General features: G+C 39.3%; 4 protein-coding genes and 1 pseudogene across 7 annotated transcripts; 2 read left to right on the top strand and 3 right to left on the bottom strand.

Annotated features, from left to right (window-relative positions):
• Positions 1-63,640: 63,640 nt before the first annotated feature.
• On the bottom strand, positions 63,641-64,464 carry LOC306651221 (large ribosomal subunit protein uL30-like). The gene has a single exon (XM_079123686.1). The coding sequence runs from the start codon at positions 64,444-64,446 to the stop codon at positions 63,700-63,702; it is 747 nt and encodes a 248-aa protein (XP_078979812.1). The 5' UTR covers positions 64,447-64,464; the 3' UTR covers positions 63,641-63,699.
• A 7,836-nt stretch (positions 64,465-72,300) lies between these two features.
• Positions 72,301-72,822, bottom strand: LOC306651202 (large ribosomal subunit protein uL11-like; annotated as a pseudogene). The gene has a single exon. The product of its transcript is annotated as a large ribosomal subunit protein uL11-like (transcript).
• A 2,749-nt stretch (positions 72,823-75,571) lies between these two features.
• Positions 75,572-77,544, top strand: LOC306651031 (leucine-rich repeat-containing protein 40-like; the record flags this gene model as incomplete). Its single annotated transcript, XM_079123579.1, is given in 2 exon segments — positions 75,572-75,602; positions 75,605-77,544. Coding segments are annotated over 2 exon segments (1,785 nt in total). The 3' UTR covers positions 77,359-77,544.
• A 9,696-nt stretch (positions 77,545-87,240) lies between these two features.
• Positions 87,241-122,411, bottom strand: ITIH6 (inter-alpha-trypsin inhibitor heavy chain family member 6). Its single transcript, XM_079124223.1, has 13 exons — positions 122,286-122,411; positions 121,052-121,206; positions 115,881-115,991; positions 114,809-115,056; positions 112,549-112,718; positions 107,915-108,031; positions 95,620-95,791; positions 92,891-94,921; positions 91,044-91,136; positions 90,250-90,285; positions 89,900-90,013; positions 88,601-88,978; positions 87,241-87,686 (listed from the first exon to the last, which is right to left on the bottom strand). Exons 1-13 carry the CDS (start codon positions 122,385-122,387, stop codon positions 87,475-87,477), a joined length of 3,939 nt encoding a protein of 1,312 aa, XP_078980349.1. The 5' UTR covers positions 122,388-122,411; the 3' UTR covers positions 87,241-87,474.
• Positions 122,412-131,386: 8,975 nt separating this feature from the next.
• On the top strand, positions 131,387-139,703 carry MAGED2 (MAGE family member D2). 3 transcript variants are annotated; one of them, XM_079124184.1, is made up of 13 exons: positions 131,387-131,519; positions 133,016-133,089; positions 133,429-133,920; positions 134,533-134,841; positions 134,962-135,025; positions 135,252-135,331; positions 135,816-135,910; positions 136,720-136,799; positions 136,893-136,935; positions 137,251-137,313; positions 138,450-138,564; positions 138,954-139,390; positions 139,569-139,703. In XM_079124184.1, exons 2-12 carry the CDS (start codon positions 133,045-133,047, stop codon positions 139,380-139,382), a joined length of 1,815 nt encoding a protein of 604 aa, XP_078980310.1. In that variant the 5' UTR covers positions 131,387-131,519; positions 133,016-133,044; the 3' UTR covers positions 139,383-139,390; positions 139,569-139,703. The 3 variants fall into 3 exon arrangements, with proteins under 3 accessions (XP_078980310.1, XP_078980309.1, XP_078980311.1); XM_079124183.1 differs by lacking the exon at positions 131,387-131,519 and adding an exon at positions 132,026-132,149; XM_079124185.1 differs by lacking the exon at positions 131,387-131,519 and adding an exon at positions 132,813-132,837.
• Positions 139,704-144,179: the final 4,476 nt, after the last annotated feature.

Below are 144,179 nucleotides of genomic sequence, written 5' to 3'. Positions count from 1 at the left end.
GTTGAGGACATTTGCATTTACTCCTAGTTTGCAGAGAGTTTTTTTTTTTTTTTTAATAAATGGATGTTTTAATTTTTTCAAATCCTTTCTTAAAGCCAGTTAATAAAATGTTATGATTTTACTTAGATTATTAACATAATGCATTGCATTGATTAATTTCTGCATGTTAATCCAACTTTGCATTCCTAGGATAATCCCTACTAAGTTGGGGGATATTACCATATTTCTATATTACTGGACTTGATTGGCTAGTTGGGAAGTGTTACCCTCTCTTCTATTTCCTGGAAGAAATCAGGAAGAATTGGATGTTTTCTTCTTTAAATGTTTGGTAGACTTAGTGAAACCTCTTGGGCCTGGAGATGTTGTTCTTCAGAAGTTACAAAACTATTCAGGTTATCTATGTCAACTTTGTGTATTTGAGAAATTGGTCCATTTCATCAAATTTGTTAAATTTATGTGCAAAAAGTTATTTGAAATATTTCTTAATCATCCTTATAATGTCTTTAGGCCCTATAGTGATGTGCCCTCTTTCATGCATGATTTTGATAATTTGGACTTTCCTTTTTTCAATGGTCAGCTTTTTCAAATTTGTTAGATTTGTAAATATTATTTATCTTTTCAGAGAACCAGTGTTTGCTTCCATTGATTTTCTGCATCATTTTGTGCTTTTACATTTTATTTAGTATTGTTCTTAACTCTATTACTTTCTTTAGCTTGATTTGTATTTATTTTGCTCCTCTTCTTTTTCTAGTTTCTTGAGGGGCAAGCTTAGATTATTGATTTGAAAACATTCTTCTTTTATTTTTACAAAAATTTTTAATTTTTACAGACTGTATTTTGATTCATTGTACACAAATGGGGTACAACTTTTCGTTTCTATGATTGTACACAAAGTAGATTAACACCATTCATGTAATCATACTTATACATAGGGTAATACTGTCTGTCTCATTCTACTATCCTTCCTTCCCCACTCCTCCCACCCCATTTTCCTCTACACCATCCAAAGTTCCATCATTCTTCTCCCCTCATTATGTATTGTCATCCACTTATCAGAGAAAACATTTGGCCTTTGATTTCTTGGGCTTGGACTATTTCACTTAGCATGATATTCTCCAGCTTCATCCATTTACCAGCAAATGCCATGATTTTATTCTTCTTTATGGCTGAGTAATATTTCATTGTGTATATATATCACAGTTTGTTTGTCCATTCATCTATTGAAGGGCATCTTGGTTGCTGAGGAGTGGGATAGCTGGGTCAAATGGTGGGTCCATTCCAAGTTTTCTGAGGAATGTCCTTACTGCTTTCCAGAGTGGCTGCACCAATTTGCAACTCCACCAGCAATGTGTGAGTGTGCCTCTTTCCTCACATCCACACCAGCACTTATTGTTGCTTGTGTTCTTGATAATAGCCATTCTAATTGGAGTTAGATGAAATATTAAGGTGGTTTTAATTTGCATTTCTCTAGTTACTAGGGATGATGAGCACTTTTTCATTTATTTGTTGATCACCTATATATCTTCGTCGGTGAAGTGTGTGCCCAGTTTCTTAGCCCATTTATTGATTGGGTTCTTTGTATTTTGGGTGTAAAGTTTTTTAAGTTCTTAATAAACTTTGGAGATGAGTGCTCTGTCCGAAGTGTGTGTGGAAAAGATTTTCTACCACTCTGTAGGCTCTCTTTTCACATTGTTTATTGTTTCCTGTTCTGAGAAAAAGCTTAGTTTGAATCTATCCCATTAATTGATTCTTGCTTTTATTTCTTGTGCTATGGGGCACTTGTTAAGGAAGTCTGGTCCTAAGCCAACGTGATGGAGATTTGGGCCTACTTTTTCTTCTATTTGGTGAAGGGTCTCAGGTCTGATTCCTAGATCCTTGATTCATTTTGAGTTGAGGTTTGTACAGGGTGAGAGATAGGGGTTTAATTTCATTTTATTGCATATGGATTTCCAGTTTTTCCAGCACCATTTGTTGAAGAGGTTATCTTTTCTCCATTGTAAGTTTTTGGCACCTTTGTCTAGTGTGAGATAACTGTATTTATGTGGGTTTGTCTCTGTGTCCTCTATTCTTCTACCTGTCTATTTTGGTGCCAGTACCATGCTGTTTTTGTTAAACTCTATAGTAGAGTTTAAGGTCTGGTATTGTGATACCTCCTGCCTCACTCTTCCTACCCAGGATTGCTTTGACTATTCTGGGTCTTTTGTTCTTCCAAGTGAATGTCATAATTGCCTTTTCTGTTTCTATGAGAAAAGTCATAGGGATTTTAATTGTAATTGTAATTGCATTGAATCTGTATAGCACTTTTGGTAGTATGGCCATTTTGATAATATTAATTTTGCCTATCCAAGAGCATGGGAGATCTTTCCATCTTTTTAAGGTCTTCTTCAATTTCTTTCTTTAATGTTTTATAGTTTTTATTGTAGAGATCTTTCACCTCTTTGGTGAGATTGATTCCCAAGTATTTTTTTTTTTGAGGCTATTGCAAATGGAGTTGTTTTCCTCATTTCCCTTTCAGATGTTTCATTGCTTATGTATAAAAATGCTTTAGATTTATGTGTGTTGATTTTATAACCTTATATTTTGCTGAATTCATTTATGAGGTCTAGAAGTTTTCTGATGGAGATTTTTGAACCCTCTAAATAGAGAATCATATCGTCAGCAAATAGTGACAGCTCGAGTTCCTCTTTTTCTATTTGTATCCCTTTAATTTCTTTGGTCTAATTGCTCTGGCAAGTATTTCAAGAAATATGTTGAATAGAAGTGGTGAAAGAGGGCATCCTGTCTTGTTCCAGTTTTTAAAGGGAATGCTTTCCGTTTTTCTCCACTAAGAATGATGTTGGCCATGGGCTTAGCATAGATAGCCTTTACAATGTTGAGGTATGTTCCTACTATCCCTATTTTTCTAGTGTTTTGAGCATGAAGGGGTGTTGTATATTGTCAAATACTTTCTCTGCATCAATTGAAATTATCATATGATTCTTAACCTTAAGTCTATTGATGTGATGAATTACATTTATTGATTTCCAGATATTGAACCAACCTTGGATCACTGGGATGAACCCCACTTGTTTGTGGTGCACTATCTTCTTAATATGTTTTTGTATGTGATTTGCCAGAATTTTGTTAAGGAGTTTTGTGTCTACATTTATCAGAGATATTGGTCTGAAATTTTCTTTCCTTGATGTGCCTTTGTCTGGTTTTGGTATCAAAGTGATACTAGCTTCAGAGAATGAGTTTGGTAGGGTTCCCTCCTTTTCTATTTCCTGGAATACTTTGAGAAGTATTGGAATGAGTTCTTCTTTGAAGGTCTTGTAGAAATTGGCTGAGAATCCGTCTCATCCTGGGTTTTTCTTGGTTGGTAGGCTTTTGATGGCTTCTTCTATTTCATTGCTTGAAATTGATCTATATATATTGTGTATGTCTTCCTGGTTCAGTTTGGGAGGTTCATGTGTCTCTAGAAATTTGTTGATGTCTTCGATATTTTCTATTTTGTTGGAGTATAGATTTTCAAAGTGGCTTCTCATGTTATGTATTTCAATGGTGTCTGTTGTAATATTTCCTTTTTCATCCCAAATTTTAGTAATTTGAGTTTCTCTCTCCTCTTTGTAAGTGTGCCTAAGGGCTTATCAATTTTGTTTATTTTTTCAAAGAATCAACTTTTTATTTTGTCAATTTTTTAATTTTTCTTTTGTTTCATTTTCATTGATTTCATCTTCGATTTTAATTATTTTCTGTCTTCTACTATTTTGGTGTTCAGTTCTTCTTTTTCTAGGGCTTTTTTTTTATTGTAAACAAATGGGATACATGTTGTTTCTCTGTTTGTACATGGCGTAAAGGCATACCATTTGTGTAATCATAAATTTACATAGAGTAATGTTGTTTGATTCATTCTGTTATTTTTTCCCTTCCCCCCACCCCTCCCACCCCTCTTTACCCTCTATACAGTAGTTCCTTCCTCCGTACTTGTCCCCCTCCCTAACCCTAACTCTAACCCTAACACTAACCCTTCCCTCCCCCCCATTATGTGTCATCCTCCACTTATTAGTGATATCATTCGTCCTTTGGCTTTTTGAGATTGGCTTATCTCACTTAGCATGATATTCTCCAACTTTGAGATGTAATGTTAGGTCATTTATTTGTTGATTTTTTCTTCTTTTATTGAATGAACTCCATGCAATGAACTTTCCTCTTAGTATTGCTTTCATAGTGTCCCAGAGATTTTGATATGTTGTATTGTCATTCTCATTTACCTTTAAGAATTTTTTAGAGGGAATGTTTTTAGTTTTTCTCCATTTAGAATGAGGTCGGCCATGGGCTTAGCATGGATAGCCTTTACAATTTTGAAGTATGTTCCTACTATCCCTATTTTTTCTAGTGTTTTGAGAATAAAGGGGTGTTGTATTTTATCAAATGCTTTCTCTGCATCTGTTGAAATAATCATATTCATTGATGTGATGAATTACATTTATTGAGTTCTGGATGTTGAATAATAGGTGTTGGCGTGGATGTGGGGAAAAAGGCACACCTGTACATTGGTGGTGGAGTTGCATATTGGTGTAGCCACTGTGGAAAGTGGTATGGAGATCCTAAGAAAACTCGGAATGGACTCACCATTTGACCCAGTTATCCCACTCCTTGGCCTATACCCAAAGGACTTAAAATCAGCATACTACAGTGACACAGCCACATCAATGGCTATAGCAGCTCAATTCACAATAACTAGATTGTGGAACCAAACTAGATGCCCTTCAGTAGATGAATGAATAATGAAACTGTGGTATATATTCACAATGGAATATTATTTAGTCATAAAGAAGAATAAAGTTATGGCATTTGCAGGTAAATGGATAGAATTGGAGTATATCATGCTAAGTAAAATAAACCAATCCCAAAACACAATAGGTCAAATATTCTCTCTGATAAGTGGATGGTGATACAAAATGGAGTTGAAGAAGAATGGAGGAACTTTGGATTATGTAGAGGGTAATGAGAGGGGGAGGGGGCAGGGGAAGGAAAGATGTGGAATGAGACAGACATCATTACGTTATGTACAGGTATGATTACACAAATGGTGTGACTCTACATTGTGTACAACCATAGAAATGAAAAGTTGTGCCCCATTTGTGTATAATGAATCAAGATACCATCAGTAAAAATTTAAAAAATGAGTATTTAACAAATCCCATCAGTATGTACAACTATAATCCACCAATAAAAATGTGGGGAAAAAAGAAATCCAACTTAACAAATTTTTTCTTTTATGTATAATACTTTTGATATCATATTTACAAACACTTTGCATAATCGAAGGGCATGAATGATTTTTTTCCCCTATTTTGTCTTGCAAAAAGCTTATAGGGTCTGGAACTCAGTTTAGAGTAGATATTTATTTTATCATATCATTCCCTGTTTCTCACCCTAAATCTCCACCATTCTTCCCCTGATTTCCTAATATGTGCAAAGCCTTGCTTTCAATCCCCATGAACGTGAAAATATTTTTTTTATAGTTTAGCCTCTTATAATTAGGTCTATGATCCATTTTGAATTACTTTTTGAGGTTATTTTTGCATGTGATTATTTAATCATCCCTGCTTATTGAGAAGACCATTCCTCCTTCCCCTACTGAATTGTCTTCGACATTTTTGTCTAAAAGCAAGTTAACATTAATCTAAAGGTTTATTTTTGGACTCTCAGTTCTTTTCTGTATGTCTGTATGTCTATCCTTATTTCAGCATTATGCTTGCTTTCTCCTTTGCCTCCTCCTCCTTCTTCTTGTGGGCATTATTGGCTTTTCCCACCAAATTTTTATTAGTGCATATTTATTATACAGAATGAGTCACTTTATTTTGTCCTATTTATGTGTGCATATATTTATTTTATCATATCACTTCCCGTTACCCACTCTTATTCTCCCCACCTCTTTCCCTGATTTCCTTCCTCTTAACTAATAGTCTTTTTTCTATATTCATGTTATAGTTCCCTCTAGATTCCACATATGAGAAAAAACATGTGATACTTGTCTTTCTAGTCTGGCTTATTTGGCATAATATGATCATCTCCAATTTCATCCATTTTTCTGCATATGACAGAAAATGCATTCTTCATTATGGCTGAATAATACTCCACTGTGTACATATGCCATATTTTCCTTATCCTTTCATTAGTTGACAGGCCCCCAGGCTGATTTCATAACTTGACTGTTGAGTACTACACTCTTTTTTGCGTACTACACTTTGTAATTTTTATTGTATTTTGAAATTGAGAATTATAAATCCATTAACTTTATTTTTCTTATTCAACATATTTTTGTGTATTCCAAGTTATCTGATTTTCTTTACAAATTTTAGGATTAGTTCATTAATTTCTGTAAAATGCCTTCTGAAATTTTGTTAAGGATTGTATGAAGTCTATAAATCAGTTTTTGGTGAATTTTCAACATAATGGTACTGATTCTTCCAATCATGAACATGGAATTTATCTCTCATTTATTTAGATTTTATTTCACTTTTCTTTCCAATGTCTTGTTATGTTCAATGTACAAATCTTGCACTTCATTTGTTGAATACATTGCCACATAATTGAACTTTATGATACTATTGTGAATTATGTTGTTTTCTTAATTTCCTTTTCCAATTGTTCATTGCTAATGTTATGGATATACAGTTGTTTTTTTAACATGTTAACCTTGTATCTTGGAACTTATTGAACTCATTTATTAGAAAATAATATTTTTCTGTGTAGCTTGTTTGGAATTTTCAAAATAAGGATCATGTTGCCCTGGAATAAAGGTGGCTTTTCATCTTCCTTTCTAATTTGGATGTTTTGCATTTATTTTCTCTGCACAATTTCGTTGGCCAAAACTATTAAATTACAGTGGTAAGATTAAATACTCCTGCTTGTTTCCAATTGGAGGGGACCTTCATTTCATTTAAAATCTTAATATAAAGTGTGATGTTATCCACAGATTTTTCACATATGTTATTTACCAGGTTGAGGCAGATTTCTTCTATTTTTAGTTGAAAATTTTTTATTAAGAATGGGGGTTGGATTTTTCAAATGTCCTTTTTAATATCCCTTAAGGTAATTTAAAAGTTTTTATTAAAATAGTCTTTTGAGTTACAGTTGCTATATAATAAACTGCACATCTTTTATACACACAATTTGATGAGTTCAACATGTGTATAATCTATGATTCCATCACCACGATTAAGGTAATAAACATATTCAGTAGCTCCAAAAATTTCCTGTGTCCCTTTGTGACTTTTTCACCCTTGAGATAAAAATCTGGAACATGAGATCTACCCTATTAACAAAGTTTTAAGTGCACAAGACAATATCATTAATTATACATACTACGTTATAGTATGTATAATACTAAGTATGTAGTATGTAGAACTTTTTCATCTTTCATAACTGAATCTTTATACCCATTGAGCAACAACTCTCCTTTTCCTCTCCTCAGTTCCTGTAAACCAACACTCTATTCTCTACTTCTATGAGTTTGACTATTATAGATACATTGTGTAAGGTGAATAGTGCCAATATTTGTCCTGCGACTGTTTTATTTCCCTTATAAGGCCTTCCAGATACATACATGTTGTTGCAAATGTTAAGATTTCCTTCCTTTTTAAAGGTTCATTAATATTCTATTGTATGTACCTGTCATGCTTTAGAAGTCTATTTTTTTGTCAGTAGGTACTTGGGTTCTTCCCATATCTTGCCTATTGTGGATAATGCTGGGAATGCAGATGAAAAATATCATGCAGTTGTTGAGGCTCTGTCATTTTTTTTCACTTTTTATTTTTTAATATTCAGATTGGATAATGATTTCCTGGTTTCCAAGTTATGACAACTGACAGTTGCTCTTGAGTCTGTCGAGTGATTTAAATTTTTATTTTACTTTTAATGCTAGAATTTCCATTTCATTAAGAAAATAATTTATTGCCAGTCATGGTGGTGTACACCTGTAATCCCTGCAGCTTGGGAAGCTGAGACAGGAGGATCACAAGTTCAAAGCCAGACTCAGCAACTTAGTGAGACCCTTTCTTAGTAAGTACACATCAATTTCATTTGGGAAAAGGAAAAATATGAACATTTCAGGGTAATCTTAGTAAAGTAATATGTGGTATTGAAAAAGATTTTCATTATCTCTTTTTGACAATGATAAATATTCTATAAATTTTTTTCATACATGTATAGATGATAATAATGTCTCATTTTACTGTCCTTCCCATCCCCACTCCCTCACCCCTCCACTCACTCCCCTCTGTACAATACAAAGTTCCTTCATTCTTCCATACACACTCCCCACTATGGACCAGCATCTGCTTATCAGAGAAAACATTCAGCCTTTGATTTTGGGGGATTGGCTTATTTCACTTAGCATGATATTCTCCAGTTCCATCCATTTGCCTAGAAATGCCATAATTTCATTCTTCTTTAAGACAGAATAATATTCCATTGTGTATATGTACCATATTTTCTTCATCCGTTCATCTGTTGAAGGGCACCTAGGTTGGTTCCATTGTTTTACAATCATGCATTGAGCTGCTATGAACATTGATGTGGCTGTATCTCTGTAGTATGCTGATTTTAAGTCCTTTGGGTATAAACCCAGGAGTGGGATAGCTGGGGCAAATGGTGGTTGCATTTCAAGTTTTCCTAGGAATCTCCATATGACTTCCCAGAGTAGTTGCACAATCTGTGGTCCCACCAACAATCTTTCAGTGCACCTTGTTCCCCCACATCCTTGCTGACACTTATTGTTGCTTGTATTCTTGATAATTGCCATTTGGACTAGAGTGAGATAAAATCTTAGAGTAGTTTTGATTTGCATTTCTCTAATTGCGAGGGATGATGAACACTTTTCATTTGTTTGTTGATTGATTGTATTTCTTCTTCTGTGAAGTGTCTCTTCAGTTCCTTATTTCATTTATTGATTGGGTTATTTGTTTTTTTGGTATTAATTTTTTTCAGTTCTTTTTTTATTGTAAACAAATGGGATACATGTTGTTTCTCTGTTTGTACATGGAGTCAAGGCATACCATTTCTGTAATCATAAATTTACATAGGGTAATGTTGTTTGATTCATTCTGTTATTTTTCCCTTCCCCCCACCCCTCCCACCCCTCTTTTCCCTCTATACAGTCCTTCCTTCCTCCATTCTTGCCACCCTCTCTAACCCTCACCCTAAACCTAACCCTAACCCTAACACTAACCCCTCCCACCCCCCATTATGTGTCATCATCCACTTATCAGCGAGATCATTCGTCCTTTGGTTTTTTGAGATTGGCTTATCTCACTTAGCATGATATTCTTCAATTTCATCCATTTGCCTGCAAATGCCATAATTTTATCATTCTTTATGGTGGAAAAATATTCAATTGTATATATATGCCACAGTTTCTTTATCCATTCATCAATTGAAGGACATCTAGGTTGGTTCCACAATCTGGCTATGGTGAATTGAGCAGCTATGAACATTGATGTGGCTGTATCTCTGTAGTATGCTAATTTTAAGTCCTTTGGGTATAGGCCAAGGAATTGGATAGCTGGGTCAAATGGTGGTTCCATTCCAAGCTGTCTGAGGAATCTCCACGCTGCTTTCCAGAGTGGTTGCACTAATTTGCAGTCCCACCAGCAATGTATGAGTGTACCTTTTTCCCCACATCCTCTCCAACAACTATTGTTGCTTGTATTCTTGATAATCGCCATTCTAATTGGGGTGAGATGGAATCTTAGGGTAGTTTTGATTTGCAGTTCTCTTATTACTAGAGATGTTGAACATTTTTTCATATATCTGTTGATTGCTTGTACATCTTCTTCTGTGAAGTGTCTGTTCATTTCCTTAGCCCATTTGTTGATTGGGTTATTTGTATTCTTGGTGTAGAGTTTTTTGAGTTCTTTATATATCCTGGATATTAGTGCTCTATCTGAGGATCACGTGGTAAAGATTTTCTCCCATTCTGTAGGCTGTCTTCATGTTATTGTTTCCTTTGCTGAGAAGAATCTTTTTAGTTTGAATTGATCCCATTTATTGATTGTTAATTTTACTTCTTGTGCATTAAGAGTCTTGTTAAGGAAGTCAGGTCCTAAGCTGACATGATGAAGATTTAGGCCTAATTTTTCTTCTATTAGGTATGGGGTCTCTGTTCTAGTGCTTAAGTATTTGATTCACTTGCACTTGATTTTTGTGCAGGGAGAGATATAGAGGTTTAATTACATTTTGTTACATATGGATTTCCAGTTTTCCCAGCACTGATTGTTGAATAGGCTATCTTTTCTCAAATGTATATTTTTGGCACATTTATCTAGTATGAGATAATCATATTTATTTGGGTTTGTCTCTGTGTCTTCCATTTTGTACTGTTGGTCTACATGTCTATTTTGGTGCCAATTCCATGCCATTTTTTGTTACTATAGTTCTGTAGTATAGTTTTAAGTTCTGGTATTGTAATGCCTCCTGATTCACTCTAATTGCTAAGGATTGCCTTGGCTATTCTGGGTCTCTTATTTTTCCAATGAATTTCATGATTGATTTTTTATTTCTATGAAGAATGTCATTGGGATCTTAATAGGAATTTCATTGAATCTGTATAACACTTTTGGTAGTATGGCTATTTTGGCAATATTAATTCTGCCTATTCAAGAATGTGGGAGATTTTTCCATCTTCTAAGGTCTTCAATTTCTTTCTTTAGTATTCTGTAATTTTCATTGTAGAGGTCTTTCACCACTTTTTTTAGATTGATTCCCAAGTATTTTATTTTTGTTGAGGCTATTGTGAATGGGACAGTTTTCCTAATTTCTCTTGCAGTGGATTCATCAGTTATGTATAGAAATGCATTTGATTTATGAGTATTCATTTTATGTCCTGCTACTTTGCTGAATCCATTTATTAGTTCTGGAATTTTCTTTTTTCTTTTCTTTTCTTTTTTTTTTTTGGTACTGGGGATCGAACCCAGGGCCTTGACTCTGCCGACTGAGCTATCTCCCCAGCCCTTAGTTCTGGAATTTTCTTGTGGAATTTTTTGGATCTTCTAAGTATAGAATCATGTTGTCAGCAAATAGTGATAGTTTGAGTTCTTCTTTTCCTATTCATATCCCTTTAATTTCTTTCATCTGCCTGATTGTTCTGGCTAGAGTTTAAAGGATGATGTTGAATAGAAGTGCTAAAAGAGGGCATCCCTGTCTTGTTCCAGTTTTTAGAGGGAATTCTTTCAATTTTTCTTCATTTAGAATGATGTTAGCCATAGGCTTATCATAGAGAGCTTTTCCAATGTTGAGGTATGTTCCTACTATCCCTAGTTTGTCTAGTGTTTTGAACATGAAGGGGTGCTGTATTTTGTCAAATGCTTTCTCTGTGTTTATTAAGATAATTGTATAAGGCTTGTCTTTAAGTCTATTAATGTGATATATTACCTTTATTGATTTCCATACATTGAACCAACCTTGCATTCCAGAGATGAACCCCACTTGATCATAGTGCACTACCTTTTAAATATGTTTTTGTATGTTATTTGCCAGAATTTTATTGAGAATGTTTGCATCTATGTTCATGAAAGATATTTGTCAGAGGTTTTCTTTCCTTGATGTGTCTTTGTCTGGTTTTGGTATAAGGGTAACACTAGCCTCATAGAATGAGTTTGGAAGGGTTACCTTCTTTTCTATTTCATGGAATAATTTGAGGGGTATTGGTTTTAATTCTATTTTTTAAATTTATCTTTATTGTAAACAAATGGGATACATGTTGTTTCTGTTTGTACATGGAGTAACAGCATACCATTTGTGTAATCATACATTTACATAGGGTAATAGTTTTTGACTCATTCTGTTGTTTTTTTCCCTTCCCCCCATCCCTACCACCCCTCTTTTCCCTCTATACAGTCCCTCCTTCCTCCATTCTTGCCCCCTCCCACCCCCATTATGTGTCATCATCCACTTATCAGTGAGATCATTTTCCCTTTTGATTTTTGAAATTGGCTTATCTCACTTAGCATGATATTCTCCAATTTCATCCATTTGCCTGCAAATGCCATAATTTTATTATTCTTTATAGCTGAGTAATATTCCATAGTGTGTGTGTGTGTGCATATATATATATATATATATATATTTCACAGTTTCTTTATCCATTCATCAATGGTAGGACATCTAGGTTAGTTCCACAGTCTGGCTATTGTGAATTGAGCAGCTATGAACATTGATGTGGCTGTATCTCTGTAGTATGCTGATTTTAAGTCCTTTGGGTATAGGCCAAGGAGTGGGATAGCTGGGTCAAATGGTGGGTCCATTCCAAGTTTTCTAAGGAATCTCCACACTGCTTTCCAGAGTGGCTGCACTAATTTGCAACCCCACCAGCAATGTATGAGTGTACCTTTTCCCCCACATCCTCTCCAACACCTATTGTTGCTTGTATTCTTGATAATCACCATTCTAATTGGGGTGAGATGAAATCTTAGGGTGGTTTTGATTTCCATTTCTCTTATTACTAGAGATGGTGAACACTTTTTCATATGCTTGTTGACTGCTTGTAGATCTTCTTCTGTGAAGTGTCTGTTCATTTCCTTAGCCCATTTGTTGATTGGATTATTTGTATTCTTCGTATAGAGTTTTTTTGAGTTCTTTATATATTCTGGAAATATTAGTGCTGTATCTGAAGTATGAGTGGCAAAGTATGAGCCACTCTGTAGGCTCTCTCTTCGCATTGCTGGTAGTTTCCTTTGCTGAGAGAAAGCTATTTAGTTTGAATCTATCCCAGTTATTGATTCTTGCTTTTATTTCTGGTGCTATGGGAGTCCTGTTAAGGATGTCTGATCCTAAGCCGACAAGTTGAAGAGTTGGACCTACTTTTTCTTCTCTAAGATGTAGGGTCTCTGGTCTGATTTCAAGGTCCTTGATCCATTGTGAGTTGATTTTTGTGCAGGGTGAGAGATATGGGTTTAGTTTCATTCTGTTGCATATGGATTTGCAGTTTTCCCAGCACCATTTGTTGAAGAGGCTATCTTTTCTCCATTGCATATTTTTGGCACCTTTGTCTAGTATGAGAAAATTGTATTTATTTGGGTTTGTGTCCGTGTCTATTTGGTACCATTGATCTACCTGTCTATTTTGGTGCCAATACCATGCTGTTTTTGTTACTATTGCTTTGTAGTATAGTTGAAATTCTGGTATTGCGATACCCCCTGTTTCATTCTTCCTGCTAAGGATTGTTTTAGCTATTCTGGGTTTCTTATTCTTTCAGATGAATTTCATGATTGCTTGCTCTATTTCTGTAAGGTGCGTCATTGGGATTTTAATTGGAATTTCATTGAATCTGTATTGCACTTTTGGTAGTATGGCCATTTTGACAATATTAGTTCTGCCTATCCAAGAACATGGGTGATCTTTCCATCTTCTAAGGTCTTTCTCAATTTCTTTCTTCAGTGTTTTGTAGTTTTCATTGTAGAGATCTTTTACCTCTTTGGTTAGATTGATTCCCAAGTATTTTTTTTTTTGAGGCTATTGCAAATGGAGTTGTTTCCTCATTTCCCTTTCAGCTATTTTCGTTGCTTGTGTATAAAAATGCTGTAGATTTATGCGTGTTGATTTTATAGCCTGCTATTTTGCTGAATTCATTGATGAGGTCTAGAAGTTTTCTGGAGGAGGTTTTTGGATCCTCTAAATATACAATCATGTCATCAGCAAATAATGACAGCTTAAGTTCCTCTTTTCCTATTTGTATCCCTTTAATTTCTTTGGTCTTCCTAATAGCTCTGGCTAGAGTTTTTAAGACAATGTTGAATAGAAGTGGTGAAAGAGGACATCCCTGTCTTGTTCCCATTTTTAAAGGGAATGATTTCAGTTTTTCTCCATTAAGAATGATGTTGGGGGCTGGGGAGATAGCTCAGCTGGTAGCGTGCTTGCCTTACAAGCACAAAGCCCTGAGTTCGATCCCCAGTACTGCAAAAAAAAAAAAAAAAAAAAAAAAAAAAAAAAAAAGAAAAAAGAATGATGTTGGCCAGGGGCTTAGCATAAATAGCCTTTACAATGTTCAGGTTTGTTCCTACTATCCCTATTTTTTCTAGTGTTTTGAGCATGAAGGGGTGTTGTATTTTGTCAAATGCTTTTTCCGTGTCAATTGAAATAACCATATGATTCTTATAGTTAAGTCTATTGACATGATGGATTATGTTTATTGATTTACGGATGTTAGACCATCCTTGCATTCCAGGGATGAACCCCACTTGATCGTGGTGCACAATTTTCTTAATATGTTTTTGGATATGGTTTGCCAATATTTTGTTAAGGATCTTTGCGTCTATATTCATCAAGGATATTGCTCTAAAATTTTCTTTCCTTCATGTGACTTTGCCTGGTTTGTGTATGAGGGTGATATTAGCTTCATAGAATGAGTTTGGTAGGGCACCCTCCTTTTCTATTTCCTGGAATACTTTGAGAAGTATTGGAATGAGTTCTTCTTTGAAGGTCTTGTAGAACTCGGCTGAGAATCTGTCTGGTCCTGGGCTTTTCTTGGATAGTAGTTTTTTAGTGGCTTCTTCTATTTCTTTGCTTGAAATTCATCTGTTTAAATTGTGTATGTCCTCCTGGTTCAGTTTGGGAGGAGCATATGTTTCTAGAAATTTGTCAATGTCTTCAGTAGTTTCTATTTTGTTGGAATACAGATTTTCAAATAGCTTCTCTTTATGTTCTGTATCTCAGTGGTGTCTGTTGTGATATTTTCTTTTTCATCACGAATTTTAGTAATTTGAGTTTTCTCTCTCCTTCTTTTTGTTTGCGTGGCTAAGGGTTTGTCTATTTTGTTTACTTTCTCAAAGAACCACTTTTTGTTTTGTCAATTTTTTGAATTGTTTCTTTTGTTTCAGATTCATTGATTTCAGTTCTGATTTTAATTATTTCCTGTCTTCTGCTGTTTTTGGTGCTGTTTGTTCTTCTTTTTCTAGGGCTTTGAGATGTAATGTTAGATCATTTATTTGTTGACTTTTTATTCTTTTAACATATGAGCTCAAGTGCTAAGACTTTCCTCTTAGCACTGCCTTCATAGAGTTCCAGAGATTTTGGTGTGTTGTATCTGTGTTCTCATTTATCTCTAAGCATTTTTAAATATTTCCTCCTTTATTTCTTCTTTTATCCATTCATCATTCAATACCATGCTATTTAGTTTCCAGGTGTTGGAGTAGCTTCTATTTTTTATTTTATCATTGATTTCTAGATTCATTCCATTATGATCTTATAGAATGCAGAGTAGTATTTCTATTTTTTGTATTTTCTGAGAGTTGCTTTGTGGCATAACATGGTCTGTATTAGAGAAGGATCCATGTGCTGCTAAGAAGAAAGTGTATTTGCTCGATGATGGATGACATACTTTATATATGTCCATTAAATCTAAATCATTGATTGTATTACTTAATATATAAATTTCATTGTTTAGTTTTTGTTTTGAAGATCTATCCAGTGGTGAGAGAGGTGTGTTAAAGTCACCAGTATTATTGTGTTGTGGTGTACATGATTCTTGAAATGAAGAAGGATTTGTTTGACGTACATAGATGCTTGATTGTTTGCAGCATGTATATTTATGATTGTTATGTCTTGTTGATTTATGATTCCCTTAAACAGTATGAAATGTCCTTCTTTATCCCTTCCAACTAACTTTGGCTTGAAGTCCACTTTGTCTGATATGAAGATGGAAACTCCTGTTTGTTCATGCAGTTCATGTGAGTGATATATTTTTTCTCAGCCTTTCACCTTAGTCTGTGGATGTCTTTTCCTAGGAGCTAAGTCTCTTGAAGACATCATATTTTGGGTCTTTTTTCTTAAATCCTATCTGCCAGTCCATGTCTTTTGATTGATGAGTTTAGGTCATTAACATTCAGGGTTATGGTTGAGATATGATTTGCATTCCTGGTCATTTTTGTTTATTTTTTGGTTTTTAACTTGACTTAGTTTCTCTTTTGATTGACCTTTCCTAGTGTAGTTCCTCCCTTTGCTGGTTTTCACTTTTTTTTTTCGTTTCCTCCTCATGGGATATTTTGCTGAAAATGTTCTGTAGTGCAAACTTTCTAGTTGTGAATTCTTTTAACTTTTGTTTATCATGGAAGGTTTTTTTTCCTCTTCAAATCTGAAGCTTAATTTTGATAGATATAAAATTCTTGATAAGCATCCATTTTTATTCAGAGCTTGATATATGTTATTCCAGGACTTCCTGGCATTGAGGATCTGGGTTGAGAAGTCACTGAGATCTGAATGGTTTTTGTCCATATATGTAAATTGATTTTTTTTTCTGCCTTTAAAGTTCTATCTTTATTCTGTATGTTAGTCATTCTCTTTATAATGTGCCTTGGTGTGGGCCTACTGTAATTTTGTACATTTGATGTCCTGTAAGCCTCTTATAGTTGATTTTTCCATTTCATTCTTTAGATTTGGGAAGTTTTTTTTGATATTATGTTGTTGAAAAGATCGTACATTCCTTTGGGTTGTTTCTCCATGCCATTGTCTGTTCAGATAAATCTTAAATTTGGTCTTTTCATGTTATCCCATATTTCTTTGACGTTCTGTTCATGGTTTCTTATCATCTTCTCTGTGTGAAATACTTTATTTTCAAGAATATATATTTTGTCTTCATTGTCGGAGGTTCTGTCTTCCAAGTGGTCTAGTCTGTTGGTGATACTTTCCATTAAATTTTTAATTTGGTTTATTGTTTTCTTCATTTTGAGGATTTCTGCTTGATTCCTTTTTATAATCGCTGCATCTTTATTGAAGTGTTCTTTCACTTCCTGTCGTTTCTCTCCAATACTATCCTTTATTTGGAAGATCGATCTAACTGTGTATTTTCTAAACTTCTCTGACATTTCTTCTACTGTGTTGTCTATGGATTCTATTGTTGGAACATCTTGGTTTGTTTGAGGCACTTTGTTCTCTTCTTTTTTATGTTATTTGTGTATCTTCTCATCTAGCAGTATGGAGCTGAGGACAGATTCTTCCCTGTAGTCTTACTCTGTCCCTGAAGGCTTCCAGTACCTCACCTTTGATGGGGAGACCAAAATTAACAGCACCCAAAGCAAGTGGTACACCTCCTTAAACCAAATGGCTCCAATTAAGGCATTTACACTTTTGTCACAATTGACAGACATTCAGTATTCAATTATTATCTATAATATAAACAGTAAGTTTGCTAAAAGGGTTTAGTGTTTCAAATGATGGACAATTAGGGAACAGAAGTAGTGTGAGATGTGATGTTTATGAGGGGAGAAGATAGAGCTAAAATTTATAGTAGGAGAAAGGGAGGAATTAATAGAGGTTGCTATTATTATGGGAGAAGTGAGAAAGAGAATTCAGGGATGTAGGGGAGAGAAAAAAATATGTACAGGTTTTTTGAAAAAGTAAAATTATAAGAATACACAACTAAACTCTCATATACTATTAAGATATACCATTCCTCAATAAATTGATGGATGAAAAATATTTGGATTCAAAGATGGTAAAGGTGTGAGACAGAGGGCCAAAAAAATGGAAGAAGGTCTCAATAGAAAATTGAATGATTGCTTCCATTGGCTTTCAAAAATTTTCTCAGCTTCCCTTCTCCACCGATAGGTGGGGTTGTCTGAAGTTTGGTGTTAGCTCCAGTTCAGTCCAGCCAGACTGGTTGTGTGGGTGAGCCAATTTCAAGATGCTCTCTCACTCTCTTACAGTCTTCTCACCCATTGTAGCTGGCCCCTTCCGTCCCTGTACACTTCAGGACTCACTGAGCTGGAGAGAGCCCAGTGTTCTCCAGTTTCTTCAACCCGTGCTCCCCCCAGGGAATTGCCCCGAGTCCCTGGCTTTCCACAGGCTTACCAGACCCACACTGGTCCACACAAACCCAGCTGAAATCTGATGGACCTGGGCTTCAGCTTCCCCAGACCTCGTCTTGCTGTAGTCCCAAGATCTCAATGCCCTTTCAACTTGCAGAGAAACCACCAGGGATACACTCACACAAATGGGCGACCCTTCAAAGAGGCAGCCAAATGACAACCACTATGTCATGGAGCAGGAAGACCTCAGATGCATCCAGACCTGCAGGGTACCCCCAATATATCTCTAGGCCCTGACCTGTGGCCCCAGACTGAGGTGGCCATGCTCCAAGATGGCAGTGGTGGTGGTAGTAAATCTGCAGACCCTGGCCTGTGTCCCAAGATGGCAGACACCACATGTAACTACATCTGTGGGTACTGTGACAATGGACTTCCAGGCAACAGCAGGCGGCAGGTAATCCACTGGTGGTTTGTGGGTGGTCTGCAGGCTAACAGCAGACTATTAGCGGGTGGATGTTGAGCAGTGGGTGATGGGTAGGTGAAAGGTGGTTGATGGGCAGGCAAGAGGCAGGCAAACAGGCAAATGCTCTATTTTGATTTTGACTACACTGCTTTGTATAATTTTTGTTACTGATTGCTGAATGGATTATAACACACTTGCTTCACTTACACCTGGTCCCCTATGGGTCCATTGGTTTTTTTTCTTTATGTTATCATTGTATTTGCTACATATTTTATACATTTTTATATACAAACATATACTCATATTTTATCTTCATATGTCAAGAACTTCATCAGACAATGTTATGGATTTTACCTTCAACTACCAAACATATTTCAAAGAACTCAAGAGGAAAAAAATAATTTATTATACCTACCCAGAAATTAACATTGCTCTTTCCATTTTTCTTTTCCAAATTTTCTTTTGCTGTAATTTCCCCTCTTTCTGAAGAAACTTTAGCAATTTTTCAGAGTGGGTATATTGCGTATGGATTGCTAGTTTTCTTTTATTGAAAATGATCTTATTTAATCTTCATTTCTGATGCATGTTTTCACTGGATATAGAATTCTGGATTGAGTTACTTTTCTTTAAGCATTTAAAAATATTGTGCCACTTCTTTTTGACTTCCATGGTTTCTCTTGAGAAAAACCTAGTCCTTTAAATCACTTTTCCCCTATAGCTGATATGTTGCTTTTTTTCTGCCTGAGTTCAAGATTTTTCTTTTGCTATTAGTTTTCAGCAGTTTGTAATATATCCTTGATTTGATTCCTTTGCTTTATAATGTTTGAGGTTTGTTTAAATCTGTAGGTTTATCTATCATCAAACTTTGGAAGTACTGAAATCCAATGTTTCTTCACATATTTTTATAATTACACTTCATCCTCTCCTTATGGTACTCCATGGGAACTCCAGTAACATGAATGTTAGATTTAAAAATTATCCCACATGTCTCTGAGACTCTGTTCTTTCTTTTGCCCAACCAAATTTTCTCTCTGTTGTTCAGATTTGTTAATTTCTGTTGTTTTGTCTTCACTTTCAATGATTCTTTCTCTTAATTCTTCTTTTGAGCCCATCTCTGAGGTTTTTATTTTGGTTATTGTATTTGTTCATTCTAAAATTGTCATTTGGTTCTTACTATCATATATATTTGATGAGACTTTTTAATCTTATCATTTGTTGTAAATTTAAAGAATATTTGAAAGTACAAAATGTTTTACCCCTGAAACATTTCCAATTAAGTTGTCAATATGATACTCCAGTATTTTTATTTTTTTACAGTATGATTTAATTTACACTATAAAATTTCTGTTGATAGAAGCCAGAATAGCAATTGTCTGGGTTGGGGATGTAACTTAGTCATAGAGTGATTGCCTAGCATGTAACACTTATCTTTTGGGAACAATGAAGGATAATTTTGGGATGCTGCTCACATTCTATATATTTTTTATTTGTTTTCATTTTTACGTGGGCAAATAAAAATAATATATATTTATAGTGTACATTATGATGTTTTGAAATACATATACACAATGAAATGGCTAGAATTGATTAGCATATGCATTACCTGACATTTATTTGTGGTGAGAACTTTAACTTCTCTTAGCAATTTTTATAAGATATATTGTTTTTAACTATAGACACCTTATATAATGAATCTATTGTAATATTCCAACTAACTAAAAATTTTTATCCTTTGACATTTCTCAAATTCCACCTGAATGCTTAAGTATATATTCTTTACAAGGTAGAATATTTTCCCAAATAACCCAAACACAACTATTGAAATAAAAAAATTAACATTAATGTATTATTACTATTTAATCCTCAGTCAGTGATTAATTTTCACATACTCTCTCAATAGCATCCCTTATAGTAAGAGGATACAGTTAAAATCATGTATTACATGTTTAGTTATCATTTCTCCCTAGTGTTCTTCACTTGGGAATTGTTCCTTTGAATTTCTTTGACTTTTATAACCTTGACAATTTTGAATATACAGGATAATTATTTTGCGAAGTACTCTTTGAGTTTCTCTTTTGTTTCCTCTTCATTAGGGTCACAGTATACATCCTTGGCAGAATATCACTGGAATGCTATTTTTTGTTATAGCGTTGTATCATGTGGTGCACAATTTCGATTTTTTCCTATTACTGATGACTTTCACTGGGATCACTTGTCAAAGATGGTATTTGCAAGGCTTTTCTACTATAAAGTTTGTAATTAATAGATATTTTGTTTTGGGATACTTTAAAACAATGCTGTTATCCCAATCATCAAATTTTTTCTATTTATTTATATGGATTTAATGGTTTACTATTTTCAATATGCTACAGTCTATTTTTATCACTGGGTATTTTGATGCTCAAATTATCCCAGACTAATCAGAGTCCCTGAAAGTTGGATCCTGTGTTATATTAACACGTTCACATCATTCTTCATGTCCTTCCTGGAACCTGTATTTTTTCAAGTGGAAAATGGTATATGGAAATTCTAGCACTAGATATGTAACGGGTGAACTCACTGCTATTGGGGTGCCATTGTTTCAAACTCTATCAGTGGGCAGAGAAAGGAAAGATATGTGAATGTGCATGCATAACACATTTACACCTATATTATCTTCTCTCTTTGTGTCTTTTTCTCTACTGATTACACTAATAACTCCAATACTCCTCTTCCTTTATCTTCTTTTTCTCTACACAGTGACCTTTCTTTTTTTATTTGTCTATTATAATTATACTTAATAGTAGGAATCATCATGCTATATTTGGACTGTACATAACATAATTTGGTCAATCTAATTTCCCCATGGTCCCCCTTTTACTCCCCTCCCATCTCCTCCTGATTCACTTGCTGTACTCTGCTAATCCCCATTCTATTTTTATTATTATTTTAATTAGTATAATATAATGATATACAAAACTATATTCATTGTGCTATATTTGTACATGGACATAAAATAAATTTTTTGGTGGTACTGGCAATCGAACCCAGGGCCTTATGCTTGTAAGACAAGCACTCTACAAACTAAGCTATCTCCCCAGTACCATAAAATAATGTTGTAGGTTTCATTCCCCAGTATTTCCCCATGCCCTCTTCTCCTCCCTTCATATTGATCCCCTTCCTCTACTCTGTTGGTCTCCCTTCTATTTTGCGAGATCCCTTTTCTTTCTTTTTTTCTCTCTCTCTCTAGCTCCCAGATATGAAAGATAACATTCAATCCTTGACTTTCTGAGTCTGGCTTATTTCACTCAGCATGATGTTCTCCATTTCCATTATTTCATTCTTCTTTATGGCTGAGTAAAACTCCTTTGTGTATGTTTACCACATTTTCTTTGTCCCTTCATCTATTGACAGAAACCTAGGCTGCTTTCATAACTTGGCTATTGAGAATTGTGCTGCTATGAACATGGGTGTGCTTGTATCACTGTAGAATGCTGAATTTAGTTTTTTTTGATAAATACCAAAGAGTGGAATAACTGCGTCATAAGGTGCTTCCATTCCTAGTCTTTTGAGGAATATTCAGGGGAAATGGCACAATCACCTACATTCTAAACCAACATTCTATTCCAGGCCTTGTCTATAATTTCCTCCCTTGGTTATGAGAAATTTGGGTCTAATTTTCAAAACTATGCTCTTTTATTGAAGTGTAATTGACATATAAGGAACTGTACATTTTTAGAGTGTGCAATTTGCTAAGTTTCAGCACTTGTATACAATCATAGAAATCATCACCAAAATCAAGATAATGAAAATACCCATCACTTCCAAAAATATTCTTGTATCTTTTTGTTATTCCTCCTGCCCACCCCCATCGAATAACACTGATGTGCTTATTGTCACTATAAGTTTAGTTTTAATGCTTCTCAAAGAACCATCATTTCGTTTCATTGATTTTCTCTGCTTTTCTTTAATCTATTTCATTGAATTCTGCTTTATCTTCATTATTTCTTTTATGCTGTTCACTCTGGATTTAAAGTTCTCTTCTCTAAATTCTTAAGATACAAAGTGAACCTACTGATTTACTACTATTTTACTAACTAGTGTTTAGTACTGTAACTTAAGTGTTGCTTCAAGTGTTGCCCACATATTTTCATTCAGTTCAAAATATTTTCTAACTTTTCTATGGTATGTGGGCTACTTTTAAGTGTGCTATTTGTTTCAAAACATGTGAGGGAGTTTCCAGCAACTTTTCTGTTATTGATTTCAAATTAAATTCCATTTTGGTCAGAGGACATACTTTGCATGTCTTAAATCCTTTTGAATTTCTTGACAACTGTTTTTTTTGTACAAACTAGAACAAGACTTATCTTGATAAGTGTTGTGCGTGAGCTTTTGAAGAATATGCATTCTTTTGTCATTGGGTAAAGAGTTCCATAAGTATAAATAAAGTCAAGTTGGTCAATAGTACAGTTCAATTCTATTATATCCTTGTTCATTAGCTGTTTAGTTATCAATTATTGTGAGTAATTGAAAGTTTGATTATAACTGGTATTGTATTTTTCTTTGTAGTTCTCAGTTTTTGCTTCATATGTTTTAAGCTCTGTTATTAGGTGCATGAGCATTTGGGATTGTTATGCTCTCTTGATTAACTGATTCCTTTATTGTTTGGAAACAACCTTTAAAAAAAACCCTGGTTATATTCCTTTCTTTTAAACCTACTTTTTATTTTATTAATATAGCCATTCCAGTTTTCTTTTGACTGATATTAGCATATTCTTTTATATCCTTTTACTTGTTAACCTATTTGTCATATTTATTTTTGCTTTTGCTATTATTATTATTTGCAGTGCTGGGGATTGAAGTCAGGGCCTCATACATGGGAGGCAAGCAATCTATCACTGAGATATATTCCCAGACTCAAAGATTTTGTGGTGCCAGGTATTGAACCAAGGGTTTCACATATGTAGTGGTATAACATGGAACACATCTTCAGCCAGGTTTATATTTAAAGTGATTTTCCAGTAGGCAGTAATAGTTGGGTCTTGCTTTTTGTCCATTTTGATAATTTCTGCCTGATTGTACTGGAAATATTTACTCCATTTCTACTTAATAGGTTTAGTCTCTCATATTGCTATTTACTTCCATTTGGTCTGCTCTGTTGGTTTATCCTTTTCTCCTTTGTTTCCTCCCTCCTTTAGGATTAATGGAGTATTTTATGATTTCATTCATATAATTCAATGATTTATTGTCTATCTCTCTGTTTTTGTTATTTTAGTTGTTTCTTAAGGGGTTATAGTGTAAATCTTCGAATTATCACTCTTCTTCAAAGTGTACTGTAACACTTTAAATATAGTTGTAGAAACCTTATAATAGAATACTACCATTTCTATCATCCCAGCCTTTTTTTCTATTGTTGTCATGCATTTTATCTTATACATACTTATTCATTCGATAACCACTTCTGGTGCATACATTCTTTGGTGTCAATACAGATTCCCATGGAGAATCATGAAGATTGTCCATTAATATTTCCTATAGACCAGGTATGCTACTGTTAAATCTTTCAATTTTATATTTCTGAAAATGCATTTTAGGTGCAGTGGTGCACCCCTGTAATCCCAGGGACTCGGGAGGTTGAGGTAGGAGAATCGAAGGTTCAAGGCCAGCCTCAGCAACTTGGAGAGACCCTGTCTCAAAATAAAAAAAATAAACAGGGATTGGATGTGACTCAGTGGTTAAGTGCCCCTGGGTTCAATTCCTGGTACCAAGTTTGAAAAAAAGAAAATGTCTTTATTTTGCCACCTTTTTGTTGCTTTGTCCTTTTTCTCATTCTCATTGTTTCCTTTGTTTTTCTTCAACTATTCTTACCATAGACCTAGACATTTATTTAAACTGTGTGGGGAGAATTTACATGGGTTCTGGTAAATGATTCAAGTATCACACAATAAGGCAGTGATGACATTCACATTTGTGTTATCTTTTTCCTTTTTTGTACAAGGGATTGAACCCAGAGGCACATAACCACAGAGTCACATTCCCAGACCTTTTACAAATTTTTAATTTTGAGACAGGGTCTCATTAAGTTACCTAGGGTCTGGTTAAGTCGCTGAGGCTGGTTTTAAACTTGTGATCCTTGCCTCAGCATACTGAGCTGCTGGGATTACAGGTTTATGATTTCTTATGTGGTGTGTTTAGGCAAATCAAAACAGTTACTGCAGATTGGTGTGCAGCTATTTAGAAAGTTTTTCTCCCCTCTTTAACATTTTTATCAGGATGGAAAATCAAGAACATTTTATTTTCACATAGCAAGGAAAACAAAATCTCTTCACTTTCTTTTCGGGGTTGATGGCAAGGGTCTTGGTTTGTCAGGTCTGGAAGGATTCTCAGCATCTTGATAATCCATAGAACATTGCACTGGTCTATGACATTATACTAAATGAGACTGTTGCACAGAAAGAAAAAAACCTGTTATATATGGCTAAGAAAAAGAAACATGTATGACAATCAGTGGGATGTAACATATAAAAAAATCATGAACTGTCCATATTGGTGAAACCTTCAGAGGTTTAATGGTCTAGATTGAGTTGAGTTATTGTCTCAAAAGTGAGAGACTGTTCTTGTGCCTTGAACCACTCAACTACATAAAAGATGTGTAATCTCTTTAGATTTTGGAGTTGAGTTACACTGTGTTTGAGTAAATTATACTCTCATATTTGCTGTGTTTCCCATAGGACTGCCAGTTTTGAGTTAAGCCTAGGAGAAAAGAAATCTCTGTTGTAGATCCAGGTTATTTGAGCAAACTGTCTTGCCTTATAAGCCTTATGACCCTTATAAGCCTTAATTCAATTTCAGGTGAAATTGTATTAGAAATATTTGGTAGTTAGATATGTAGTATGGTGTTGCTGAAAAATACCACAGTAAAATTTTAGGCATACATGTTTTTTCAGTAAAGCATAACTTCTGTTTACTAACTTCCATTTGAATTGTAGATTCTCTTTTGCTATTTGGTCTTGATAGAACATGGGCTAGCAAGTGACTCTGTGCCCCCAAATGTTTATCAACTGTTGCAGTCTGTTCCACTGAGTCAGGATATTGGATTTGTGCTGTACTATAACTTTTTAAATGGAATATTAAGTACAAGAGCATACTAAAACGGGACCAGAAGACACAAGCAAGTATATGAGCAACTGGATCACTCTAATGGCACTAACTCCTGTTTCAACAACTTCTCTTAACTCACCTTGTGACTTTGTGGGGAGTTCACTAAGATAATTAACAGAGGAAGAAACAGAACACTCTTGGTTTATAGAAGAGTCTGCAAGTGTAATGGCATCAGCTGGGAGTTGATGGCTAGCTACTGCATTGCAGCCCCATTTGGGGGTGGTCCTGAAAGGCCATAATGAAATGAAATCTTCCCAGTGGACAGAGTTCTGGGAGGTACATTTAGTTGTTCACTTTGTTAGAAAGGAGAAATATACTAATTTAAATTTTATATTGCATTATGTCCAATGGCTGAATGAATTGACTGATAATCTGGGCCTAGAAAAAAAATGATAGGAACATTGATGACAAAGAAGTCTGAAGGTGAGGTGTTTGTATGAAATTCTAGGAATGAACACAGAATAGAGGGATATAAATGCTCACCATGGGGTAGGACATTAAAAGTAGAAAATTAATGAGATCTGAGTATTTATACTTTTGGCTTTTTGTTCTGAGCCATGTGCTTTGCATTACAATGTTCCTATTATTAAGCTCAAAATTCCTGTTACATGGCTTTTCTGCAAGGTTTGTACTCCTTTATACCCTTTTCCAGCTTGTGTATTATTTAATGTCCCCATACTCTCACAAACCCCAGCATCCTTTGTCATATACTCTTGGTTTCTATTAACCTTGTCCATGCTTTATAAAGAGTTCAAGACCCACAGATTATTTAGAATTGCATGGCTTACTTTCTAAGTGTTTGGAGATTTTCCTATTAATTATTTCCAATTTGATTCCATTGTGGTCAGAAACACTTTCTGTATAATTTCAATTCTTTTATATTTGTTGAGATTTGTTTCATTAACCAGGATATTCTCTGTGGGGGCTTGAAAAGAATGTGCAGTCTGCTGTTGTTGAGTAGAGTGCTCTATGAATTATGATCAGATTCTGTTGTTTGGGATGTTTTTCAATTATTGTATATAATAGATATTTTTGTCTAGTTGTCCTATCTGTTGTTGAACAAGGCATATTGAAATCATCAACTAATTATAAATTGTCTATTTCTCCTTTCAATTATATCAGTTTTTCTTCTATATATTTTTCAGTCTGTTGTTTGGTGCGTACACATTTAGGATTGCTGTCTCATTTTGGTGCATTGATCATTATGTAATATCTCTGTACTTGTAATTTTGATATTTGCTCTGAGCTCTATTTCATCTAATATTATATTTTTCTAGAGAAACAAAACTGATAGGATGTTTACATATAAGGAAAGAGATTTCAACAATTGGTTGACATAATTATGATGGAGACTGGAAAGTCCAAATATTAGAGTTTAAGTCTGGCCTCTCCATTCAGTCTCTCTTCTACCAGATATTGAACCCAGGGGTGCTTGACCACTGGGTCACATGTCCAGCCCTTTATATTTTGAAACAGGGTCTCACTGAGTTGCTTGAGGTCTTGCTAAGTTGCTGAGGCTGGCTTTGAACTTGTGATCCTCCTGCCTCAGACTCTCAAGCTGCTGGGATACATGTCCGACCACCTACTTTTCCTTTCCTTTCTCCTTCTTTTTGTGGTGCTGTAGATAGAACCCAGGGCCTTACATATGCTAGGCAAGTGCTCCATCACTGAACTACACCCCCCCGCCACTTAGCCTTCTTTGACATCACCCTGTTGGAGAAGAGTTGGGGTCCCTCTTATGCCTGGCAACGGTAGAAATCTAGGCTCTTCATTCAGTCTTTGCTGGCAGGGGTGGGGTTGCAATTTTTCCTCTAGTGATTTACAAGAATAGAACTGCATTTATATAAACATTTTCTGTCTTGTTAGGCTGCCTTTCCTGGTCGTTTTGCTAGAGAGAACAGGCTTTCTTGGTGTTTCTGGGTTAGTTTCTTCCCAGTATCCAGTCTGGGATATAGGAGGCAAGAAGAAAATTCAGAATTTGTTATGGTGTTGCTCCTTAGGTCTCAGGTGCCTTCTTCTCATCTTTCAGAATCTTCTTATATTGGGTTATATATAAAGTCTAAGGTTTTTAGTTGTACTTAGCAAAAGGAATAGGGGAAAGTACATCTATTCCATCTTCCTATGACTTTATTTATGAAAGATTTTTGGTCAGGAAATTTATTATAGATTGGCATTTTTTTCCTTTTAGTAACAAAGGTGTTGCTCTACTGTCTTCTCTCTTACATTGTTTCTAAAGAGAAATATAATACCATCCTTATTTTGTTCCTTAGTGTTTATCATGTATTTATTGTGCTTTTTACTTGGGATATTTTAAAGAATTTTTCCCCTACTGCTGATTTTAAGCAATTAGATTATATTCTACCTTGAGTAATTTTGCACACATTTCATTTGCTTGGAGGTTTGGGGACTTGAATATTTGAGTTTATAGTTTTCATCAAATTTTGAAGTTTGGGCCCATATGTTTTCAAAAATAATTTCTGTTCTGCCCTTTCCTCTCTTTTAGGGACCTCATTTACCTATATATTAGGCTTCTTGAATTTACCTCACAGTTATTCATTGTTTGTGTTTTTTCCTCTCTCTATAGCCCATTTCAGATAATTTCTATTGTGAAACCTTCACATTCAATGACCTTTTTTTCTGTATCATTTAGTTTGTCATTAATTCCATTCAGTGTGTTTTTTCATTTTTGACATATTTTTCATCTCCAGATGTTTAATTTGGATCTTTTAAAAGCGTCTTCAACATCTATCTGTACTATGTCCTTTAACATAGGTAATTCAGCTGTTTCAATGTTGTTTTCTCTTAATTCCAACATCTGTAAGTTCTGGGTTGGTTTTAACTGATTTTCTTCTCACTATGATTTGTGTTTTCTTGACTTCTTTCATTCCTAATAACCGTTTACCATATGCTAGACATTGTGAATTCTAACTCATAGCATACTTAATAATTTTGTATTTCTAACAAAGGTCTTCTTGAAATCTTTTTAGGGTGTTAAATTATTTATAAAGTGTTTGATTCTTTCAAATTTTGTTTTTATGACATTTTTAGGCAGTTCCAGAACAGTGTTCAGTATAAGGCTAATTTTCACACAAGACTAAGGCAAGTATAAAAAGAACAAATGAAATAAAAATCAATAGACAAGCATAAGGAAGTCTAGTAGAATAGATGAAGTAGAATAGGGTGGTGGGGGAAGTATGGAAGGGAAAAAGGAGAGGGAAACGGGGGAATCATGAACTGAAATTGAATTCTATGCATGTATGAGTTTGTCAGGATGAACCCACTATTCTGGTTAACTATAAAGCTAATATATATAATTATAACAAAACTATACAACTCTATAACTGTAACTGAGTATGATATTCAAATGTGGTGGGGGTAAGGAATAACCCAGTACAGAAAGTCAAAGTCATTCACCTTGGAGTAGGGAGAGACCTTGGGTGTAGGAATACAAACATGGTAGAAAGTGCATTGATATACATCATGTACAACCAGAGAAATGCAAAGTTGTACTCCATTTGTGTACAATGAATCAAAATGCATTCTGCTGTCATATATAACTAAATAGAACAAACAATAAAAAATCATACCCCCCCACACAAAAAATATCAAGGCAAGACTTTATTGGGGGCCAAGAATCTTTGGAGTATTTTATTAAATACTCCTTGGATTTTGGGTTTTTATACAGTTGAACTGGTGGGAACAGGCACTATTTTAGCCCAGAATATATGGAAACCATTTTTCTAATCCTAATCCTTTCAGTTGATTCTTCCCCTGACCTTGAGTAGTTTCACTAGATGCATATGCTGATGAATACTTTGTTGAGTACTCAAGAGGGACCCTCTGTAAAGCACTGGGTTCTCTCAAGATAGTAATGTGCGGCAGTCATAGAGTTCACCATGTTTTTTTTTATTTCCTCAAGGATCTCTGCTACCATCCCCTTCCCTACATAGATGTCTTTGTTTAGTTCAGACATTGAAACCTTATGGTGATTTCCCTTGTATGGGAATGTCTTCTCTACTCATTTCAAGTCCTGACTTCCCACATTGTGCCACTGCTTTCTAATGATATCTTCTTCACCTTGCTTAGGTCTGATTTCTCCTTGCATATAGTGTCTACCTGTTTGGGCTCTAACATTTTTTGCCAAGCTTACCCTCCTCCCTGGTTGGACACTTCCAGAGCCCCCTTAGGTTTTGATAATCCATACCACCAGGCCTCTCAATATGTATGACATCCTCACTTTTCCCATGTTCTAACATTTTGTGCCTGGCTGTCACTTTGTATCAATGTACTTTCTACCATGTTTGCATTCCAACACTCCAAGGTGAATGACTTTGACTCTCTGTGTTGGGTTATTCCTTATCCTCACTCCATTTTGGATGCCATACTCACTCTCTTTAATTTGTGATGCCTCATGTCTAGGTATGCGTACACTGCTCACCTCACTTAAGCTTCGAATTCCCACTCCGGGTCACCCCTTGCATGAATGCCCTTCTCCATTTTCCACACTGCATGTTGAGACTGTTTCTTATGTGAATGTTCTTCTCAGTATGCTTGCTCTGAGGATCCACATGTATATATATTTTCTTCATCTTGTTCAGTCTCCAACACCCCACACCAGACTACCTTATGAAGAAGATGTTCTTTCCTTACTTAGGATCTTTTGTCCAATATTATACATCCCTTCTGTGTGAAAGATTTTCTCAGCTTGCTACTCTGCTTGGTGTGTGATGCCTTACACCAGGCTGTCCTTCTCAATTGTGTGAATACTCTTTTCATGCCATATAGGATTTTATAGCCTGTTCTCACCTACCATATCTTCTCCCATGCACACCCTAATTCTGACTCCTTCCCTGCCTACCCTACCTTCACCCCAGTAGGTTTACAGTTGAATTTTAGTGGAATATAAATAGGAAGGGGAAAGGAAAGGAGAAGAAGTTTGGTGGTATCTTTACTGGGAGTTTAACAGGCCACTCTTGGGCAATCCTATTGAATGAAAATTGAACAAGTAACTAGTATCTTTAAGAAATCTCCACACACCCCTGTGACTCTAAAAGATTTCTTTCTATACAGTGATGGCAAACAGAGAATAGGATTAAGAGAAAATTGGGCTCTCTACATTTTTTATTATTTTTTAAATTTATCTTTTAATTTATTATATCTTTTAATTTTTTACAGACTGCATTTTGATTCATTGTACACAAATGGGGTACATCATTTCGTTTGTGTACATGGTCGTACACAATGGTTCCCTACATTTTATTTTATTTTTATTTTTTTAAATTTATTTTTATTGTAAACAAATGGGATACATGTTGCTTCTCTGTACATGAAGTAGAGGCATACCATTTGTGTAATCATACATTTACATAGGGTAATAGTGTTTGATTCATTCTGTTATTTTTTTCTTCCCCCAACCCCTCCCACCCCTCTTTTCCCTCTATACAGTCCCTCCTTCCTCCATTCTTGCCTCCTCCCCCCCATTATGTGTCATCATCCGCTTATCAGCGAGATCATTCTTCTATATTACTCCCTACATTTTTTTTGTGGTGCTGGGAATAGAACCCAAGGCCTTGTGCTTATGAGGCAGGCACTCCAGCCCACTCCCTACATTTTAACTGATGATACCAACAGAGAAATTTAGGGAAGACCAGAATAATTTTCTCCTTAGGTTTTTCTTTAGAAATATTTTTCCTAGAAGTTCTCCATTTTTTTCTTATTGGATAGAATTTACCAATTCAAAATAAATTTTTTCCAGAATGAGGAAGTCTACATAAATGGCTTAGGTTAATTATTGTCCAACCCTGAGGTCTGGGGATAGTGGTTTAAAGTAAAAACTATAAATACCTGAAAAAGTTGGTTTCTATTGGCAAAGTGTTAGTGGGGAGTAGATGCTGGGAGAACAACCAACATATTTGTTCACATACTCCTACCATACTAAAGGCCTTCATTTTCTGAGTTATGGCACCAGAGACATTAGGGATAATGACATATATGCATAAGAAATGAACTTTTTATGCTGTTCAAGATGATGCCAGTGAGATTGACAAGCCCAATGGGCGAGATGCTCTTGAGACATAATACATTCCCTTCCATCCACCACTGAAACCTTTCCCTATTTGATCTCATATTTCTCTATATAAAATCCTCCCAAACTCCATTGTAGCTGTTATGGTTGTCAGAATACTAGAATTGAATTGAGTAGTCCCCTCTTATTCATGGGGGATACACTCTAAGAAACCAATTGTTGCCTGAAACCATGAATGGTACCAAATTCTATATATACTATGTTTTTTTCCTATGCATACATAAACAAATTTAAAATAAGCACTTTCCATAAACTGTGGCTATGACTTGAAGACTGAAATGTGACAGCAAAACTAGCAAGAATTCTTTTTCCGTCTTCAAAACTTCAGATGGATTTATTCTTGCCAAAAATCTGAGCAACCTCAGTATATAATTTTTTCTTATTAAGTTGAAAGCTTTTATCTTTTCACTTAAAGGGAGCAGTTTATAGCTTCTCTTGGATATCTGAATTGACAGCACCACTACTCTTGCAATTTGGGGCCATTAATAAGAAAAATGAGGGGTTACCTGAATACAAAAGTGACAGTCAATCTGAAAACTGAGGTGGTTACTAAGTGACTAATGGACAGGTAGTGTACATACCATGGGTATACTGGAAAAAAAAGAATGAGTCACATCCCAGGAGGGATGAAGTGAGATGACATGGGATTTCATGATACTACTTGGAATAGCATGCAATTTAAAACTTTTGAATTGCTCATTTCTGGAATTTTCCATTTAATATATTCAGACCATTGTTGGTTGACTCCAGTTAACTTAATTCATGGAAAGTGAAACTCTGTGTAAAGGGGACCTACTGTAGTCTCAATTTCTTTTGTTTTTGTTACTAGAAATTGAACCCAGTAGTGTTTAACCACTGAATCACATCTTCAGCCTTTTAAAAATTTTTATTTTGAGACAGAGTCTTACTAGGTTGTGTAGAGTCTTGCTAAGTTGTTGAGGCTGACCTTGAACTTGAGATCCTCTTACTTCACCCTCCAAGTCACTGAGATTATAGGCATGTGCCATTGTGCCCTGTTTGTAGTCTCATTTTAATAGATTATTTTTAGAGCAGCTACATGTTCATAGCAAAATTGAGTGGGAGGTATAGAGATTCCTCATATACCTACTGCTCCCATATATGCACTGCCTTCTGCACTATCAAAATTCCTTACCAGAATGGCAATTTGTTGCAATCAGTGATCATATGTTTACACATCATCACCCAGAGTTCATAGTTTATATTTCAGTTCACTCTTGGTGTTGTATGTTCTGTTGGTCTTTGCCCACTATTAGGATATTGTGATAAGTAGTTTGACTTAAAAGTCATATGTTCAACTATTATCCCTCTCGCCCCCAAATTCTGGCAGTCACTCATGTTTTTTACCATCTCCATAGTTTTACCTTTTCCAGAATGTCATAAATTTGAAATCATATAGTATGAAGCATTTTCAAATTGACTTTTTTTCCCCACTCAGTAATGTGCATTTACATTTTCTTTGTGTCTTTCATGGTTTGAAAGCTCAATTCTTTTAGTGATGAATAATATCAATTTTAATATTTAATATCACATTTAATCCATTAGCTTATTGAGAGGCATCTTGATTGCTCTCAAGTTTTGGTGGTTATGCATAAGGTTGCTTTAAATGTTTGTGCATAAGTTTTTCCATGGACGTAAGTTTTCAACTCATTTGGGTATGTACCAAAAAGTGCAGTTGCTGAATCATATGGTAAAAATACGCATACTTTCAGAAGAAACTGCCAAACTGTTCTGCAATATGACTGTATTATTTTACATTCCTACCATCAGTGACTTAAGTGTCCTTGTTACTACACATCCTTGCCAGAATGTGGTGATTGTTTCATGTTTTGAATTTTGGATGTTCTAATAGGTGTGTAGTCATATCTCATTGCAGTTTAAATTTGTAATTCCCTAATGACATATGATGTTGAGCATCTTTCTTAAAATATATTTTTTAGTTGTCAATGGACCTTTATTTTACCTATTTATTTATTTAATTATTTATATGTGGTGCTGAGGATCAATCCCAGTGCCTCATGCGTGCTAGACAAATGTCCTACCACTGAGCTATAACCCCAGCTCTCTTTTGTGTTTTTTAAGGTTTTTTTTTTAGTTGTAGATGTACATAATACCTACCTACCTTCCTTCCTTATTTTCTTTATTTTTTTCTTTTCTTTCTTTTTATGTAGTGCTGATGATCAAACCCATTGCCTCACACATGCTAGGCAAATGCTCTACCCCTGAGCTACAACCACAGCCCCTATCTTTTGTGTTTTTGAAAAATGTTTTCTTCCAGTTTGTGACTTGACTTTTCATTCTCTTGATAGCATCTTGCATAGACCAGAGGTTCTAATCTCAATGAGGTTCCAACGATCAGTTATTTATTTAGTGTATCAAGTCTTTAGTGTTGTAGGTAAGTTACCCAAGATCACCTATATTTTCTCTTGTGTTGTCTTCTAGGAATTTTATACTTTTGCATTTGACTTAGTTTGATTTTTTTTGTGAAGAGTGTAAGGTTTGAGTCTAGATATTTGTTTGCATAAGAATGTTCAGTTGATTCATCACCATTTGTTGAAAAGACAGTGCCTCAAAGACTTTGCTAAATTGTCAAAGGCAAGTTGATAATATGTTGGTTTGTTTCTGGGCTCTCTATTTTCCTCCACTGATATATTTATATATTTATTCATCATTAACACATTATCTTGATTACTGGAGCTTTATAGTAATTCTTAAAACCTGGTATTATTAAGTGTTCTGACTTTGTTCTCCTTCCATGTTGGGTTCACTATTCTGGGTCTTTTTCTCTCCATATAAGATTTGGAATTAGTTGTCAATGTCCATAAAATAACATGGTGATATTTTGATTAGAACTACTTTGAGTCTATAGATATAGTTGGGAAGAAATGACATCTTCATAATACTAAGTCTTCCTAAACATATCATGGAATATACATCTATTATTCTAGTTCTTTGATTTGTTTCATCAGAATTTTGCTGTTTTCCTAATATAGATCTTATATATAATGTAGTAATTGTATACATATTACATATGTATTATATATTATGTACATATATTTAAAGTTCTTTTGGCACATGCCTGTAATCCCAACAACTAATAGGTGTGTTGTCATATCACAACAACTTGGGAGGCTAAAGTAGGAGGACTGCAGTTTTGAGGTCAGCAACTGCATGGAATCCTCAGCTACTTTGTGAGACACTGACTTAAAATAAAAAATAAAATGGGCTGGGGATAAATTCAGGGGTAAAGCACCCCTGAATTCAATCCCCAGTAAACAAACAAAAAGAAAAGAAAAAGAAAAAAATGATGTTCAGTATACAGTTTTTGGTAGGTGTTTGTAGATGTTATTTACCACATTAAGGAAATTTACCTTTATTTTTTTAATTCTTAAAATATTGTTTATTCATTTTTTGAATTCTACTTATTTTGGATTAAATTCTTAATTTACATTCATTTTTTTTTATCAGAAATAGGAGTATGATTTCTTAAATGCTTCTCTGCATCTATAGGTACCATCATGTAATTTTCTTTTCATAACCTTTTGGAGTAATTGGTTACATTAGTTTATTTTCAAATGTTGAACCAGCCATGCACACCAGGGATAAATCCCACTTGGTTCCAGTGTATAATTATTTTTATAGATTGTTGGATTCAGTTCAATAATATTTTATTAACGATTTTATATTCATGTTCATTAGAGATATTGGTCTGTTGTTTTCTTGTAATGAATGTCTTTGGTTATTATGATAATGGTAGTCTCACAGAACAAGTTAGGATGTATTCCCTCTGGATCTATTTTCTGGGAAGATTTGAAAGAATTGCCATACCCTCTTCCTTAAGTGTTCATTAGGATTCACCAGTGAACACTTCTGACCCTGGTACTTTCTGTTTCGGAAGGTTATTGCTTTTTGATTCAATTTCTTTAAATAGATATTCAATTTGTCTATTTCTTCTTGTGTGTTTTGGCATATTGTGTCTTTTAAGAAATAAATTGGTACATTTCATCTGGGTTATCAGGTTTTTTGATTTTTGCTATTGAGTTGTTTGAGTGCCTTATGTGTTTTAGATATTAATCCCTTATAAACAGCTCTATACCCATAAATGTGATAACCTAGAGTGGGAAGAAGGAGGAACAGGAATAAGGGAAAGACAGTGAATCTAACCAAAGTTTCCTATGTATATGAGTATACCACAGTGAATTTCACCTTTATGTATATGCATAATGCATTAATTTAAAAGAACTATAAATAAATAGATGAATGATCAGTAAAGAAAAGAAAAAGGAACAGGGAGAAGGAGGAGGAAAGGGTAAGTATGGGGGACTGAATTGGAACAAATTATATTCCATGCTTGTATAATTATGTCAAAATTAATGCCAATATTATGTATATAAAGAACCAGATAAAAAAGAATACTACCCACAAAAAAGAAAATATGGTATATATACAGAATGAAATACTGTTCAGTCACGAAAAGGTTGGAATCTTGTCATTTGTGACAACATAAATGAGCCTGGAGAACATTATGTTAAATGAACTAAACCAAAGACAAATGGAAAGATAAATAAGGCATGATCTCACTCATATGTGGAATTTTAAAACGTTAATCTTATAGAAGTTGAAAATAAAATAGTGGTTACCAGAGGCTTGGAGGGAAGGGGGAATACTGAGAGATAGGTCAATGGGCATAGTGCTACAATTAGATATGGGGAATAAGTTATGGTGTTGTAGTCCACAGTAGGGTGATTACATTTAACAATAATATTCCGTGTATTTCAAGTTAGCTAGAAGATTTTGAATGTTCTCACCACAAAGAAATGATAAATGTTTAAGGTGATGGATATATGACCTATCCTAATTTGATTATTACACAATGTATACATGTATTTAAATATCACATTTTATGTCATAAATATTTATAATTATTAATTATCAATTGTGAGTAAAATAGACTTTTAAAAATGAATTTCTTCTTACGGCATTTGCAGTTAAATGGATGGAACTAGAGAATATCATGCTAAGTGAAATGAGCCCCAAACCAAACCAAAGACCAAATGTTTTCTCTGATATGTGGATGCTAATTCACAATAAGGGGTGGGGATAGAGGTAATTTGGACTAGACAGAGGGGAGTAAAGGGAGGGGAGGAGGTATGGGGGTAAGAATGATAGTAGAGTGGATCAGATATTATTACCCTATGTGCATATATGATTACATGACCTATGTAACTCTACTTCATGTACAATCAGACAAATGAGAAGTTGTACTTCATTTATGTATGTGTCAAAATGCATTTTACTGTCATATATAACTAATTAGAACAAATTAAAAAATATATAAAAATGGGTTTCTTATACAATATATACTTGAATCTTGTTTTCTGATCTACTTTGACAACCTCTCTCTTGTTGTGCTTAGAATATTGACATTTGCGGTGATTATTGATAAAGCTGGTGAGGATGTAGGAGAAAGAAACACATATACACTATTGATGGGAATGTAAATCGGTACAGTCACTATGGAAATCAGTATGGAGGTTTTCCACAAAACTAAAAATAGAACTACCATGTGATTCAACTATACCACTCCTTGGTATATGCCTGAAGGAATTAGTTAGCATACTGTATAGATAACTGCATACCCATGTTTACTGTTGCACTTTTCACAATACCAAGAGCCAAGTTATCAAATCAGCCTAGGTGCCCGCCCCTCAGTGGATAAATGGACAAAGAAAATCTCTCTCTCTCTCTTTCTCTCTCACATACACACACACACATGCACACAGACATGAGCATTATTGTACCATAAAGAATGAAATCTAACTGGAGATCATCATGTTAAGAGGAATAAGCCAGACTCATAAGGACAAATATTGCATGTTTTCTCTCATATGTGTAATCTAGGAAGAAAAGATGACATGAAAGTAGAAGAGAGACTATTAGCAAAGAGGAAGGGGATCAGAGGGGGAGATGGGTAAAGGAAGACAGTGGGGTTGGATAGAATCGATGTATGTTCTATGCATGTACAATATGCCACAATAAAACTCATTATTCTGTATAATTAATATGTACTAATGAAAGGGTGATTATTGATACAGTTGGAAAATATTTACCACATTTGTTCCTGTTGTCTAGTCACTGTGCTTGTTCTTTGTTTCTACTTTTATCTTGCACAGCTTTCTGCCTTTTGTACTAATTGAGCAATTTATGATCTAATTTTTTAACTTTTCTTAGCATATCGATAATACTATTTTAAAAAACTTTTTTGGCGATTGTCCTATATTTAGCAATATGCATTTACAATTTACAATAATTTTAAATAATATCATACTACTTCTCAGATAGAGCAAATGCCTTATAATTAAAAAACCCTAACGCCTCCCTCCCATTACTTATATCATTGTCATTAATTTCACTTATGTGTGAGCATGTACACACACACACACACACACACACACACACACACACACACATATATATATATATAAATATATACTATCAAATCCATTATTAATATTGTAATTTTGAAGAATTTGTTATATGTTAGATTGATAAAGAATAAGAAATGTTTTACTTTACCTTCACTTATTCCTTCTCCAATACACGTCATTTCTATATGTAGATCTGTGTTTCTGATATATGTATCATTTCCTCCTCTCTGAAGAGCTTCTTTTAATATTTCTTACAAGGTATATCTATTGGCAGCAAATTCCTTAATGTATTTTTGCCTGAGTAAACCTTGAAGAGGTTTTAAACAGGGTATAGAATTCTCAGTTGGTGGGTGTTTATTTTTCTTTCAGAACTTTAAGTATTTCACTCCATTATGTTCTTGTTTGCATGGTTTCTGAGAAATTGGATGTGAGGAAAACAGAGAGATATTTTCCTCTCTGACCGCTTTCAAGATTTTTTTAATACAACATATCGTTCAATCTGATCCAGTTTGACAATTGCTGTCTTTTTGAGTGTTTGGCAGTTCAAATATTGTGTAGGAAAGTGAAAGTTTTAAAAATTCTGCTTGGTATCCTCTGAACTTCCCAGATCTGTGGTTTGTATCTAAGGTCATTGCTTTAGATTTCTTGTGTACCTTTCTCTCTTCTTTTGGTGTTCTCATTTTTATGTAGATTGCAATTTTTGTAGTTGTCTCACTTGTATATTCTGTTATGCTGCTGCTTTCTTCTTGTTCTCTCTTCCTATTGATACATCCTCATGCTCAGAATTTCTTTCCTCAGTGATGTCCAGTCCCCAGTCTGTGTGTGTGTGTGTGTGTGTGTGTGTGTGTGTGTGTGTCTAAGATTATTTATAAGGAATTGGCTCATATGATTATAGAGTCTGGAAACTCCCAATTTTGACAGAGTGAGTCTGCAAACTGAAATCCCAGAAGAATTTATTATTTATTTTCATTCTGAGTCTGAAGGCCTGAGAATTAAGAGAACAGATTATGTAGTTTTAGTCTGAAGGCTGGCAGCCTTGAGAGCCTGGAAGGACCCATTCTTCAGTTTGAATACAAAGGTAGAAAAACATCTGAATTCCTTATTCAAAGGCTGTTAGGCAAGAAGAATTCTCAGGGGGAGGGTCAACATTTTACTTTTATTCAGGCCATTCAGTTGATTGGGTGATAGAGACCCACTTTAGAAAAGGCAACCTTATTTCCTCAGTCTATTGATTTAAATGTTACTCTCATCCAAAAATACCCTTAGAACAATATCTGACCAAATTCCTGGGCATCATTTGGCCTGGTAAAGTTGATATTTAAAATTAACCATCACACGAGGACTTTTCCCAAAGGGGGCATATAAAGTTAAATATGAGAAATTCCATTTCATGGTGTTTTGTTTATTTACAATAGCAGATAAATGGACAATATGAATATATATATATCTCAATTTTCTATATTAAGTATGCACACAATTTCAGTCATTGGTTAGAGTTTTGTAATTTTCCTCATGTTATATTTGTTTTCATTATAATAAAAAGGCATTTGGTATTGAATAATTTATGTATATTTTATGTCTTTTAAAAAATCTTAAAAAAATAACCATCATAGCATATTAATTATAGACTTTTAAATTCCCAGTCTAATTCCAACATCCTTGCCATATTTGAGTCTGGTTTTTATATTTACTCTGCTTCTTTATACTGTGCTTTTTTTGTCCTTTAGTATGTCTTGTAAAATTTTCTTCATAGTCAGACATCATGAACTGGGTAAAAGAAATTGCTGTAAATAGGCCTTAGTAATGTGGTGGGAGGGTATGGATGAGAGAAAAGTATTGCATAGTCCTATGATTAGATCTCACTCTTTTAGTGAGCCTGCCTCTGAACTGAGCAGTTCACAAGTACTTCTTAGTTTTTTTTTTTTTCTTCCTCTAGGTTGGACAGAATGTCTAGAATGGGCTGGGATTGGATATTTCCATCCCCTACATTGGAGGTTACAGGGACTGGAGTAGGACATTTTCCCTCCCTTTTATCAGGGCCCTCCATGGTTAGATTCTGATAACTTGCCAATTGTTTAGGCTCTGAGGGAATAGTTTCTCTTGAGAGAAAGCCTTATTAAGAATAACAGAATGGCCGGATGTGGTGGCACATGCCTGTAATACCAGTTACTCAGGAGGCTGAGACCAGAGGATTGCAAGTTCAAAGGCAGTCTGAGTAATTTAGTGAGACCCTGTCTCAAAAAAATGGCTGGGGATGTAGCACAGTTGTAGAGAACCCCTGGGTTCAATCCCCAGTACCACAAACAAAACAAAACAAACAAAAAAGAACTGCTATGGTATATTTCAAAATGATTCCTTCTACTACCCCACTCCAGCTTGCTAGAAGCACAAGGGAATTTTTCTCTGATATTCACCATGAGAACTTGATTGAAATTTGTAGGTAAAACTCACTAAAGTGTGGGGCCCCTCCCCAAGACTTGACCCCCTGGGGTTTTTATCTCTCAGATTGTTACTCCACTCTAGGCCTCCTGCAAAAGGTCAATTAAAATTCTAATTTTTTCCCCCACTGTACTGATTGCCATGAAGAAATCTGCTCATGAATTTCTGTTTTGGTAAGTGATGATTCTTTGTCTTGGCTTGTCTGTGCCTCCAATTTTGGGGGCAGCAGTTTGCTCTCTAATCTGACTTCTCTGATGGACCTATGAAGAGTTGTTGATTTTTCATTTTGTTCAGTTGTTTACTTGTTTTGAAGATGGAGTGATAACTTCCAGGCTCCTTACATGCTGAACTATCTCTTATTTATTTTTAATATTCTTGCATCAATCTTGCTCTGAGACACGTTTTTCTTGACCAAATCATATTCATTTATCCCCCAATCCAATATAATCTACTTCTGTAAGTGATATATAATGCACAAAATATCCTCGAAAGGCTTGGCCACATAGAATCTCTTACAAATACTTGTCCCACATACATCTCTGAGTCTAGTGATTTCTCCCTAGCCTAATATATTCCATCTTGAGCAATGCTACTCATGAAATCTGTTACCAAACTTATGTAAATGACTTGATTTTTCTCTATATCAGTGCTTGAATGAGGACTCTGTGTGCCCTTCAGACATTCATACCTCTGTGACCCACAAAAGTATGTTCAAACTTTACCACTACAGTGGGTAATCAGTTTGAATTGATATCTAGAAGAATATCGGGACAGAGTTATAAGGAGTTTCCTGTAAGTGGGAAATTGGGTTTCTTTGTGATTTATCTTAAAAATTCATTTTTGTTTTACATTGTTTTCCATAATATATGTTTTATTATCACTTAAAATAATATTTCTAATGCCTCTCAGAGTCCTTTGACCTGTCCTGATCAAGTGTACCATTAAGGAACAAATATTTTATATCGGGTAATATGTAACCATGACTGCACTTGACAAAGACTCAAAATAGCAACTTAAGACAGATAAGCTTTTTTGTCATGTGCAAAATCTAAGCTGATGTGTTAGGATGACTCTGTGAAGTCTGTTTGGAACCCAGGTTTCTTCTGTCTTGTTATTCTATAATCCCTAGGTGATTGTCTATATCCATGTGGTTCAGAAGATTGGGGATCAATGCTGAGTCTATTGCAGTGATCCTCATGATAGTATCTTGAAATAGTAAAGGTGAAAATGGAGAAGCATAAATAACTCCAAGAGATGTTTATCAGTAAAGTAGGCATAAGGATGATTGGTTATGGGGGATGGTGAGGTGAAAGATGAAAAGTTATCAAGGATGTGTTTTGCTAGGCAAGGGTAGATGGTAATGATTGCCATAAAGGTTGGGAAATCTGGAAAAGGAACAGAATTGAGGAAAAGTGTTGTGAATTACATTTTGAATGCTGAGATAACAGTAGGCAGTCATTAAGAACATGGATTCTGAAATCCAATTAACTGGAGTTGAGTTGTGGTTCCAAAAATTAACTGGTGTTATTCAGCTTTCTACCACTATAATAAGTACCTGAGATAATTACCTTATATAGAGAAAAGGTTTATAAAGAGAAAAGGCTCATGGTTTAAGAGGTTCTAGTCCATAATTAGGTGGACAAATTGCTTTCAAGCTTCTAATGGGGTTGCCAGATGACAATGGCAAGGAGCCTGTGGTGGAGCAAAACTGCTTAACTCATAGCCAGGAAGAAAAAGCGAATGAAGAAGAGGACAAGGTCACTCAATCTCCTTTGAGATATGTCCACATTGACCTAAAGATCTCCCACTATGCCCTATTTCTTAAAGGTTTCACCTCCCTCCCAGCATTGGGGATTAATCTTTGAACTTTTGGATGACATTTAAGACCTAAACTACATAATCTGGAATTGAGTTGTTAAACTCTCCCTGTGCCTCAGTTTCCTTATTTGTAAAATGTAGGTAATAATACTACACCATGTGATTGCTCTGAGGATTGAGTCACTTAGTACATGTAGTATTTGAATAGCACCAGGGTCAGTGTAAGTTTTCAATAATTGGTAGTTGTGGTATCAAATCTGAAATATTTTTGAAACATTGGTGTTGTTATCAAGTACACAGTTGGGCATATGAAGTTTGAAGTTGATAGGGGCCACCAGGGATACAGACATCATTTATAAATGTGCAGAAAAGAGTTAACAAATCAGGTCTGACTGCTATACTTTGAAAGCCTCATTGCAAGGCTGGTCTTTAGCTGGCATTTGTGAACGTGGATTTCAGAATGGTTTTCAGCCACTCTTATCAGTTCCCACTCTTATCAGTCTGAGAACTGATAAGAGTGACTCACTTTGCTTAAACTGTTTGTATAAACAATGTGGTTTATGCTGAATACTTGTTTTCCTTCTGGGAGTCTGGAATTTGGGTACATACTAGACAGAGGGTGTCTCCATGAGCAGTCTTCAATAAAAACCTGAATGCTAAGTCTCTAAAAAGCTGTCCTGGTAGTTAAGAATTCATATGTATTTTCATATTTTGCTGCTGGAGGAATGAAGCATATCCTATGACTTCACTGGTAAAGGAATCTTGAAAGTTTGTGCTTGATTTCTTCCAAATTTTATTCCACATACCTTTCCCCTTTTATGATTTTGTTTGTATCCTTTCTCTGTAACATATGCCAATTCATGTGCTTCCTCTTAGTGAGTTAATGAATTTAGATATGGTTTTAGCTACCTTCAACAGAGTGACACACATAGAAATAGGTGATGGTTGAAGCCAACAACAGGAATGAAATTCCCAAAAGTGAGGCTGAAAGGGTGACTAGCAAAGAGCCTTGAGGAGCCACATTTAGTTGCCAAGATGAGGAAGATGATTGATCTCATGAAGATAAGAAGGAACAGGCAGCAGGGTCAGAGAAATAGCTGAAGATTTTTGTGTCTCAGATACCAAAGGAAGAGGAGATTGTCAATAGTATCAAGTAATACTAAAGAATTTTTTTGTGTGGAATTTTTTTAGTTCTTTATATTCTGGACATTAATTCTGTGTTGGAAGAAATACTGGCAAAGATATTCTTACATTCTGTAGGATCTCTCTTCATGCTGTAAATTGTTTCCTTTTCTGTTCGAGCTTTTTAATTTGATATTATCCCATCTATTGATTCTTGGTATTATTTCCTGAGTCATTGAGGAAGCTGATGTCTGTACCTATTTGTCGGAGTATTTTCTTTATGTCTTTTTCTAGTATTTGTAAAGTTCCTGGTCTTCTTCCTAAGTCTTTAGTCCATTTTGAGTTGACTTTTGTGCAAGGTGAGAGATAAGGATCTAGTTTCAATCTTCTACATATAGATATCCAGTTTTCCCAGTATCATTTATTGAAGAGGCTGCCTATTCTTCAACATATGTTTTCGTGTCCTTGTCAATAATCAGATGACTACAGCTGTGTGGGTTTGTCTCTGTGTCTTCTATTCTGTTGCGTTGGTCTACATATCTATTTTTATGCCAGTACCATGCTGGTTTTGATACTATGGCTTTGTAATATAATTCGAAATAGGATATTTTCATGCCTCTAGCTTTGTTCTTTTGTTCAGGATTGTTTTGTCTATTCTGAGTCTTTTGGGCAAATGAATTAAAGAGACACCATCAAAAGAAGAAATACAAGTTGCCAACAAATATATGAAAAACTCTTAGACATCTTTATCCATCAGAGAAATGCAAATGAAAACATTCTGAGATTTCATCTCACTACAGTCAGAATGGCAATTAACAAAATACAAATAACAATAAATGCTGGCAAGGATGTAGGAGAAAAGGAACTGTTATACACTGTCTTTGGGAATATGCATTATTACAGCCACTATGGAAATCAGTATGGAGGTTCCATGAAAAACTAAGAATGAAACTACTTTATGACACAGTTATACCACTTCTCAATATTTATCCAAAAGAAGTGAAGTGCTTTCGATATACACCCATGTTTATAGCAGCACAATTCACAATGGGCAAAATTATGGAACCAGTCATCAACAGATGAATAGATAAAGAAAGTATGATATACAACACACACACACACCCCACAGTGAGTACTCTCCATCCTTAAATAAGAATGAAAGTATGTAATATGCAGGAAAATGGATGGAACCGGAGAGCATCATGTTAAGAGAAATAAGCCAGGCTCAGAAAGACAACTGTTATTTGTTTTCTATTACATGTGGCAACTAAAGAGAAGAAAGAAGGAAAAGAATCTTATGGAAGACCATGAAGGTAGAGGAAGGGGATTGGGGGAGGGAGGAGGGGATATAAATGGGAAGTACTGGGGCATGAAACTGGTCAAATTGTTGTTATGTGCATATATGTATAGGCCATAATGAAACTCATTATTCTGCATAATTAATATGCACCAATAGATTTTTTTAAAAAACAAAGTAAAGGAAAGTAAAGGATCAAATAAGACAAGAACTTAGAAGTATTTGTTGGGTTCAACAACATGGAAGGAATTAGTGCCCTTATCAAGGCCTGTTTTGGTCAAGTGATGGATGCAGGTCAGTTTGGATTGGGTGGCAGGTTAATGAGTGGGAAAGGGATGTTATTATTTTGGTGCCTTTAAGTTGGCTTTTGGACTCAGAAAAGCTTATGCAGATTACTTCTTTAAAATTATATTTTAATTATTAAGATTTCAAATTCCCAAACCCAGTTCTCCCTTAAGCTTTTAAATTTGGCCTATGAATCTTATTAAACTATGTATAAATTTAGCAAATGTTAGTAACTAATTTTATGGAATCTTTGATTAATATTTGGTCTCATTAAAAACTAATTAATCTCCTTAGCTCCATTTTACAAATGAGGAAACTAAGAGTAAGAAATATTAGATTACCTGCTCAAGGTCACAAGACCCTAGTTATGTCTGACTCTTTAGCTTCACTCTTCATTAAACCACATTCTCTCATAATAATGTTGTGTATTTTATGTTACAGGTTCCACCATCTTTTCTCATGGATCCACTTGCTTCTGTATTCTTAAAATCTGTGAAATATTATACAAACTTTGATTAGGAGACAACTTACAGGAAAAGATTACTAGAGGTCTCTTGGTATTTCTTCCTCACAGGGTAATACTGGAGGTGGAACTCCACCCAGCTGAGAGGTACATGCTTAGAGGCAAGCCTTTCATTTCTGCTTTCTTAGGAAATAGCAGTTTCTGGGGAGCTGATGTCTCTTAGGAATAGATCCTACTTAAAGTTCAGAGAGAATAGGGTCAGCCCCAGTTTAACAAAAATTCATGCAGTGAAAAGATCCCATCTTCCCTGATGCTGTCACTTTCCAGTATGCCTGTCCTTATAGTTTCATACATTATTGGAAAACAAAGCCCAGTTTTTTTTTTTACTTTAATGCAGATCCTCCGAGATCTGACCCAGAGTTCTGACCCAGCACTTCACAGGAAAATGCCTGTCTTGTCAACTTGTGAACCATGTTGAGAATGGGTGGTTGTGTTAACAGGACTGATGACTATATCTAAGTAGCTTTAAAACAAGAAAAGTGTTGCTGCTATGAGTGGGAAAGGACTGGTTTTGGAGTCAGACAAACCTAAATGTGTGGTTCAAGCTCCACAACTTACTAGATGAGTTACCAAATCACCATCAGCTGTGTCCACATCTGTACAAGTTACCTACCTCTCTTGCTTGTCTTTTTTGAGTGACATATATAAAAATGCCAACATTAATTAGAGATTCAATCAGGTTATGTTTTGAAATTGTCCATGTGACTTTCTCTCAATACTATAAGTTGCATTAGGGCAGGGTTCCTTTCTGTATTATCCATGTTCCCCAGACATTCTGAACATGAGCCAGAGCTTAATACATGTCAGTGAATTCTTGTGAAGCAAAGCTGAACTAGGTTTGACCCTTAATTTGAAAAATGAGAGGGTTCAGTGTGATGATATTTTGGAATTCTGATATCCCATATTTCTATGGAAACTGCTCATATGTCTATGTTGATATCAACTTCCTTTACATAGAAAGTCAAATTTGCTACATTGTAAACAATGCTATGATGTTTTTGTGTGTCCTTGAGCTGCCTGTAACTAGAATATGGTCAAAATGGTTTTTCACTCTCCACCAGGTTGAATGACAAAAACAGAATTGTTTCCTACATAATACATTTGGTACTGTAGTAATATGGGATTATCTATAACAAATTGCACTAGTAAAGGCAATGCTAAATATATAACCATCTCTCTAGACTAGAAGAACCCCATCACTGAAGCTGCAAGTCCTACTATATTACTGCTTATATGTAGGGAAAGATGCTTCTCTGAAAATGGTAGGTTCCAGGTTGCCTTCTCACAAGTTCTTCTTAGCACAGGGATCTTCTCTAGCTCCAGAACCATGTATCCAGCTGCCTGTTACACATCTCTGCTTGAATGTCCTACAGACATCTTTAATTTGATAGGAGAAAAACAGCTCGTCTTCATTTGAACTCTGCTTCTCTTTGACTCTGTTCCTTATGTACCCTGTTGCCCTGTTGTGCACAGAGCAAATGTTCTTCTCAGCCCTCCACAAACTAGTGTCTTTTCCTCAGTCCTCCCCACACAAGAGTTTTCTCATCACTTCATTTAACCTTTTCTACACACCTCTGCTCCAACCTGAGTGTTTGTTTCTTTTCAATTTAAGCAGGTTCCTCGCTGCCTTAAAATTGAGACTACTTACATTAGTACAATAGCCCTGTTGGGATCCTAATTCACTTTCATATTTCCAAGGTGGACATATAAAGGAATTTCTAACAGTTACATTTATAACAAGGCTTTTCAACTGTGTGTGTGTCCTAGAGTTTCATTACTAGATTGGGACACACTGTCTTTGTGAATGGGATTGCCAGATTTAGCAAATGAAAACACAGGATAATCAGTTAAAGTTGACTTCTAATTGCCTATGCATATCTATATTCAGATAAAAGCAAATGTTACTTATACTAAAATTATTTGTTGTTTATCTGAAGTAAACTGTAAATATGTAAATTGCATACTTTTAAATTATTTTCCTGTGATAATTTGGTTTTCATTAACAGATTTTTGATTTTGAAGAATTTCCTTATAATACAGTCTGTTCCATTTACATTGTAAAATAACTCCTACACTGACCACATCTGATTTATTTAGTTTTTACTTTTTCCATTGAACATTCTTTAGTGAGAAAACATGCTAAATATTAGCATTAGAAGTTATACTGAACATGTACTGGCATAAAGTTAACAAGTTGGAGACTTATTTTTCACCAAAATAGACAGGCAGACCTCTCTGCCTGTACAGGATAGAAGACACAGAGACAAACCCACAAAAATAGTTATGTCATACTAGACAAAGGAGTCAAAAACATACAAAGGAGAAAAGATAGCCTGTTCAACAAATGGTGCTGGGAAAACTGGAAATCCATATGCAGCAGAATGAAACTAAACCCCTATCTCTCACCCTGCACAAAACTCAACTCAAAATGGATCAAGGACCTTGGAATCAGACCAAAGACCCTGCACCAAATAGAAGACAAAGTAGGCCCAAACATTCATCATGTTGGCTTAGAATCAGACTTCCTTAACAAGACTCTCAAAGCACAAGAAATAAAAGCAAAAATCAATAAATGGGATGGATTCAAACTAAAAAGCTTTTTCTCAGCAAAGGATGCAATCAATAATGTGAAAAGAGAGTGGGAGAAAATCTTTTCCATACGCACTTCAGATAGAGCACTAATCTCCAAAATTTATAAAGAACTTACAAAACTTTATACCAAAAATACAAAGAACTGAATCAATAAATGGTCAAGGAACTGGACAGACACTTTACAGAAGAAGATAATCAGGTGATTAATAAATATATCAAATTTGATTTTTTTGAAGCACATAATATTGTCTTTCACTTCTTTTTCCATTCTTCAGGATTACACTGCATTTCTTAATTAACAATCTTTTAAAAATGTTGTCCATTGACAACTCAGCATTATCATTTATTTTTATTCCCTTCCTCATAGACATGAATGGTGATTCCACTTGTTCCTATGCTTCAAGAATATTAAGTATCAATCATGTAAAAGTATCACACACTTCAAGAAGAGGAATTCATCTCAAAAGATAGTCATGGTAAAGCCTGGCACAGTGACACTGTCTGTAATCCCAGTGACTCAGGAGACTGAGGCAGCGGGATCACAAGTTTGAGACTAGCCTCAACAATTTAGTGAGACCCTGTCTCAAAATTAAAAAGAAAAAAAAAAAGCATTGGGGATGTAGTTCAGTGGTTAAGTACCCTGAGTTCAATCCCCAGTACCCCCCAAAAAAGATAGTCATGTCAAATGCCAAAATAATTATCCACTCCAAACCACAATTTCTTTTCTTGTTTATAAGTAGCATTGTTTCTTTTAAGAATAGCTTTGAAAAAAAAAGAAAAAGAAAAATAAATAAATAAATAAATTTAAAAAAAAAGAATAGCTTTGAGAACACTTTTACATTGATGGTGGTACTACAGACTAGTACCACCTCTCTGAAAAGCAGTTTGGAGATTCCTCAATAAATTAGGGATGACACTACCATATGACTCAGCTATCCCACTCCTCGGTATTTTCACAAAAGATCTAACATTGGCATACTACATTGACACAACCACATCAATGTTCATAGCAGCACAATTCACGATAGCTAAATTATGGAATCAACTTAGATGCCCGTCAACAGATAAATGGATTAAGAAATTGTGATACACACACACACACACAGACACACACACACACACATACAATGGAGTTCTACTCAGCCATAAAGAAAAATGAAATTATGATATTTGCTAGTAAATGGATGAAAATGGAGAATATCATGCCAAGTGAAATTAGACAAACTTAGAAACTTGAGGGTTGAGTGTTTTCCCTCATATGGGGAAGCTAGAATAAAATAAAACAAAGGAATAGGGAAGGATAAGAGTACATAAAGAACCAATCAAACGCAAATTAATAGATGAGCAAAAGGAAGTCTAGTAGAGTACAGGAAGGAGAAGTGTGGGGGGGGGGACAGAAGGGGAAAGGAGGTGGGAAAAGGGGCAATTATGAACTGAAATTGATTTCCATACATGTCTGAGTTTGTCGGAATGAACCAAACTACTATCTACAACCATAATAATCTAAAAAAAGGATAGCCTTGAACTTAAATGAATTAATTTTTCATTACTTTTCTTTAATTCAATCAGGTCCCTTTAGGCAATGAGTTACTCCAATGACGCGCTCTGCTCTTCTTCCAATTTGTAGTATTATTGACAAGAACATGAAATAAGTGGACTTTACTCAATGGATTATTAAAATAGTCAACAAAAATTTGGGTACCTCATCTTTAGAATTAAAATATTATTAAGTGTTTCGAATAGACTGAGGATTTTCTCAACTGCATGTATTAAAAAGAACCAACAGATTTTTGAATGCATGAGAATTGAATAATACCAGATGCCAACAAAAATTTTAAACTCCTTTAATTGCTTAATTTGAATACTGTAAATGCCAAAGTAAGAGAACAATTGCATGACAAGTACTTCAATGTTAACAGAAATAACATCAGATGCTATTTGAGTGTCATTATGCAGAATATGGGCAAAGTATCTTCCCTAGAATCATGCTTTGCTCCAAATTTTAATAAATATTGCCTGCACCTTTATGCAAATACCCACCAAAGTTTGTATTTGGATTATTTGTTCTAAAAGTAGTACACTTTTTCTTATTAGCTCCTAACTGAATAAGATTCTCTGCAAAATTTTCTCTTGTTTCTGAAGTTTGATGTGGAAGAGATTTTACTAACAATGCTTTATCCCAAGGAAAATATTGCACAAGCAAAGGAAAAGTTTTTGTCTGCATTGTGAGTAGGTGCTTCAGTGGCTCTGCTGTAAAAAGATGAGTCACTTAGATATTTGACATCCTATGTAATATTAAATGGAGCAATTATATTTTAGATTATTGAAATAGATTTCCTCTTGGCACTTGAAAATCTGCTTTCAATTTTGGAATTTGAAAATGCTTCTGGTAACAGTATGTTCATATTGTCATTTGAGATGCAAGGCTGATGATAAACAGAGTGGAATACCATTACAACTTCTGCTGTGATTATCTTCTTCACTTGAATTTCTCTTAATCAAATATTAGGTATTAAGTATCAAATATTAGGTATAATTTTATTTGATTCTGATTGAGAAAATCTTATCTCTAACACTTACCACATGCTGGTTTGTATCTGATTTTCTATCATTTTTGATATTAAATGAACATCTGATTATTGCAGCAAGATTTTCAAATGAGGAAAACCTTATTTGAAAAATGTCTCCTATTCAGAAATTTTTATCATGAAATTTACACTTGTTTTGGTATTTTGAGATTAAAATATATTCAAATAAAAAGATAATAGTGACCACAACAAGGATTGAAAAGTATATCTGTCACTCAAATCCCAATTCTTTTAAAATTTTTAAAATTTGTTCTTTTTAGTTATACATGATAGTGGAATGTATTTTGACATATCTATGTACATGGAGTATAACTTTCCATTTTTGTGGTTGTACATAATGTAGAATTACACTGGTTGTATATTCATATAAGAACACAGTCATATCTGATTCATTCTACTATCTTTCTTATTTCCATTTCCCCTCCCTTCCCTTCATGCCTTTTGTCTAATCCAGTGAAATTCTGTTCTGCCCCCTGCCTGCTTATTGTGAGTTAGCATATGTATATGAAAAAGGACATTTGGACTTTGGTTTTTTGGAATTGGTTTATTTCACTTAGCATGATAGTCTCCAGTGCCACTCATTTACTGACAAATGCCATAATTTAATTTTCTTCATGCTGAGTAATATTCCATTGTGTATATGTATCATATATATGTATCTTTATCCATTCATCTGTTGAAGGGTACCTAGGTTGTTTCCATAGCTTAGCTATTGTGAATTGTGCTGCTATAAATTTTGATGTGGCTCATCACTGTTGTATTCTGATTTTAAGTCCTTTGGGTATATACTGAGGAGTGAGATAACTGGGTCAAATGGTGGTTACATTCCAAGTTTTCTGAGAAATCTCCATACTGCTTTCCAGAGTGGTTGCACCAATGTGCAGTCCCACCAGCAATGTATGAGTGTACCTTTTCCCCCAAATACACACCAACATTAATTGTTATTGTATTCTTCATAATTGCCACTCTGACTGGAGTGAAATGAAATCTCAGTGAGGTTATTTTTTCATTTTTTCATTTATTCAAATTAGTTATACATAACATTAGAATGCATTTTGGCACATTGTACACAAATGGAGCATAACTTCTCATTCCTCTAACTGTACATGATACTGAATCACACCGGTAGTGTAATCATACATGTATATAGGATAATAATGTCTGTCTCATTCTACCATCCTATCCATCCCCACCGCCCCACTCCTCCCCTCACTCCACTCTGCACAATTCAAACTTCCTTCATTCTTCCCCACTCCACCCCCCCACTATAGCGCAGCATCTGCTTATCAGAGAAAATATTCTTTCTTTGGTTTTTGGGGATTGGCTTATTTCACTTAGCATGATATTCTCTAGTTCCATCCATTTACCTGCAAATGCCATAATTTCATTCTTTTTTAAGGTTAATATTCCATTGTGTATATATACCACAATTTCTTTATCCATTCATCTGTTGAAGGGCATCTAGGTTGGTTCCATAGTTTAGTTATTATGAATTGAGCTGCTATAAACATCAATGTGGCTACATCATTGTAGTATGCTGATTTAAAGTCTTTTGGATATAAACTGAAGAGTGGGATAGCTGGGTCAAATGGTAGTTCCATTCCAAGTTTTCTGAGGAATCTCCATACTACTTTCCAGAGTGACTCTACCAATTTGCAGTCCCACCAGCAATGTATGAGTGGACCTTTTCTTCCACATCCTCACCAACACTCATTATTGCTTGTATTATTGATAATTGCCATTCTGACTGGAGTGAGATGAAATATCGGTGTAGTTTTGATTTGTATTTCTTTAACTGCTAGTGATGTTGAATATTTTTTCATATATTTTTGGATCATATGTATTTCTTCTTCTGTGAAATGCCTTTCAGTTCCTTTGCCCATTTATTGATTGGGCTATTTCCTTTTTTGGTGTTGAGTATTTTTGAGTTCTTTATATGTCGTAGAGATTAGTGCTCTATCTGAGTTGCTGATGGCAAAGATTTCTCTCCCATTCTGTAGGCTCTCTCTTCAAGTTCTTGATTGTGTCCTTTGCTGTGAAGAAGATTTTTAGTTTAATACCATTGCATTTATTGATTCTTGATCAAATCCCAACTCTTAACTGTGAAGAGAAGTTGAGCTGTTGAAAGGGCTGTGAACTTGTAAAATGATAATAAATTGAATTTGTTATCTGATGTAAACAAGATGAACTTGGCTGTTTGCCTGCCTTATACTTGTAAGCCATGGTCTTCTAGAACAAAGCCAGAAATATGGGGAAGTTTTGGGAAGGCTGGTATTCAGGGATTGGTGGATGCCGAGCAGCAGAAGTGATGAGGGACTGACAGACTTTTATCATGTTATAGTGCTTGGCGGACTAAGGCTGGTGTCTTGGAGGAAGTGCTTACTGATTGGCTATCAACTGGGAGAGTAGGCTGTCACTGATTTGGCTGACTTTTGGGGACATTATCACTGATTGACTGAAGTTTCAAGACTAGATTTTTCTGATGGATTTTGAGAAACTTTGGGCTGTTGATTTGCTAGCTTTCAGAAGAATAGTAACTGGAGTGAGATTATGGCTGTTCGTCATTTCTCTGTGTCTTATCTTTGTTTCTGTCTCTGCCTCTGTCTCTCTCTCCCTCTCTCTTTCTAGATGGATCTGAAGTGATCACTAATAGTGTTCACAGATTGAAACTTTGGCTAAAGAGCGGTATTTTGCTTTCTTGAATGTGAAAAATGAGTACTTATTATTACTCATCCTTTTGGTCTTCCTTCAACTAAATCTGCTGAGAGAACATAAGGGATTGTCTGGACAGTTTGTGGATTGTCTTTATTTGGGGACGTAGGATTTTTTTTCATAGTGCAAAAGTAGTTTACTCTTTAAGCAATTTAAGAGCCAAGCACTGTGGCTGAAAAGTAGTTCCTACTGCTGAGTTTTTGTAATTTATTTTTAAAAAGCTGAATATGACAGATTAGTAGGTTCTTGTGGTCAATACAGGATGCAGAACAAAACCATTAAATGCAGGACATGTATTTAATGATCTGTATCTGCAGCCCTGACAAGTTCTCCATTATTCAGGAGGTCACAGCTAGGCCTTGTCTCCAGCCAGGTCATCTGTCCCATGTCCCTCAGACTTACAGTTTCCAGAGGAATTTCCTGTTCATTTCCTGGAACCCACCCCAGGGCCTCTTTTCTACCAAGACATCACGTAGACAGTAAGACCTCTCTCTGAGGGTGTTGAACAGTTAGGACTATGGGGATACAGGTGCTTAAGGGGTTGTTGAAGGGGAGTATGCTAGCAAGGAGCCTAAGTAAAAGCTATCAGAGAAGGAGGAGAAAGGCTGGAGCAAGTGGTGTTCTGGTAACCAGAAGAATACAGAGTTTATTTTTTGTTTTAACATGAAACTTTTATGTATTCTGTATTGGTATATTATAATTATATATAATAGTGGGATTCATTATTACATATCTATATACATGCACAATTTCATTCCCCAGTACCTTCCCTTCCCCCCTCCTACTGGTTCCCTTTCTTCTACTCTACTGGTATCCCTTCTATTTTCATGAGACCTCCCCTTCCTTCTACCCTTTTCCTCTCTAGCTTCCACATATGAGAGAAAACATGCAACAATTAACTTTATGAGTCTGACTTGTTTTGCTTAACATACTACTCTCAAGTTTCATCCATTTTCTTGCAATGACATAATCTTGTTCTTTGTGGCTGAATAAAATGTCATTGTGAAAGGGTAGATCAGCAGAGGAAAGGGAATATGGGGTGGGGAGTGGGGAAGGAGAAGGGAAGTGATGGGAAATGATATTGGTCAAATTATATTATTATACTGTGTGCATGTATGGATATGTAACAACAAACCCCATCATTATGTATAACTGTAATGGGAGGAAAAGAAAAAAGATAGGAGGAGAGGGTCACTCAAAAGAATTACTGGATATGAGTGCAAGAATCTCTTAACTATGTGTCCTGAAGTAGAATGAGCAGAGGGATCACAGTTAGTCTCTTGCAGTGAAGTGAGGGTTGAAGGGAAGATGAAATGAGGCCAAACCCCAGGTTGTTCATTCTTTTTGTGAGAAGCTTGGCTATGCATAGTCCAGGAGGAGATATTTTCCTTTTGAAGACAGTGTGGACTTGTGCAAATTTGGAACCCATAGTGAAGGAGCCAGGAAAGCAGATCCAGAGTTCCAGAAAGACACAGAGAGAAATGGAAAGAGCAGCAGAGATGTAGAGTGATATGAGGATTTAGAGAGACAGAGAATAATGATACAGAGACTATGGACATAATAGAGAAAATAAAGAAGCAGATAGTGAAGGAAAATGATAGAGAAATAAAGGAAAATATGAAGGAAGTCCTACTATTATATTTGAATGTGTCCCCCAAATTCCATTTGTTAGAAATCTAATCTCTGAAATAGTATGTTAATGGTATGTGAAAGGTGGGACTCCTAAGAGATGATTGGGTCATGAGGGCTCTGCCAGAATGTCATGGATTAGTGGGTTAATGGATATATTAATTCATTTTCTTTTGCCACAAAATACCTGAAGCTGGATCATTAATAAAAAAACAGAGGTTTATTTAGTTTACCTTTTTGAAGTTTGAGAGTCCACGATTGGGCAGCCCCATCCAATTTGATCTCTGGTGAGGGCCTCATGGTTGGGAACATATGCAAGAAGTTGAGATTACATGGCGAGATAGGAAGCCAGAGATGGGGTTGGGGCAATCTTGCTCTTTTTTTTTTTTTTTTTTGCGGTACTGGGGATCAAACCCAGGGCCTTGTGCACGCAAGGCAAGCACTCTACCAACTGAGCTATCTCCCCAGCCCCTTGCTCTGTTTTAACAGTTCTCTTGCAAGAACTGATCAGGGAAGATCAGTTAAGAACTACCCTTAATCCCTTCTAAGGGCAATGTCCTCATTGACCTAGTTACTTCCCATTAGGCCACACATCTTAAAGGTCCCACCACCTTTTAAATTATTAAGGGGACCACATTAAGCCACACTAGGACCAAGCTTTTAACTCATGAACCCTTGGGGGAATAAAACATATCCAAACTATATCAATAGGTTATTGAGGGAGTGACATTGTTGTAAAAGCAAGCTCTCTCTGGTTAGTTTGTTCTGTCTTGCTATGTGATGCCTGGTACCACATTGGGGCTATATAGAGAGACCCCAATCAGCAAGAAAGCTCTTAACCAGTTGCTGCCTTTAACAATATTGGGCTTCCCAGCCTCAAGAACTATAAGAAATAAATTTATTTTCTTTATATATTGCCCAGTCTATGGCATTCAGTTATAGAACCAGAAAATAGATTAAGATAGACCCACCCGTCTGCATTGTTTGGCTGCTCCAGGGCAGGAGGTAGGGGACACTTAGTGGAGGGGAAGAGAGTATCAAAAGAGTCTTCGGAGATATGCCCTGGGGACTACGCTGGGTGTTGGATAGAGGGGGAGTTATAACATTCACACACACACACACACACACACACACACACACACACACACACACACATTTTTCATCTTCTCATTACCCTTCTAACTATGAATTCTATACTCCCATTTCTTATTTTTTCAACTAGGTAATGTACGTTGTGATCTTTACCATTCTGTCTTCTTCTGCTTTATTCTGTCTTCCAATTTCTTCAGTTAAAATTCTAATTCATTTGTTTGTTCCATCACCTGGAATCATTATCTCAATTCTGTCTATATAAAATGAAGATATTAGTTGCTTTCTTTGACTTCTCACCTCGTGACAGACATTTTTTGCTGTTACATTTTCAATGTTTATACATTTCCTATTCTGTTCTGTAAACATAACTAAGTCTACCAGGCTTTGTATATAGGTTGATTTTAAAACTGAAAACCAGTACACATCATTTACATTATTGTGACAGAGTGAATAAACAAAGACTAAGAACATTCACAGGATGTCTGGCAGCTTATAGGATGCCTTCGTTGATATGAGAGAAAGATGACATGTTCAGGCAGATGAATAATAAAAAGGACTCCTTTCTTGTATTGCAGCCTTGTATGGTTGGGACTTGATGAGTGGAGCATGGTCTGGACTTTAACCCCTGCTTGCACTTTTGACTCTGCAACTTTGTGCTTATGGCACATGTTTCACAACTCTGTGTGGTCTCCCTGAACACTTCCCTCTCAGGTCAGCTGGGCCTCAGACATTGATTACCTATGAACTATGCTATCTGTCATCAATCCAGAATGATTTACACCAACCAGGTCTGGAGTTTGAGATCAAGTATCTCAAGGCCAACAGTTTGAATAGGAGTAATACCTGGAATTGACAAGATTAGAGAACAAAAGTGAAGTGAAGCCCAATACTCAGCTTTGGTGTCCTACAATCTGGTAATTTCTAGATTAATCTGGTGAAAAAATAAAAATATTGTTTCACCTGTATTGGACAGGCAGCCCTGATTTTAAGGCCTTTAAAATAGTGTAAAAATAGTAACATGCCATTGTGGTATTGTGAAGTTTAAATGAAATGTGTTATACAAAGCACTATTGACTGGCAATGAGTGCTTATATACATCGAGCAAATTAATTTAGGGGGAGTTGGACAATTAGAGAGGTTTAGTGGAAGAGGAAAGTACAGAGGACAGGGCCACTGGTATGATGCTGGGAACCCAAAAAATGTTTAGTAACTCCTTGCTGAGTCTGGTTGACTAGGATAAGAGCTTGACAGGCAATGTGGAATGGCCCTAAAAACTCTGACACCCAAATCAGGGAATTTGATCATTGACTGGGATGTTTTGGGCAAACCACTCTTCTCTCTTTTGGAGTCTCAGGTTCTTCATCTGCCACCAGCCATCAATCCTCTCAGTCATAAATAACTTCCTGGGCAATGGCATAAAGAAAACATGTGAGAGAACACTTTGGAAAACTAATGCGTTTTCTGTAAGTGTAATGCTGATCTTCCGGGAGTTACACTAAATCCATTAGGTATATAACCTTCAATTTGGCACATGGTTACTCTTGGTGGAACACAAAGACCTTACAAGGGGTTCATGGAATGATTATTTTATTCTCAACTTCAGTGTTTACTCATTGCTAAAACTGTTCTCCTTCATCACCTTGTGTTTCATAATCCTCTTCCTCTTTATAAAATAAAGGCAAACCTCTAATCCAAAAATCTTACCCTAGTGCACTATCCCTGGAGTGTCAAAAACCTCTAGGCATCCAACAAAGGGGAAATTCCAAATACTAGATTTGGTGTTAAGAAAATGAGTGGTTGTATTGCTAGGAAATAATCCTTTGTGAACCAGATGGCTTCCAAGTCTTTGCTTTCGACAAAAAAGGAAAAGAAAAACCTAATGGAGTTGGTGGCTGGTAAATCATTATGAACAATTTTGATGACGGATCATTATGTGATTTTTAGCATGCAATTCATAAGAAGTTCAAAGAACTGAGTGACATTGTTATAATGAAATGTTTCCCATTCTCATCTACTTATTTTTTCTTAGTTCTTAAATCTATATAAACAAACAACAGAAAGAACAGTGTTGTTAAACGCTATTTCATTGTAGCAGAAAATTATATTGCTCCATGGAGACATGAATTGGTTTTTCTAAAGTTTATCTCATTAAGGGATACATTTCCAATGAAATTTTACTTTTTATTTCAAATTTGTAATTTATGTTGTTTTAACCAATTGCGTATAACAATTATCATGATAATCACTCAGTTCTGAAGACAATTTTATTATTTAGATCATTACAATTCCAGGAGATAAAAAAATGTTTAATTTCCATTTGTATACATGTTTTCATTGCTGGGAAGTATGATAGTGTGATCACGAAGTATTATCGAATGTAAAAGAAAATTCTGTTAAGATAAAATTCTGTGGGAAAAGTTTAATGTAAGTCAAATTCAAGAAGAAGGGCTATAAAATGTCAGATGGTCACCTAACTGTAGTATTTAGATTCCATTGGATAGATTTAAAAGAATGATGTGACAGTTGTATTGAAATGTTTATGGTGAAATTAAGGTGACATCCTTGGAACTAATTAAACATTGTGGAAAACTTCAGATGTCAGCTTAAAAATATATAATGTGGTACATGTTTTTCAAAATCCTTCTAGGGGATATGTAAACAAAGAGTTAGAAGGGCATCATGATTGCCTGAGGCCCATGGATCTTTTGAAAGTCAGAGGCAAGACCACATTAAAATCTCTGCAGAGAATTCTGAGCCTTCTTACTTTAAAAGAAAACCCACTCCACAACTTTTCAAACAAATAAAAATGTTTCCATGTCTCACATTAAATATAAGCTGTACAACATTTTGAAAATGTGGTTGTAACTTGGATTTTTGAAAATTTTGAAAGTACCTCATTCAGTATACAAGTGGCTGAGATTTCCCAGCAATATGAAATGATGTTGACTTGGGAACTCTGATGATGATGTGAAAAAAATCTAATATATAAATGGTTTTTACATGTAATAAACACTTGAAACTTTACAGATTTTAAATTAAACAATTAATAAAATTGACCTAATATTATATTTTAAGGACATTTGATTTCATATTTACTACTTCATACTTTGCACATTTCTTTTTCCTATCTTACAATCTTATTTCCAGTACTCAAACATTTTCATGGTCTTTAAAAAGCTTGGCAGCCCTGGACATGATGATTGTCATGCCCGACAGTCAGTTGGTGGAAAGCAAGTCCAACCAACTTAGGCAATTGCAGTTCCAAACACAGTGCCTGGCAGGGATGAGTGATATAGGTTTGTTGAATCAAAGAATAAGAATATCTGATTAACTGAACAGACATTTCCCAAAACAATAAAACTAATTGCCAACAAATACATAAAAAATACTGAACATCTTCAATAACAAGGGAAATGCAAATAAAAACTACACTTAAGCAGGGTGGTGGTGTATGCCTGTAATTACAGTAACTTGGGAGTGGAAGGCAGTAGGATTGCAGGTTTAAGGCCAGCCTCAGCAACTTAGCAAGACCCTAAGCAACTTAGACCCTGTCTCAAAATAAAAAATGAAAAGGGCTGGTGATATGGCTCAGGGTTAAGGAACTTTTGCTTCAATCCCCAGTACCAACTCATCGACCAACCAACCAACAAAAACTACACTTAGATTTCATTTCAGTCCAGTTACAATTGCAGCCATCAGGAATACAAATAATAATACTGGAAAGGATATGGGTGAAAGGAACACTTTTATACTGTTAGAGGAATTTTAATATGGAAATCAGTATTGATGTTCCTCAAAAGACTAGGAATGGAACCACCACATGACCCAGCTATACCACTCCTTGTTTTCTATCCAAAATAACTAAAATCAGTATACCATAATGATAATGCATACCAATGTTTGTAGCAGCACAATTCACAGTGGCCAAGTTATGGAGCCACTCTAGGTATTTATCAATGGATGAATAAAGAAAATATTCCATACGGAATAGGTATACACAATAGGGTTTTATTCAGACATAAAGAAAAATGAATCTGTTATTTGAGGGAAAATGGATAGAACTTGAGAGCATTATGTTAAATGCAATAACCTAAGCTCAGAAAATTAAGGGTCATATTTTTTCTCTCATACATGGAAACTAAAAGATAAAAAGAAAGAAAAGGTGGAGGAAAATCTCTTGAAAATAGAAGGGGACTGGGGGAGTGAGGAGGGAAGGAAGGGATTGGGGAATGAAATTAAACAAATGATATTGTTATGTTGCATGTATGTACAAATATGTAACAATGAATTCTACTACTCTGTATAATTATAATGCACCAACAAAAAAGAATGAGAGCCGGGTGTGGTGGCACACGCCTGAAATCCCAGTGGTTCAGGAGGCTGAGACAGGAGGATCACGAGTTCAAAGCCAGCAGCAGCAGCAGCAGCAAGGCACTAAGCAACTCACAGAGACCCTATCTCTAAATAAAAAATACAAAATAGTGCTGGGGATGTTGTTCAGTGGTTGAGTGCCCCTGAGTTCAATCCTCAGTACCAAGAAAAAAAGAATAGGAATAAAGAATGACAGTCATTGCAGGGAGAGGGCTTAATTTGGAGTTTGTTTCTCTGAAGTTAGCAGTTGTTAAATTGTTGATTTTATAAGTTCTACTTGAATTTACTTTCTTGCATTTGATTGATGTGATCATAATCTTAAAAAATCAGATGGTACATCAAACTAATTAAAAATGATATAATATAGTATTCTGTTATTCCTCAGGTTTAATTGGGTTCAACTTTATTCCCTGGGAACTTGCAATGAAGTACTCTTGCTATACAAATATTACTTTCTCTGCTAGCAACTGTCTGTGGGATAGTATGTGAAGAGGTCTGAATGTGTGATACATGGGAATAATTTGCTTAATTGGAAAGGAGTTTGAATGTGTTATTAATCTTTGTGATTAACAGAAAGAGTCCTGTTGTATTGAGAGACATATTACTGGTAAACAATATTAAGTTCTCTAGGGTAGATTTAATTTCTTAAGCTCGCCTATTTGGCTCTTTTCTCTGATTTTCTGTGGAAACTGGACACATTCAACATTCTCAAAATTATACCCAAACTTTCTGAGTTATGGAGAGAGCAGTTGAGACAAAGGTGGAGAACAACCAGAAAGAATCCAGTCCCTGTAGTAGAATTGAAATGCTCGATCCAGCAGTCCTAGAAGGTTCTCTCTTGGCTATCTCTATTCAGAGTAGTTTTATTCAAAAGGAGTTTCTGTACCGGACTTATCATTCGACCTGGGTAGGGAAGAGGGAATAAGATATGGAAGTCAACGTCACAAATGTGGAGCATCACAGATATATAACCACAAATTCAAGATGAAGAGTCAGTTCTAAAACAGTCAAAGATCCAGATAATGAAAGCTCTCTAGAGGTAGTATTGTTCAAACTTGTTCTTGATAATATATTCTCTGCTCTGCCAAGAATACGACTAAGTTCTGATAGTCTCTCCCAAAAGTATAGGTCTTACAAGGTAACCCAATGTATGTTGATGTGTTGTTTGAGTTGTGTGAAAAATGATACTGAAGGCTACTCTAAAAATGTACACATCTGTGTTCTCAAATTAGTGGAGTGTAGTTTTATAAGCCATTGGGTCAAAACCTAAACCTATCAAATGAAAACAAAGACACGGGGTAAAAATTTTACTTTTTCTACTATTCTCAATGTACAAGACCCCAATAAGTTGATTAAAATAAATTCAGGGAGCCATGAAAATGTAGATGCATTGACTCAAAGACATATTAACTATAAGTATTTGATGCTAGAAAATTTGGAGAAGGTGGCATAATACTTAATAGAATCATCAGAAACAAACAGTAATACTTTTTAAGTTTTTTTACTACTCCACTGAATGTATAGATCATATTTTATTTATTTTTGTTCTGGTTTATTTAGGTTATTTTCAACTTTCCCCCACCAACTAATGCTGCAGTGAGAATTCCTTTACCTTTCTTGTTGTATATACAAGCAAGAATTTCTCTCAGAAATGTACCTGAGTGAAATTGCAGGAAGGAATACTTTGATGAGTGATATCAGAATGTTTCACTAATTTATTTAAAAACCATTTATTGAGCACTTGATAAGCTCTTGGAATATGATGGCTAATGGCTAATGAGATTCAGTCCTGATGCCAGTGCTTTTCATTATATATATATATAACCTAGGATTCCTGTTAAAATGCAGATTTTAACAGAGGAATTTTGTGTGGGATCTGAGATTCTGCATTTCTTACAAGCTCCCATGTAATGCCAGTGCTGTTGGTCCAGGGACCACACTTTGAATAGCAAGGGATTTGAGAATGCCTGGATAGCTGTTATGATATGTGATGAAGTACAGGTAGCATCTGCATTGGCACTATCTGAGGATTGTGGGGCAGTTAAGTGTACATTTGTGACATCTAGGTGATCATAGATGACGGTTAAAGAAGAGAAGACATTTGAATAAACATGACTAAATTTGAATGAATGCATGTGACATCTGAATAAGAAAAATGTAAGGATGTGGGAGTGGAGATACCTGAAAGAGTGTGCATAACCTCTGAAGTCCAAGTGAGTGTATGACACTTGAGTAACTGTAGATCCTGTGAATAAGTGTAAGTATTTTATTGGAGTTAATAACACTTTAATTGGCCCAGTGCATTATGTATAATTTATATTGTCTCCTTTCAATAAAGTGGAATAATTTTCCAATTTTTATCATGCAGAACTACCATCTCCAACTTCCTCTCCTCTTTACTTGGCCTTACATATATCCACCTATTTCTTCAGAATCCATTTGGTTCCATTTCTTGGGTGGGGATGTTGAAAATATTCAGTTATCTTTAGGTGTCCCTTCCATTTTAATGCCAGGGAAAGTATGCTCCAAATATATCAGTCATCCACTCCTGAGCTGCCCCTCGTTAGCCTCAGTGCCAGAATCATGCATCATAAGAGGTTTTCTGAGTATCCAGCAGTCATACAGTTGCATTTTCCTCTCTCAGCCCAGGCTCTTCTCCAGGTGGATGAGCAGCACCAGAAGTTAAGGGAGTAGCAGATGATTTTATTTCACTTAGCATGATGTTCTCTATTTCCACCCATTTACCAGCAAATAACATAATTTCATTCCTTATAGCTGAAGAAAACTCCACTGTGTGTGTATTATATCATATTTTCTTTATGTGTTCATCTGTTGACTGATACCTAGGCTGATTTCATAACTTGGTTTTTGTAAATTGCACTGCTAGAAACGTTGGTATGCATTATCACTATAAGATGCTGATTTTAGTTTTTTTGAATAAATACCAAAGAGTGGGATAGCTGAGTCATATGGTGGTTCCATTACTGGTATTTTGAGGAGCCTCCATACTGCTTTCCAAAGTGGTTGCACTAATTAATAGTCCCACCAGCAATGTTTAAGTGTACCTTTTCCCTCACATCCTCATCAGCAATTACTGTTATTTGTGTTCTTGATGATTGCTATTCTCACTGGAGTGAGATGAAATGTCAGTGACTTTTGATTTGCATTTCCTTGATTTTTAAGGATGTTGAACATTTTTTCATATATTTTTTGGCCATTTGTTTCTTTTTTTTTTTTCTTTTCTTTTTTACATTGAGAGCAGGTACTGTTTTATTAACTGACCAGATTACAAAAATATGATGGTAGACACCTTAGTTCATTCTTCTAATAAGTCTGTTGATCTGGTCTTCCCTGTTGCCAGCATCTCCACCTTCTACAAAATGGGTGGTCTTTTTCTTCACTCCACCTCTTGGAGAAGATAATTTGAAGGGCCACAGGAAGTTATTTGCTTCTTTGAAGCATTTTCCAACAGTGTAGGTCTCATGAATCAGATCCTTCATGCAGATGATGCCATATTTACCAAGAAATTGTGCAATCAAAGCGTTATCCGTCAGGGCAATTCGTATCTTATTGATTTTGCCATAGCCAAGCTTGTAGATTAGTTCATTCATTGACTTCAGGTTTGGGTACCCCCATGCAATATATGGTTCCACAATCCTCAACATGTTAATTGAAGCCTCATTGAGCTTAACAAGAGTGCCATTGAAGATCTGGCGAAGGCGAAGAAGTTGTAACACCTTATGAACCTTTGGGTTCACACCATTGATACCCCTGATCCTGATGACAAATGCCAGTTTGGGTTCTGCAGGTACATAGAAGTTGCCAGCTTTTCTTGCCATCCTAGCCATTTGAATTTCCGTTCTGTACATCTGCCTATATTCCTTGTGGTAATGCTTGGCTTTTTCATAGATAAGCTTCCTCCTTGCCTTTCGAAGCATCTTTTGGGCAAACTTCTTCCTCAGGTGCTTTACCTTCAGCTCTGCATAATTCCTTCGCTGTTTCTCAAGCGTTTCTGGCACAGCAGGAACCTTCTTTTTCTTCTCTTTGGCAACTTCCATGGTTCCAGCCAGAAAAAGAGGAAGTTTCCATTTGTTTCTTTGTTTGAGAAATGTCTTTTAAATAATTTGCCTATTTATTGACTGGGTTATTTGTTATTTTGGTATTAAGTTTTTCGAGTTCTTTATATATTCTGGACATTAATTTCCTGTCAAGCAGTAGCTGGCAAAGATATTCTCCAGTTCTGTAGTCTCTCTTTTCATGCTCCTTATTGTTTCTTTTGCTGTGCAGAAGCCTTTGATTTTATGGCATCCCATTTTTCTCTCATGTGTGGAAGCCAGAAAGAAAAAAAAAAAAGGAATAAAAAGGGGATCTCTTAAAAATAGCAGGGGAGATACAGACAACATACACAAGAAGATAACCATCTGTAAGCCAAGGAAACAGGCCTCTGCAGAAACCAAATTGGCCGATTTCTGGATCTTGAACTATGAGAAAATCAATTTCTGTTGTTTAAGCAACCCAAAAAAAAAAAAAAAATAGCAGGGAGACCAATAAGGTACGGAAGGGGATTAAGAGGAATGGAGGAGGAGAGGGCATGGAGAAGTACTGGGGAATAAAATCTATCAAATTATGCTATGTCCTTGTATGAACACACCACAATGAATCCTGCTTATATACATAATTATAATTCACTAATTAAAATAATAATAACAATAATCAAAGTGAGCTCAGTAGAGTAGACAAGTGTATTGGAGAGGGAGGAGGGCAGAGGAAGGAAAAGTACAGGGGATGAGATTTATTAAATTATGTAATGTGCATATATGAATAAAGCACAATGACTCCCACTATTATGTATAATTATAATGCACCAATTATAATAATAATGATGAATACTGCATTCAAATAAAAGGTATCAGATGGTGTAGGAAGATGAGTCCAGGGCCCCAGGTAGTTTATTGTCCACTGGAAGTAACTACTTAAAACCTGGGCCATCTTCTGTAGGTTAACAGATTCCATTAAGACCAAGAGTAGAGCTTCCAATTTTTGGTAGGCAAACAGAAGGAAAATATTATTGCTAACATCATTAGTCCAGCATCTCAGGACTGGAAAAGACCTTGGGATTTATCTGAAAGCAACTCTAACTCTCAAGGAATAATCCATGCTCTGGACAACTCCATGAATATAAAACTCATTTTAGAAGCAAACTATGATTCTGCTTTCTGTCAACTTGAGATAGATTAAAACTAATTTGAGTGGATTGACAAGAAGTTCCTCATTTCCCCTAACCAAAAGAAAAGCCTCTCTTACTGTCCTTTTTGCCCAGTGCCTGAAATATCACCATTGGTGAAAATAATTCCTCTGGGATAAGCATGGCTAGGAGACTAAATTGCCAGGGAGTTAACTTCACTAAGACTTGTCAGCTTCCTTGTTAATGAATTTCCCAAATGATTGATTTACAGGGGAAGAGGATGGGAGGGTAGGAGGCATGTATTCAACTGAAAGTTGGTAGGTTTTCTGTCCATGGGATCTCTGCTCCAGCACCCATCATTCCAGGTGCTAGAGGCCAGGGTTGACATGAAATAGGTTTCCAGATCCACTAGTACAGATTGCTTTCTGAGAGTTCCCTCCTATGGATCTCCTTGTTGATCTGTCCGCTTTGAGCCTTAGCCTCCTCTTTGAGCCTTAGCCTCCTCTTTTCTGTCATCCACAATATCACCTGATTCCCTGGAAAACCTTATTCTGCTGTCATAAACTGATCTGGTTTAGAAACATTCAGTGGTGATGGAGTAAGATCCACACCTCAGCCTGGCATTCATGCAGGGGCATAGTAAAGGGAGAATATAGGTCCATGAACACAAGTTTATGAAAGTGCCATGAAGATGTGAGGTAAGCATGTATTGTGACATTTAGATTTGTTGAATATTGAATGTATGCTGTACATTTATTCAGTTATTTTTTTCTTAAGTACTGGCATATAACCTCCATTTATTATTATTTAAAGTATTATTATTATTGTTATTAACACAGGTTGTGCACATCAATGGGATTCACTGACATTATTCCATACATGATCATGTCCACCCACCCTTCTTCTACCATTGACCCTGCTCTCCTTCCCCCAAGCACACTTCCTAGCTGTTAGAACTTCCTCTTAATTTCTATCTGTCCCTCTCCTTCCTATCCTTCCTCATCTCTAGTAACCACTATTCTATTCCATACTTCCTCAAGGTTGACTTCCTGGTTTCCATAAATGAGTTAGAACACATGGTGTTTGTCTTTCTGTGTCTGGCTTGTTTCATTCAACATAATAATCTTCAGTTCTGTTTATGTTGCTAAAAGCGACAGGATTTAAATCTTTTTTTTTATAGCTGAGTAGTATTCTATTGTGTAAATATATCACAATTTCTTTATCTGTTCATACACTGAAGGGTTTGATTCCATATCTTGGTTGTTGTGAATAGTTCTGTAATAAACATAGTTCACGTATTTTTTGGCATAAAGATTTCATCTCCTTTGAGTGTATATACCCAGTGAGGAAATTTATTCAGTTCTGAGCTATTCTAGCACCTATGTAAGGAGAGAGAGCACAGACACATTACATTGAGCTCAGGCACCATTTGTCCTCCTCAGTCTTTCCACTCCCTCTTTCCAGTCTCCTTCAAGCTGGGCTGTGTGTAGGTGGAGTACTATGACGGAAAAGACACTTTCTCATCCTGCTGCAGTGGAAGAAGGAAAGTGCGTCAGGTGGGGTGTGGCTGCTTCTTATCAGGACCACTTTTCTCTCAGAAAATTACAGGGTTCCCTTCCTTACCTCTTTCTGTTCTTAGGTCGATTAAATCCCTTAGTTTGCCCAGAACTGAAGTGTTTCCCAGGGCATGGGGTTTTCAGTGCTAAACCCAGGACAATTCCAGGAAAACCAGATGGTTGATCACTCTAGTTGCCCAATTGTCTACTTCTCAGTAAAACCTTCCCTGACAAAGGAAGATAATCATACACCCTTCCTCAGAGTTTCTGCTTTATTTTTCCGTTTCAGGTATTTGTTTATTTTCAGGCACCCCCCCCAATGCAAAATAAGCTCCCTGGAGGTGAATTCTTTTTTCTGTCTTGTCACTGCTGTATACCTAACACATAGTACAATGTCTGACACATAATAAGCAATCAATACTCATTGGTGCATAATATTCATCTGGTTCACTTCTAGAAAGTTTGAGATATTTTTGTTTTTTAAAAAAGGCACTGAACTCTACCAGGCATGGTGGCACACACTTGTAATCCTGGCAGCTTGGGAAGCTGAGGCAGGAGGATCCAAGTTTAAAGCCAGCCACAGCAACTTAGCGAGGTCTTCAGAAACTTAGCAAGACCCCGACTCAAAACAAAAAATGAAAAATTGCTGGGGATGTGGCTCAGTGGGGGTTCAATCCCCAGTACCAAAAAAAAAAAAAAAAAAAAAAAAAAAAAAACCCAAACTCCAAGACCAGGAGCTTATTACCTGTCACAGCCATTGGTGTCACTCTGCCAGGTATCCTATTAACAGTCTTTGACCTGTCATTTAATTTTATCTGTTTAGATTCCATTCTGTCATTTTGAGCTGTTTATTATTAAATCTTTTGTAGTAATCTTTTCCTCTAAATTCCATTGCCCTACATTAGGCCTTATCACCTTTAGAGCACTGACTCTTACAACAAATCAAACTTGTCATGCTCAATTTGTTTCCAGCTTCAGGGTTTTGCTTTAGTTGCTCTCTCTTGCCTGGAACATTCTGTCCCGGATCTGCCCATAGCTGGGCCCATAGTTTCATCTGAATCTTAGCTGAAATGTCAGCTCTTTAGGGAGGATTTCCCAGATAACTTATCCAAAGAAGCCCTACTAGTCACTCTTTCTTTTCTCTATTTTAACATTTATTGTTTTCCGAAATTAATTATTTTTACTTTTCTTATTTGGTTATTGTTTATTCTCCCTCCTACTAGCTCCATGAGAACAAAAACTTTTTTCTGTCTTGTTTACTATTTTATTTCCAGAGGCTAGCACAGTGCCCAGAATAAAATAGGAGCTTCTAGGCTAGTCCCCTCCAACTCATCTTCTACCATCATCTCTAGAAACCTCACCCTAATTTGAAAATCTGAGCATGTCAATCTTCTGCCTAAAATCTTCACGGGTTCCCTATTACCCCTGGGATAAAGTCACAGCTCCTTGGTGCAACGTTCAAGGTTGTTTAGGAACCATGGGTACAGACAGTCCACAATGTATTTCTGGTTTCCCTCCACATCTCCCCAGTGTGAACCCTCTTATTGAGACATATTGAACTAAATACAGTTCCCAAGTGCTCCAGACATTTTAAAGTCCACATGCCTTTATTCATGCTGTTTCCTTTGCCTTGATGCCTGTTCTTTGTTTGGGCACTAGGGAAACTCCCACTTCTTTAAGAGTAAAGACAACATTGTATTTTATGAGCATTCTAGTTGGAAGGGGTTGGGGGTGGGTGCTAGGACTATCTTGCATCTGTATATGTAGAGTAAACTCACTGCATTTACTCTTCTGTGATGTTGCTGATTTAAAAATGCTGTCAAATATTCACACGATAGCCTTTTCCCTCTTAAAAATATAAATATTACCTCATATTAATTGTATTAATTGTATAAATTAATGGGTTTCACTGTTTCTCTACATTCATATACCTTGCTTCAATCATTCTAGGATAACTTAAAAAAAATTGTTATATGAAAAAAAAAACTGTTATGTGGAAGTGTAACTCACATGCCATAAAATTCACCATACAAGTGTACAATAAAAAATTTTAGCAAATTTATAAGGTTGTGTAATAATTACTGCATTTCATTTTAGAACATTTCTATCACCTTCAAAAATTCCTACGTGTTTACATTTAATCTGAACTCCCACCTCTAGTCCTAAGCAATAATAGATCTGTTTTTCATGTTTATAAATTTGCCCTTTCTTGATATCTCTTATGAAAAGCAACATACAATATGTAAACTTTTTCATCTAACTCCTTTTACTTCTATGGTTTTTGAGGTTCTTCCAGGTTGTATCGATACTTCATTTCTTGTTTTGCTGAATAGTAATTCATTGTGTGCATATACTATATTTTGTTAATCCATTTATCCATCAATGGACATTTCTTTTGTGTTTTAGTCAGCTTATTTGCTGCTATGATTAAATGATCTGACCAGTACAATTATAGAGGAGGAAAGATTTACTTGAGGGTTTATGGTTTTAAAGGTAGGTCTTACTCCACAGAAGACCAGCTCCATTACTTGGTGAGCTCGAGGTGAGGCTGAGCATCACGGTGGAAATGTGTGGCAGAGAGAAGCAGTTTGCATTATCAGGAAGCAGAGAGAGAGAGAGTGTCAACTCTCCAGATACAAAATATATACCCCAAAGCCACACCCCAATCCAATCTCCTCCAGCCACACCCTACCACTTCAATTAATCCCATCAGGGATTAATGCATTGATTGGGTTAAGACTTTTACAACCCAATCATTTCTCCTCTGAACCTTCCTGCATTGACTTACATGTGAGCTTCTGGGGGACACCTCACATCCAAGCAATAACATGTTGCTTCCATCTCTTGGCTATTATAAATAACACTGCTCTGAATATGAGCATATAAGTATCTCTCTGATATCCTGCTTTTGATTCTTTTGGTTATGCCTAGCAATGGAATTACTGGATCACATTGTACTTCTTTCTCTCTCTGTCTCTCTGTCTTTCTCTCTTTCTTTTTCTTTGAGAAATCACCATACTGTTTTGTGTAGTAGCTTTAACATTTTACTTTCCTACCAATAATGCACTAATGGTTCTGATTTCTCACATCATTAACACTTGTTTTTTTTTTTTTTTTTTGGTACAGGGGATTGGACCCAGTGACACTTTACCAACTGAGCTACATCCCCAGTCCATTGCTTAGGGTCTCATTAAGTTGCTGAGGCTAGCCTGGAACTTGCCTTAGCTTCTCAAGATGCTGGAATTACATGCATGGGAATTTCCCTAACGATTAGTAGTGTTGAACATATTTTCATATGCTTATTTGCCATACATATGTCTTCTTTGGAGAAATGTCTGTTCAAGTTTTTTCCCATTTTTAAATTGGGTTGTTTCCTTTAAATGTTTTTATTTTAATGTTTAAAAATTTGGGGAATTTTCAAGATTTTTTTTCCTTTGTTGATTTCTAAGTTAATTTCACTGTGGTCATATACAACACATATCCTTTAAGTTTTATTGAGACTTGCTTTATGGCTTAGAATATAGTTTATCTTCAAGAGTGTTCTATAGAAGCTTGAAAAGAATGTGTATTCTGCAATTCTTTGATCTACCTACCTACCCATGTAAAGATAAATGACACACACCATATGTGTTTTATCTTCTCCCTTTTGCTCTTTTTAATGTCTGTTACATTTACATTATAAACTCAACAATATAGTATCATAGTTTTTGATTTAGTCAATCTTAACATTTTTAAATAGTTCATAGAAATAAATAGGCAACCCCCCCAGTTTTATATACTCTTATGTAAGTGTCTACATATTTATCATTTCATGTTTTGGATTTGAGTTATTATCTAGTATCATTCCTTTCAGTCTAAAGCACTTCCTTTAATATTTCTGGCAAGAGAGATTAGTCACAAATTCAATCTTGGTTTATCTGGAGTATTTATTTCACTATTTTTGATAATTTAATTTTTATTTCAGCACTTCGAATATGTCATTCTACTGTCTTCTGGCCTCCATTGTTTTGATGGGAAGTCAATAATTAATTGTACACATTTCATTTTTTCTTGCCACTTTTCATAATTTTCTTTTTGTCTTTGGCCTTCAGAGGTTTGAGTATAATTTATTTGTAGCTCTCTGCATTTATTCTTAGAGTTCATTGAGCTTCTTGAATCTAAAGATTCAAATCATTAAGGCTTTAATTCATTAAAGTTTCTCATAACATTTGGGAAGTTTTCATTATTTCTTCAAATGTTTTTTCTGTCACCTTTCCCCCTCTTCTGAAACTTCTATTATGCATATTTTCTTTTTATGAGTGATATTGAGCCACGGGTTTCTAAAGATATGTTCATTTATAATGAATCTTTTATTATCTTTGTTTTATAAATTGGATTTTTATTAATCTATCTGCAGGTTCACTGATTCTTTCTTCTACCATCTTGAGTTCACTGTTTAGTCCTTCTAGTGAATTTTTCTTTAGAGTTATTGTGTGGTTTAGCTTCAAATTTCCATTTGCCTCTTTAACAAAGTATTTTGTATCAATGCTGGATTTTTATATTTTCTCCCAGAATATTGTTATTTTTGCTGTTTTTAAATTTGTGTCTTTGTTCAATAACTTGTCTACTTGCACACAGCCACGATGTTCATGTTGAGTTTTTTTTTTTTTCAATTTGTGGGTATTTAATTAATCTTGAATTTCTTCAGTAAACTCAATTAGTTCAAAATGTATTTGCCTTTAAAAAAGTTTTATTAGTGCATTATAGTTACACATAATAGTGGGGTTCATTCTGACATATTCATAAATGCATGTAACAGTTTGTTCCATTTCAATTCCCAGTACTTCATCTTTCCCTCCTCCTGATTCCCTTCCTCTAATCTATTGGTGTTCCTTCTATTTATTGTTTTTTTAAATTGGTGCATTATGGTTATACATAAAAGTGGAAATCATTGTGATATATACATAAATGCATATAGCATAATTTGGTCAATTTCATTCTTGAAACTCTATTCAATTTTTTAAAAAATACAATAATAGTTATATATACTTATTCTTTTTTACTATAATTATTAACACATTTTAATTGTACAAATTAATGCATTTGACTGTGACATTTCTATATATGCATATATTAAGCTTTCTTTTTGGTTGTCAGATGATCCTTTATTAAAATATTTTCCCGTGTATTTCTTAACTAGCTGTGCACTTCACTGCATTACTGTTGATGTCATCTATGATATCATGAGGCCATTGATATTATATTATATTATGGTGGCCATTGATATTATAGCCCACAGACTGGGCAGCCCCTAGAATCTCCTCAATCATTCTAGAAAGTTCTCTAGCTAAAGATTTATGAGGTATCTGTCAGGCAATGTTGACAATTTCATCAAGAGTGATAATTCCACTGTGTTTAATGTTCTTCTGTTAATTTCTGTCTCTTGGATGGCTCCTTGAAGGCTTTCATGATCAGGGCAGAGGCAGAAGGTACCACCTCAACCTGGACCTGTCTGTTTTGAATGGTCGGTTTCACTGTAATCCTCAGACCCTTCCTTTCGCCAGTTGCTTTGGCAATGTCATCACCAACCTTTTTTTGGAGACAGACAGATCCCCTGGCCGATCTTGGGGGCCAGGGCAGATGTGGCACCGACCTCACCGCTGGTGCACTTCAGGTACACGACTTCGATCTCATCGGTCGAACTTAGGCAGCATGGTGGAGGCGGCTGGTGTCAGATGAACCTGGATTTGGGAGGACTGAAGAGAGTTGCACATTGACCTCTTCCACACTGAAAGTTGACCTTCTCCAAGGTGAAAGTCTAGCTTTCATTATGATCAAAACGTCCTACAAATCTACTCTCATTATTCTCCTGTACCCTCCCTGCACCTCCCCACTCCCTTTGTCTCTTTTCCTGTCAATGGATAAATGAATAAAGAAAATATGGTATATATACACAATGAGGTTTAATTCAGCCATAATGAAGAACAAAATCATGTCATTTACAGGAAAATACGTGGAACTGGAAGTCATCATGTTCGGTGAAATAAGGCTCACACAGAAAGGCAAGTATCACATGTTTTCTCTCATTGGTGGAAGCAAAGAACAACAACAACAACAAAAGACCTGAAAGTAGAAGAGGAACTATTAAGGAAGGGAAATAGAGTTTTCTTTTTAAAATATTTCTTTGTTTAGTCAAAACTGGCTTTCTAGCAGTTGCTCTTATTTCCACATAGCTTATTGGTGAGCCAATGACCAGAGAGAAGTTGTGCTCAACTACCTTGTCCTCTGCCAATGGATGTATGTATGAGTAGGGGAGGGAGTTCACAATTCAGACTGTTTCAAAACCTGCTCCAGGTTTTATTTTCTCTTTTGAAGTAGCTTAGGGGCATGTGCATAGCCTCAGAGCTGGGTAGGAGGCTTGTGGACTTTCAGGCTCCATTCAGGAATATGCTTGCTCCAACCAGGACTATAACTTTAGGGTTGTAGCTTCTGAGCTATTAGGTTCTCAACCACTTGCCCACTGTTAGGCAGTCACTTCCACTGAGGGTGCTGTTGGTTTTGGGTATTAACTACTACTCCAAATTAAGTAAGCTGTGTTTGACAGTGGTAGAGAAACTTCTGGTGCTCACAGTCTGTACCACCCTGGCAGAACTTCTTTACTTTTCTGTTTGAAGGGTGGGGATAGGGGAACCTAAGATCAGAATGCCATAGATTACCCATTCTTATTCTAAGTTCAGCACTTTTTAAAGTAAACACTTATTAAATTGTTATATACCTTTGGGCTCTGAAAAATTTGTTTATTCATCAGTTTTGCCCAGATTTATAGTTACTTTTTGGTGGGAAGATTTGCTGATCCCTTCATTCAGTCATAGCTAGAAATCTCTCTGGAAAAGACAGTAGAATGAATTGGGCATAACTTTCCTATGTTCATACAAGAATACATGACCAGTGAAATTCCACATCATGTACAACCACAAGAATGGAAATCCAATTAGGATAATTTATAATCCATGTATGTACAATATGTCAAAATACTCTCTACTTGTCAAGCATATCTAAAAGGAACAAATAAAAAAATCTTTGTCTTATTTTATTGACACTTTACATAATATCAATAAACTGTAATTATCGATATCAGAGTGTCACTGTCAATCAATTTATATGAAATGGGTGTGGAGGGATTGATGGAAAGGCTAATATCCCCCAAAGCCAATTACTACTCCCACTACCTGGAATACACATAAATTTATTTTTTCAGTTGTGTTTCTATCTCTTCTTAGGTCATGGAATACTTTAGGGCTAGTGGTCAGATCTAAGTGCTCTCTGGTCTCCAAACTTGCCCAGCAATTGCTTGGAACACAGAGGTTTCTGTAAATGTCAGATGAATAAATCTATCAGCTGCATAAAACAGGCCAATCAATACTCAATAAAGAGGTGACCTAATGACTTTACCCTCATAGTGTTTTCTCTCATTTGTGGAAATCAAAAAAATGACTCTGAAGTAGAAGGAGGACTATTAAGGAAGGGGAAAGAGTTTTCTTTTTAAAATATTTCTTTGTGTGGATTGTCCCCAACATGACTCAGCTAGAAAGAGTGAAAAACAACTTTGGAGAAGGGCTTAGTAAGGAAAGGATTCTAGTTCTTTCTCTGCCACTTACTTGCTGTAAGCCCTAAGTCAAAATATTTTCCCTGTCTGACTTCAGCTACTCAATCTGAAAAAAGAGAGTGTTGGTGGGGATAGACTTTAAGGCTCCTCCTAGATCTGAATTTCCACAGGCATAATAGTATCAAATACTATTTCTGCGCTGAGCACTGTAAATATGTATATGTGCATATAAATATATATTCATTCTTATAACCTTATAAAATAAGATTGATTCTATTTTACAAAGAAGAGTCAGACTTAGAGGAATTCACCTGAAGTGACACTGCAGAGAAGAAAATAGTGTATGTGTGTACTCTGCACTACCAAACTGTCATATGTCTGTTGGCTAATGGCCCCAGAGTGGCTCTTGAGATCAAGTCCTGGACTCCTGGAGGTGCTGGTTCAACCATCCTTTACACAACCTAAGAGTTTTATGGCTCCAATAGGAATAGGTTCTCAGATAACCACTGATGAGGTAGGGACCAGATTAGAAAGAAGAGTTAAGGGTAGGGACCATAATGCCATTCTCTCTTCCTCTTTTCGTGCCTTCTGAAATCTATCTTTCAAGGTCCAAATCAAAGCTTGCTTCCTCTGGAAACCCTCCCAGTCTTAAGATTTGTTCCAGAGTATTTGGTGCTATTTTCCAAAGAGCTTCTGTGTGGGTAAAGCACTCCCAATCACTCTGACAGGAGGAAAGGGAGGGTATCTTTTTTTTCTATAACTCCTACATTTCCATACTAGCATTGCTAACTTACCATACTTGGAAAATGTTTATAGTGCATCTATTTTAAGAGTAGGTGGAGATCCAGGGTTTGAACATGTCGCGCTTGCAGCGAGTACCCGGGCGGGATCCGCGAGAGACTGCACTACCTCTGTACCCCAGGGGCTGTTAAAGGCGGCGAGGAAGAGCGGACAGTTAAACTTATCGGGTAGGAACCTCAGTGAAGTGCCTCAGTGTGTTTGGAGAATAAATGTGGATATCCCTGAAGAAGCTAATCAGAATCTTTCCTTCAGTTCTACTGAACGATGGTGGGAGCAGACAGATTTGACTAAACTAATCATATCAAACAATAAACTTCAATCACTGACAGATGATCTTCGACTCTTACCTGCATTGACTGTTCTTGATATACATGATAATCAGCTGACAGCACTTCCTTCTGCTATAAAAGACCTTGAAAATCTTCAGAAGCTTAATGTCAGCCATAACAAACTGAAAATGCTCCCTGAAGAAATTGCATATCCAAAAAACCTGAAGGGCCTGTACCTCCAGCATAATGAGTTAACTTGCATACCAGAGGGATTTGAACAACTTTCCAATTTAGAAGATTTAGATCTTTCAAGCAATTGTCTTTCAATTGTTCCTGCTAGTTTTTCTTCTCTGTTGAGTCTGATTCAACTCAATCTTTCCAGTAACCAACTGAAGAGTTTGCCAGCAGAAATAAGCAGAATGAAAAAATTAAAGCATTTGGATTGTAATTCAAATCTCTTGGAAACTATACCTCCTGAATTGGCTGGCATGGAATCACTAGAATTGCTTTATTTGCGGAGGAATAAATTGCGTTTTCTACCAGAATTTCCTTCATGTAGACTATTGAAGGAATTGCATGTAGGTGAAAACCAGATTGAAATGTTAGGAGCAGAACATCTTAAGCGTCTGAATTCCATCCTTGTGCTGGACCTGAGGGATAACAAGTTAAAATCTGTTCCAGATGAAATTACACTACTACAGTCTTTAGAAAGACTTGATTTAAGTAACAATGATATTAGTAGTCTGCCCTGTTCATTGGGAAACCTACATTTGAAATTCCTGGCACTAGAAGGAAATCCTTTGAGAACCATTCGGAGAGAAATAATAAATAAGGGAACTCAAGAAGTTCTAAAGTATCTACGAAGTAAGATCAAAGATGATGGTCCTAGCCAAAGTGGCTCTGTTGCTGAGACTGCCATGACACTACCAAGTGAGTCCAGAGTCAATATACATGCCATTGTCGCATTAAAAATATTAGACTACAGTGATAAGCAAGCAACTTTGATTCCTGATGAAGTTTTTGATGCAATAAAAAACAACATCATCACTTCTGTTAACTTCAGTAAGAATCAACTATGTGAAATTCCAAAAAGGATTGTAGAACTGAAGGAAATGGTTTCTGATGTCAATCTCAGTTTTAATAAGCTTTCCTCTATATCCTTGGAGTTATGTATGCTTCAAAAATTGACTTTTTTAGATCTAAGGAACAATTTTTTAAATTCTTTGCCAGAAGAAATGAAATTGTTGATAAGACTACAAACGATCAATCTTTCCTTTAATAGGTTCAAAATGCTACCTGAAGTTTTGTATTGTATCTCAACGCTTGAAACAGTTCTGATTAGTAACAATCAGGTTGGATCTGTGGATGCTCAGAAAATGAGGATGATGGAAAATCTGACCACATTGGACCTTCAAAATAATGATCTCCTACAAATTCCACCAGAGCTTGGTAATTGTGTGAACTTAAGAACTTTACTACTAGATGGAAATCCATTCCGTGTTCCTCGAGCAGCTATATTAATGAAAGGAACCGCCGCTATACTGGAGTACTTGAGAGACCGAATTCCTACTTAAATGGCATTTTCTAATCCTGATCATCATGTTAATTCTTAGAAGAATATTACATTTTGTTTTAGTGTCATCCTAAAGGTGATTGCTATAACTGATCTCCTAGTTTACCAGTTATCGCCTAGCCATTGGTATAATTGGCCTGGGCTATTTTCACTGCCAATAAATATTTTTCATTGATAAAAAAAAAAAAAAAAAAAAAAAAAGAGTAGGTGACCCAGTGTAGGAGCCCTGGATAAAATGATATAGGGGGTATTTGCTAATGGTTTTGGTTACCAATTTCTCTCCTGTACCTCATCCTGTACTATCTTATGAGGCAGATCCCACCTGCTACCACAGAAATTGAAAAGGTCAGAAAAACTACTTATTTGCCTTGTCTTCTTTGAAACTAGGGACTGGGCACATGAGTAGACTCTGTTAATTAGACTGATTTATCTCTTGGAATGAGGAATCAAATCTTAAGGAAAAATACTGTATGGAATTTTTTCTGGTGTTGGGTTTATGCAGCTGCAGAAGTTTTATCTGGTTTCCAGAGACAGAAGAAGTGTCCAGCATCAGTGATGTGGACACTGCATATGGTGCCATCCAGTTTCTAGTGGCAGCATGAGAAGTGTTTCCTCTTGGAAACTTCTTAGGTGGGATTTTGCCATCATTGCAGACTCTGCAGACTCTGTACCTGATTCTCTGGCCCTTTTTCACTCTTTGGGCTACCTAATACTTGTTTAGCAAATTTCGTTGTGCTTAAACCAGCCAGAGTTTATTTCTGTTGCTTACAGCTAAGAAATGACACTTTGTGGATTCTAGTTCTTTCTATGCCCTTGTTTGTTTTGTCCTCCAAAATAAATCATGCACCTCTCTTGGCATCTCTTTATCTTTTGTTAATAGTGGCATTGCCAAATTGCAGATTCTACCTGACTTATATAAAGGAGGGAAGGAATGTGACTGTTATGGCAATAGTCACTGGTTACTATGAAGAAGCAGCTACATGAAGATCACCCTCAGAGTCATCACTATGTTGTCACTTTATACCATACTTCTTAGGAAGCTAAAGGTTTTGGGCTGCATAGTTACAGCTTTAACTTCCTTGAATCTTTTGGTAAAATCACTACTCCATCATTACTGTGTACTTATTCCTTTGACCTAGTTATAGTGTTTATTAGTGTTCAACCACTTAATTCTAATATAGTGACTTGCTTGGTGTTCTGTCTAGCCTCCTTTGTCCCTCTCATCTAATGTGTAGAAATCATATAGTTGGGTAGGACTGACACAATCCTTTGATCCATTAATGGGCCCAGATTTCCACTAGACTAGTTAGCACAAATACACATTCCAGGACTCAATGATTGATTCTGTATTGGGCATGTACTCAAGGTAAAGTGAAGCTCAGTAATTTTGTTCAGTGGTTGTTGCCAATGGCAATCACCTTGTTATAAGGAGAGCCTACCTTAGGATAGAGTGGCTTTGTGGAGAGATAGAAAAAAGCTGGATTCTTATTTAGTGACATCATTCAGTAGTTGGACTGGTTCAGTATTCTTCTGAAGCCCATATTACTTCTGGATTCTTTTTTAGTTATATGAGCAATAAATTCCCTCTTATTAAAGCAGTTTCAGTTGGATTTTCCATTACTTGAAATCAAAAGCATCTTAACAAAGAAATCTATGAAATTTCAAAAGATTTGAAGGAAGAGGTAAGATTGAATAATGAATAAATACTCAGGAGACCTCAGATACCTTGAACTAATGTGTTATTCTCACCAAAACCCACTGCTTCTCCTGTGTTGTTCTATCTTAGAAAATGGCTTCAACATTCACTCTATTATCCAAGTTCCCAAAATAAACATGGAAGTCATACTATACTTCTTTCTTTCCCTCACCTCCAATCAAATAATCCATCATGACACCTTCTGCTTCTTTATCATTTCTACAAGATTCCCTCATCTCTCCGATCCATTGCTTCTGTCCTAGTTCAAATACTATGGTCCATAATAACCTCCATGAACTGAATCCTGTTTCTTCTCATATATGTTTTCTCTTCCCTTGATTTCTCTATTCCTTTTATGCTGAACTGTTCCCTGAACAAAAATTTGGCAGTTTCATTTATTCTTTTGTAGAAGGTAAACTCTATGGAGTCTGTGGACCATATCCAGTTGTTCACTTCTGAATTCTCAGCATCCAGCACAGTGCTTGGTACATACTATGTGCTGACTAATATTAGCAGAATTAATGAGTGAATGAAAGAATCAATCTTTCGGAGTTTTTTTATTGTAAACAAATGGGGTACAACTTGTTTCTCTGGTTGTACATGAAGTAGAGGCATACCATTTGTGTAATCATATATTTATAGGGTAATGGTGTTTGATTCATTCTGTTATATTTTCCTTCCTCCCACCCCTCCCTCACATCTTTTCCTTCTATACAGTCCTTCCTTCCTCCATTCTTGCCTCCCTCCCACCCCCCATTATGTATCATCATTTGCTTATCAGCGAGATCATTCGTCCTTTGGTTTTTTGAGATTGGCTTATCTCACTTAACATGATATTCTCCAACTGCACCCGTTTGCCTGCAAATGCCATAATTTTATTATTCTTTATGGCTGAGTAATATTCCATTGTGTGTGTGTGTGTGTGTGTGTATATATGTATGTATGTGTATATATATATATACAGTTTCTTTATCCATTCATCAATTGAGGGGCATCTAGATTGGTTCCACAATCTGGCTATTGTGAATTGAGCAGCTATGAATATTGATGTGGCTGCATCACTGTAGTATGCTGATTTTAAGTTCTTTGGATATAGGCCTCAAAATTACCTCTATACCTGAAATGTTTTTCCCTTCCACTGTCTCTTCTTTGGCTACTTCTTTGTCCTTCTCCACTAGACCTGGATCTTGCCTCCTCTGGAAATACTGCTTTGACTTTTAGGCTGGATTCTATGATCATCAAGTGTTCCTACAGACTCCTGTGTTCACTTGTGTCCTAGCATTGGTCATATTATATTGTCATTGTCTGTTTCAAAGTCTATATCCCTAAGTGGGCTTACTGTATTGGAAGACAGGGTCTATGTCACATTACCTGTTTTTCTCTGGAAACCTGTGATGAAAATTTGTTGAATGAATGAATGAAGATTGTGCATGTGAGTGGAAGATGGAACATTTGTGTGTGTTTGTTCCCACCCACTAACACCTCAATTTGCTCTTCTCTCCCCACTCTTCTCCCTCATCTGGCTCCAAACACCTCCATCCTTTACCACAGGCTACATTTTGTTCTACTGGTACCAGAAGAAAGCTTTCAATTCTTATCCACACTCCCTCTTTCCACTTCACTTGATTCCCCCTGCCATCCACCTTCCTCTCTAGTCACCACTCCCTCACACAGAGCACTCTCATGCCCTCTCCTCTCCTAGGACTCAGAATGAGGTCTTTCTTCCACTTCATTCTCTTTTTACCCTCTTTGCCAGTGGTAAAGCACTCTGATTTTGCAAGGTTTGGAATTGAGAGCAACTCATATTCTTTGTATTCGTTATCTGTGTATCCTAATGCCTATATGTCCCATTTGTGTCTCTCAGTGTCTTTGTGCTTCAATGTCTGAGTGATGTAGTGTTGGGTAGATCCCAGTGACTGTGTGTTCAAGTATCAGTATGTTTCAGCTTCTGTGCATTCTGATTTCTTAATATCCTAGTGTCTGTGTTCCAGTGTCTCAGTGTTCCAGTGACTGTATGCCCTTGCTTTACTTTATCTGAATCCACGTGTCTATGCGTCTTCAGAATCAGTGTTTATATACTCTAGCATCTATATTTCCTGGCATATTTGCCTCTTTATATAGATGCCAGTATCCCTGCACCCCAGTGTTTGCGCACGTCCGTCCCAGTGATTGTATTGGGCAGTGTTTGTGTGTCTAAGTCTGTGTACATTTCAGTGCTTTTGTTTTTCCTGTTTTTAATATGTCCTAGTGGCTATGCCTCTCATTGTCTGTGTTTCCTAGTGTCTGTCACAGGGTCTGGGTATGTTCCAATCATACTCAGTTTTTGTGTTCCAGTGTCTCTGTGTACCTGTGTTTGTGTGTTCCAGTGTCTCTGTGTCTCTTTTGACCATATATGCTTGAGTTTGTGTGTCCCAGTCAATGTGTTCTATATTCCAATGCCTGTTTCCCAGTGCCTGTGTATCTCATTGTCTATGTTTCTAAAAGTTGTGCATTTCTCAATGACTGTATATCTTAGTGTGTGTTTGGTGTCTTTTGTGAGTTCAAGTGTGAGTGTGTGTGTGTGTATCTCAGGTTCTGTGTCAGTGTCTATGTATCCTGGTGTCTGTGTGTCCTAGCATATTTGTGCTCAAGAATCTGTGTATCCTGATATATGCATGTGACCATGTAATTATGTCCCAGAATATGTTTGTGTCTCAATGAATTTGTATCTCTGTGCCTATATTTTTGTGTATTCATGTCAAAGTGTCTTTCTCAGATTCTGTGTGACCCAGTGCCTGTGTATGTACCTCAGCGTATACATATGTTCCAATGTTTGTATGTCCCAGTGTCTGGGTGTCTGATTGGCTATAAGTCACACTGTATTTCTCAGTGACCATTTGTGCCTGAGTTTGTGTGTCCCATTGTCTGTGTGTATCTGGGTATCTGTGAGTTGTAGTATCTGTTTTTCATTATCATTATGCCCTAGAATCAACATGTCACATTTTGTCTTTCAGTTTCTCTGTGCCTCTATGTATCCCAGTGTTTATGTCTCTGCATCTGTGTATCCTAGTATCTGTGTACTCCAGTATCTCTGTGTCTCACATGTATATCCCCCAATGTTTACTTTACTCCATATCTTTAAGTAGCAGTGTTTCTGTGCTCCAGTGTCTGTGTCTTAATGACTATATGCCTCAGTGTCTCTGTGTCACAGTATCTTTGTATGTATTAGAGTTGATACTTTTAAGTGTCTGTGTGACTCGGAATCTTTGTGTTTCTATAGGTCAGTTTCAGCGTATCCCAGTGCCTGTGTTTCAGGGTGTCTCTTATATATCAGTGTCTGTGTGTCTCTGGGTCTGTGTATGTTTTATTGTCAATGTTTCTCAATGTCAGGGTGTCTCACTGTCTGCATTCTAATGGCATCATGTTGCATTGAGTTTCCAGTTTCAGTAGTTCTGTGCTAAGTATCTTTGCATCTCTGTGTCTGTATGTACCAGTATCAGTTTTATATGTATATGTGTATCTATGTTCAACTGTCCATATGTCTCACTGTTAGTATAGCCAATGATTTTTGTCTCAGTGTCTGTGTATCCATTAATTTTTTTCCCCAGCATCTGTATGTCTCAGTGTCTGGAATGCCAATAATCTGTATATCTCAGTGTCTGTGTATGCCCTAAAGTCTATGCTATTTAGATTATTGTATCTCCTGTTTATCCCAGTTTCTATACATCTAGTGTTTATGTGCTCCAGTAACTGTGTATTCCAGAGTAAACATGTTGCCGTGTGTCTATGACTGTTTATGTGTGTGACGGTTTCTGTATCTCAGTTTCTACATGTTTTTGTCTACATACCCCAGTGTCTATGTGTCCCAGTGTTTGTGTGTCCCAGGGACTATGTATTCCAATGTGTGAATATTTTCCAGTGCCTGCATGTCCCAGTTTCTGAGTACCCCAAAGTTTGTGTGCTTCAGTATCTATGTGTGTATGCATTAAGGCATGTGTTTCTGTGTCTCTGTGTCCCAGTGTTTGTCCCAGTTTTTGTGCACTGGTAATTTTTTATTCCAATTATCTGCGTGTCCCAATGACTGTATCCTTCAGTGTCTCTACATGTCTTTGTCTGTCATGGCTATGTCCCAGTGCCTATGTATCTGAAAGTTTCTGTCCCCCAGTGTCTAATATCCATAAGTTTCAATATTTGTGTTTACCCCTGACTATGTACCAATGTTTATGAATACCAGTGTTTGTGTCTGCTCTTAGAGTCTATGGGCACCAAATGACTATGTGTCAACAGTGTCTGTATATTCCCCATTGTCTGCAGATCACAACCTCTTTGTATCTGCCTGAATAACCCAGCATCTGTTTGCTCTAATGATTGTATGTTCCAGTGTCTGTTATATCTCAGTGCCTGTGTATGTCCTAGTATCTGCGTTCCTCAGTTTCTGTATGTCACAGTGTTTGCATATGCAGATGACCTGCACGTGTGTGCATGTCACTTTGTGTTTCTTAATTTCAACCTTTCTCTGTATTTCCATATCTGTGTGCCAGTGTCTGTGTGTCACAATGTGTAGATGACCCAGTTCTATGTTATTCCATGCTCGTATGTGTATGCCTCAATGACTATACGTCCAAGTTTTTATGTGTCCCAGTGCCAGTGTACCTCAGTGTATGTGTATCTGTGTTTGCTTGTTTCATTGTTTGTGAATTTCAATGTCTATATGTCTCAGTGTTTTTAATATATCCTTGTGTCTGTGTGCCTCAGTATCTATATGTCCCAATGTCAGCATGTTTCTGTGTCTCTGAGCTTCAGTTTCTATGCCCCAGTTTCTTTGTGCCCTAGCAGCATGTGTGTCCCTCCGTCCATTTGTATATGCCAGTGTCTATATGTACCTGTACCTGTGTTCCAATGTCTGATCCCATTGTCTCTATATGTCTGACATTTGTTTTAGTGTTTGTGTATGTTGAATATTTGTTCATGCCATTATCTCTGTGTATTTTAGTGGTTGCCTATACTTCCCTTTAGTTATAAGGATCTGTATGGCAAGTGTCTGGCTGGGATCCAGTATCTACATATCTCAGTTTCTGAAGGTTTTTTTTTTGTCTGAATGTCTCTGGAACTTCCATTGCGTATTGTGGTCCAGTAACTGTATGTTCTTTGTTCTCTAAGCTGTGAGTTTCTGTGTCACATCCTTTATACATCCCTACGTCATCATACATCCTAGAAGTCTCTGTTTCAGTGTCTGTAGTCAGTTGGTCTGGGGGTCCTGGCAGCAGGGAGCAGTCAGTGGATGTGAGGGTCCCAGAGGCAGGGAGTAATCTGTGGGGCTGAGCGCTCCTGGAGACGGGGCTCAGTCAGTCTGGCCAGGGGTCCTATGGGGCCTGGCTGTTGTCTCAAAATGGAGGCAGCCACGTGTAATCAAACCTGCAGGTACTGTAACAGTGAACTTCCAGGCAACAGCAAGCAGCTGGTGCTCCACTGGCAGTCAGCAATCAGTTTGCTGACTGTTGTCGGACGATTGGGAGGTGAACCTCATGCGTTAGGTGATGGATAGGTGTAAGGCAGGCGATGGACAGGCGAGAGGTAGGCAAATGGCGGATGATAGGCGCCTGACAGTGAGCAATCTGCACTCAAAAAACGCGTCGATATGCTGGTAGACTGCAGGTGATCACAGCAGACAAATGGGGTAAACAGCAGGGGATCAATAAGCAGCAAAAACTGCCTCACCAAGAAACAGATATCCTCTGCTTGAAACCGGAGTTATGGAGCGACAAGGAATGCAGCCTCCTTCTACTCCGCCATCTTGGATCTCCTGTTTCAGTGTCTGTATATCCCCATCTCTGGGTGTCCAGATTCTCATATTCTTTATTTCTGTCCTTTGTCACTGTGTCCCAGATCTCTGTGCTTTAGTGTCTTTTGTCTTTGTATATACTTGAGTTTTGCATATCTTGAGCCTCTGTTCTAGTATCTGTGTCCCAGTGTCAAGTTCCAGTGAACTTATGTGTTTGAGAGTGTGTGTTCCTCTTTCTGTACATCACTGAGTTTGTGTGCTCATGATTCTTTATATGTTCCTGAATCTCTGCAAATCCCTGATCTTTGTCTTTCCTTGAATCTTGGTACATCCCTGAATCTAAATGTTTCTGAATCTTTACATGTCCCTGAGTCTTTGCTTATAACCTAGTAACTATATACTTCTGTGGCTGCTTGCTCACAAGACTTTTTGTTCTATTATCTATTTGCCCCTGTCTCTGTGCACTCCCAAGTCTTTGCATGTCCCTGAACACTGTAATCAAGTGTACATGTGTCCCTGAGTGTCTATATTCTTATATCTGGGTATCTCTGAGTCTTTGTGTTCAAAGGTCTGCATATTTCTCCTTCCATGTACCTGATGCTTTTGAGTCTGTATATCTCCAGAATTTTGTTGTCCATGTTCATGTCTCTATTGGTGTTTTGGTTTTTATCCTCTTGTCCAACTATTTCTCCTTCATTTTGTCAGTGTCTCTGTATTCTTGTTTCATTTTTTTACTGTGGTTGTGTCTTAAGTTGCTCTATTACTTTGATGCCTTTCTTAGTCCCTGGGTCTTTCTCTATGGATTTCTATGAATATGTTCCAGGATCTATGGGCTTGTATGTCTGGATGTCTCCCTGTTTCTCTTTCTGTCTTACTCTATTCTGGTTTTGTTTTGATCTGACTCACTATCTCTGTGTCCTCTCCCTCTTTGTATCTAGATTCATGCTTTTATTTTTTTTAACTTCAAATCACTATCTTCAGGCCCCTGGGTTGAATTCACTGTCTCCATCCCTTCATTTGTGATATTGGTTGCCTGTTTGTGTGTCACTATTTCTGGTTCTCCTTGATTCTGTGTCTTTGTTTCCCTGCCTCTCTGGACAGATTTCCTTGTCTCTGTGTTTCTGCCCATTTGCATATATTCTGTGTCTAGGTTTCTTTGTTCCTGTCTCTACTTTTCCAGTTGTGTCTTTGCTTCTATCCTCTGTCCCATGTGACTGTGTTTGTGCGTTCACATTCCCAGGTCTACTTGTTCTGGGTCTCTGTCTTTGAATTCCTGTGTTCTTTTTGTCACTGGTAACAATGTACCTGTGTCTGCACCTTGCCTATCCTTATGTCTCTGTTATATGACCTAAACCCTATCTCTGCTGCTATTTGTCACTGTTCAAATATCTTAGACTCCTCTTTGTCTCGGGATCTCTGAATATATGAATCCGTTCTCCTGTCTGACTCTGTGTTTCTCTGCATGTGTCTATGTCCCCAAGTCTTTGTTAACAAATCTAGGTCTGTGTAATGTGTCTGTTTTTATGTCTTTGTATGTCTTTGGCTCTGTGTCTCCATGTTCTTTCATCTCCTTCCATGTCTTCAGGTCAACATGTCAGTGTATCTCTGTGTTTTTATCTTTCTGTCATTGGTTTCTTGCACTTTGGTTCTGACTAGTGTCTCCCTTATTGCCTTTGTGTCCCCATGTCTCTGTGTGTCTTGATTTTTCTGTTCCTATGTCTAGATCTCTGTGTATATCTATCTCTTAGTTTATATGTTGTTGTGCCTAAGGGTCTTCACATTATCCATTGAATGCCTGTCCCTGAATTACCTTGTTTTTGTCTCCTTGCCTCTTTGTGACAGGGTCAGTAACTCAAAGTCATGGGGACACAGAGGCTCAGCAAGAGAGCATCTGTTTTTGTCTCTAGGTTTTTATTCCTGATTCTGTTGCCCTAGATGTCTGACCCTTTCTTTGTATGTCTGCATGTTCCTATATCTGTGTGTGTGTTTTTGTTCCAATATCCCTGTTCCTTGTGTTTCCATAGTGTCTGTCCCTGTATTTCCATGTTTGTGTCCTTTTTGCTGTCTTTCTGTGTGTAATCCTATCGCTTTGGTTGTAAGTGTATATATTTGTGTGTATGCTGCTATTTAAAGGATCTCATTGTTCATTCATTCATCAGCAGATATTTATAAGCACCTACTATGTGCCTGGCACTGGAGATACATAGATAATTTTGAAAAGGCCCTTTCCCCAAAAGAGCTTACATTCTAAGTTAGGGATCCAAATGAGTAACTAGATGATTATTACACTGTATGATAAATGCTATGAGCTTGAAGGGGATGGGATTATGCTATGGGAACATGGAGGAGGGGGCCAAACTGAATCCATGGAAGGGGTCAGGGAAAACCTTTTAGAAGAGGTGGCAACTGAGAGGTGTAGGGTGAATTAAATTTACTTACATGAAGTAAAGGAAGAGTGACCCATGCAGAAGGAAGAACTCATGCAAAGATGCAGTGATGGAATAGTGTGATTTGTTATGGAAAGTCCAAAAGCCTTAAATATACCATGAGAATCAGAGAAAGAGAAAGTTGTGAACAGGACAGGAAACTCAGTCAGATTTTGTTTTAAGAAAGTCACTTCCAGGGTTCTTTTGGCTCTTGACTTTGGTCTCCTGGAGCCATCACAGGACATAGGCAAGGTAGGGCTGGCCCAACAGCTGCTCTACATGAGAGCGCTTCACCACCCAGCAGGAAGCCCAACGGGGCAGCAGCCTTGGTGACTCCTTTAGCAGCCTCTTGCCTAGAACTACAGGCACATCTGGATCTTTGTGCCTCCGCAGACAAGGCCCAGTGGGCCCTCTCACTAGTTGGATATCTGTGTGCTGGAACTGCCCTGAGAGAGAGAGAGAAAGAGAGAGAGAGAGAATATATCAGTCAGAGCTGTGTCCTTAGTACCTGCTCAAGCTCTGAGAGGATCCTAAAGTAGGAAAACCAGAAGGAAAAGTAGGCAGGTAGATGGGCAGCAAAAGCCTGGAGGAGGAAGGAAGATGGTCATTGTGGGAAATGTGGAGGAACCAGATGGGATGAGAACATAGTATGGAAGTAGAGAGCCAAGACAAATGAGATAGCAGAGGAAGGAGGATAGCCAGATTTGAAGGAGAGACAGGGCAAATTGGAGCAAATGAGAGGAGAAGTGCAGGGAGACCCAGAAGAGGTAAAAGTATCTGTCCAACCCAATGTCACTGCCCAAACTGTTGTGGGCCTCTGCCTCAGGCTCTACCAGTATCTCTGGACCTGCAGTCCATTTCACAGTGGGATAAAAATCCAGAGAGAACTTAATAATACTCATATCTGACTGTGTCCCTTCTCTGTTTATAACATTTCGTGGCTTCTCATAGTCTTTAGGATAAAAACAAATTCCTCATCTTGATATTGAGTGCTGATCACTCTAGCTCCAGCTCCTCCAATCTCTACCCTTTCACACATATTCTTGCTCAGTCTTCCAGATGGGCAGGTCTCTCTTTCTCCTCTAGGAGGTCTTTCTTGAGCTTTGAGGCTGAGCAAGTTCTCCCACCCTGGGTTCTTCTAGTTCCCTGGACTACTTTCTGTTCAGCACTGATCCTTCCCTGTGATCGTTCATGTTTGGACCTTTCTTTTTCTCAGACTAGGAGTTCTACAAGGGTAGTCTGGCTCTGATTTCTCTTTGTGGTTGGGTATTCAACTGGGAGTCCACTGGCCTTTCATCCTGGCAAAGGTCCCTCTTGGGACTGGTGTCCCCTGGCTCCTCTCATCCTTAGCAGTACTTACCCACTAGGCCACGGGCTGAGGAGCTGAGGCCTGAGCCATTGGTCACATAGAACCCCAAGTGGGGTAGTTGTAGGGTGCTGGGATGTCTGTAGCGGTGCCGGAGGATGAGGAACTCAAGGTAGGGTCCAATGTGCAGTGTGAGGCGGGCTGCAGCAGCTACTTGGAGATTTAGCTGGGGCTTCCTCACCAGGCAAGGCTGGTCCCAGGACAGATGCAAGGTGCTCTCACCTTGTACAGATATGGAACTCCGGCTGATGGTGATAGTGTAGGCCTGAGGTTTGTCTGCAGTGATTGTGATGATCTGGAAGTAGGTGCGGGTCTGGTCCTTGTGGCCTGGTCTTGGTGGTGCCCCGAGCAGTTTCCCACTCACATGCAGCCCTGGAGCAGGGGGAGTGTGGGCCCAGAGCATGGGCTTTCACCTGGGCATTCACATCATCACCCATAGCATGAGCAGGGATGAGGTCTTGGGGCTCAAGGTCCAGATGAAGTAGTACAGATTTGTGGCTAGAAGACTACTTCCTGAGAGAAAATGCTTCCACTATGGTTCACCCTCAGTTGTCTGTGTGTGTGTGGGGGAGGGCAAGTAATATGTGTGCACATGCTTACCCAGTCTATTGATTTACACGTGTGTGTGTGTGTGTGTGTGTGTGTGTGTGTGTGTGTTTGGTTATATTGGGATGAGTATCTCTGGGCATGTCAGTACATCTCCATGTTTGAAGAAGGCGGCAGATAGAGTGTGTCTTTTTTGTTGTATGATAATGTGTGCCTTGGATATGTTGGTGTTCTATGATTTGGTATGATTTGTTATGTGTATCTGGTTGTGTGTTGTATATACTGATGTATATCTGGGGTGTCAGTGTGCATGTATATGGATGTGTGTCATCACGTGTGTGGGTATGTTTGTGCACCAGTGCATTTCATTTTTCTAGAGTAACAGAGAATGTGTGCTGTCTGTGTGTGCTGAATTCCTGGGAATTGGGATGAATCTGGGTGTATCAGTGTTTGTGTGTCTGAGTGTGTTGATATGCAGGTCATTGTGTATATCTGGGTATGTATCATGTGTCACTGTGCATCTGGATGCATTTTTGTGTATTTGTGAGTGTGAGGAGTGTGAAAGTAATTTACTGTATGCTCCAGTGTTTGTGTTTCTTTATCTTGGTGTTTGAGTGTATTTGTGTGTGTCCTTATGTGTGTTCTTGTGGATTACTGGGTGTTAGTGAGGTGCCAAATATTTGGGAATATTGACATGAGTATACTGGCTGTGGTGTTCTGTGGGGATGAAGTAACTGGGGCTCTCACCTGCCTTTGGGTCCTCTATGAGCTGCAGCAGATCTCCTGGGCGCCCATCAAGTGTGAAGCAGATCCTCTCTTCTGAGTGTGGGATATGGATTACAAAGTGGGGGTCCCCATCCACTGCAAGGCAGGATATGTAACTCTGAAGTTAGGGCCTTGGAAGGAATGGGAGGGAGGAGTGGGAAGGGAAAGGAGAAGGGAAGAGGCCATATCTATTTCCAGAGAGAGAGAGACACACACACACACATACACACACACAGACAGAGAGAGAGGGAGCCCACCCCCAGCCCCACCCAGTCCCAGTGCATGAGTTGTCCTGCACTCAAGAAGGAGGGTGATGGAGATGGCTGGCTTACCAGAGGATGAGAAGGTGAAGATGCTTGGCAATGTGCCTGTGAAGGAGAGAGGGTCTGTATGGTGAGGGACAGATCTAACACATATCTAGGAACCCTGAGACTCTCTGGCCTCTGAATCACCTCATCCTAGGCAAGGGTCAAATTCCTGAAGTCAGCATTTAAGGCTTTTCTGGAATCTAGCCCCTACCTAACTCTCCAATTTTTTGTTTATGCTCTAGTTCAACTGAACTGACTATTCTTATGAATGTCCTGACTTCTCTTACTAGTGATCTTTTTCTTCTGTTTTTCATGATACTTGGAATATTTTTCTTTTCCTTAACTACCAAGGATAAATTCCTAATACTTTTTCAAGGTCAGTTCAACTAATAGATTAATGGGTTATCAAGAGTTGACTTTGTTTTAGAAAGTGAGTTCTCTCTGTCTACCTTGCTCCCTTTCACGAAATGATGCCCTATACCACTTTGGGACTCTGCACAGGGCTCCTACCACCAAGGAGATTCTCAGAAGATGCAGCCCTTCAAGCTTGGACCTCCCAGACTCCAGAACTGTTGAATGAACAAACTTTTATTCTTTATAAATTACCTAGTCTGTTGACAGTCAGTTAAAGCTACCTAAAATGGACTAAGATAATGGGCATTGCATTAAGCTGCTAAATTTGTGGTTATTTGCTATGCAGCAATAGAAAATTAATGCTTCAATTCTCCTCTGAGTTCCCACAATATCAATGAGAAAGAATTCTAATAAAGTGGAAATGAAGACTTAAGGGCTCTTTGCCAGGGGAGCTCCTTGCTTACCTTTTGCTGGCCCCACAGAACTTCCCTGAGTGTCCATACTCCCTCCAATTCCTTCCAGAATTTTCTCAGAATCATGGTCCCAATGTGGATTTCCTGCCATGCTCAAAGAAATAAGAGAAATCCTTTACACCTCCAGGGCAAAGGTATTCTGTGTTCATTAAAGGACCCACCTTCCTCTGACTAGGAAAACCCACACTGGCTTCTCAAAATGACCACCTCCGGGACTGGGACTTTATTTCCTTACAATTGCTTTTGTCTTTCAAGCTCAGATATGTACAAAGTTCTTCTTCATAGCATTAATACATAAATAATACACTCATTCATTCAGGCACTGCCTAGGCTTCAGGGATATGATGTGGGAAAAGAGAGATACAGTTTCTGACCTGGTGAGTTCATAGTTCAGTCAGGGAGGCAGGCATAATTGAAATCATAATAATTACAAATGGTGATAAATGCTATATACAAAGCAAATAATGGGCTAGCTGAGGGAGTGATAGAGGCCTGAAGTAGCCTGCAGGGGGAGGGTTGGTAAGGAGATATGATCTAAGGCAGAACTGGAATTTTAGAGGCAATGGAAGGAATGAGAGTAGTAGAAAGGGGGAGGGCAAGCAAAGGAAGTAACTTGAAAGAAGTTCCTGAGTGGAGGCTAGGAAAAGCCCTCTGGAGGAGCAGAGAGAAGATCAGGGGGGCCCCAAGTTTAGAAAATGAGTGGGAGAGTAGGAGAAGGTGAGGACAGAGAGGTACAGGGGTAGGGATCCCTAAAGGCCAGACCTTGAAGGTCATGAAGAGGACTTTGGATTTCATCCCCATTGTGATGGGAAATCCTTGAGGGAAATTAAGTAGAAAAAGAACATGAAGAGATTTGTGACTTTAAAAGAAACCTTGGCTGCAGAGGGAGAATAACTTGTAGCAGGACAGGAACGGAAGCAGAGAGACCAGTGAGGAGGCTGAAACAGTTTTCTAGATGAGATGCAATGGTGTTCTGCTCTGAGATAATGACAGGGTTGTAAGAAGTGGGTGGATTGGGGAAATATATTAGAGGTAACATTGCCAGAAATTGGGGATGGATGGGATATTGGGGGCGAGTGAGGAGGATGCCATTTCCAAATTTGCATCTCTATGATTTACTGCCACCCTCAACTGTTTTTAATCCTTCCCTATAAGATCACCTAGGACAAGTCACTCTTTCCTATAGGAAGGTAGAATAGCAGAATACATTTGTTTTGGGACCAGATTCTATGGGTACAAATCTCTGACTAGCTGTGTGAAATTAAAGAAGTTACTCTACCTCTGTGTAATTTAGTTTCCCCATGTGTAAAGCATTTATAAACAGTCTTTTGTGAGCATTAAATGAGAGGCAACAAGTACAATGTAGAAAAGTACCTGCACGTGGAAAGAGCTAAAAATGTTATTAGTTTATAGTCTTTGGGAAATTTAAAGATAATTATCACCATCTTCCCAAATGTTTATGCCCCTGTTAATTAAGCAGGGTTGTTCATGGAGCACAGAAAAACCAATCAGACCTCCTTTACCAGAGATACTGTAATTTATAATCCTACATCTCTCTCCAGCTTGGGAATCATCAGAAATTCTCTTGTCCAACAATGAAATTATCAAAACTACAGCTTGAATAGTTTATGTTCAACCTTCCCAAGTCCTCTAATTCTGTCCTTATGTACTGAGACCCAGAGATGTTAAGTAACTAGTTCAAAGTCCCAAAGCAATCAAGCAAACAGCTAGACTATTGCTAGAATCTGTACATGCCTTTTAGACTCCTAGTTCCTGATGCTTTCCATTTACCTTCCCCTCTGCCCACCATGGCTTGATCTTTTGCTCATGGCACTTACCATCTTTATCAGGAGTGACGAAGGTATAGAAAGCTGGTGGGTTCAAAGACTCCACAAACTTGGACTCCACCACTGACTCAGACAGCAGCTCTAGCTCCTCTGGGAGAAGGAGCAGACTGATGGCCTCAGAGAGGGTGCTGGAAGGCAGCAAGATTGGCAGATTTGGGGGGCTGCCTTCTTGCTTAGAACTGGAGCTGTTGGGTAGGACCATTGTTGGGACTCCTAGCACAGATTTTCCCAGTGCTTGCCTTGTGCTCTGGGGCCTTAACAACAGGTCTTGCTGAGGCCAGAGACTTCCAGTGGGTAGCACAGAGGGCAGAGTGGGGGTAAGGGGTGAGGGGAGGGGTGAGAGGACAGAGGTGGTCACGGTACTGCTGGGACCTGTAGGACTAGAGGCTGTGTTTGAGAATGTGCTAAGGCTCTGAGGAGGTAGGGGCCTGGGTCTGGCAGGTCTAAGGGGTAGTGGAGTTTTGGGTGTATGGGGGGTTTGTGTTCCAGGTTTGGAAAGCGATAAGTTTATGGAAGTTTGGTGAGGTAGGGCACTAGGTTTAAGAAGTGATAGGATTTTAGGGGTCTTAGGCAAGAGGATTCCAGGTCTAAGGTGTGGCAGGTTATTTGGAGTCTTTGGAGCAGTAATTTTAGGTCTGGTGTGTGGCGGGTGTTTGGGCATTGGAAGTGTAGAGACTCCGGGTCTGGGCTGTGACAGGGTTTTGGGTGATTGCGATGTGACTACCCCAGGTTGGGAGTGTGATGGGGAATCTGTTTTAGGTTGTGATGGATTATCAGGTTTAGAATGCCGTTGGCCAGCTTTGGTCTGGGCCAGGATGCCAGAACTCAGAGGTAGAACTTGTGCCTTGGAATTCATGGGTGATGTAATACCAGGATTCTGATGTGATGGAGCGCCAGACTTCATAAGCAATAGAGCACTAGAATTTGAGGGTGTAAGGGCAGCAGGTTTTGTCTTGAAAGTTGGCTGGGCTAAGGTACCAAACTCTTGTGCTGGAGTTTTGGGCTTTGGGTGTGCTAAGGTAGGTAGGGTACTAGAGCTCTGACCCAGTGGCTCCAACTCCTTGGAACTGGGCATCCTTGTAGAAACTGTAGTGGTTGAGGTTTGTTTTACAGGCCTTGATTTGGGGGAGACTTTGAGCACCAAGGCTGGCCGAGCTGTGCCTGTCCCTAAGCCATGGCTGCTGCTGGATGAGGGCATGATGGTGCTTGGCCCAGCTGTGGTGGATGACTGTCTCTTGGCTTCATCACTGACTTCCTTGGGCTGCACCATGACCAGTGAAGTCAAAGGTGTGACAAAATTGTATTCAAGGGATAGGTTGAGGATTTTGGCAGTCAGCAGGCTGCGAGTGGTGGTGTCATGGGCTTGAAAGCGTGCCTCCAGCAGCTCTCTAATGGTGACATAGGCCCAGAGGCGGCGGATGAATAGGGCCACATTGAGGGCTGGCTCTCCTGGGCAACCAAATGCCTTCAGGCTGCTGTTGGTGGCTCCTTCACTGTGGCGGGCCACAAGAAGCTGACCCTTGGGGCCACGGGCTGCTAGGTGAATGCCCAGTTCCTGCTCACCTGGCTGTACCTGGCCAGCTACTACTAGCTCTGAGCCACCAAAGTAGTTGGGGAACAGAGCCCAGGAGGAGGCCCCAACCATGCCACCCAGGTAGTCCAGGCGCACATCTGCCAGAAGGGGCATGGAGATTTCTTCATAGAGGCCCTCTAGTTGCAAGGCTGCATCAGTGTCCTCATATATACGTCGGGCCACTCCCCGGTTCTCCAACGACAGGCGACGCAGCAATGGGAAATCAGCATCATCCCCAAAGGCCAAACTGAACAGGGATACTCTGTGGCCCAGTGCCTGACGAATGTTGGAGAGGATCACACTGGGGGTCGTAATGCCGGCTGTGGGCTCCCCATCTGTCAGGAAGATAATCAGAGGAATCCTCCCCACAATGGGACCCTTCCCAGGCTCCTGGTTACTATGGTTCAACACTGAAGCAGCTGCCAGCAGGGCTGCATTGATGTCGGTCCCTAATTGGAGAGAAGATTGTGAGATCACTTTCTCTAGTTACTTCTACCCCCACTGCAGACACACTGGGTATTTCACCAATCTCCCAGGCTTAGCCATATATCATCTTATCTGCTTATCCTTCCCAACTCCTTTGGTCCCATCAAGTATCTCTGAGACCTGATGGTAGGGCCCACATGTCCTTGGCTTTTTATCACTTTCTGTTTCTGACTGTTCTTTAGTTGGTTTGTTTTTTGGGGGAGTTTCATTCCCTAGTCATACTGGCAGCTACCCAAAGATAGTAACCCCACTTTCTTGCTACAGGGGAAGAATTGGCCGAGTTGACAGGAGTGGGTGAGTGGGAGAGACTTCAGTAATTGAGAGGGGATTGATGAAAAACAGAAGTTTGCTCAAATACTTGAAAATAAATATCTAGATTATTGATTTTAAGTCTTAGCAAATTCTTCTGAGTAAATACTTTGAAGGAGGAAACTTAGGCCCTTAGATAAATGTGCCCTAAGATACATAGAGAATCAGCTACACTCTTTCTACCAGGAAAGGGAGATGGGAGGGGAACACAGAGCCTGAAGGGACATATTTGTATAAAATGCAACAGTTTCAGGCACTGTGAGAAGTGAGGAGGATAGGATGTAAAATGAAGAGAGGGTTTCCTCAAAATCACCACAGTCTGCCCATTTGGGTAGTGAGGTCTAACACTTACAACCATCAGCTTCCATGCGACCCAAGTAGTCCTTGGCACTGTGGACATTCTGGATAGTGGCCTGAATTGAACCTCCAGCTTTCCAGACACTAACTGTGTCAGAAAAGGAGATGATGTTGAAGTAGTCATTGGCTCGCAGATCACTGAGGATCACATTCATGGCTTTTTTAGTCTGTGGGATATGGATGAAGTGAAGGAGATGGGACAAGACTTGAGGTTTGTAAGCTTGAAAGGCTCTTTATATACAAGGCACTAAGGTCTAAATGCTGCATGGTTTTAAGTCACTCTGACTTCAGCATTCTGTAAGTCTAGGATTATCAAGTCAAGATGCTCTATGGACTTTACAATTCAAGGTTAGAACTGTATTATCCAATATGGCAGCCACTAGCCATATGTAGCTATTTAAACTAAAATGTGAATTAGTTAAAATTAAAGAAAATTTTAAAAATGTAGTTCTTCACTTGAAAGAACTACATTTCAAGTGTTCAATAACTACATGTGGCCAGTGGTTACTATAACTAGACAGCACAGATTTCAGAATATTTTCATCATCAAGGCAGTTCTAATGGACAGCAATGGTCTAAAATGTTCAAACTCTGTTTTCAGAGCCCTAGAATCCATGTGTTCTATGGTTCCTAACCCTTTGACCTAGGACTCAATGAGTCCAGGACTCTAAAGTTTGGGAGTCTTAAGATTCCAGGTCTGTGTAGCTGACTCTCAATGAGTTTGCATGCTTTGGTTTTGCTCTAATCTGTTTTCATTTTCACTCTGTTTCTTTCAGGCTAGTCTTCTCAGCAGCCCCCAGATAACCTAGATTCCATTTTTATCTCTACAACTATGCTCTTTTTGTGCCATTTAGCACACCCTACCACTTCCTCTTTATTTATTCAGATCTTCATTATTCTTTTTTTTTTTTTTTTTTTTTTTTATTGTAAACAAATGGGATACATGTTGTTTCTCTGTTTGTACATGTCTTAAAGGCATACCATTTGTGTAATCATAAATTTACATAGAGTAATGTTGTTTGATTCATTCTGTTATTTTTTCCCTTCCCCCCACCCCTCCCACCCCTCTTTACCCTCTATACAGTCCTTCCTTCCTCCATACTTGCCCCCCTCCCTGACCCTAACTCTAACCCTAACACTAACCCTTCCCTCCCCCCCATTATGTGTCATCCTCCACTTATTAGCGATATCATTCGTCCCTTGGCTTTTTGAGATTGGCTTATCTCACTTAGCATGATATTCTCCAATTTCATCCATTTGCCTGCAAATGCCATAATTTTATCATTCTTTATGGCTGAGTAATATTCCATTGTATATATATACCACAGTTTCTTTATCCACTCATCAATTGAAGGGCATCTAGGTTGGTTCCACAGTCTGGCTATTGTGAATTGAGCAGCTATGAACATTGATGTGGCTGTATCTCTGTAGTATGCTGATTTTAAGTCCTTTGGGTATAGGCCAAGGAGTGGGATAGCTGGGTCAAATGGAGGGTCCATTCCGAGTTTTCTAAGGAATCTCCACACTGCTTTCCAGAGTGGCTGCACTAATTTGCAGCCCCACCAGCAATGTAAGAGTGTACCTTTCTCCCCACATCCTCGCCAACACCTGTTGTTGCTTGTATTCTTGATAATCGCCATTCTAATTGGGGTGAGATGGAATCTTAGGGTAGTTTTGATTTGCATTTCTCTTATTACTAGAGATGTTGAACATTTTTCCATATGTTTGTTGATTGCCTGTAGATCTTCTTCTGTGAAGTGTCTATTCATTTCCTTAGCCCATTTGTTGATTGGGTTATTTGTATTCTTCGTGTAGAGTTTTTTGAGTTCTTTATAGATTCTGGAGATTAGCGCTCTATCTGAAGTATGATTGGCAAAGATATTCTCCCACTCTGTAGGCTCTTTCTTTGCATTGCTGATAGTTTCCTTTGCTGAGAGAAAGCTTTTTAGTTTCAATCTATCCCAGTGGTTGATTCTAGCTTTTATTTCTTGTGCTATGGGAGTCCTGTTAAGGAAGTCTGATCCTAGACCAACAAGGTGAAGATTTGGACCTACTTTTTCTTCTATAAGATGCAGGGTCTCTGGTCTGATTCCGAGGTCCTTAATCCATTTTGAGTTTAGTTTCGTGCATGGTGAGAGATATGGGTTTAGTTTCATTCTGTTGCATATGGATTTCCAATTCTCCCAGCACCATTTGTTGAAGAGGCTATCTTTTCTCCATTGCATATTTTTGGCACCTTTGTCTAGTATGAGAAAATTGTATTTATTTGGGTTTGTGTCCGTGTCCTCTATTCTGTACCATTGATCTACCTTTCTATTTTGGTACCAATACCATGCCGTTTTTGTTACTATTGCTTTGTAGTAGAGTTGAAGATCTGGTATTGCAATACCCCCTGTTTCACTCTTCCTGCTAAGGATTGCTTTAGCTATTCTGGGTTTCTTATTCTTCCAGATGAATTTCATGATTGCTTGCTCTATTTCTGTAAGGTATGTCATTGGGATTTTAATTGGAATTGCATTGAATTTGTATAGCACTTTAGGTAGTATGGCCATTTTGACAATATTAATTCTTCCTATCCAAGAACATGGAAGATCTTTCCATCTTCTAAGGTGTTCTTTAATTTCTTTCTTTAGTGTTGTATAGTTCTCATTGTAGAGGTCTTTCACCTCTTTTGTGAGATTGATTCCCAAGTATTTTATTTTTTTCGAGGCTATAGTGAATGGGGTAGTTTTCCTAATTTCTCTTTCCGAAGATTCATCACTTATGTATAAAAATGCGTTGGATTTATGGGCATTGATCTTGTAACCTGCTACTTTACTGAATTCACTTATGAGTTCTAAGAGTTTTCTGGTGGAATTTCCAGGTTCCTCTAAATATATAATCATGTCATCAGCGAACAGGGATAGTTTGAGTTCTTCTTTTCCAATTCGTATCCCTTTAATTTCTTTGGTTTGTCTAATTGCTCTGGCCAGAGTCTCAAGAACGATGTTGAATAGAAGTGGTGAAAGAGGGCATCCCTGCCTTGTTCCAGTTTTTAGGGGGAATGCTTTCAGTTTTTCACCATTTAGAATGATATTAGCCATGGGCTTAGCATAGATGGCCTTTACAATGTTAAGGAATGTTCCCACTATCCCTATTTTTTCTAGTGTTTTGAGCATGAAGGGGTGCTGTATTTTATCAAATGCTTTTTCTGCATCTATTGAAATAATCATGTGATTCTTGACTTTAAGTCTATTAATATGGTGAATTACGTTTATTGATTTCCTGATGTTGAACCAACCTTGCATACCTGGGATGAAGCCCACTTGATCATGGTGCACTATCTTTTTAATATGTTTTTGTATGCGATTTGCTAAAATTTTGTTGAGAATTTTTGCGTCGATGTTCATTAAGGATATTGGTCTGAAATTTTCTTTCCTTGATGAGTCTCTGTCTGGTTTAGGTATCAGTGTGATATTGGCTTCATAGAATGAGTTTGGGAGGGTTCCCTCCTCTTCTATTTTATGGAATACTTTGAGAAGTATTGGAATGAGCTCTTCTTTAAAGGTTTTGTAGAACTCGGCTGAGAACCCATCTGGTCCCGGACTTTTCTTTGTTGGAAGGCTTTTGATGACTTCTTCTATTTCAGTACTTGAAATTGGTCTATTTAAATTGTTTATGTCCTCTTCGATCAGTTTAGGCAATTCATATGTCTCTAGAAACCTGTTGATGTCTTCGAAATTTTCTATTTTGTTGGAGTATAGATTTTCAAAATAGCTTCTAATTATGTTTTGTATTTCAATCCTGTCTGTTGTGATATTTCCTTGTTCATTCCGAATTTTAGTGATTTGGGTTTTCTCTCGTCTTCTCTTTGTTAGTGTGGCTAAAGGTTTATCAATTTTGTTTATTTTTTCGAAGAACCAACTATTTATTTTGTCAATTTTTTGTATTGTTTCTTTTGTTTCAATTTCATTGATTTCGGCTCTGAGTTTAACTATTTCCTGTCTTCTACTACTTTTGGTGTTGGTCTGTTCTTCTTTTTCTAGGGCTTTGAGCTGTAGCGTTAGGTCGTTTATTTGTTGAGTTTTACTTCTTTTATTAAATGCGCTCCATGAAATAAATTTCCCTCTAAGTACTGCTTTCATAGTGTCCCAGAGGTTTTGATATGATGTTTCTTTGTTCTCATTTACCTCTAAGAATTTTTTAATTTCCTTCCTAATATCTTCTGTTATCCATTCATCATATAATAGCATATTGTTTAATCTCCAGATGTTGGAATAGTTTCTGTGTTTTACTCTTTCATTTATTTCTAACTTCAATCCATTATGATCTGATAGAATACATGCTAGTGTCTCTATCTTCTTGTATTTGCTAACATTAGCTTTATGGCATAATATATGGTCTATTTTAGAGAAGGATCCATGTGCTGCTGAGAAGAAAGTGTATTCGCTCTTGGTTGGATGGTATATTCTATAAATGTCCGTTAAGTCTAAATTATTGATTGTGTTATTGAGATCTATGGTTTCTTTGTTCAATTTTTGTCTGGAAGATCTGTCCAGTGGTGAGAGAGGCGTGTTAAAATCACCTAGTATTATTGTGTTATGGTCTATTTGGTTTCTGAAATTGAGAAGGATTTGTTTGACATACATGGATGAGCCACTGTTTGGGGCATAGATGTTTATGATTGTTATATCTTGCTGATTTATGCTTCCCTTAAGCAGTATGAAATGACCTTCTTTATCCCTTCTGACTAACTTTGGCTTGAAGTCCACACTATCGGAAATGAGAATGGATACTCCAGCTTTTTTGCTGAGTCCATGCGCATGGTATGTTTTTCCCCATCCTTTCACCTTTAGTCTATTGTTATCTTTTTCTATGAGGTGAGTCTCTTGCAGGCAACATATTGTTGGATCTTTCTTTTTAATCCAATCTGCCAGTCTATGTCTTTTGATTGATGAATTCAGGCCATTAACATTCAGGGTTATTATAGAGATATGATTTGGTTTCCCGGTCATTTGGTTCATTTTTTAAATTCTATTTATTTATTTCTTTGACACAACTTGTTTCCTCCTTTATTTGACAATTCCTTTAGGATAATTCCTCCCTTTGCTGATTTGCTGCTTTGTTTTTCATCTCTTCCTCATGGAATATTTTGCTGAGAATGTTTTGTAATGCTGGCTTTCTTTTTGTAAATTCTTTTAGCTTTTGTTTATCATGGAAGGATTTTATTTCATCGTCAAATTTGAAGGTAAGTTTTGCTGGGTATAAGATTCTTGGTTGGCATCCATTTTCTTTCAGGGCTTGAAAAATGTTGTTCCAGGCCCTTCTAGCTTTTAGGGTCTGGATTGAAAAGTCTGCTGATATCCGTATTGGTTTCCCCCTGAATGTAATTTGGTTCTTTTCTCTCACAGCTTTTAAAATTCTGTCTTTATTTTGTATGTTAGGTATTTTCATTATAATGTGCCTTGGTGTGGGTCTGTTGTAATTTTGTGTATTTGGAGTCCTATAAGCCTCTTGAACTTGATTTTCCATTTCATTCTTCAGATTTGGAAAATTTTCTGATATTATTTCATTGAATAAATTGTTCATTCCTTTGGTTTGTTTCTCTAGGCCTTCCTCAATCCCAATAATTCTTAAATTTGGCCTTTTCATGATATCCCATAGTTCTTGTAGATTCTGTTCATGATTTCTTACCATCTTCTCTGTTTGTTCAACTTTGTTTTCAAGGTTAAATATTTTGTCTTCAATGTCTGAGGTTCTGTCTTCCAGGTGTTCTATCCTATTGGATATGCTTTCTATGGAGTTCTTAATTTGGTTTATTGTTTCTTTCATGTCAAGGATTTCTGTTTGGTTTTTTTTCAATATCTCTAACTCTTTATTGAAATGATCTTTTGCTTCCTGTATTTGCTCTTTTAACTGTCGATTGGTGCGATCATTCAATGCTTGCATTTGCTCTTTCATCTCCTCGTTTGCTTCTCTGATCATTTTAATTATGTACATTCTGAACTCCTTTTCTGTCATTTCTTCTGCCATGCTGTCATTGGGTTTTATTGATGTAACATCTAGGTTTGTTTGCAGCATTTTCTTTCCTTGTTTTCTCATATTGTTCAGGTATCAGTTGACCGCTGAGATATTGCAGATTTCCTCTATTGACTTACAATGTCCCTGAAGATTTCTATATATATCCCCCCTTAGCCTTCAGTAGGCTGAAGTCTTGGAGGAAGTTGATAATGCGGAGCTCCACAAGGAAGCTGCCTCTCTAGGAGTGGTGGCCTTCAGGAGGGGTATAATCCCTGCTAGTGGGCAGAGGTGCCTCCACTTGTTGACCAATGGTCATCCAAAGGGGACCTAGGCTGCGGGCTGAGGCAAGGCCTTTTTGGGCCTGAGTCTCTGGTTTTACCGTCCTTGTGGGGAAACCTCACCCGGCAGGGATGACTCACCCGGTGGGGAGGTCTCGCTGGTCAGTACCCTCCTAGAGGTTCCCCTCAATTACAGCTACCGCCTGGGCTGGGCTGCCTTCCTCTGCAAAGTTCTCAGGGGCCCGGCCCTACCTCCTGGGCCTGGGAGCCTCACCCTTCGCAGATGAATCTCCTTAGGCTGCCCCTCCTCAGAGAATATGCCCTCAGGCCTGGAACCTTTGCTCCGCCCTAAGCCTGTCTCTGTGCGGCTCTTCCACCCAGAAGCCTCCTAGATCCTGTGACCCTGCTCTGCCCCTAATTGCCTGGCTATGCGGCCCCTCCTCTGAGCAGCCACCTGGGGCCCCGTACAATCTCTCTGAGTCCCAGAGACCCGCCACACGCCTCTTCCTCCAGACAGCTGCCCAGTATTCCGGTGCGGTCACTAGGAGTCCAAGAAACTCACTGCGTGCCTCCACCTCCCACCAACCACCCGTAGCCCTGGGCAATCAATCACTCCGAGTCGAAGTGACCCTCCCCGTTCCTCCTCCTCCTCCAGATAACCCCCCGAGTGTTCAGGAGTGGTCGCTCTGGGTGGCTCTGAATCCACGTGACCCGCTGCACGCGTCCTCTGGGCAACCGCCCGGAGCTCTTGGTGCGGCCACTCAAGACCAAGCGACCCACCACGCTTCCTCTCCAGGCAGCCCCCCTGTGTTCAGGCACTGTCCCTTTAAGTCCAAACAACTCACCACTCGCCTTCTCCTCTGAGCAGCCGCCTGGAGCGCTAATGCAGTCACTGCGAGTCCAAAGGACCCGCCGCGCTTCTCCTCCTCCTCCGAGCAGGCCCCGGGGTTCAGAAGTGGTCTGAGTCCAAACAGCTCGCCACGCAGCCTCTCCTCTGGCAACCGCCTGAAGCTCTGGTGTAGTCACCCCGAATCCAAGCGGCCGCGTTTCTCTTCCTCCTCCTCGTCCTCAGGGCAGGCCCCGGGGTTCAGAAGCGTCGTTCTGAGTCCAAACAGCTCGCCGCGGAGTTTCTCTTCTGGCAACCGCTTGTAGCTCTGGTGCAGTCACTCCGAATCCAAGTGGCCACGCTCCTCCTCCTCCTCCTCAGGGCAGGCCCCGGTGTCCTGAGTCCACACAGCTCTCCTCGCCACTCCTCCCCTGGGCAGCCGCCGGATCCCCAGTGGTTGCTCCGAGTCCCAGCGCTGTGCCGAGCAGCCTCCTTTTCGGCGCTCCTAGTTGTCCGAGTTCACTGCTCCAGCGGGGGGAGGGGCGTCTCACTGGCAGCTCTACTTCACAAAGTTTCCTGCGTTCCGGGACCACTGTCCCATCCGGGACGCCTCTCCAATGGGAGAGACTCACCCGGCCGCTTTGAGTTGGTCCCAAGTGTCTCGATATCTCCTCTTTTGAATCCTGAGTCCTGGAGCAACATGAAATGCAGCCACCCTCTAGGCCGCCATCTTGAAACCTCTCTTCATTATTCTTTCAGTTGTTTCTTCTCTGGAAACATCTTCTTTGAGTTGCCAACTCTTACCCTTCTCACCCTTCTTACTTGCTGTGTTCTAGACACTATATTAAATGCATTAGATGCATCAGACGAAGAAGGCACTAATATCACTCCTGTTTTGCACAGAGGCTCAAAGAGGTGGAGTGACTTGTTCATAGTCACACAGCTAGTAGTTGATGTGTTAGGGACTTAAATCCTTATTTGAGATATGTCAAATCCTGTGATCGTAAGAAAATACTATATATTCAATTCTTTAGACAGGTGTGGATTTCAGAGATCACAAGAAGGACATTTGACATCTACCTTAAACTGGTAGGAGATGTCTTGAATGCTTCTAAGTGGTATCTTTCTTGCTACTGGAAGAGCTCATGGGTTAGATCATGGATCCTGGAGTAGGGAGCTGAATGTTGTTTCCCTTGAGAGAGGGATAAGACTTAACATGATAGACTTTCATATGAATACATGACCAGTGTAACTCCACCTTATGTATGCCCACAAGAATGGGATCCTTATTGGAATGGGTTGTACTCCATGCATGTATAATATGTCAAAATACACTCCACTTCATGTGTATCTAAAAGCAACAAATAAAATTTTAAAAAATGAAAAAAAAAATCATGGCTTTTCCTGAGAACAACAGTAGAAAAGTGAGAGTCTTTGGGGACCTAGAAGGTAGAACCTCTTGTTAATCAGGGACAGATTATGTTTTTACAAGTGTATTGTTTAATTACTGATTGTTTTGAAATTTCCCAGCTATCTTTGTTATTGACTTCTAGTTTAATTCTACTTCATCTGAGAGTATAGTTTGTATGATTTATATTGTTTTAAATTTCTTAGGGTGTGTTTTATGGTCCAGAAGGTAATCTATTTGTAAAGGTTCCACGTGAGATTGAGAAGAATGCATATCCTGTTTTGGTGGAGGAAGTATTCTACAAATGTCAATTAGATTCTGTTGATTGATGGTGCTGTTCAGGTCAACTATATCCTTACTGATGTTTTGCCTGTGAGATTTGTCAATTACTGAGAGAGGGATAGTGAAGTTGCCAGCTATAATAGTGGATTTATCTCTTTCTCCTCTCAGATATATTAGTCATTACCTCATGTATTTTGGCACTGTTGTTAGGTGCATTCACACAAAGAATTGTTTTGTCTTGTGGGGGAATTGAATTATTTATCAAAATATTATGCATTTGCTTCCCTGATAATTTCCTTGCTCCAAAGTGCATTTTATTTTAAATGAATATAACTACCCCAGTTTTCTTTTGATTTGTGTTTGTATGGTATATCTTTCTCTTTTTCTTTACCTCTACTCTACCTGTGTCTTTATATTTAAAGTGAGTTTCTTATAAATATATATATATACACACACATATACATATATAGCTGGATTTTGTTTTTTTATCCACATTGGCAGTGCTCTGACCACTTTGGTACTGGGCATTGAACCCAGGGGTTCTTAACCAGTGAGCCATATCCCCAGACCTTTCTTTAGTTTTTAAATTTTGAGACAGTGTCTCTCTAAATTGCTGGGGCTGGCTTTGAACTTGTGATACTCTTCCCTCAGCCTCCTGAGTTGCTGGGATAACAGGCATGCACCACTGTGCCTGGGAATCTTTGTCTTTTAGTAATAAACTATAGAAATGATCCCTGAAAGTATAGTCTTATCTTTGTCTTTTAATTGGCATATTTAAAACATTCATGTTTAAAGTCATTTACTGATATACTTGGATTATTCACTATGTAAAACTGCTTTCTGTTTGTTGCCATAATTTTTATTCTTATATTTTGTCTTCCACTAATTTTCTGCCTTCTGTAGTTTTAAGTGAGTATTTTACATTGTCTACTTATCTCTCATCTCTTAGGATATCCGTTACACTTGAAAAAAATGTAGTGGTTGACCTAGATTTTGCAATATACACCTACAACTAATTCAAGGTCATTTTTAGATAACACTGAACAGCTTCATGCATAGTGCAAGTACCTTGCAACAGAGTTAGAAATATACTTCCCTCTCATGTTTTATAGCATTGTTTCATTAATTGCACATATACATAAGCTATTTTCACTGAATGCACTGTTGCTATTATGATTTTATCTGTTATATTAAATATTAAGTTGTTATCTGTTGGATCAGTTAAGAAGAAAGATAAAATATTTTATTTTAGTTTCATTTATTCTTTCTCTAAACACTTTTTCTTCCTTTATGTTATAAAGTATCTTAAATATACCATTTTTCTGCTTAACAAATAACTGCTTTCAAAAATTCTCGCAAAAAAAAGTCACTTACTGATGATTCCCTCAATCTTTGAGAAAGTAAGTCCTTACTTCTTTTACACTAAGAGGATAATTTTGATGTACTAAATTCTAGGCTGGGGTGGTTTTCTGCTTTGACATGAAATATTTCACTCTAGTCTCTTCTTGTTTTCATGATTTCTTTTTTCAAAAAAAATTTAGTTGTAGATGGACACAATACATTTGTTTACTTATTTTTATGTGGTGCTGAGGAACAAACCCAGTGCCTCCCACATGCTAGGCAAGCTCTCTACCACTGAGTTACAACCCCAGCCCCATGTTTCCATGATTTCTGAAGAGAAGTCTCATGTAATTCATATCCTTGTCCCTCTACAGGCAAGGCACTTGTTCCTATGGCTCTTTTTCCCCAAGATTTTCTCTTTCTCTTCGATTTTCTACAGTTTGAATGTGTTATATCTAGGCATAGTATTTTGGTGTTCTTTGAGCTTCTTGGAGCCCCATGGTTTGGTCTCTGTCAATTCTTTTAGAAAATTTGCATCCATAATTAATTTAAATATTTCTTCTGCTACTTTCTCTATTTTCTATTACTTTTTCTTCTCATTCTATTAATCCCATTCCATATGTATTATGCTTTTGTGATGGTCTTACACTTGTTTCAAATTCTGGGGTATTTTTTCCATTCATTTTTGAAAAGTTTCTATTGACATATCTTCAAACTCACTGATTCTTTCCTCAACCATGTCTAATCTCCTGATGAGCTCATCAAAGGCATTTTTCATTCTTTTTTATTTCTAGCATTTTATAGGGTTTCTATATCTCTGCTGCTTACATTAATCATCAGTTTTTGCATGTGGTCCAATCTATTCATTACAGCCGTTGGCATATTAATCATATGTATTTTAAATTTCTGTTCTGAAAATTCCAACATCTTGTACACATCTGAGTCTGGTTGAAGTGATATAATTATTTCTTCAGATTTCAGAGTTTTTAACTGTTTCACATCATTTATAATTTTATGTTGAGAGCAGACATGATGAAACAAGTAAAAGGAAGAGAAGCAAATAGACTTTTAATGTGAAGTGTTATATCATCTACCTGAGAGACGACATTTGTTGTTGGTAGTAATTGAAAGGGGAAGAGGTTAAATGGTATTCCAGTGCTTGTGTTTCTATCTCATCTTCTGTTTTTTGGTTTCTCTAAGGACTACTTCCTTAAATAAGGTCTAACATTTGTAGTGCTTTCACCTGTAGCATCCACATATTATGCAATGGTTGAGTTGACGTGTTCAAGTGCAGGGTGAGAGGAAGTATTCTACAATCTTTTGGTTAGGTCTCAGTTTTTTGGTGAGCTAGTGGCCCTGGTTATGAACTTCACAAGTGATTTTGAGACCCTACTCCATGCACTGTCAGTGACACAAGAAGGCTAAAAAGTTTAGAAGTTGGGTACATCTCTTTCCCTACACTGAAGACTAGGGAGCTGGGTTTGAATATTTCCCTTACTATAGGTTGGCTGATTGCTAAAACATAATTCAGTCTTATGTCTCAAGTGTCTGTGATTGAAAGCTTTAGGACACAAAGGTATTACTTTATCAGGGCAATCGGACAATATCATTCTAGAGCCTAAGAGTATTATGGTTTAAAATGCTGCTTCCAGAACTTTATGGATTCAGGCACTAAAGTCAGATTTTCTATTATCTATGGCCCTAGAATTCTGTTCAAGGGTGAAAAATAGAAGTAGTGGCATATTAAAATTTATGAACCTCAGAACTTCTACCCTATAACAAGAGTACCCTATAATATTAAAACTTTACATTTTAAAAAATTAACTAACAAAATCCCGCCAAAACTCATGACTTGGGTAAAAGAGTCTCCATTATCTAAGGTTTTATTGATTCGGGATTCTATGAACACAGGACAATCTAGCTTGAGGGTTTTATGTCCTAGAGACAAACTGGAACTTAGAGTTCCTAGAATTCTGCATTTTCATGGCTACGAATCCTATTATGCGAGGTGTCAGGGACCAAGAGAAGACCTGCATATAGGAGACCAAAAGATATGGGAAGGAAGGACTTCTAGATTTGGGAAAACTAGTGTTCCAGCACTCCCAGCTTTATGAACTTCATGAGTCATCTAATGCTAGAACAGGGCCCTTCTTACCTGTTTCATCTTAGTACCAAACATGGAGCCACTCACATCAATAACAAACACCACATTCTTCTCCACAGGCTGTAGGCCTCGGGGGGCAAAGTAATGAATGAAATAGCCACCATAAATCTGAAAAAAAGAAGTGAAAGCAAGAAGAACTGTGAGAATGGGTGTAATCAGGCCCCTGTTATCCTTCTGCATGACAGCCTGCTATTTCCTTCCTAGGACTTCTCACTGTTTCTAGTTAAAGAGGCATGTGTGCAATTGTTTGCTCAATGTCCATCTCCCCCCAGCAGAACTCTTCTGTTCAGACCTTCATCCCAGGACTTGCCCAGAGCTGTGGAGTGAAGGAGACTGGCTTGCAGCCCAGGGCTCCAAGGATCAGGATTTCTGTACTATGTGAGTTCCTGTCCGTGAGAGAGCTGGGCTTGCACAGTCTTCAGGGTCCCTAGGGACACTTTGCCTGGGCTCCAGGAACTGTAAGTATTGTTTTAACCTCCCTCAATAGAGTGAGCCTGGGGCCCAGCTCATTGCTGCCAAGGGCTGGGAATTTGCAGGGCCTCCCTCTCCTCCTAAAACCTCCTTTCTGCTGTTGCTGGGCAGAGCAGGAGGGGAGGAGGCAGCAGAGGCCAATTGAGCAGTGTGTGCAGAGGGGATTGGTTACACCAGGTACAAATGCCTTGGGCTGCCCTGGCTGCGATTGGCTGCTGAGTCTCTCCCCCTACTCCATCTCTCTCTGGCTCTCTCTGCAGAGCCAGGGGGCTGGACAAGCTGAGCAAAGGGGAGGGGGCCAGAAGGTCCCTCAGCACCAGTGTCTGCTCAGCCCAAGGTTGTCTGGGCTTGCTGAGGCTCTGTGATCCCCTGAAGCCTGAAGCAGGCCTGGCTCTGGGAGACTGGCTCATCCTCCTCTTTGCCCTCAGGCACTCTGTGACCAGAAGGCTGGACACTGGCTCCTCCCACCTCACTGGGAGAGAGGAGATGGGAGGCCCTGGAGCCCTAGCCCTTGCCCCACTTTGAATTAATCCATAGGTGCATGTGTGGCTTCTGTCTCCAGGTAACCCTGGCTCTCTCACAGTTGCCCAAGGCATGCATCACTCACCCTACCATTGCCTCAGCCACCAGAGGACCCAGCTGGCCTCCTGTGTGACTCCCCTACCTGGGTGGGGAGAGCTGCTGGGGAAATCACGCCACCTAACCTTGATCTCAAGCTAACCAGGCCCCCGCTTCTTCTCCCGAAAGCTGGGGCAGTGCCCAGCTCACCACCCTCTCACTGTCCCCTGCACAAGCACCCCACCAACCTCTCACTGTCCCCTCCACAAGCACCCCACCCACCTTCTCAATTCAGGAAGAATGTGAAGAGCACCAGGACACACACTTGCGCTGCCCACCTGCCCATGGCCTCGTCCCCCTTCTGAAGACCACACAGTACTAACACAGACCCTATGCACTTAGGGATCTCAGCGTTCTCTTTCTCCCCGTCTTCCTTTCACCATCTCCCCAACGTGCATCCCACTGGATGTTCCTTAGAATGTAAAATTAGGTGCCTTTCCCATCCATGGAGGCGACCCCTTGCTCCCAACCCCCCTCAAACTTCTATCCAGCCTCTTCCCTCCCTGCAGCTTCCCAGGCTCTTTAGCCTCTGGGATGGTCTCTCGCCTCCTGGTCACACCAGCAGAACCACCGGGACTGCTCCTGCTCCCAGCTCACGGGCGCACTGCTTTGCTCAAAGGCAGCTACGTGCTAGCTTACGCCCAAACTCAATTAGTGCATTAGGAATCTCACCAGACTACACCTCGCTGATGAGCTTCAGGATGGACATTGACTTCCACTCTCTCCCAAAGCCTTTCTCCTTGGCATTCTGACAGGATCAACAGCTGTCCACATTCTCCTACCCATCTCAGGCCACTTGGTCCGGTCTCTTTCTCTAGGACCCTTTGTCCCCCTGTCCCTTTGCAGAGCTTCCAATAGGTCAGATCAGAGTATGCAGAGGAAGTGATTAGGATCGCCTCTCGGTGGAGTAAACTAGTGAGGACAGGGGTGCTGAGCAGGCTTTCTGCTGTCGGTGGGGCCTGGCAACCTGAAGCCTGAGATCAGTGGCTGCTGAACTGGGAGCTGCTCCTGACTTGTGGGCATCAGCGCCCTGGCCTCCTGACTCCACTCATTCTCGCTGTGTGGCCTTGCTCCCTACCTGGGATCGTGCCACTGACTCTCCACCGGCGTCCCCACATCTCTTTCTTTGGCCCGGCGTGCCCGTTTCCCCACCACGACTGCCGACACACTTGCTGTGGACCTTCCACCCGAATGAATGAAGATGCTCTCAACGGATGCTGCTCCAACGATCACTTCGTCAACTCCCCGCCACACAGCCCTTCTGTGTTTTCCTCAGGTGGGGGCACCAGGGTCGTGCCTCACCCAGACATGAGTGTCACCTTCAATCCTGTGCCCCTCCTGTCTGCCACCGTTCAGGCCGGTTTTATCTGCTGGAGACTTCTCGGGCCACCCCACTGCTCCCTCCCAAACTAAACGGTCTCAAATTCACGGTTACTTTTCCTCGCGTTCCCTGCTCTTTTCCGAAGGCTCTCCATCCTTGTGGCTAGGCCACAGCAAGCTACTGGGTCGCCATCCACATGACCTCACAATGTGTTGCCTTGTCACGGCTCCCTAATCACCGACAGGACAAACTGTAGCTTCCTTTGCATGCCGCCGCAGGACATGCCAGCCTTTTCTTATCTCTTACCATTTTGCTTCTCAAATCCGTGCTCCCTTGTCCCCAAGCCATTTCTAACTCCCTGCACACACTCAGAGATGTCTGGCCTCCGTTGCTTCCCCCTGCAGCCCCCACTTTGCCGGCATGCCTTTCCCTTCCCTCAGGGCCCCCGCACGTGGCCTGTTCCTTGGCATTCCTCAAGTCCCAGGTCAGCCTTGACATCCTCCAGGGTGCCTTCCCTGGCCCCCATTCCCCCTCATCTTGCTGCCAGCACACCTGTGCTGTCATGGAAAGGGTATGTCTCATCTCGTGTCAGGATTGTTTCCATCTGCTTGGTCACAGGGAAGAGGTAGGTCATGTGTGTGGAATCCTCCAGAGTTCCCTGCACCGGCCTAAACTGGGAATAACGCGATTAGGTTCCCAGGGAGTCCTGATTGAATGAGCACTGAATGTACTGGGTTTGAAAGGTGGGCACACTCAAGTAGGTAATGGGATGGAGATGCAGGGTTCCTGGCAGGTGGCAGGAGTCAGAGCTCACAGTTAATGGAGGTCCCGGTTGTCCAATTTAATGCCGATTCCCATCTCTCCAGTCTGTATTCTCACTCCAGGCATTTGTGGACACGGTCAAGAACCAAGCGACAGAGCATGTCTCCATGAACTAAACACACCCAGGTAGGTGACAGGAGGGCAGGTTATGCTCCTGCTGCCACCTGCTGGCAGGGTACCCTGAGCCCCTCCTCTGGGTGGATCCAGTGCATTCCTTCCTCCTGCGAAACAGGCTTGCCCTACCTCTGCACCCCTGCACATGCTGTTCCCACTCTGGCATGCTTTTCCCTTCACCATGTTCACAGACATGGAAGCAATGCCGTTCATTTTCCCCATGCTATCTGAAATGTCAACTCCTTCAGGAAGACTGTCCTGAACCCGCCTTCTCTGGAAGCCCCCCCTTAGTCCCACAGACATACACACAGTACCTATGGATTTCATGCACGTGATGCCAGATGTGATCCAGCTGCATCAGAATGGGGAGACCAGGGGTTGAGGCCACAGATTTCTGAGTTTCTGGCATCTGAGTATGGGGCTCGCCTAGATGAGCTCTGCTGGGTGGAGGTGTGTCCAGGTATGAATGAAGGGGCTGGACCAAAGCACAATGTTCTGGCAGGGGAGACAGAGGAATTGTGGACGGGATGGAGTCTTGAAGGGGGATTAAGAGGAGGATGCTGACTCGTGGAGAAGGAGGAGAAAGACAGTCCCAGGGCAGCAGGTGGTCTGAGAAAATGTTCACACAGAGAAGAGGGGCAGGCTCAGGTGACCCTGGAGAAAGGTGTGTGCTGTGGGCTGGGGCTGTGTGTTCTTCTTGCTGGCAGCAGGGAGATGTGTGGTCCAAAAGGCAGGCTGGGACCAGACTGCTCAGGCTGTCCCCATCCTCCTGGAAAGCCAAGGTCTTGGATCAGTGCTCCACTGCTCTGATGCAGTAGGGAGCTCTCGGGGTGTCCGTGAGCTCTCAGGGTGAGCTCAGAACTGAAGGACTCCCTGTTTAGGCACATGGCTCATTTGAAAGCAAAAGGGCCATTTCAGAGAATGAGAGACAGCAGGAAAGCCCAAGAGAACATGAGAGTATCAGAGCCACAGAAAGCATGAGAGACAAATCGCTGGCCAGTGGGTCACTTTGCAAACGGGCTGGCACTGAGTGAGCTGTGCCTCGATCCATTTGGGAATGGGTTCATCTGGACTGTGATTCGATTCCTGTGTTTCCAGGTTCCCAGCTCTCTGGGGATACATGTGGGTCCCAGGGTGGGAAGCCTTGGGAACGTACACACCACCCTATCCTTGTTCACTAGTTTGCATTTATCTCTATGGAGACTCAGAGGAACAGTTGTAAAGAGCAGGGCATTGGGCAGACCTGTCCAACTTCAGAACCCATGTTCATTCCAAGTACCTGCACATCCCCAATGATGTCCTCCATGACCACATCATACTGGACCATGAAGTCAGCCATGATGCCTGAGCTGGAGAAGGCAGACTGGTCTTGCAATGTGGGGCAGAAGATGATTCGGACACAGGTTGCTCCCTTCTCAATCCTGGTAGATGGAGGTGAGTCAGCCTCACCTGTATGGAGGGGACGGTTGGGGAAGGGTGGCGTGGAAGACTTGCCAAACCGAAAATCCAGGGATACACACAGCACAGGGGCACCATCAGGGAAGGGTGAGAAATCCAACCCTTGCCACCACCCGCCTACATCACCCTTCCACCTGCCCCCGTGCCACATCCTCTCCCAAACCTGCGCCAGCTCCTGCTTCTCCTCCTCCATCACACCCAGCCTGGCAGACCCAGCCATCCCCTGCTCCCAGCACTGGCGGCCTGACCCTCACTCACAGCCTCACCCTCCGTGCTTCCCATTCTCTCAGGGCCAGACTCTGGAGGAGTGTCACGTGCCCAGCTCACCCAGAAGCCTGAGTTCCCTCCCAGAGAGGCAGTGTGGTGCCTGCTATGTCAGAGACAGACACACACACAGGGCCTGGGTCTCCTCCCATCCCTGATTCTTCTGTGGGAAATAGCAGTCTAGCAACATTCTCCTGTGCCATAGAATTTCATGTGCTTTCTTCCCCCTCTGCATCACGTGTGTGAATAAGCCTTTTAGCGTCTCATGAAATCACTGATGACTTTCTGGTCCCGGATGTTTGCTGAGCTGGCCACAAGATCAACTCTTCTGGAATTTTAGTCCAAGACAAGTGTCCATTTAGAAATGTCTGTGTGCCTCCTTTTTCCCCAGAAAATGGAGACTTGGGAATTCTGCTCCCCCTCCTTCCTGCTACAGCTGTCAGGAAGCTTAGGGGCAAACTGAGCCCCCATACTCTCTGAGGCGCCTGCTCACATACATTCCCTGGGCTTCCTTCCTTTCAGAGCTCTTTGTTCTGTTTTATCCCCACAGGATTGGTTCTATCCTCTGCTTTAACCTTTAAGGGGAAGGGGGAGGGAGCTGCCATTTATAGCTTAGGGTTGAAGAGTGCGGGCGGCAACACTCAGATGGCCTTTGGGTCCAGCTCCCTGCTGCTGCCCTGTGTCCCTGGAGAACTTATTCCCTCTCTTTGAGCCTCAGTTCCCTCATCTGTAGCATAGGGATAATAATTACCCTGTGTTTACAGTGATTTGGGGCCTAAATAAGAGCAGTCATGCAAAGTATTTGGAACCATACCTGGATATTCTTGAGTGCTAAATAGTGTTAGCTAATACAATCCTCACTACTCATTACTCTGAACCAAATGATGGAGAGCAGAATGTTCTCAAATTCTCACAATGGTCCTGTGACATAGAATGCATCTTCTCCATTGTGAAGATGGGACAGTTGAAGTAGATCCTGCAGTGATTTGCTTTGATAATCCTATCTTAAGAGAGTGTCAAACTGGAATCAGTATCAGTCTGTTTTCTGTCTCTCTCCACTTTGTCCCCCACTCTGCCTCTCTGGGTAAGCAGGGTCAAATCTGCCAGGACCTCCAATGCTAAGCACATCTGTGATGGTGGCCACCTGGGCTGGCGGACTTCCCTTTGCTTGTCCACTGTCCTCTCAGTAGAGCCATACAGGCTGGTTCAGTTGTTCTCCAGCCTGGTTGGACACTGAGTCCAGATACTGGTTAAGGATTAAGATTCATGGGCTCTACCACAACCTACTAAACCTGGTACCAGATGTTTGAGGCCCAGGAATCTGTTTCTGAACGCTCACACAGTGATTCTGATGTAGCCAGTCAGGCCTTCCCGGTCCTCTGGTGAAATCTGAAGCAAGCCTGGCAGCCAGGTTGCCTCTCTGCTCTACAGGTCCTGCAAAGGCACCCTCCAGAGTGGCTGCAGCCACTGTCTTCCCATGGTCCTCCCACTCTCAGCAGTGATGTCAGGGAAAGCAGTGTTGGCCAGTGTGGCTTCACTGTCCTTAAAATTATAAACATGTGATTTTGTGATCCTATCCAACAAAACTTTCCCTAACATTCATTCTTTTTAATGAGGGAGATCAAATCTTTGAGATGTTTGTAACATGCCCCAAATGTCTTTGACTTCAAACATGCCTTCTCCCCTTTGAGGTGGGAAGGGCCTTGGCAGTTAGTACAAGGCAAAAGCATCGCTAGTGTAATGCCCAACAGTAAGTAAATGGTTCCCATTCAGGGAAGACCAGTATGGTAGTTGACCCAAAAGTGATGTCCACATACTTGTGTGGTGCTTGGTGCGCAGGCGGCTGGTCCTCAAAGGTGGTACGTGAACATAGGAGATGCCTGTTCTTTCTGACACTGTGACTTCCACCTTCAGTTTTGGCACCAATTGACCAGGCCTCATGCTTACCATCAGCTGGTACTGGCCCTGGTGCCGCTGCAGCAGCTCCTCATAGGCCAGGGCAAAAGTCACCTCTGTGCCTGCTGCCAGGCTAGTGGAGATTTGGAATTTCTCTGATTCCCGGTCCCTGAGTAGGAAAAACAGAGGGTGGGAAGAGAATGGTATTTATGGAAGAGTAGGGGAGCTGTTAGATGCCCTGTAAGTTGACCTGGTTCTGCTTTTCTTCACTCTTGTTTTAGTAGACCTGACTAGGTTTCTGGTTCAACTAAGTTCCTGGCTCATAGTCAGTCATCCAGGCATCAACTGATCAGCCTCTTTCCTTCCTTTATTTCTTCTTCTAAACATTCTGCCTGAGAAATTATATGAAAGGTGGTTCACCCTTAAGGAATCTCATTCTGTGAAAATTCGAATCTAGAATGCTTTGTTTTACAAAAAAGAGTTTTCACTTTATGCCTCTTCCCCTTCAAACAGCCCTTTACAGAAACCCCTCCCCTATGTGTAAGACTGAGCTTGTTTATATGGCATCAACTCAGTTTGCAGGAGCCAAATCTAAACTTTTCCTGCAGGACGAAATTCTCTTGGAAGCTGGGAGGAAATATTGAAAGAAGACAATGCATTTCTGCCAACTGAATGGAACTCAGAAAACAGAATTCAAATTCAGAAAAATCTCACTTGCATATAACCTTCCAGGACGGTGCAAATTCTTAAACAATCTATATTCTGAGAGCAGGAGAAAAGTAGAAATGGGGGAAAAAACTTCCATTTGTTGAAAACACTCTGTTACAGACTTTGATACTCATTAACTCTCACTATCTTCATGTAATCGTATGAAGTAGAGATCATTGTTCCCACTTTACAGAATTAGAGACTGAGGACCAGAGAGAACACCTGTCTCCCCTGATCACAGAGCTAAGAGGGCTGAGTCATATTTCAGACTGTGTGGCGTCTTACCTGATGCCTACATGAGCAGCTGTCTTTCCCTGGTGATGGGATTCCTCATAGATTTTTTTTGCTTGATGCTTCTCTTTGACTTCTGCAACATAGACTTTATTGTTGATGGTCCTGTTGGTCCAGGAAAGACAACAAACAGAGAAAACAGAGAGAGATGGTCAAAGACATGGAAAGACATAAAAAAAAAGAGGAGGAGAGGAATGGAAAAAGGGGAAAAACAAAATTGTATCATAAAACCCAAGTTTGAAAGGGAAGAAGAGAGGAGAGGAGAGGGAGACAAACCAGGGTGAAGTTGTTACCATGATCTCCATTTGTCAGATGTGGAAATAGACACCACACAGCACGTGATGGACCTAGTATTAGAATTTTTGTTTCTCAAGGTGTTAAATGAGTTTTGACTTTTGACACACAGAGTCTTTTTAGGTGAGACATAACTGAACATTTTTATTATAATTGTTGCATATTTTCTATAACATTTATTTGAAAACAAAACATTTTGAACCCATGAGCTTACAGATGTTGTTGTTTAGGATAAGACTAACTTAATCTTAAAAAGTGCATCTATTTAAAGAAAATACACTAAGTTAATAATATGGTTGGGGGCATAGGTGGTAAAAGTTGTGAAAGTGGTGTGTGAATTAATGCAAAGCCTTCTGGGACTGACTAGGGAGCTCCCTGTTCTCAGGGAGCTCAGAGATAGATGAGAAATGAGAAAAACAGACTTGCCAATCTTCCGATTTCTCTTAGGTCACAAAATGTAAGGTAGAATAAAGAAGGGAGAGGGAGAGGACACTTTTGCCCAAGCCTACAGGGAAGGGTCCTGGAGGGGGTGGCTTTGGAGCTAGTTCTGAGAAACAGGGAGGCTATGGATAAATAATCTGCACTGATCATGCTTCTCAATGTCTTTTGTTGTCTCCTCCTCTTCCTAGTCTCTAAATCTTTGGAACACTTTGACGCTCTATTCTTGATATACTCTCTCTCCTCTTGCTTTTCCTCACTTTCCCTCTCTTTTGTCCTCTGTACTTTCTGCATTCATTCTCTAGGTGATTTCATCCAGTCCTTAAATATCTATTTGCAGCCAGGCATGGTGGCACACTACTGTAATTCCAGTGACTCAGGAGGCTGCAAGTTCAAGGCCAGTCCGGGCAACTTGCGCAACTCTGTCTCACAATAAAAAATAAAAAGAGCTGCGAATATAGCTCAGTGGTAGAGCACCCCTGGACTCAATTCCCAGTACCATCCCCCCAAAAATGTTTAAAATACTATTTATACACAAATGAGTCCCAAATGTATTTGTCCCCTGAACTCCAGAGCTATACATCCAATTGCTTACTTCATTATCTCCACTAGAAAGTTCAATAGGAACCTCAAGCTTAACAAATATATCCAAAACTGAGCTAGTTTCTACCCACTCCCAAATCTGCTTGTCCCCAGATCTTACTTATCTTAGGAAATTGTTATTCTACCAAATCTTAGAGCCATGTTTGACTTCCTCTTTTTCTTAAACTCTATTCACTCCATCAGGAATTTTCAGATCTATTTTTAGAATATATCCAGACTCTGACCACTTTTCATCATCCCCACAATTCTTTCCCTGGTTCAAAGTACCAATGTCTCTTGCTTGGGTAAATGCAGTAACCTACTAATAGGCCTTCCTCTTTAAACCCTTGCTCCTTGTAGTCCCTTGTCATAGCTGTCACAGAGATCCTGTTAATCCTAAATCAGGCCACGTATTTCCTCTGCTCAGAACTTTCCGTGACTTCCATCTCATCTCAAAATAAAAGTCAAACTCCTCACCACAGCCCCTGTGGCCCTACACAATTTGGCTCACTGTTCACCTCTATAATGCCACCTCATCATATTCTGTCACTCATTATTTTCCAGCCACACTGGCCTCCTTGTTATTCCTTTTGATTAAATTTATTTTAAACAAATACATGAAATCATAAAGTTGTACATATTAATGGGTATATACGTTGTGTAATGTTTAAATCAAGTGAGTCATATTTATCTCCTCAAGCATTTATTATTTCTTTGTGGTGAAAACTTTCAAAATCTTCTAGCTTTTGGAAATGTACAGCACATAGCGTTTACTGTGCAATAGAACCACAGAGCTTCTTGCACCTATCTAAATGTAACTTTGTACACATTGATCAGCACTCCCCTATTCCTCCCTCAGTCTACTCTCCCCAGCCTCTGGCCACAATCATTCTACTCTCTACTTGTATGAGATCAACTTTTTTAAATTTCACATGTGCATGAGATCATGTGAGTACTTGTCTTTCTGTGCCTGACTTACCTCATTTAACGCAATGATCTCCAGCTCCTTCCATGTTGTCACAAATGACAGGATTGCATTTTTTATGGATTTCATGTATTTCATGGTGTATGAGTACCACATTTTCTTTATCCATTCGTCAGCTTAGGTCGTTTCCATTTCTTGGCTGTAGTTAATAATGCTCCTGGCTATTTCTTGAGCATGTTCAGCATGCTCCTGTCTTAGAGCCTTTGCAATTACTGTTCCCTTTGCCTGGAATGCTCTTCATCCAGATCTTTGGAAGTTTTCATACCCTCTCTTTTTTAAGATCTTTGTTCAAATGTTAGCTCCTTAAAGAGACATCTTTGATTACTGTAAATTAGCACCTTTCACTCACTCTCTCCCTTGTTCCAATTTCTCTTTCTTTAGAGCACTTCTCATCTACAAACTGACATATTGTTTTCCATGTCTGTCTTCTCTATGAAACTGTGAGCTCCCTGAAGGCAAGGGTTTTGTCTTTCTTATTTGCTGTAGTATCTTTGGTGCCTAGAATATAACCTAGCACACAATAAGCACTCAATTATTATTTGCAGTCTGGGCATCCCAGACAGACAGTAAGGAAACAGTGTGTTTCAGGGAATAGAAGATCAGAGGGGCAGAGAAGGGAGATAATAGAGTGCTTGGGCAGGCCTAGAGAATCAAGGCTTTGAGTATGAGGCTCAATGAGCTCACACAGCAGTCTCTGTTTCACGAATAGAGTAACTGAGGCACAGATATTGAGAAAGATTGATCAAGGCAGCAGCTTCCAGGAACACTAAGAGAGGATATACAGCAGGCAGAAGAGACCACTCAGGCAAGGAGTGTTTCTAGGCAGCTGAAACGGTATTGCTATGGCTGGACTAGTGTGGGGGTGGCCCAAGCTGGCAGGGTCCCAAGGTCTCCTGGGGGGGTGTGGGGGTGTAGGGTGGAGTTGCTCTGGCAGCAGCACACTGGGGCCTCTGTGTGTGTGTGCTGCCTCCAGCCAGCATACTTTCCACAGAGTCTGCCCAAGAACATTTCCTCTAGCCTGCTATGCTTAATTTTTAAAAAATCTTTTGGTGTTTTTTCTATTGAAGCAAAAATTCAAATTCTGCCTATCTGGTCCATGTATTATTTGAATGCCAACTTTTTGGGTTAGCCCCCATACTCCATATCATCCCTGCTTTTTGTTTTTCCCCCCTTTGGTTCTGTTGGTTCCCCACATGCAGTGATCTTGGTCCCCTAAATTTTACCCATATGGAAATTCTGCTTCCAGGAAGTCTTCCTGGACTACCTTAGTGCCTCTCCCCAGCACTTCCTGCCTCTGGCTCCCCACCAACCACCTCCTCTAACCTAGCTTCTCTCCAGAGCAGTGGTTGGAGGACCTTGAAGATACAGATTGTTTATGGCATGAGAACTTTCTCCCCACTAACAGGGTTGAGGGTAGCAGAGATTCTGACTGTGGGGCTCACTTAATCTCTTAGGTCTGAGAGTGTTTATGCTCAAAGTTAGAGGCATTTATATAATTCACACTAGAGTGTTACATGGGCTCATGAGTCCTACTCTAAACTTTTACTTCCCCTGCTTATCCTTCCTTGTTTATACCTTAACCAAGGCTCTGTCACCTACAAGGTCTAACAAGAACAACAACAACAGAAAAGTAGAGTCCATCTATATTTACTTACTCCCAATGTACAGTCAGGTTATCTCTCAAATTCTACCAGCACTGTACTGTTCCAGTCTCCACATGGACTCTGTCCCCATCTCCTTACTCAGTTTCCCAACTTCCTGACTGCCCCTTTCAGCATATCCCTACTTCATTATTGTCACTTCTTGCTTACAATCTTACCATGTCTTGTCATTATGGGCCACAGTTATTTCTGAAGGGGGGTATACATGCCCCTAGGCATGCTACAGACAAATCAGAAGGGAATAGCACTCTATTTATATTAGCACTCTATTTATAGAGTACCTCATACCATTTCTATATAATATATTTATATTATGTATACATTAATAAATATACATATTTTGGGAACATATTATCAAGTTTTTCTTGAAAGGTACACAAACACATAACTTGGTCTGGAGGCCATAAGTAAAACCCAAGTGCTCACTGTAACATTGGAAGCCCTACACAGCCAAGCCTTTCCCTACCTCTCAATTCTCATTTCTGATCACTCTTCTATCTCCTGCTCGTACCCTATGCTCCAGTGATATAGGAGCACATGCAGTTCCCCTAATAAGGGGAATATCTGTGTCTTTATTCCTTGATTCCACAGTCATGCCTTCAAACCTTGCTTGACTGGTGAACATCTCATATTTCAAGCTTCAGGTTAGGTGCTATATCTCAGAGGCTTTATTCAGCTGACTGGGGTTAGGGAACTGACCATTGTCTCTTTTTAGGCCTCACCTTCCTACCATTCCAAATTTGGATTTCTCTTTCCTTGTAGCATACTTTGTTAAATCATCTGCTTCTTTTTCATGTCCCGCATTAGATAGTGGACTTTGTGGGAGCAGAGACTGTGTGCAATCCATCTTCTTTTTCCTGTCGTATCCATAGTGCAAGTCACATAGTCAACATCAGGAAATGATTGTTTAAAAAAGTAATTTAATATTATCAAATACTTATATGTACCTGAAACTGATTTTAGCATAAATTTCCACATATACTAACTCATTCCTTGCAAGTGGATTTAAATTTTATCCCCGTTTTTTAGATGAAACTCCAAAGTAAACTAACTTGTCCTGAGTCCCATAATTGGCAGAGACAGGATTCAAACTCAAGAAGTCTGATCTCAGAGTGCATCCTCTCAATTATCATGTTCTTCTGAAAGAACAAACAAAAGGACGTATGCACAAATGAATGAAGTGTTGAATTTGGAACCAGACTTACATAGTGAAGTTGGAGATAAACGCGAGATGAGGCAGATCCAGGTCAAAGATGGCTTCGTGGGCTTCAGCATGTGGATTGAACAGAACAGAGGTGACCAACGTGTGGGCATAACGAGACACCACAGTGGAACGTATAGAGTAGCTAGTCATCAACAGCTGAGAAAGAAGACAGGAGGTGGGTTAGGTAGATTCTTTTGCTTAGATGGCTGGTACTTGAGGACTCAAGATTTCTAGACCAACCTCAGAGTACGGTGGGAAATTGAGGCCCAGAAAGGGAAAATGGCTTCTGTCACTCATATAGTGAACATTCTTGATAGTTCAGTAAGCTTTAGCAAGTCTCAGGACTAAAGAGTCATAGAAGATCAAGAATCAAAGGATCTCTGCACAAGTGTTTCTCCAACTTTAATGTGTACACAAACCTCGGGATCCTATTAAAATGCAGATTTTGGTTCAGCTAGTCTGGAGTGAAGCCAGAGATTCCACCTTTCTAACATTCCCCCTGGGGGGATGCTGATGCTGCTGGTCCACAGATATCACTTTAGAATGAATGAAACACTTTAGCAATGCTTTAGAATGTAACAGAGCAGCAGTATTCATTGAACTCTACTCTGTGTAAGGCATTTAGTCTTTCTTCATTAAGACCTCAGGTGTAAAGAATTACATCTCATAAGTGCAATCATTCACTGCAAGCACAATACACATTTGCCATTCATAATCTTATTTAATCCTCCCATCAGCCATATGAGCTAAATGTTATTGTCCACATTTTAGAAATGTGTTAACTGAGGCTCAGAGACTGAGGTCACACAGTAGGCATCTTCTTCACCTTTCCTGAAGTTATCATCACTCTTATCTACCCACACATAATACACAGTTTATTTCCAGAGTGGTGCAGTGGGAAATGGAAGTAATTTAGGATTAGACGGACCTAGGTTCAAATTCTGTTTCTGCCACTTCCTGTGTCTTAACCTCTGACCATCTGTTTTCTCCTCTTTATAATGGGGATAATAATAGAGCCTGGCTTATAGGGATGCTCTGAGGATTAACTGAAATAGAAACTTTAAGACCCCTGGTGCAGCACCTGACATGTTCTCAGCAAATAGTAACTCTTCTCTGATCCTACCTTCTCAGTCATAGGACTGAAGAAACAGACTGAACTGCTTCCCTTAGTCCCCCCCTCAAAGAGCTATTTTTTCACAAATCCCAGAACGTTGTTCCCTCATTCCAGAACTGACCTTTGTGCTTGATGAAGAGGGGCCAGGAGGTCCCTGGTATGTCAATTCAAGGAAAATGGTCAGCAAGAAGCTGACACAGATGAGGCACCTCCACCCAGACATAGTGCCACTTCTGGTCTGGGTCTGTTGTTCACTTCCAGAAGGTCTGAGCCTGATCTCCAAACCCTTGCTCTTTTAAACCTCCAGGTATCCCTTCTCTTGAGAGGGAGGGACCATCCTGAAGGGTGTGGAAGGCTCTGAATGTGGCATTGAAGCCCACACAAGCCAGGATTGTCCAAGAGCTGGGGCTGGCCTCTTGCCTGGAGAAGGGCTGGTTCCATGCCTCCCTTTTTCCCCTCATCCAGCTGTAAGATGAATGGAAACTAAACATACCAGAGAGCTGGGTCTGTCTGTTTGCTATGTTGGCTCAGGGTGGGGTTTTTCTTTCCTATAAACATCCACTGGAGCCTAATAACTAGGGCCAGAGGAAGGTCATTCAGCACTGAGCATCTTAAAAAGGTAGCAGAGATGAAAGAGGGGTTGGAGATCCAAGCCCCAAATCTTAGTTCTTTCTGGTACTGACTTTAGTCTTGAGATGGGTGGGTCTTACTCAGGGCCCATAAAAATTTAGAAGTCCCACAGACATGACACTTGTAATCTCTGAATAGTCAGAGGCCATGGTGGGCTGAGGCAGAGCAGTGGTTCAAAATACAGGTTCTGGACTCAGACCATCTGGGTTTGAATCTCAGTTCTGCCAGTTACTGTCTGTATAATAATGAGCAAGTCAACTAAAATCTTTGTAGCCTTAGTTTCCATATTTCAAAAATGAGGATAATAATAGCACCTACTTCATAAAGTTGTTGTGAGATTAAGTGAATTTGTACTTTAGGAATGCTCAGCAGAAGGTAGGCGTTCAGTAAATAGCTGCTAGCATGATCAAAGATCAAAAGTATGGAAAGATCCTTGTTCTTCCAGTGGCTGAATGAGTAGGGAGATGCCAAGTTGAGGTGCTCTGGACTTAGTGTTTGCAGGTCCTATAGGTGAAGAGTGGGGCTGAAAAATTAATGGAAAGTACATAGAGGTCTGCATGGGGGCCATCAGCATTCATCAGAACCTTTATCTCTCTCCTTTCTACTCACATAGATTACACATACCTCCAGCACTTACCTTCAGGGCAAAATCTCTGATGACTAACTTCCCCTAGACACTCAGATTTTCCCTATGGTATTTGGGCATTGAATAACAAGAACCTCCTCATTCTGACATTTGGGGGTTCCAAAGCTTGTCAGTGGCCACCTCCCCCAAGTCCACACAAAGTTTTCTGTTGGAATTTCTTCAGAGGGAGAGTCTTAGCTACATAACAGCTTTCCTTATACAGCAACAGAAAAGTTACATCAGCTACCCAGTTACTTTCTGTTGAAGATGAATAGATAACCAATGATTCTCAGGCAAATTAAGGAAGTCTGTAGCACGAAAGCAAAATACTAAAATAAATAGAACAACTGACCCTAGAGCAATTTGGGAATTTGGGAACAAAAGAGAACTTCAGGGAAAAAATGGTAATGTTCCTCAGTGAGATTTAAGACATGCATAAAACAAGAACTAGATGTCACAAAACAGAAACAATCAGAGAAAAGAAAGACTCAGAAATTGAAAACAAGTTGTTAAAATAAAAAAGCAACAGAAAGACTGAAAAGTAACATTGAGGAAGTTTTCCAGAATGTAAGGTAAAAAATCAAAGAAACAAAATATGAGAGAAAATGTAAGAGATTATAGGTCAATCTAGCAGGTTCAACATTTACATAATAGAAATTCCAGATCAAAAGAACAGAAACCATGAAGAAAACTTTATGAAAGACATATGTAGAAGTCAATTTCCTCCTGCTAAAGAATGATCTGCAGAGCAGGCTCCCAGAACAGCGAATCCAGGAAATAGTGGATCCAACTCAAACAGTTACTGCAGCAGTCCCCACACTGGTCCTTTGTCATTCCCTGTTCTGCCCCATCCCCCATTAGTATATTTTCAGATCCTTTAAAAACTCGAGTCAGATCCTTTTCCCTTTGTCCAAACCCCTCTGGTGGATACCACCATGGTTTACAGAGTCCTATGTGAGAAGGGTTGGCAAGGTGAGCCCTTATTACCTATCTGACCTCATTTCCTATTAGTTTCCTCCCTTCCTTTCTCCACCACTGTAGCAACCTTGGCTTTTATATTCTTCAAAAATGCCAGGCATGGGGAAAAATGCCATGAAAGATCCTGCCCCAGGGACTTTGCACTGATTTTTCTTTCTGCTTGGAATAGTCTTTCCCCAGGTATCCACTTGGGTAGCTCTCACACCTCATGCAAGTCTTTCCTCACATGCTACCTTTTCACTGAGTAATTCTCTGACCACCCTATTTAGAACTGAAATAACCTCCCACCGTCACTGGCATTCTCCATCTCTTTTAACTTGCTTAATTTTTCTCTAAAGCTCTTATGTTACATTTTATCTTTATGTATTTTACATATTTATCTGATTAGTTTTTCTCTTTCCCTCACTAGAATTAGTTCCATGTTGTGCAAGAATTGCTATCTGTATTCTTCACTGCTGTGTCTTCAGCTCCCAGAACAATGCCTGGAACATAGTGGACACTCAATAAATATTTGTTGAGTGAGTGAATATAATAAAAGCAAAGTAATTCAAGGGAAAAAGTTATTATAAACTCTGTATAATTATGCAAGAAATTCATGGTTCAAATACAAAACAAAATAGAATATGACTATAAGCAGTTAATGGAGTATAAAAGAAACTCCATTTGACCTTGTTTGTTGCTAGAAACATTCTCCTTTGAGAGGCCCAAAGGTTGTGACATTGGACTTGTAGAGAAGGAAGTGTATTCGTGGCTCACTACTTGGCTGGATTTTGAAAAATATTTACATAGCCATGATAATGTAAATGTTTCTTGTTGGTTTTTCAGATTTTTGAGTCAATCATTAGAGACAAAGCAGGGAAGAGCTAATGTGGAATGGAATGGAATGTAAATGTTAATAATCTGGATAATGCAAAAGTAAAGATAAAACTGACAGTGAGGGACACTGAATCTGCAGGGGGAGGGCAGTGTCCCTAATATCCTTGCCTCAAAAGTGGACAGTTGAAATTAACTTTCAAAAATGAATAGAATAAGAAATGAATGTCTTAGTATTTTTTCAAGATACAAAATTAAACAGTAGCAAAAAGGAATATTGATGTTAACCATTGCAGGCAATTAGAAGTAAGAGTGAGGGAGCAGTATACATAAAATCCTCATTGTTATCTTCAGAAGTGAACAGGATATTGTCTAAATTTTATAAACCAAGAAACATTACATACATATGATCTAGAGTTTTGAAGGAAACCGCTGGGCGAACCAAAGTCAAAGAATCTTAAAAGGTGGTTTGGAGGGGTAGATTGGAGCTGGAGAGGGTCCAGCAGGGGATTAGTTTCATCACAAGATTTTCTGTATTGTTTGATTTGTTGCCAGGTAAACTCATGAATTTTTTAAAAAATCAAATGTTAAAAACTTTATGTTGATCACACAAATGAAATAATTATATATCCTATTGAACTTTATGACAATATCTACATGGGTATATGGAGATCCAGTTAGACTTGCTTTCATAGCTGAAAATCATACTGTAATATGCCTAACATGTTTATGAAGAGGATTGATATATTACCTTGTTTCCTATTGCTATGACAAAATACCCAAGCTGGCTACTTTATGAAGAAAAGAGACTTATTTAGTTCACAGTTTTGGAGGCTCAAAGTCTAAGATTGGGCCCTAGCTGTTTCACATCTGGTGAGGAACCCCTTGAATGCATCAAAACAATGCAGATGACATTATGGTGAAATCACATGCAAAAAGGATAGATCATATGACAATTCAGGGGCCAGGCTAACCCATTCTTGCAGAAACTTACCAAGGCCTCATAAGAACTACATTAACCCTTTTTAAGGGTAGTTCTCTAAATGACCCAATCACCTTCCACTAGGCCTCATGTCTTAAGCTTCCACCACCTCAATAACATCACTCTGAGACCCAAGTCTTCAGCACATGAACCCTTGGGGGACAAACTATATCCAAATTATAGAGTTGGAAGGAATATTCTGGAACTAGCCTAATGTAGAGGCTAAGGGTGTGGTATTTGGCATCCCAACGACCTGGGTTTGAGTCCTTCCTGTGCCACTCAATAGTTACATTGCATTTGACAATTTACTTTTTTTCATTCCCTAATGTTGCCCTCTATAAAATGAGGCTAATTCCTTTATAAGCAATGATCACCTCTGTAGAGACAACTAATAAGTAGTTGTTCCTCATTTTCTGTTGAATGGCTCAATCCTGCCTCACAGCTTGTTCTGATGAAGGAATCTATGTATAAAGAGCAGGGGAGAAGCAGTGTTAGTCCAAAAGTAGGTAGTAGATTTTCTTATCTACAGGGAATTTCCTGTTTGTTTAACAAAATACAGTCATTTTGTTTTAGATATATGACACTCAGGGTTTAGAGTGACACAAAGCAAGTTAAATTGCCTTACATATAAAAGGGGAAAAATTCCACCAGCAGATCAAAAGAGAGGATGTAGGAACCTGGAAATGAAAAGGAGTGGAGCTGTCAGTATGTTGGGGGACAGATAAGGCCCACTAGGAATGGGGAATGGGACTCAGGCTGTGGAGATTAAAGAATGAGAAAGTCTTATGTCCAATTTTAAATTTGTTGTGCTGTACAGCTTAGACGACTAAAGAAGTATTTGGAATTCTTGGAAGGAAATCTTTGTCACCCTCTGCCAGCATTATCTCTGAATTTACCAACATTCAGAGATACCGATTCTGTACTTTGGGGGAAAGGAAGTTTGCTAGGACAGTATTGGTGCTGAGGATATTTTGGGATTCTCATTCTGATGTTCAGAGGTCTGAAGTCTTGAATCCTCTGGGATTAGAAAGGATTCTTCCTGACATTTTGCACTAAGCAATCTTTAGCCTACTTTTCCTTATCTCCTAAATGGAGATAACTCATCTTTTCATCTTTGTCCTTAGTTGATATGTAGACTCCATATAATCTCAGGTTTTATTCCTTGCCAATCTATGGATATTGGAAATAGGCCTAAGATCTAGTGCTCTAGGTTCTTCAGTGGTCATGGGTAAACAGTGATGAGCAAAAGATTCTAAGAGTTTATGAGAAGGTGGGAAGAAATCTCTCTAATCAAAGGGTGAAGATTTGTGAACCAATTTGTTTTTTCTCTCCTGATAAGATTGCCTACTGTCCTCTGATCTCCAGGTCGCAAGAAGTTTTGCAGTATTATGAAGGTGTTAGAATTGAGATGGGACTGGTAAAGTTTGGGTTTCAAAAAATCTCTGGGAGTTGTCTCTCTGATTAACTGGTACTGAGATTTTGCTTCACTCCCTTGAATCCAATAATATCTCCTGGAGTTTATGACTCTATTACTCCAGGGTCCTAAAGGCTTAAAAATGTTGTAAGTTGTAACAGGGTAGATCTAACAGAGTGGTAGATGTAACAGAGGGTGTTTTATGGAGAAGAATTCACATGATCTAAAACTTGTAGGCAAGAGAAGGCAGGGCACATATGGTAAAAGTGAAATATTCTGTTTAGGTGGAATATAGGCAGTTATAGATAGTTCTCAGAAAAAAAAAAAAAAACAGCAGAAAAAAGGCTAGAAAAATAGTGAGGCCTAGATTTTGGGAAAGCCTTGAAAGCAGGCTCAGGCATTTCTTGAAAAGCTACTCATTGCCATGAATACCTCACTGCTAGTCACATCTCAACTCACTGCAGTAAGGAAACCACTACATGGGATAGACTCAAAAATAGTAATGGGTTAGATAAGGCATACATTCATTTATCTCATTAAAAGGAAGCCAAGGGTATGCAGTTCATGGTGGCTCCATGAAATTGTTAGGGATCCAGGTTCTTTTTTAGTTTACCACTCCAACCTAGAGGTGACCCTAATCCTCATGGCCGTCATTCTCAGGGAAATTATATATCCATCTATAAATGAGATGTTCTATTACTAAGGGGAGGAGAGGAGAATGGATACCAGTGTAAGTAATTGACAATCAATACCATTAAGTATCTGCACTGAAAATATTCCTTGTAAGATGACCAGAGACCCCACCAAATTGTGAAAATTCCTGCACATTTCCAGGACTTACTTTTCCTTACATCTTAGCAGCATTAAACACTATTGAACCTCTCCCTCCTTTTAAAACATTCACTTCCCTTGTTTTTGTGGCACTGCATTTTTGTTTTTTTCCTTATACCTTTGGTCACTTCTTATCAGACTCTTTCATGGGATATTTTCCCTCCACCTATACCACAGACACTGCAGTCCCCAGGGCTCTTTCTTAGGGCCATGCCTCTTTTAGCATAATACATTCTTCCTGAATGCTCTTGCCCTTTCCCACGAATTTGAGAACCATTTATATACTGATGACTCCTAGATATAGAACTTCCGCCCAGACCTTTTTCCTGAGCTCCAGACATGTATATTCAACTCCCTCTAGATCATTTCCATTTGTGTGCCCCTACGTGCCTCAAAATGTTCAGTTCCCCTCAAACCTGTCCCTTCTTCTGTATTCCATATCTCAGTGAAAGTGGTTACCATCCACACAATCTGTTAAATCAGGTCCCTGCAAGTTTCCTGTTACATTACCTTCCTACTAACTCCTCTATACACAATCCAATTACTACTAACAAAGTCCTATTTTTTCATTTCTTTACTATCTACTGAGTTCAACCACTCCTCACTACCTCCATTGCTACCACCCTGGGAAAAAACATAATCATTGCTTACCCGGATGTCTACTTGCGTCATAACTACTCTCCTTTTTTTCTGTGAGACATACCATATAGCAGCTGGGATGTTCTTTCTATTATACAAATCTATGTTTTATCCATTCCTGGAGTCCTTCAATAATCCCTCAGTATTTTCAGGATTAAGACTCAGGTCCTCGTCTTGGCATTCATGACTTGTCATAATTTGGAAGGGATAGGAATTTGGGGTGCCAGAATTGGAAGAAAATGAGGAGTTACATCAAGTATGGATGGGGCAAGAAACTAGGAGGCAAGAAAGTGGTGAGATGATATTACAAACTTGGAAGAAATAGCGATTCAGAGAAAAAAAGGAAACAGGAGAATGGAAACCCGCTTTGAATATACGGGGAAAGTGTGTGTGTGTGTGTGTGTGTGTGTGTGAATTATTTATAAAAGCGATTCAGGACGTTTTATTTGCTTTTTAAGTGGAAAGGTGTTCTCATGAAGCAGAAGAGTTGTAATCATTTGAATCAAATTTGGATACAGGAAATATATTGAATGTTATTTCTGCAGTTAAGCACAATGCTAAATTATACTATGGTATTTAACAAGTTTTTAGTTGATACTCTTTGAGTTTTCTGGGTCTGCATTAATATGCTTTGTAAGCAGTGATGATTTTGAGTACTCTCCACAATTTTTATTTCTTATTTTATTCTAATAGACTCCATTGCTTATTTTAATTCATTGTGTGATTGAGGTGCCACTTCAAATGAATTAAAAAAAGATTATTTAGTTTGCACATGGTATAGGGGTAAGAGACTATGATTTTGGCAAATAACCAAACTGAATCCTTATGCAAAACAACCGTTGGAAAGATTAGACATTTAAATTTAAACAATAGAGTCATAAAAGTGCTTGAAACAGGGATTTTTATAAATAGAAGCGGTGAAAGCATCTTTCAGCAAGAAACAGCTTCCAAATGCAACCACCATAGACCCTGCTTATACCACTCCTCCATGTTTACCCAAAAGAATTAAAGTAAGTGTACTATATTAATTCATGCATACCCATGTTTATAACAGTGAAATTCACAATAACCAAGTCATAGAATCAGTTGGGTGCATGTCGACAGACAGATGGGTAAAGAAAATGTGGTAGATATACACAGAGGAGTTTTATACAGTCATAAAGAAGAAAATTGCATCATCTGCAGGAAAATGGATGGCATGTGAGAGCATTATGTTAAGCAGAATAAGCCAGACTCAGAAAGTCAAGGGTCACATGTGAAATCTAGAGAGAAAAAAGGAGGAAATAAGTGTGGGAAATCTCATGAAAATAGAAGAGAGACCAGTAGAGTAGAAGGAAAGGACCAGGAGGAGGGAGGAGGGAAGGTTAAGGGGAGGTAATAGGGAATGAAATGCACCAAATTGTTATGTGCATGTATGAATATGTCATAATTAATCCAAATACTTGTATAATTAGAATGCATTAATAAAAATTAATTAAACAAAAAAGCAAAAAAGAAGCCAGTCATGATAAAGGAAAAATGATATATTTGACTACATAATAATTAAATATTTTGTACAGCAAATCCTTTTGTATATCATAAGTAACATGAAAAATGTTTGTCACATGTGACACAAAAACACAAGAGACATTGTTGGTGGGAATGCTATTCTGTGTACTTTTTGAAATAAGTTGATACACTTTGTATCATTTGAGTTATATAGCAATTGTGTTAGCAAAAATTGCCATAACAACAAAAAATGAGTTCGATACAGATTTTGGGATGTATCCTGTAGCTCTACATGCAATAGCGGAGGAATAAAATGAAGTAATCAGAATGTCCCTGAATGCTGGACTGGCTAAATAAGTTATGGGATAAGGAAAAGATTATGCAGTTGTTAAGAAAAATGTGCACCAAGGGAAAGATGTTTAAACATATATCTGGAGAGAAAAAACAGGTCACAGAACAGTAAGTATAGTGTACCATGTGTGGAGAGAAAATCCAAATAATTAGTAAATGAATAAAAAAAATCTACAGGAATGAGTAACAAAATGTTAATAGTGGCATTTTGGGGGAAATGAGTTAAGGGTGGCCTTTCATTGGTCTGCTACATATTTTTGCATTATTCAAATTTTGACAACATTAACACATTACCTTTGTAATAAGAAAAAATAAAGATATAAAAATAAATAAATTCAATGAATGACTCGCTTTCAGGGGGTGGTTTGGATTGGAAGGGCTTCAGACCGAGCCTGGTACAGTGGCATAAACATGGGCTTTGGCGTCAGACAGCCCTGAGCGGGGCCCCATTGCCCCACCCCCGAGGAAGGCGAGGGGGGGTGGCAGGGGGCTGCGGAAAGGGGCTGGGCTGGGCTGGGCTGTCTGCAGCTCTAGTCCAGGAGGCTGAGACTTCGGAGAGGGACTGAGAGAGGGCAGACGCATCCCGGACTTGCTCGAGGACAAGGTGAGTGGCGTCGAGATTGGGGTTTTCTGGCAGCCAGACAGTGATTCCAACCCCCTCAAACCCACAGAAAGGCAGGTGGTCAATTCTTATTGCAGCACTGCAGCTGGAGCAGAGATGACCTGGAGTGGGTGGAAGGCAATAAGGACGACTGATAAAAGTAGTAGGCTGTATATGGACTGAGGAATAGAGACTAGCGCAGGAGGGGAGAAAAGCGGCTAACGGAGCATGCCGGGTCGGGGACAGGGAATACAAGGGTGAAGGGAATACTGAGGAGGAGTGGAGATCCACAGAAGAGAGTCCGGGATGCAGAGAGGGGTTAAGGAATACTGGGGGGAGGGTGTGTATAGGTAACTCAGAAGAGGATGTAAGGAATGGGAATAGGGAATTCTGTGGGGAAAATAGGAAATGCGATGGGGGATTAGGGAGTAGGGAGCGGGGCAGAGGGAATAGGGAGGGGGGATAAGGAATGAGGAGCAGGGAGCGGGGGAGGGGCAGACAGGCTGGGACGGAGGCCCCCTAGGGAGGCGGAAAGGGGCGGGACCACTTCCGGCCTGGAGGGGGGAGGGCAGTCTCCGAGTTTCGGAGGGGCTTGGAGAGAGTGGACGCACTCGGGAATTGTAGGAGGACGAGGTGAGCAGTGGGGCCCAGCTTTGGATGAGAGCCCACTAGGGGTCGGCCCCACCCTCTAGGATCTGGAGAAAACCTGCCTTAAGGACCGGATCATACCGGATCCATCCGGCTGGAAAGGGAGGGAACTGGACCCAGTTTGGCTGGGCCCAGGATGGAATCACTAGTTCAATTTGAGGAGGGGGTATAATAGGAAAGGGGCGGGACCTAGATGTGTTTTGCCCCTGTTTGAAGGGGGGCGTGTTAGGAAAAAGGGCGGGACCAGGAGGTACTGTGGACTTGGTGGGGTGGGTGTGATTAGGGGAGGGGCGGGGACCACCAGACACTGCGACAATTTGGGAGAGAGCCTTGTTGGGGAGGGGGCGGGACTGAAGGGCACTGCGGACCTGAAGAGAGGCGTGTATTGGGGCTGGGTGCTGGACTGAAAGCGGAACTATTGCGCATGCGCATCATATTTCGCTAGAAAGGGGCGTGTGAGAAAGGCTAGCACCGAGAAGGGCCAGCTGCCGAATGCGCATGTGCACGGTGGACATCAAAGAAAGGGCTTGTGCTGGGAAAGCAGGCGGGGCTGAGATGGGCCCTGCTGCAGACGCGCATGCGCACTGTCGACCTGCGGCTGGGGGGTGCACTGGGAAAAGGGGCGGGGTCCCCAGAGCTGCCGCGCTGGCACATCTTCCTGGAGAAGGGGAGGGTGCGGCTGCAGAGAATTGAGACCTAGTCTTTGGATTTCTGTATCTGAGAACAGAGTTGTCGGGGGTGGGGGAGGGTTTTGGGATTGGGGCCCTAGGGAAGGTGAGGCTCAACCTCTGGGCAAAAGGGAGAGGACATTCATTGGGCTCCCTACTTGACTCAGATCTTTTCCCTTTCAGGCTCAGCTCTTGCCAGGCCAACTTGAGACATGTCTGACACAAGCGAGAGTGGTGTGGGTCCAACTCGTTTCCAGGTAAGGCCTCTTTCTGTCCTCTCTGCAGCTGCTTTTCCTCTCCAGCTCCTGTTGCTGCTCCAAATCCCTTGGCACTTCCCTTCTCATCCCACTTGTCCTTCTCCACCCACTTCCTTGCCTGGGTTCCCTCAGGAGGGAGGGAGGGAGAAAGGGAGAGGGTGGGCGGGCCCCTCTTCTATCGTAAGTTCTTGCTTAGAGGAAGGAGAGCCAGAGGTGGTCAGAACATACAGCAAGTAGGAGCCCATACAGGTCAGAGAAGTGTGGCCTTGGAATTTTGGAGCCATTTGCCCACTTGTGGGTGGGGAGAAGGTCAGTGAGCTTCCCTGCTTCCTCTTGCAGGCTAAACCTTCGGAAAAGAACAGTGGCTCCATGATGCAGACCCTGTTGACAGTGACCCAGAACTTGGAGGTCTCAGAGACACCGAAGGCCTCAGAGGCTGCAAAGGTCCCCAAAGCCTCAGGAGTCTCAAAGGCTACAGAGATCTCAAAGGCTACAGAGATCTCAAAGGCCTCAGAGGCTCAGGAGTCAGCTACCAGCCAGGCCTCACCTACCACCCAGCTGACTGATGCTCAGGTTCTGGCAGCTGAAAACAAAAGTCCAACAGCTGACACCAAGACACAGAATACTGACCTGCAGGCTGTAACAATGCCTGCCACCGAGACCAAAAAAGTCAGCTGTGTGGCTGATACGAAGGTCAATACAAAGGCTCTGGAGACTGAGACTGCTGCCTCTGAGGCTCCAGCAGATGAACCTGAGTCTGAGGGTGCAGCTGCTCAGGCTCAGGAGAATCAGGATACTCGGCCCAAGGTCAAGGCCAAGAAAGCCCGAAAGGTAAGACTTCTGCAGTCACCACCCTTGCTTTTCCATTCATTTCTTCTCACTTGGTTCATTTGTTCTACAAACATTTAGAAAGATTCTTGTGATCATCAAAGCTATGGGGAACACTGAGAAGACTGTGATATCATTCCTTTCTTCAGAGAGACTGGTGGGGAGATGAGACAGGAATACACGTAGTTACAATCTGAATGTGATGCAGTTTATATTTATATAGTAATTACTCATGCCTTAGGTCCCGAACTAGGCATACTCATATAAGTTATTTCATTAAATATTGAAAGTAGTTCTTATAGTCTCAGTTTTATAAAGAAGGACACTGAATCCTAGAGATAAAACTAGTCCATGATGGTACACATGGAGCCAGTGGGGCACATAGAAAGAGGAAAAGACTCAGGTTCCACCCTTGGATTGTTCCTGGTCTGCTGTGGGGGTGAAACTCCCAACGGGAAGTGAGGGAAACAAACCCAACACTCTGTAAGGACCGAGTCTAGTGAGTTAGGCTGTTATTACTGGGGCAGGATTAGGGGGTGGTTCCTGGAAGAAATAGGGTGAGAAGAAAGGATCTGTTTCACTTGGTGGTGTTGAGCTTCCTCTCTGTCTGTGCAGGTGAAACATCTGGATGGGGAAGAGGATGGAAATAGTGATCAGAGTCAGGCTTCTGGAACCACAGGTGGTCGAAGGGTCTCAAAGGCCCTGATGGCCTCAATGGCCCGCAGGGCCTCAAGGGGGCCCATAGCCTTTTGGGCCCGTAGGGCATCAAGAACTCGGTTGGCTGCTTGGGCCCGGAGAGCCTTGCTCTCCCTGAGGTCACCTAAAGCCCGCAGGGGGAAGGCCCGCCGTAGAGCTGCCAAACTTCAGTCATCCCAGGAGCCTGAAGCACCACCACCTAGAGATGTTGCCCTTTTGCAAGGGAGGGTAAGAACTTTACCCTTTCCATCCTGCTTTTTCCACTGCCTTGGCTGCCCTCTTCTCTGCTAACCTCTCAGCTTTTCTGCCCACTTATATTGGTCTTTTCATCTTTTCTTCCTCTTCCAGGCAAATGATTTGGTGAAGTACCTATTATCTAAAGACCAGACAAAGATTCCCATCAAACGCTCAGGTAGAGTCCTATTAACCTTACCCCTTCCCCAAGCTCTGCCCTCCATTGCCCTCTCTTCCATGGACTGATCCCTCACTCTTACACTCCTATCGCTCTCCTCCCAGAGTTCTAATTTGGCAGTGCTAGAACCTGGTTATGCCACCTATGGCATGGTTGGCAAAGGGTCAGTAGCTTGGGCATGGGGCATCTCTTTAGCCCAGGTGCTGGCAACACTCTCCCCTTGCAGACATGCTGAAGGACATCATCAAAGAATACACTGATGTGTACCCTGAAATCATTGAACGAGCAGGCTATTCATTGGAGAAGGTGAAGGGGCAGGCCTGGGGGATGGGTAGACTGGGGAAACCTCAAATGGAACAATGGTACACATTGTCTCTTCTGGGTGGGGAACCACAGAGATGGACTAATAGATCCTCATTACTGGGAAGATGATCAGACAGTGGCCTAAGGAGGGGCATAGACCAGCCGTGGGTCATGCAGCAAGTCAGTGGTGAAAGCACAGCTAAGATCCAATCCACCCAACTTAGTCCTGGCATCTGTCTTCTGCTGGACATGTACTTTTGTGTATTTCAGATACTCACCTTTCTCCCTAGGTTCCCACTAATCACAAAGATAATGACAAGAGTACATTTATTGCTTGTTTACTTGTGCTGGGCACTTAGCTATGTGCTTTGTGAGCAGTATTTCACTGATTTTTCACACACACACAGAACCCTTGGGTACATGGTTAGCTGCATGGTGCCTGAGAAACTGAATTTTGTGATCTCACAAGATATTCTCCCATCCACAGGTATTTGGGATTCAGTTGAAGGAAATTGATAAGAATGACCACTTGTACATTCTTCTCAGCACCTTAGAACCCACAGATGCAGGAATACTGGGAACGTAAGCTGGAAAAGGGATGGGGTTGGAGTGGGGTTTCTGCTTTCATCCATTGTACTACCTCTTTCTTGCCCTCTCTAACCACATCCTCTTAGAGAGTCAGGGAAGACAGGGCCTAAAAAGTCCTGTCCCAGCTCCCACTCATGGTCAGAGTCCTCCACACAGTAGTAGTACAAGATTATGATTGACTAAAGATCATAGGAGCCTAGGGTGGGACATTCTTGCTGTTAGATTAGTCATCTCTTCAGAAGCTTCCCAGGAAAGCAGGCCTATTGCCTACTTTCTTCCTATTGAATGGCTGGCCTGGCCTTGGCAGAGTGGTTCTCATGGGAGGACCTCCTGGTGTGGGTGGATCTTGATGCTCCAAGGGCAAGAACGGTTTGGATATGCTGTGCATACATCTGTGCATAGTGCTTATTTCATACTGCCTACATATGGAGACTGAAGGCTGGAGAGAGCAGGGAACTTCTCCCAAGATCATGGGGAGTGTTGTCACTGGGGCTTTGCCTAGAATGGCTCAGGTCTGAGGACTCTGGGAGAAGAAAGGACTCACATTGACTGGGTACCTGGTCAGCTTGTGACAGGTGTTCTTCCATCTTGGCAACTTGGGATAGAGATAGGATGTGGTTTTCCCACTTTACTGAATGGGACACCTTGGCTTATGAGTCTGAGTGACTTGCCTGGGGTGACATGAGCTGGAAACATAAACTAGAAAGAATTCTCCCTTATCTGAGGAATCTAGGAGAGGGTAGCCTAGTGAGCTGGAACATGGCTTCTGGACATAAAGTTTCTCTGTCCTGTTATTTCCTTAGGACCAAGGACTCACCCAAGCTGGGTCTCCTCATGGTGCTTCTTAGCATCATCTTCATGAATGGAAATAGGTCCAGTGAGGGTGAGTGGCTGGGCATGTAGCCTAATGGGTGGCTGTGCTCTGAATTCCATGTGTTCATTTTCTGTCCCCATCCCCTCTTGCCTCCCCTTGCAGCTGTCATCTGGGAGGTGCTGCGCAAGTTGGGGCTGCGCCCTGGGTATGATTGGGCTCTCTCAGCGCTTGCTGTCCGTGTTGTCCTTTGGCAAGAGAGGACGGTCCCAGGATTGCATCAGCCTGGTGGTCTGGTGGAGCAGGCGGTGGGGGGGTGCTGGGCTGGGTAGAAGACCCAGGGTTCTGACCTGGGTGGATGGGCAAATGGTCTCGAACTCTGTACCCTCTTTCACTGTCTCTTAAGCTTCCCCCTGTGGTGAATTTGTTTTCTATCTTGGAAATGCCTCTGACCATGTCTGGGAAGTGCCACTGTTCTGATGGCATTGATTTGTTTGTTTATTTGTCTTTCTTCTGCTCTCAGGATACATCACTCACTCTTTGGGGATGTGAAGAAGCTCATTACTGATGAGTTTGTGAAGCAGAAGTAAGTATCTTTGGCTAGTGTTGGTGTGTTCCATGTATTTTGCCTGTGTAACAACTGAGCAATGAAGGCATCATAAGTGAATTTCTATATGCATGTGTGCACATGTGTGTATGTATGTGAATGCACATATGTGTGCAGCTGGTAGCTTATTTTGGGGGCATTGATAGGGAATAAGTGCATTGTGTATTTCCTGCTGTATTATGTGGACTCTCATGTGTCTTGGGGACAACTCTACAAGGGAAGGATCATCACTAACAGCATTATACAAATTGTGGAAACTCATCCTCAGAGAGGTGAAGCCATTTGCTCAGGGTTACACTGATATCAATGGAAGAGTTGTGTTTAGATCTTGATTCCAATGCCTTGGTTCACTTTACTGTGCTAAGCAAAACTTCATAGAAATTCCTTTCCATAAAGAAATGCCCCAGCATTAAAACTTCATGTAGCCAGTTACCATGCTGGTGATATGACTTGTCATCTGATTTCATTTTCATAAATACCCTGCAGAATGTCTTCCCATCCCCTTTTATGGTTCAGGGACTTTAAGGCTCTGAGAGGAGTTATTTGAATATCCAGCAGCTGGTAAAAGGGTCTTTAGGGCCTGCAGTCCAATCCTTTTGACTTTCTAACATTGTTAGAGCCAGCCTAACATTGTTCTTTGGAGAACTTGTGAAGACTCACACAATCACACACACACACACACACACACACATGATTGGTAATATATAAAGAGCAGGCTGCTCTTGGTTGACTGTTTCTTCCTTTATAGTCTTTCTAGTCATTTTCTATAATAGATCTTTCCAGGGGCCTCAGCCAGGCTTGAGAACCCTTGTGGTAGGGTGTGCTCAGAGCAGGGGGCCTGAAGAATGCTTCTCTGTTTACAACACACCCAACAGGAATATGGGGTTATTGTGACAAGGGGCACAAAAATTGTGGCTTCCCTATGAACAAATGCCCTACATGTGTACCCTCTGCACCTCCATGTGACTTTCAGAGAGGACCAGTGAGATGGCTCAATACTAAGGGGACAGCTGCAGTATTTAGTTTGGGAGGTGACCACCTAAAGCCTGTACAGTCCATGCATGGGTTGGCCTTGGATGGACATGGAAATGAAACTCTGAACCTTTCTTTTTAAGGTACCTGGACTATGCCAGAGTCCCCAATAGCAATCCTCCTGAGTATGAGTTCTTTTGGGGCCTGCGCTCATACTATGAGACCAGCAAGATGAAAGTCCTGAAATTTGCCTGCAAGGTAATTGGAGAGCTGCTTGAGCTTGGCATATCAAGAGCATGGGGTGCCCCTGGCTGGGAAAGGCTGTGTGTAGAACAGCCTGTAGTTCATATCTAAACATTCTGAAGTCTCTTGTTAGTTTCCAGACATGAAGGCAGGCACTTACAGCTGATATGACATTATCTTATTGCATGTGAGAAAACAGGTTCATAGAGGTTGGTAGGTGATACGTTCCAGTCATGGGACTAGAAAGTGTCAGTGCAGGGATGGAATAGTATAGTAGGTGCAGAATTACTATTAGTACTTAACTATTTTATTGCTATTACATATAGCATGTAATGTGGTGCCTAGCAAATAGTAGGTACTTAATTCTCTGATTATGATTCTTCTCATGGTTATTTCCATTTCAGGTACAAAAGAAGGATCCCAAGGAATGGGCAGCTCAGTACCGTGAGGCAATGGAAGCAGATTTGAAGGCTGCAGCCGAGGCTGCAGCTGAAGCCAAGGCGAGGGCTGAGATTAGAGCTCGAATGGGCATTGGGCTTGGCTCTGAAAATGCTGCTGGGCCCTGCAACTGGGACGAAGCTGATATTGGACCCTGGGCCAAAGCCCGGATCCAGGCGGGAGCTGAAGCTAAAGCCAAAGCCCAAGAGGGTGGTGGTGCCAGTGCTGCTGCCAGTACCAGTACCGGTGCCGGTGCCAGTGCCAGTGCCAGTGGTGGCTTCAGTGCCAGTGCCAGCCTGACTGCCACTCTCACATTTGGGCTCTTTGCTGGCCTTGGTGGAGCTGGGGCCAGCACCAGTGGCAGTTCTGGTGCCTGTGGTTTCTCCTACAAGTGAGATTTCAGGTATCTGTCATGGTTTTGGTGGTAGCAGCTGGGGCTCATGGGAGTGGGATGAGGAGCTGAATGAAGCCTGGTTTTGAGAATGATATAGAGATTTAAAGATACTGCATTTGACATTTTATTCCTTCCTGATTGGTGAATATACATTGATTTTTAAATTTTCTTTTACTTTTGTTTGCAGATATTCCTAATCCCAGCAGTCTTTCTCTTCAAGCCAGGGTGCACCCTCAGAATCCTACTCAAAACAGCACTCTAGGCAGCCACTATCAATCAACAGAAGTTGACACTCTGCATTAAATCTATTTGCCATTTCTGAGTTGATTGCATTTATTTTTTGGTGGGCTGTCGCATTTTAAAAGAAATTGGGAAAGTTTCAATTTTAGTCTATGCTTAGTTTGAGGTGACAGTATTAGCTTTAGGGAGCAAGATTAGCAGATCTTTCTGGGAGAGGCTGCAGGGGGTCATAGGCAGAGAAGACACTTGCTTGAAGAAGGAAGCCTGGGGTGGGCAAATCTAGAGCAGAAAGCAGAGGTGTAGGAGACTGTACATCATGTATGGACTCTCCTTTTTAGAAATATAGATGAAAAACAGGAAAGGGTGAGATGGGTAGCTAAACAGAGATACATGAACAAGGGACCATTTTCTTGGGGAAGGAGAGAGTGACTTAACAGGTCAGGAACCAATGGAAAGGGAGAAGTTAAAACATTGAATCATGCAGCCCAGTCCCTGAGGTGAGAGAGAATGAGTTGTGGGAAGCCCTGGGTGAACACACTGTTCAGACAAGACTCTGGGGACTATGAAAGGATGTCAAGCAACAGGGAGGCCCCAATAGAAGATGAAACACATGAATTTTGGGAGAATATGGCAAGGTGCTCAGTAACAGGGCTATGTAAGCCAAGAATGAGATTGGTTTCTTTCAAAGTTTGAGTTCTGTTTGAATTTGGAATAAGGAATGAGTGAATCTAGACCAAAGGACAGTGAATATGGGTCTAGATCTTCACTACTGTGTTCCTGCCTGACATGTAGTACAGATGCAGAATGTTGGAAGGGTGGACCATGGGGCCTATACAGGCTTGGAGAAGGATAAGAGTGTGAGGTTGATTGGGGAACAACATGGGGATCTATGGATAGGAGTCTCAATGAAGTCTGTGAGTGGGGGCATAATGTTAAGTAAATACCCTGAGTGGCTGCTGTGTAAGAGTGGAGTGATGAGGAAACTGGCAGGTTATATTGGGGGAATGGTTAGGGGGCTGATTGTATTTAAGAGGACCACAGAGAGAGCTTTGGTAATGATGAGGTCTGAGGAGTGGGTGGTTGAAGGGGAGAGGAGGAGATGGTTCCTGCAGGTGAGAGGTCAATAGCTTGAGAGGCCAGAGTATTGTTTGGGTTATTCATGTGGATAGTAAAAGCACCTGGACTGTAGCAGAACTTGGGGTAGAAGGGAACAGTATGAGTTAGGTACCAAAGTCTCCTGTGGTAGAAGGTGGTGGTCTCTTAGCTACACTGCCAGTGAGGAGACAGGGACCTCATGCTGTTAGAGACTCTCCTCCTTGTTTTTGGGTTGTACTGCCCCAAACCTTTCTCTCCAAGAAGTCCTCACTATCTCTAATCCATACTTTACCAGGCTCCTAATCACTGAACCAGTCTAGCAAACAACGAGGCCCTTGTAATGGCTACCTCTTCCCTACTATAGAGTCTAGAAGCAATAAAGGCAGATTGTTTATTGAATAGGAAACAGGATTTTAAAAAAATAGACTCTTATCCAGAGTGAGACAGCTCTTTGCCTGTGACTGTGAATTGAGACCTGCTTTCACTGCTGATGTGTTCTTCACTAGAAGTAGATGTTCATGAATGAACAGGACATGGTGGCCTCAGGAGGCTGTGTAGTGCCCAAGGTCAGAGGCAGTTTTGGCCTCCTAGGAGGAATTTCTGGTGGGTACAATGTCCAAGGTTCTCCCACATTTCCAGGTGCTGTTCATTAGAAAGTGGAGGAGATAGGGAGTAATGAGGGATAGTGAAGAATTCAGGGACTATGATTGTAATAATTTAATTTGAAGTGCTTGATAAAAGATGAATCAATCACAAAAGAACTTTGTTTTTCCTACTTCTGTACCCTCCACTGGCCACTGGACTTGCAGGACTCCTCAAGTCTTCATCCCTCCCACAAAGCCTAGAACTTGACAAGGAATTGGTTTTCCCTCACTTGTCATGTGTGGGGCCTTGAAGGCAGTGAGACAGGGAAGAAGAGAGCAAGTCTGATCCCTGGCAACTGGGGGAATATTGGGATAGGGAAGAGGAAAAGGAATATTGGCAGGGGAAATGGGGACAGATTCTTGTTCTTGTGTTTGCCACCTTTATCAGCATGGATGCCAAATGTGAATGGACTCTCACAGTTTCCAGTCTTTCCTTTATATCATTCATTAAATCCCAGATAATTCTTTATTGTTTCATGTGTCTTGGCTAGGAATGGGCAGAGCTCCTTGAGCAGTTTCTTCACCTATTTATCACCTTCTAAGAAGCTCTTAGACATTTTTTATCCCAGTTGTCCCCTGTCCATGAAATTTGATTTCCACAAGTATACTATATATCTAATTACTGTGTATATTTACATAAAAGAGTAAACATAATCTTACTTTTTATTCAACACAGGGTTAATTAATGACAATGTTTTAAGTTAAAAGTTAAATGTGCAGTTAAATCCATGTTGAACCTAGGCATAACATCCATCACTTCTATGACCATTCTATTCATTGACTCATTGAACAGGCACTGTGGTATCTACAGAAAAATTGACAAGATTGCACTGGTTGGTCATGGTCCTTTTGGTGAGCATGCACATGGGACACAAATACTCCCACACAACTCATTCTTAAGCGATTTACTCACTGTCTCAACATATATGTAGGCAAAGCACTTAAAACTATAACTTGCACACAATGTATACTCACTATGTATTTTATTGCCTCATCATTATTGCTATCAGTCCTCCAATCTCATTCCTTCCTGGTCTCTGACCAACTGGCCTGACTTAATCCATACTGATCAGTGCTCCTGGCCAGGTTGCTTTCTGAATAAAGAGATCAGTCAGATGTGTGGCCCCTAGAAGGATCTCCCTTTCTTACTTCCTATCAGGGTCACATCTGAGTGAGACTGTTAACACCACAGGTCAGCTTCAGGCTAGTTCCTGGTTATCATATGGTGTCATCTGCCATCTGCAAACCATGCTCCTGGGCTGCTGCTTCAGGAAGCTGGTTATATGGGAACTTCCCACATGACCTTACCGGATGAGCTGAGGAAGGCAGCAGTGGGGCAGAAGTAGGGATGACGGGGAGGGTGTATTTCCTGTAATTTGTGTGCCCTCAGGATCTGCTGTGGTCTGGTCTTGTACAGAACATTGCCCTTTTGTGATGGAACACTGTCATTCCTTGCCCAATTTAAAGTTTGGTGGATTAGATGGCACAAGACCCAGGATGGGTGGCTCAGGTTGCCAAGTCGCTTGGTGATCCCATCATTCTTTGTTCAAATTCAATCAGGTCCTATTAATTTAATGCTGTTGAATTAAGTGTCAGGTGCCAGAACTGTCTCTCAAATGGAGAGTAGTTATTTGATGAAGAGAGCATGGATTTTGCTCCAAAATGCTAGGAGCTTGTGCCAGTCAAGGTTTGTCAGAGGCTCCATACAGCACCCTATTCTGTCTCAACACATTCAGATGTGTATTTGTTCATTCAGCCAACATGTCTTAGTGACTACAGTCTTCATGCCCTGTGCTGGGTGCTGGGGTGTTCTTGCTCCCAAGACATGGCCAGTTCAGGGAGGGAAGCAATGAAAGCACTGAAGAATGACAAATGGCTGTGGGAGCCCAGAAGAGCAAGAGATCAGCTCTCCCTCTATGAATAGGTGTGTAATTAATCAGATGCTGTATGCTAGAAAACTCTGCACAAATACATGCAGGTGCATTTATACCTACAAATATAGGCACTTTATGTATACAGTTAATGATGGATATGAGTCAGCAGTCTGTGTGAGGGTGGAAGGAGCCCTTGCCTGGGAGGTAGGAGACATTGTTCAACCCACCAGCGCCCTTACAGGTAGATCCCTGTGTGTCTTGGACACATTCCTGCCCCTCTATGGCCTTGGATGCTGCATGTAAGATACAAGCAACATTCACTCACCAGCCTGGACTCTGTGAGTGTCACTATGGATGGTGAATGTGGAGCACCCAGATCACTCTCTGATACATGGTAGCTGCTGCATGAATGAGAGCTACAGTGAAGGGGAAAGTGGTGACAATCATTGGGAAAGTACTATTAATCCAGGATTGGTGCACTGCCCATGAGCAATGGAGGTGGGACTTGTTGTATGTGTATGCACATATGTGCACATATTTGTATGCAGGACACACATGTAGAGATGAACACATATCCAACTGGGTTCTGGGCTGTGTGGGCAGAGCAGGGACTAGCTCTACCCAAGATTCTCCAGGTGCAGATGGTACCATGGGGCAGGATGATACTTCCAGTGGTCTCTGTCTTTACTCTGAGGAACAACAGTGGGAGTCAGATCAGAGACGACCTCGACAAGAGACTGCCAGTCTGGAGGTAACAGAAGGGAACCCTGAGGTCCAGGTTTTCAGGATAAGCACAATGGCTGGGACACGTACTAACTCTGCAGCAGGGATTCATAGGTCAGGCAGGAAGGCCTGTTGTCAGTCTTGGTCTGTCTGATATCAACAGTGTGACCTGAGGATGATTTTTGTCCCTTTATGGGCCTCATTATGCTAATCAATAAATAG

The sequence above is a fragment of the Sciurus vulgaris genome (genome assembly GCF_902686455.1).
Source record: "Sciurus vulgaris genome assembly, chromosome: X".
Taxonomy (NCBI): Eukaryota; Metazoa; Chordata; class Mammalia; order Rodentia; family Sciuridae; genus Sciurus; species Sciurus vulgaris.
Note: the sequence above shows the minus strand (reverse complement) of the source record. Positions and strands in the feature narration are given on the sequence as shown.

Excerpts from the sequence above, each read along its gene's own strand:
- LOC306651221 (XM_079123686.1), bottom strand. The coding sequence starts at position 64,446 with ATGGAAGTTGCCAAAGAGAAGAAAAAGAAGGTTCCTGCTGTGCCAGAA.
- ITIH6 (XM_079124223.1), bottom strand. The coding sequence starts at position 122,387 with ATGTCTGGGTGGAGGTGCCTCATCTGTGTCAGCTTCTTGCTGACCATT. Across the intron at positions 115,992-121,051 it reads TTTATCTCCAACTTCACTAT|GACCATCAACAATAAAGTCT; the intron begins GTAAGTCTGGTT and ends CTGGACCAACAG. Across the intron at positions 90,286-91,043 it reads TTCTGTGGGGCCAGCAAAAG|GCACATTGCCAAGCATCTTC; the intron begins GTAAGCAAGGAG and ends TCTCCTTCACAG.
- MAGED2 (XM_079124184.1), top strand. The coding sequence starts at position 133,045 with ATGTCTGACACAAGCGAGAGTGGTGTGGGTCCAACTCGTTTCCAG. Across the intron at positions 133,921-134,532 it reads AGGCCAAGAAAGCCCGAAAG|GTGAAACATCTGGATGGGGA; the intron begins GTAAGACTTCTG and ends CTGTCTGTGCAG. Across the intron at positions 135,911-136,719 it reads GATGCAGGAATACTGGGAAC|GACCAAGGACTCACCCAAGC; the intron begins GTAAGCTGGAAA and ends TTATTTCCTTAG.